Genomic DNA, 142217 nt, shown 5'->3' with positions numbered 1-142217 from the left:
TTTAAAAATTTGAACCCTGGGGCTGGGGTTGTAGCTCAGTGGTAGAGTTCTTGCCTCGAATGTGTGAGGCCCTGGGTTTGGTCCTCAGCACCACATAAAAATAAAGACATTGTGTCCATCTATAACTAAAAAATATTTTTTAAAAAAATTTTAACCCTAAAAAGAATAAGCTACAGATAATATCTGCAAAATATGAGAATTATCCAAAAATTAATTTATTAATATAATTAATCCCTTATTTAATTTTTTAAATAAATGTATCAAAAAATAACCCAAAGAAAAATGGACAAAGGACACAATCAAGTAACTGACAGGACAGAAAATAAAAAATGGCCCTAAACCCCAAAATGGTACTCACAGGTAATCACAGTGTTGGGAATTTTAAAAATAAACTTTTTTGCCCAAGAGTGGTCACAGTTAAAAAGACTGATAACATAAGCTGTCAGTGAGGTCACTCTGCTATATTAAAGGTTGATGATCTTGCATACAGAATATACACTTTGAAGGAAGTTTAGAAGTTTTTTAGTATTTAAAATATACATATCCTTCAATCCAGCAATTCCACATCTATATTCTCAGATAAAAGCCACATACACAAAACATGTAAAAGGATATTCATCAACACTGTATAATATTTAAAAAAAAAAAAAAAGGCAACAAAATTTCCATTAAAAAAAAAAGATAAGGGCTGGGGATGTGGCTCCAGCGGTAGCGCACTCGCCTGGCATGCGTGCGGCCCGGGTTCGATCCTCAGCACCACATAAAAAGATGTTGTGTCTGCCGAAAACTAAACAATAAATATTAAAATTCTCTCTCTCTCTCTCTCTCTCTCTCTCTTTAAAAAAAAAAAAAGATAAACTAGGGGTTGTGGTTGTGGCTTAGTAGTATAGCACTTGGCATAGCACACTGAGGCAATGGGTTAACACGGGGTTCCATCCCCAGCACCACATAAAAACAAATAAAATACAGAGGTATTGTGTGCATCTCTAACCAAAATAATAAATAAAAATTTTTGAAATTTTTTTTAAAAAGTGGAAATATACCCATACTATACAATGCCATATAACATTTGATGAGGGCATATGTATTGGCATAATTTTAAAAATACACATGGCAGAGCACAGAGTATAGAGAAGGATCACAAATTCGAGGCCAGGCCCTGTCTCAAAATAAAAAATGACAAGGATTGGAGATGGAGCTCAGTGGTAGAGCTCCCCTGGGTTCTCTCTCTCTCTCTCTCTCTCTCACACACACACACACACACAAAAGCCCATGTTCCTGAGACTAAAACAAAGACTGTCCATTCTGACTTCTATACTTGCTGTACCTCCATTTACAGTTCCTTCTCCCCTCTATCTTTCCTAGATAAAATGGAATAAAACTGTTTAATGGAAAAAATTGTTTAATGGGAACAGAGTTTCAGTTTTACAAGATAAAGAGTTATGAAGGGAGCTGGGGTTGTGGCTCAGCAGTGGAGCACTCACCTTGAATGTGTGAGACTCTGGGTTTGATCCTCAGTACCACATAAAAAAATAAGTGAAATAAAGGTATTGTGTCCAACTGCAACTAAGGAATAAAATAAAGAGAGTTCTGGAGATTCGTGATGGTAATGAACAACAATGTGAATGTATTTAACACTACTGAATTATAAAAATGTTTAAGATGATTCATTTTACTTTATGTGTACTTTACCACTATTAAAGAAAGAAAAAAGTTTAGAAGCTGATTCACCTTCAAAAAACAATGTGACTGGGGCTGGAGCTATAGCTCAGTGGTAGAGTGCTTGCCTAGCACATTTGAGCCCTTAGGTTCCATCCTCAGCACCACATAAGGATAAATAAATTAAAACTAAAGGTATTATAGCCATCTACAACTAAAAAAAAAAAAAAAAAAAAAAAATTGTGACTGACTTACACTCTACCTCCTCCAAGTCTTCCCGTACTAACCCTCTTTTGAACTCCTAGATCTGTACCTTCATAGTTCACATGAACATAGTCATGCACAATCTTCTAGTTGTAGTCACTGTTCATATGTCTTCTCTTCCTATTTCAGTTACAAGCCATCTTGACAGTGCTCAATAGGTGCTGTTCAGTGAATGGCCTCAGGAGTAAAAATCAAAGTACAAATGAAATGAGGAACCACAGTGACTTCACTAATGTTAAAAATATTTATTTTCCAAAAGATCACACAAAAGTTGGGGAAAAGAAGGAAAAGGGTCAACTAGTCTACATCAAAATCGGGCTGAGGAAGGACAAAGAGCTGCCTAAAGAAACTGGTAGCTAGAGCAAACTAGAGAAACCAAGGTGACCACAGGCCACCAGCCTGGGATCAGCCACATCAAAGGCACCCACTGAAGGGCCCCAGGGGCCAGAGAGCTGCTGGCCCCACTCTTTCCTCCTTTGCAGGAAGGCAGAAGCAGAAGCTCACTCTTTAGACATGTTCTTGATGGTCTTGTGCTCCTTCATGGCCTTCTCCCAATTGCTGCCATTGAATTCCTCAGTGATGACACTCCGCACGGTGCCTTCATCCAGGCAGTGTGGGGCAATTCCTAGGGGAAATGGCACTTAAAAGAGAGGTCCCAATATGCGCGAAACCAGAGACTACTGGGTTTTTTGTTGTTGTTTTTGTGTTTTTTAGTTTTCAGTGGACACAACATCTTTATTTTATTTTTATGTGGTGCTGAGGATCGAACCCAGCGCTCCGCGCATGCCAGGCAAGCACGCTACAGCTTGAGCCACATCCCCAGCCCACTACTGGATCTTAAATAAATCCCTATCTGAAGCATTCACTGTCCTACACACCATATATCTGAGTGATACCCTCCAGCTTGCAGTGTAAGTTTATAAGACTACTCTGATCACAGCTTTCTGGCTTATAGTCCTTAACAGCCAGACAGGATATCAAATTCCTTGAACCAATGATGGCCAAGACTGGACATCATTCAAAACCAAACTGAGAAAAAGAAATAGTAGAAAGGCTCAGGCTTAGTGCAGTCTCTTGACTGTCACCTGAAGAATTCTCAGGCTTTTCCTCTGATTAGCTAAATTAGCTTTCTAAGGATTATACCTCCCACCAGGCATGGTAGCACAGTCCTATAATCCCAGAGACCTGGGAGGCTAAGGCAGGAGGATTACAAATTCAAGGGCAATTTAGTAAGATCTTGTCTCAAAATTAAAAAAAAAAAAAGGCTGGGGATGTAACTCAGTGGTAGAACACCCCTGGGTTCAATCCCCAGTATCCAAAAAATAAAGCTGAAGTACCTTCCAATTTCTACAGGATTTTATACTTTTCAAAACTATCCTATTCCTGGCATTAGAGCAGATTATGCTAAGCGAAGCTAGCCAATCCTTAAAAAACAAATGCCAAATGTCTTCTTTGATATAAAGAGAGCAACTAAGAAAGAACAGGGAGGAAGAGCATGAGGAAAAGATTAACATTAAACAAAGACGAGTGGGGGGAGAGAAAGGGAGAGAGAAGGGAAAGCATATGGAAATGGTAGGAGACCCTCAATGTTACACAAAATTACATAGAAGAGGATGTGAGGGGAAAGGGGGGGGAAACAAGGGAGAGAATTGAACAACAGCAGATGAAGTAGAGAGGGATGATGGGAGGGGAGGGGAGGGGGGATAGCAGGGGAAAGGAAAGGTAGCAGAATACAACAGTCACTAATATGCCATTATGTAAAAATGTGAGTGTGTAACCAATGTGATTCTGCAATTTGTATTTGGGGTGAAAATGGGAGTTCATAACCCAATTGAGTCAAATGTATGAAAGATGATATATCATGAGCTTTGTAATGTTTTGAACAACCAATAAAAAAAAATAAAAAATAAAAAATAAACTATCCTATTCCATAGGTAGGGAGGAAGGAGTCTCACGGGAACTGCTGCAGAAACAGGGTACAAAGGTGCTAGAGTGACGTACTGCCCTTCTCCTCCTTCCACATAAGGCAGGTGACAGTTCTGGTCACAGAGGTTGTATAGGTACATCTTCAATCTCTAGTTTCTCCTCATTCTAACTGAAAATGGCATTTTTCTAAGAAACTGTCTAAGGGTTGGTTTTAACTTTGTAGCACTCTTAGAAATTTTCTCCAGACCTAAGCAGGACCCAAAAACAGCCTTGGAGATTCTCTTGATTGTTTTTTGAACACACAGGATTTTATAATCTTAATTTTTGTGCTGGGGCCTTGCACGTGCACTGCAGTACACCCCAAGCCCTCAAAAAAAATTTAAAGTGATATTAACAATGGTCCTCATTCTTGCCTCCACTCCCTGTCGTTACTGCAAGGCCTCTCCCCTGACTCCACAGACCCATCTCCCCATGGGCCCTCTCTGTACTTGTCAGTGTTGGCCCCTGAAGCACAGAGCTCTGAATCAGCAAAGAATAGAATCTTGGCTGGACTGTAACAAAGACTTTGCCATATGGGAATGAAATATTTGACCAGAACCAGTCTTAGATGCTACCATTTGCAAAGAGCTCTGCTAAAGAGCTCTGTTCTAACACCTGTGAAAGCACCTAGCCAGGTAGAAGGCACACTAAATAAGCTAGTGCCCACCTGTCCAAGCGCTTGAACCTCAAGTACCCTGGGCCTCTCGGCATCCCCAGAGTTTGCAAACCATCCCCTGTACTCACCAAAGCCGCCAGGGTTGGAGCGGGGAGTGTAGAAGCTCTGAACACCACATTTCTTGCAGAAGGTATGCTGGGCTTTGTGTGTATTGAATGTGTAAGTTGTTATGCTCTCTGCTCCCTATAACAAACAAATAGTCTTTTTATAAAAAAATTTCTTAAGTCATTTAAAAAATAAATCTTTTAAAAGGCTCAATGGGGGTAGCCTTTTTGTAGGGCTCTCAGCAGTATGAGGACAGGTCCCAACTCCCACAAAAGATTGGAAGCTTCTTCAGGAAGCTTGGGGATATGTCACTCTGGAAAGTGACAGCTCATGGCCTCTCATAGGAATAACCCAGCCTTCAGCCTTTCCTGACCCACTGTAAGACAGAATGCCTTGTAGAAGTCAGGGAGTGACAGGGAGTGAAGCCGGTTGCAGTGTCGCACGCCTGTAATCCTAGAGTTTTTTGTATGTTTGTTTGTTGTTGTACTGGGGATTGAACCCAGGGCCACTTTCCCCCACTCATACCCTAATTACTGCCCACCAGTCACAATGGCCATTGTTCAGCTCCCTAACATGCTAAGCTCAAGCCCTTGGTACAGGCTGTCCCCTTTGCCTAGAACACTTTTGCCCATGACCCTCCACTGTCTTTATCATGTGATCGAACACCTCAAAGGGACCTTTCCTAACCAAGCTAAAGTAGCCATCCATTTCTTCTATCAGATTGCTCCACTTTAACTCTTTGCAACAGCATTTTATTGATCTCCCCACCTGCAGAATGTAAACTCCAGCACAAGGGTCCTGTCTGTCATGTTAACTGGTATGTTTCAGAACAGTGCCCCATAAATATTTGATTTTGGGTGTAGGCATACCAGGGATTGAACTTGGGGCTTTCGACCACTGAGCCACATTGCAGCCCTATTGTGTATTTTATTTAGAGACAGGGTCTGAGTTGCTTAATTCCTTGCTTTTTTTCTGAGGCTGGCTTTGAACTCCTGATCCTCCTTGCTTCAGTCTTCAGAGCTGCTGGGATTACAGGTGTGCACCACTGCACCAGGCTCCTGTAAATATCTGAATAAATACATTTTGTATTTACTTTTTAAAAAAATGTTAAAAAGCAGAAAATTGATCCTCTGATGGGGTGGAACAGAAGAAGCAAATAGTGTCCTAGAGCACCAGGAAGACATGTGGTCAAGTAGATCCAAAGAAGAATCTTCCTAAACATCAATTCCCGACCAAGGAGCACAGGGCTGCCCCTGGTGGTATATTTAGAACCAGCTATAATGGATGCTTGAGGAAAAAAACTGAGGGGGGACCATAGCTGCCAGAAGGCTATAGACACACATTTGTGCTCTTCTATAGGTAAAGGAAAGATGAAGAACAAGAATGCTGCCCACCTGGAGTACCTCCCTGTCACCAGATACCCCACACAAAGAAAGGTGTCACTCAAGGGTTACAGGGCAGGCAAAGACAAGCACATAGTGATGCACACCTATAATCCTAGCCACTCAGGAGACAGGATTGCTAGAGCCCAGGAGTTTGAGGCCAGCCTGGGCAACATGGCGAGACCTATCTCAAATAAAAAGTAAAAAAAAGAAAAAAAGGAGGAAGAAGAAAAATGAATGGCCTTGCACATTTTGAATGTAATCTCACTAACCAGGACTCAAGACCATCCTTGTGAATTCAGTGACAGCCCACTCAGTGCCAAGCCCACCTGGCCAAGAACTGGGTCAGACACACAAAAAAGTCTGTACTTGCCTTGGAGACACTTGCAGTCTAGTAAAGGAGACAGTCTTACAGCAAAACTCCCAGAGACCATGATAGGAGAAGTAAGAATGGAGAATGGACTTAAAGCCCTGCCCCACCCACATTACTTAGGAAGTGGTAAAAGCCTTTTATAATTTTGGATTTTCTGACCCAGAGATTTTTTTTATTTCTAAGGAAATTGATCCCAAAGAAAAAGATTCTAAATTGTCAAATATTTATCCTCAGAGAAGTTCATTACAGTGATGTTTATAATTTGAGGAAAATAAAACAAAAACCTGAAGAAGACCTTCAAGTCCAGGGCTGCAAATACAGGAATCATGGGAGAAGTCAATTAAGAAGTGGATGACAGTGAGTGGAGACTGGGGCCTGTGGAACAGTGGAGGGTGACTTTTCACTGCGTACACACATATTTTCTTCTACCTTGCTAATTCTGTACCAAGTGCAAAAAAATTCCTCAAAATAAAAGTAATAAAATCATGGTAAGTTTTTCATTAGAAAATGACAAAAATGGTTATAGAATGAATAGTAAACTTGTGGACTGGGGTTGTAGCTCAGTGGTAAAGCACTCGCCTGGCACATGTGGGGGTTCAATCCTCAGCACCACATAAAAATAAATAAAATAAAGGTAATGTGTCCAACTACAACTAAAAAATAAATATAAAAAAAGAATGAATGGTAAAGTCATACTTTGATAAAAACATGATAATATATTTAGATGAATTTATTTGCATAGAAAATAATGCACAAGGATATGCACCAAAATATTAACTATGGTTATCTTTGATTTTAACTGATTAATTAACTTATTTCTGTAATACTGGGGTACTTACCACTGAGTTATGTCTCCAGCTTACTTTATTCATTTACTGGCTTGCATATTCTTTATAGTACTAGGGGGGAAAACCAGGGGTGCTTTAACCTAGCCCTTTTTCACTAATTTTAAGCCACAGTCTAAGTTGCCAAGGCTTCCCTAAAACTGATCCTTCTGCCTCAACCTCTAAATTCACTGAAAGGCATGCACCACTATGCCCAGCTGCTTTTTATTTTTTGAGGCAGGGTCTGGCTAAGTTGCTGAGGCTGCATCCTCTGCCTTAGCCTCCTGAGTAATAGGATTATGGGCACGTGCCACCACTCCCAACAAATTTATTTTTTTGAGTCTCTGAATTTGAAAATATTTCCACAATAAGATCAAATATGCCTTTTTAAATCAAAGGGGGCTGGGGAGATGGCACAGTGGTAGGGTGCCTGCCCAGCCCACGTGTGGCACTGGGTTTAACTGCCAGTACCATTAAAAAAAAAAAAAAAAAGGAAGGGGGCAAAAATAACATTATCTTTAAAAAGTAAACATAAAACCTGGATTAAAAGGGAAACCGAAGCCCCTGAGAAGCCCTGCTATGCTCCCTGCCCCTCCCACTCTATAGAGGGTGTGCTAGAAGTTGGAGTTCACAAATCATCACACATGGATACTGCCCTCCCTTACCCTACTCTTATTATAAAAGCACTAACCTTCAGGAGCTTGAAGCGAGAAGCTGGAACAATGAAGTGTCTATTCTGCTTCTTCTTGCAAATGCTGCAGCTACAATAAGAAAGAGTAAATTCCAGACTGTGAACAGCCATCTGCATCCTGTGTGCCCAAGAAGCCCAGCCTGATATGTTTAAAGAACCATCTGACCTCAAAGGGAATACCCCTTTCAGCATTACCCAGGAAGGAGGGAGCTGAGGCAGATGGACTGGCCACCTGGTGCCTCTGCTTTGTGTAGCAGTGGAGCCTGCCTGCCCCAAACCTAGCAGTAGAAGCCATGTCCCATTCAAAAATCCAGGACTAACAGGACACTCACCCCCTAGATCACTAGAGTGAAAGAAAACATTGGATTTTAAAAACATTTAAAAAAGCAAATTTCAGACATTGCTCTAAACTTATGCTTCAAAAACAGACATGGAAGCTTAGGTTTTGCTTTTTCCTCATCTCCATACCAGAGAGTAAATCTAGCTTCAAGTAAAACAGGTCCCCAAAAATACCAAATTGGAAATTAAATCAAAATCCCATCTTTTTAGCCCACCATATGTGTGTCTCTTTGGGAATATATGTTGTGTGTGTGTGCATGCTGGGGACAGTGAACCATGGCCTTGCAAATACTAAGCAGGCACTCCACTACTGAGCTATACCCTGAATCTTTTAAGCCACCTCTTAAAAATTCTGACTTAGTACAGGATTCTATAACGAATTATTCCTCAATGCTTCTTTCCAGATCTGGACTCTGTTAGTCCATTTGAGTAATTCCACAGTATTGATTATTCATAAACCATTTAGGTACCATTCAGAGTCAAAAAGAACAGGATACTGTTGAATAATTAGGTAATGCCAATGACTGGTCCAGAAGCCAGAGCCTGTTGTCTTGCTCTATTATAATGACAGAGAAGGTGCTAAGAAGCAGGCCCTCTACACATCCTGGTGGTACCATCTGCCTCATCCCAAGAACAGAGGTCCAGCGCATGTGGAATTTGCAGGTGTATATTCCATCTCTCCCCAACTCTTGACTCCTATAAAAGACTCTGCCCAAGGCTTTTTACACAGTGTCCAGACGGATTCATTTTCAGCTAATCACTCCCAAATCATCAACAATATCAATCTGAAGGGTGATTCTCAGCCACAAGCCCTGAGAAACCTGTTCTGTGTCACCTGGGGCTGTGCTGTGGGAAATCTGTGGCACACACAAGCTCCTGAACATTCTCTCTCTCTATCCTGCTCTCTCATACACACAAACAGGCTATTATTTTTAGCCTCTTCTCTAACATTTTTTATTATTGAAAATTTCAAGCCATACCTAAAAATAAAGAATAAAACAATGAACCTTTATGTACCCACCAGCTGACTTCAACATTACCAGCTCATGACCAATGTTATATACACAACTCCCCAAATTATTCTGAAAAAAAAAAAAAAAAAACCACTGCATTTTTACTCTTAAGTTCTTTTAAGCCAATTTAGGTAAAGAAAATACTCACTTGCAATCAAAGATATGTAAGTCTGCTGAGGCCCAAACTTCAAAACGAACTGCTCCACAGTGGCAGCCTCCTGTGTGCTTCACCAGGCCCTGGTATTCACTAAATGAAACAAAAATCAAAAGATAAAGAATTTCTGAATAGTCTGGCAGGGGCCTTATGGCATGGCTCCTGTGCACTCTCTCTTTTTGTTGTTGAAAGAAAGGCAAGATAGAACAAAAGTCTTTTCTACAGGACAAAGAAATGCATATCTGCTTTTTAAGGAGGCACAGTCAATTTTATAAAAGAATGGATTCAGTGCCTTTGTCCACAGCTCTTTGTGCTGTTTCTTAAATTTATTAAACTAAAAAAATATTTCTAGAATTCAGAAAGTAGAGGGAAAAGAAAGAAGCCTAATTTCACCACCCCAACATTTTTATTCAAATGGCTAATAAAACTTTTTATGAGTCAAAGAGAGAGCAATACACAAAACACAGCCAACATAGTTGCTGCCTTTACCAACCTTAAGCAAATCAAAACAAATTGTCCAAATAATATTTAATTATGATTGTAATCAAGATCATATAGGCTGCTTCAGAAAAGCAAGACAGGGCACCAAACTGGATCTGGTGGTTCAGAAAAGTCTTCTGGGACAATAACAAAGGCTCTTATAATTCTGCTCTCTTCTCCAGGATCTTTCATAAACATGACTTTTTATATAACTATAAACACATTACATACAATTTGATCCTTTAAAAACATAAGCTACAACTGAACATTAAGATGAATAAAATACGAAATCACTTTCCAAAAGGACTGATACTCTTATCAACAGTGAATGAGAAAATATTTCACTGAACCTTTTAAGCAATAATCACAGAAAGAGCTCACTGCAGCTTTAATTACCATTATATGATTGCAACAACAGTTTTTTCACGTTTCTTTAGAAGTTAATGTATTTCAATTTCTACTTGCATATACATAATGGTTATTGTAAAAAACCCAAACCACCATATTTGATGGCATTCAAAATGAAAAGTCTCCTGTAATCTTTACAGCAAAAGGGATCCACTATTTACTACATATTCCCTCCAACTTTTTCTACTCAATATTTTAATAAAAACCACGTTTTATACACTTTTGCACAAAATTAATGACTTAAAAATAAAGTACATGCTCATACCAATCTGATGGATGAAAAACATTTAGTCTTTTATGTCAATATTTTAATATCTTTTTCAGTTTGGTGTAGGATTAACCAAAAAAAAAAAATCTCAAATTTGAGTTTTACATTTCTAAGGCTCTTTATATCCCTATACCCACCAGTAGCAAGTGGCTCAAAAAATGTTTGATGGATAAATCTTTTTTTTAAATGTTCAATTTATATCCCCAGACGATAGATGAAAAAGTGAAGCGCACACACAAAAAATAAATAAATAAATAAATAAATAAGTAGTCTCTGCGAAGATGCACCAAAACTATGGGAATTTCTTCTGGAACAATGACATTTTCTTTTGGAATAATCCTAAAGTTGTTCCACAATTGTTAGGTTACTCAGTCTCAGTTCCCAGATTGTTCAATTCATTTTTAAAAATGGCACTGATATATATATCGTTAGGATGTTAAAAATGCCTCTAAAGCACAAGGGTTTTTACATCCCATTTGGAGAAGATGGCAATCCTTGATAGAATAATGTCTCTTTCCTACATCATGGACCACCGAGATGCTCCTTTCTCCAGCTAAAATGATGGCGGTTTTTTTCTTTCACAAGTAGAGATGGGGAAGCGGAATGGTCAGAAAGCCACCAGGGAGCCCCTTTTGTTGGAGGACACTAAGCCTCGAACCCTGCCGCCAACCTCCGGGGCCCTGCTTTGCGCGCACTTCTCTCAGGGATCAACAGTCCCCGCCCCCACCCCCTCCTCCGCAGGCCTGCTGGAACAATAACGGGAGTTCGCTCCCCAGTGGGCTCGCGAGCCGTTAACGCTTCTCTCCCTCCCTCTGCTTTTTCCCTCTTGTCCACCCTCCAAAAACACATGTGTTAATGCAAATAATAATAATAATAACAAAGGAGTTCGGGTATAAGAGAAATCGTGAGGTTTATATCCTAGTCACGGGGAAAGGTCCCTCGCACCCTTCAACACAACGTCCCGAGCACGACGCTGGTGGCCAGGAGAGACCCTTTGTATGCCAACCAAGAAAGCCAAGCGCGGGCTCTAACAAAGACCCTCTCTATCCCGGTAGGCCCTTAGAATTAGGGCCAAACCCACCGCTATACCCGGGGGTGCGTCGGCGCCGTTACGTGGCAGACGCACAGCGGAAAGGTGCCTGCAGCCCGCACGCTGGCAGGGAGGCGATCTGCGCCAGCCCGACTCTAAGCCCAGGGGCGTCAGCGTGGAGCCCACTGCCGTCCGCCCGGCCCAGCCCGCACGCACTCACTCACAAGGTGTCCAGCAGGAGTTTGGCGGCGCCCTCGAAGCTCAGCTTCTGACGTTTCTGGAACGTCTCCCAGCGCTCCCGCTGCTCGCCCAGGTCCAGCGTGGACACCGAGGACGTCGGGGTCGCGGGGGTCGGCGGAGGCGGCGGTGGCGTCGGGAGCAACGCCTGCTCAGCCGGCGGCGGCGGCGGCGGCTCCTCCGGGCCCGCCTCCTGGGCCCGCGGCAGCGAAGGCTTCGGCCGCCGCTTCGCCGACGGCTGTCTGGTGGCTGCCGGACTCCCGCTCCCGGCTTTGCTCGCGGAGCGCCGTGCCCGGCTGTTGCTGGGACCCGAGGAGGCGACCACTGGGGTCCCGGAGGCACCCGACCGCTTCTGCCCGCGCGGTTTGGTAGCCACAGCGCTCCTAGCCCGCCGCATGTCTCCCGCAGCCCAGCGCGCAGGCCTCGCAGCCCAGCGCGCCCCCGCCGCTCTGCGCGCGCCCCCGCCTCTTGCCAACCTGCAGGCCCAGGGGGCGCTGCGCCGGTCTGCCAGAGTCGGGCGGGCTGCACCTGCCTACACCCAGCCTGCCCGCTGGACGGGGCCCCCACCCACTCCGTCTGAGGGCATGCACCTGCCGGGCTGGGTCCAAAAGGTCTACCTGGACCGCGCTTCTGGCCTTTGCTCATAGACACCCAGAGCGAATTTGACTTGCGAACGCGCCCCCGCCCCTCATACCTTCCTGACCTAGGGAAGCCTGAGTCAGACCTAATTCACAGCCACAATTTATCTGGAAACCCGGGTTGACTTCATCTCCAAGTTATAGACCTACCTGGCAGTAGCCATCGTGACACTAACACAAGCCCACGTGTATGAAAGGCCTGGCATCTTCTACCTGCTGCATAAATGGCAGCTGAGGTCATAGTCCTCAAGACTTGGTCTTATCAGTCACATGAGTTTGCAATAACTTATTTCAATTGATGAAGTACAACAGTATATTAGGGATATGGATGGTCAATAGATTTTATTTTTAATTCTAAATGAATGAACCCCGCCCGCATCAATTTCCATTAGTGTGGTTTTATTAACACAGAATCAAAGTTTAAAGAGGAAAAAAATCAGAGACCCACTGATTGAAAATAGATACTCTCTAAACCTATTAGTTGCTCTATCTTATTCATATTTTCAAAGAAATAGCATTTTACTCGTTTTTCTACATTTTTATTTTCTATTTCCATTTCAACCTTATAATTTTCATTTTTGTTCATTGTTATCTTTAAAACAGCTTATTGAAGTACAAAGTCCATTTATTTTCAATCTTTGTAATAATGAAAATATGACTATAAAGTTTCCTCTGAGTATAGCTTTGTATGCCTATATAAAATATACAGTATGTTTATATACTATTTTTTTTTTGTACTGGGGTTTGAACTCAGGGGCATTCAATTACTGAGCCACATCCCCAGCCCTATTTTGTATTTTATTTAGAAACAGGGTCTCACTGACTTGCTTAATGCCTCGGTGTTGCTGAGGCTGGCTTTGAACTCAGAATCCTCCTGACATGTAATATTTGATTCATGAATATATATCAAAGTTTATTCTCCTGCTAATAGGTATTTGTGTTATTTCCAATTTGATAAAGCTGTTATTGACATCTTTGTACAAGTCTTTTGTGAATTCATTTCTTTTTGGTACAAATTTCTGGGTCATACATACAATCAATCAACAAGTACATGAAAAAATGCTCACCATCTCTAGCAGTCAGAGAAATGCAAATCAAAACCACCCTAAGATACCATCTCACTCCAGTAAGATTGGCAGCCATTATGAAGTCAAACAACAACAAGTGCTGGAGAGGATGTGGGGAAAAGGGTACTCTTGTACATTGCTGGTGGGACTGCAAATTGGTGCAGCCAATTTGGAAAGCAGTATGGAGATTTCTTGGAAAGCTGGGAATGGAACCACCATTTGACCCAGCTATTCCCCTTCTGGGTCTATTCCCTAAAGACCTAAAAAGAGCATGCTACAGGGACACTGCTACATCGATGTTCATAGCAGCACAATTCACAATAGCCAGACTATGGAACCAACCTAGATGCCCTTCAATAGACGAATGGATTAAAAAAAAAATGTGGCATTTATACACAATGGAGTATTACTCTGCATTAAAAAATGACAAAATCATAGAATTTTCAGGGAAATGGATGGCATTAGAGCAGATTATGCTAAGTGAAGCTAGCCAATCCCTAAAAAACAAATGCCAAATGTCTTCTTTGATATAAGGAGAGTAAGAACAGAGTAGGGTCGAAGAGCATGAGAAGAAGATTAACATTAAACAGGGATGAGAGGTGGAAGGGAAAGGGAGAGAGAAGGGAAATTGCATGGAAATGGAAGGAGACCCTCAAGGTTATACAAAATTTCATACAAGAGGAAGTGAGGGGAAAGGGAAAAATAATACAAGGGGGACAAATGAATGACAGTAGAGGGGGTAGAGAGAGAAGAGGGGAGGGGAGGGGAGGGGGCATAGTAGAGGATAGGAAAGGCAGCAGAATACAACAGACACTAGTATGGCAATATGTAAATCAATGGATGTGTAACTGATGTGATTCTGCAATTTGTATACGGGGTAAAAATGGGAGTTCATAACCCACTTGAATCAAAGTGTGAAATATGATACATCAAGAACTATGTAATGTTTTGAACAACCAACAATAAAAAATTTTAAAAAAACAACAAATTTCTGGGTCATAGGTTGGCAATCTGGTTTTTGTTGTGGTTTGTTTTGCAGTACTGGGGATGGAACCCAGGGTCCTCTATCACTGAGCTACATCCTCTTTTTTACTTTTATTTTCAGACACCATCTCTCTAAATTGCCCAGGCTGACCTTGAAGTTTAATCCTCCTGCCTCAGCTTCTAAGTAGCTGGGATTCCCAACCACTGTGTGTCCCACCTCATCAGTTTCTAAATTTTGCCTTTCTGGAGGGTGTGCAGTGACATCTCCTTGTAGTATGTTTTTGCACCTCTTTGTCCAGTAGTGATGTTGAGCACTCTTCTTGTGTTTAGTGGGCATTGGGATCTCTTTTGTGAGTTGCTTGTTCACAAGCACTTCTCTTAAAGCTGACATATACACTGAAAATGTATTCTCCCGATGGCAGCTTACCTTTTCACTTTCTTAATCTTTTGATGAGTGGAAATTTTGTATTTCGACATGCCTTTTTAATCACCTTCTTGAGTTTTGGGCTTGCAATAAACTTATTTCAATTGTTGATGAAGTGCAATTGAATTATTTTATGTTCCTTTGTTTGATTTTGAGTTTTTGAGATTTTTAGTGGTGGGTTTGTTTGTTTGTTTGTTTGTTACTGGGGATTGAACCCAAAGGTACTCAGCCACTGAGCCACATCCCCAGCCCTATTTTGTATTTTATTTAGAGATATGGTCTCACTGAGTTGCTTAGTGCCTTGCCATTGCTGAGGATGGCTTGAATTCCAGATCCTCCTGTCTCAGCTGGGATTACAGATATGAGCCACTGTGCCCAGCTATTTTATGGTATTTTTTTATATCATACTAAAAAAAAATCATTGCCTACCCCAAATGTCATGAAGGTTTTCTTTTGTATCTTTTCTCTCTCTCTTTTTTTTCCCTTTTCTTTTTGCATACTAGGATTTAACCCAGGAGCACTCTATCACTGACCTACATCTCTAGCCTTTTTTTTTTAACTGAAGATTAAACCCAGAGGCACTTTATGCTTTACCACCGAGCTACATCTCTAGTCTTTTTTATTTTTTTATTTTGAGACAGGATCTCACTAAGTTCACAAGTCTTCACTAAATTGCTGAGACTGGCCTTGAACTTCTGATTCTCCCGCCTCAGCCTCCCCAATCACTGGGATTACAGGTCTGTGCCACCATGCCTGGCCCTTTTTTGATTTTTTGAAACAGTTGCCCAGGCTAGCCTCAAACTTGCAATCCTACTGCCTTAGCCTACAGTCACTGGGATCACAAGTATGCACCATCACACCTGGAATTCTGTATTTTTCAGAAATTTTGTAGTTTTCTCTCATACTTAGATCTATTATGCATCTGAAATTAATTTTGACATCATTTGATGTCAGGCAGGTTCATTTTCCCCCCATATAGATATCCAGTTGCTTCATCTCTATTTATTGAAAGATCTTTCTCTTCCCCACTGAACTGCAATAGCACCTTTGTCAAATATAAAGTGATCCTAGCAAGGAACAATGGTGCACTCCAGTAGTCCCAGCTACTCTGGAGGCAAATTTGAGGCCAGCCTAGGCAATTTAGAGAGACATTGTCCCAAAGTAAATTTTTTTTAAAAGGGCTGGCAGTGAACTTAGCTCAGTGGTAGAGCACTTACTTAAAATGCACAAGGCCCTGGGTTCAATCCCCAATACTGCAAAAAAATTAATTAATTAAAAATCCAAGCATGGGTCTAAAAACAGACATGTAGGTCTATGTCTCAATTCTGTTCCACTGATTTACTTAACTATTTTTACAACAATACCACTGTTTTGACTATTTAGTTTAATCGCTTAGTTCTGAAGTCTGATGAAGTACTCCATGTTTGTTGTTCAAGATTGTCTTGGCCCAAGTTTTGTGCGTTTCCATATAAAGTTAGTTTTTGATCTCTTTAAAAAAAAAAAAAAAAAAAAAACCCTGCTAGACTGTCAACCAAACTTCTGTGAAAAACTCACTTCCCAGTCTTAACTTCCTTTAATTTTCATTCTTTCACTTCTCTCCTAAAAGTTAGACAAATTAATATTTTTCATCTTATTTTAATAACCCCTGGATTGAATCAGATTCCTTCCTAGAGTCAGACTGTTCCAGGCACATGTCTTTTTAATCACCTTCATGAGTTTTGGGTTTGCAATAACCTTATAAAATTGTTTCCTCTACCTCGACTTTGAAGCCAAATTATGGCATAATGTTCTTAAAATAAAAGCCCAATTCATGCTTTTCATTTTAAACCTGAGCTAAATCTTACATACATTTAATTATTTTTACATACATACAAACTTTTATATCTATCACCCAGATCAAGGTACAGAACATTTCCAGAATCTTAGAAGGGTCCTTTGTCCTCTCTCCTAGTCAATCCTCCCCAAGGATAACCACTACTCATATCACCATGAAATTGTTTGGAGTTGCATTGAATCTGTAGATTAACACAAGAGATTGACTTAACAGTATTGATTCTTCCAATCTATAAACACATTAAATCTCTTCATTTATGGAATCCAGCTTCATTTCTCTCAGCAATTTTGTAACACATATTTTGTTAAAATTCATGCCCAAATACTTGATATTTTGCTATTACAATCGGTGTTTTAAAATTTTCCAATTGTTTGTTACTAGTATATAGAAATCAATTATTTTACAAATTGAATTTGTGTCCATTGGCCTTGCTAAATCAAATTCACTTATTGGACCACCTAGTAAATTTGATTTCCTTTTTGATCTGAATGTTAGACTATTTCTTAATTACCAAGAAAAGTTTTTGTTGTTGTTGTTTTGTTTTGGTGGAAGGTTGGTTTTGTTTTAACAATGGGATCTTGTAAATACTGTCCAGAATGGCTGCAAACATCTGGGGTCAATGATTCTCCTGCATCCATTCCAGAGTAGCTGAGACTACAGACACATACCACTGCACCTCACTTCCAAGTAAAGTTTATTATTTTATTTTTTATGTGCTGAGGATGAAGCTCAGGGCCTTCCACATGCTAGGCAAGCACTTTCCCATGAAGCTATACACCCAACCCCAAGCAAAGTAAAAAAAAAAAAAAATTGGGAGGGGGTTGACTTCTCAATTTATTGGGTTATAGTTAAAGTTACTATATTATAAAATCATCATGAATTTATTATCTTTTCCTTTATAACCAGGCACATAACTGATTTTCATGGACAGAAAGGACATAGTAACTGAAAATTAGAAAGCTCTCTTTGTGGTAAAGCAAATTTATAAACTGTATTATTCCTCTAGGATTTGCTTCCCGCTTCCAGGGGCACTTAACCACTAAGCCACATCCCCATCCCTTCTTATTTTTTATTTTGAGACAGATTGTAAGTTGCTTAAAGCCTTGCTAAATTACTGAGGGTGGCTTTAAACTTGCAATCCTCCTGCTTCAGCCTCCCAAGCCCTGAAATTACAGGCATGTGCCACAGTGCCTGGCTTTCTTTTTGCCTAATTTGTTGAAGTCTGAAAATGAATATTTATGCCTTTGGCCATGTTTGGTACAAACATATTTGAGCCTTATGCTGTCTTTATGAATTTTGAACAACTATGAATTCAGTAAGCATGGAAAATGTATATTATTTTACATTACATATGTAAAGTCATGTCTTTTATTAAAGAGTGGAATTTTTGCACTTGTGAATGTATCTGGTCTTGATTCCAAAGTATCTGATGACAGTTCCCATTTCTGCTTTCTTTTTATTTGCACTTACCTCCACTCCTCCCTATTTTCAAAACTTTAATCCTTTCAAATGCAAATAGGTGAACTTTTAAAATTCTCCTTGAATTTTTCTTTAATAAAAATAGAACTGTGTTCTTTTGTGACTGTTATTAAACTGGAATCTTTGTGCTTTATTTTATCCATAAATTTATGTTTATATCTTGCCTTGTTGTTGAGTCTTTTTTTTATATTAATATGGAAGTTTTTCTTCATTCCCTTTTGCCCTCTTGTTGATTGGAAGTTCTATTGTCTATGATGCTGGTATTTCCCTTCCTTTCTATAGTAATTATGATGAAACCCGTATTCCTCTAGTGATATTGCAAAATTGATCAATAAATGTTTCTGAATATTTTATCTGTTTATTCCCCCCACATGCTTCCCCTAGAATAATATTTCAGAATTTGAGAGTTTTCTACTTTATTTCACCATTGGCCCCATGCCCCTCTTAGGCTACCTCATATTTAAGACTCTTTCCTGAACATTTATACTATCTCTTATCTCATTAGTATCTCAACAGTGTCATGTCACAATGTCAGTTCCAAGAGTTGCTGATGGATTTTATTATTTTGTACCCATAGCACTAAGGACTAATCCTGGTGCCCTAAATGTTTACAGAATGAATAAACTATTCATTTAGATATAATTATTACATTATTACAATATTAATTGTTCACAAGTACTGTGCTCATCATCTATACTATTTTGAGGTCATGTTTTTAATACAATTATCAATTTATTAGAGAACTTTATTTACCTCATGTAGGGTACCTCAGTGATTAATTTAAGTACTTGATGTCTATAGCTATCTTTCTTTTGCCCTAAAAGATGAATGACATTTTGTCTGGGAATAGAATTTTTGACTCCTTAGTTGCAGTTTGTCTCTTCAAGTTTAGGATACTATTGCACTATCTTCTAGTTTTCGGTGAAGCAAATGAGAATTCTAAAGTTAGTTTTATTTGCTTTCTGCTTGAAAAAAAAAATAGTCTCTTCTTCCAATGTAAAAACTTGTACATTGGGGCTGGGATTGTGGCTCAGTGGTAGAGCACTTGCTTAGCATGGGTGAGGCACTGGGTTCGATCCTCAGCACCACATAAAGATAAATAAATAAAGGTGTTGGATCCATCTACAATTAAAAAATATTTTAAAAAAACAACTTGTATATTTCTTCCTTTACCCTCGGAATCAAGAAATTTTGCTCAGATGTGTATATCTTTTCTTTAAAGAGAGAGTGTGTGTGTGTGAGAGAGAGAGAGAGAGAGAATTTTTTAATATTTATTTATTTTTTTTTTTAGTTTTCGGCGGACCCAACATCTTTGTTTGTATGTGGTGCTGAGGATAGAACCTGGGCCGCACGCATGCCAGGCAAGGGCGCTACCACTTGAGCCACATCCCCAGCTCTCAGATGAATATATCTTTTCAAAAAATAAAAAACCACTCCTATCTGAATGTTGACAAGATGAATACCTGAAAAGCTTGATATGTAAGAGGAAACAAAATATGCATTTATACATTAGAAATGAAAAAGAAATGATAATCACAGAAACAGAATGATGAAAAAGTTCTGAAAATAGATAATAGTAATGGTTGCACAACATTGTAAATGTACTTAATACCACTGAATTATACATTAAGAGTACCACCTCACTGGGCACAGTGGCTCACACCTATAATCCCAGGGCTCTGGAGGATGAGGCAGGAGGATTGCAAGTTCAAAGACAGCCTCAGCAAAAGCAAGGCGCTAAGCAACTCAGTGAGACCCTGTCTCTAAATAAAATACAAAATATGGGCTGGGGTTATGGCTCAGTGGTAGAGCACATGTGTGAAGCACTGGTTTTGATTTCAGCACCACATAAAAATAAATAAAATCAAGGTATTATGTCCATCTACAACTAAAAAAAGTAAAATAAAATACAAAATAAGGCTAGGGATGTGGTTCAGTGGTCAAGTGCCCCTGAGATCAATCCCCAGTACCCCCCCAAAAAAAGTTTATAATAGTAAATTTTATATTATGTATATTTTACAATAAAGAAATTCTTCCTGGATTTTAAAGCATAGTAAAAAAATAAAGAAAATTCCTTATAATTTACACACTGCAGATATATAACAAGGCAGCAGATTCACAATATAAGAGCCCACTCCTGAAAATCAAGAGTGGGTATTTTTGAATCTACTAAAGTCAAATTCATACAGACAAAAATTACATGATAGTTGCCAGGGGCTGAGGAAAGGGGGATGGGAAGTTAGTGTTTAATGGATACAGTCTTGTTCAAGGCCTTGGGTTTGATCCCCAGCACTGGAAACAAAACAAAATAAAATAGTAGTGGGTATAGACTTTTAGTTAGGGAAGATGAAAAAAAATTGGAGATGGATAGTTGCACAAAGATCTCAATATACTGAAAGCCACTGAAATGTACACCTAAAATGGTTAAATGGCATGGTGGTATGGTGGTGCACATCTGTAATCCCAGCTATATAATAGGTTGAGGCAGGAGTATCAAATGTTCAAGGCCAGAAACAGCAACTTAATGAGGCCCTGTCTCAAAAGAAACAACAACAACAACAAAGGTTAAAATGGTGAATTTTATCCATATTCTATCTTACCACAATTTTTAAAAAGTCTCGACTTGGGGATTAGGGATAGAGCTCAGTTGGTAGAGTGCTTGCCTCGCATGCACAAGGCCCTGGGTTCAATCCCCAGCACCAAAAAAAAAAAGTCTTGACTGGGGATGTAACTCAGTGGTAGAGCACTTGCCTAGCACATATGAGGTCCTGGGTTCAATTCCCAGTACCACACACACCTACACCCGCCTCCACACACACACATACAAGGTTATGTGAGTATTTCTGGTTCTAGCTTAGACTCCCAAAACCAACAGGATAAGGTCTCTGGTGACTCATGATATGAGAAATAAATCCATGCTATGTGCTCACAAAATGAAGGTCAAGACTACTCTAAAGGGACAAATCAAAAAGCTCTGGTAAATTTCTACAGGATTTTATAAAAAGGAAATCTGAACACAGGATAGTGTGTTCAATTTGCTTTTCTCCAAAACATTGCTCTATAAATTCCAATTTGGGGAACAGGACTGATAGAAGTATAAAATCATGCTGAGCATAGTGGCATATAACTGTAATCTCAGCTACTCAGGAGGCAGAGACAGAGGATTGCAAGTTCAAGGTCAGCCTGGAAATTCAGTGATACCTAAATTTTTATCTTATTGAATTTTATTCAGGTTTGGATATCAGGAATTGAACCCAGAGATGCTAAATCACTGAGCCACATCCTTAATCCTTTTTATTTTGAAATAAGTTCCCATTAAGTTGCTTAAGGCCTCACTAAGTTGCTGCAGCTGTCTTTGAACTTGTGATCCTCCTGCCTCAGCTTCCCAAGCTGCTGAGATTACAGATGTTCACCACCACACCTTGTGGTTCAGTGGTAGAGCACCCCTGGGTTCAATCCTCAGTACTATTAGAAAGAAAGAAAAAGAGGGCTAGGATTGTGGCTCAGTGGTAGAGCACTTGCCTAGCACATGTGAGGCACTGGGTTCGAGTCTCAGCACCACATACAAATAAATAAATAAAATTTATCAACAATGAATAAAAGTATTAAAAAAAGAAAAGAAAGAGAGGATAGATTCATAAGCAAGTAAATAACGGTACTCTTGAGGTACTGGAGAATGAGACTAATCAAATTGTTATGTGCATGTATGAATATGACATAATGAACCCTACTATTATGTATAATTATAACGCACCAATAAAAAATTAAAAAAAACCAGTAACCTTTTCAGATATAATTTGTCTGTGCTTGAGATGAGTAATGTCTGGTAACAGCTGTTTAGCTCCCCGTGGTGTGTAAAATACACAAGAGCCACAAGGCGGCAGGAAGTCCTTGCCATGCAGACAGGATAGACATAATGACAAGCAGTTAAAACAATTAAGGACCACCATTTTGCACACTCAGGCTTATGAGATACTCCAGCTACCTACCAGGGAGAAAAGAATGTGACAGAGGTTAAGATGGACTGGCCAGACTGTCCTATTTCAACCACAGTACCCAAATTTTCTCAGCTCATGTGACAGGTTTCATTTCTTTTCCTGGTATTATTTATCTCAAATTTTATATCCCTCCTATCAAACTGCCTATGGTAAACACTATTTTCTTTTTTAGTTTTCGGCAGACACAACATCTTTGTTTGTATGTGGTGCTGAGGATCGAACCCGGGCCGCACGCATGCCAGGCGAGCGCGCTACCGCTTGAGCCACATCCCCAGCCCCACTATTTTCTTTTTAAACTCTTTTTTTAATATTTATTTTATATTTATATTTATTTTTTAGGTGTAGATGGACACAACACAATGCCTTTATTTTTATGTGGTGCTGAGGATAGAACCCGGGTCTCCCCTGTGCTAGGCCACAATCCCAGCCCCCAATAAACACTATTTTCTGAGCACTTGCAGGGTCATCATTAATCTTTGTGACAATTAAAAGAATAAGTCTTTTCTGGAAAGACAACCTAGCAGACACAGGACTTGGCAAGATGATTGATGATGTTGAAGAAAAGAATGTTCAATGACATTTGTCAAAGAACAGGAAGTAAGATTTTTTTCCAGACCATCAAGATAGGTGTAGGGACCACTTGCAGTTGGGTCTTGAAGTAGGGAAAGAAATTGAGCTCAACTCTGAATATAGTATCAACATGTAGGCATTTATAGCTAAGGAGCAAGGTGGGGTAAATGAATGGAAAATTAATAAGAGAAAATATCAGGTGTTGTTGGAGTCCAGCTCCGGCAGGGGGCCTCAGGAGACAGAGGGTGAAGAGTCTCCAAAAGGTGGTGGAGAAACAACAGACACTAAAGTAAAGGTGCTGAATCCCCATCTTTACTTGTGAAGTTAATCATATATACTTTTCATTTTGGCAGGCTCACAGTATTTTGTGGTTACAAAACAAGAATCCTTATTCAAAGAAACAAAATATTACATAGCTACAATTAGATAAGAAGAATGTATCTTGGCTTATGCGTAAGCAAGCATTTTTACTTTCAGTTCTCTTATGCATATTGCTTTGAGCTGTTTCTGCTTAGTTAACTTTTAATAGTGAGAAATGTCCCAGACTATTGGCCTATACCTTGACTATTCTTTCTTGACTTATTGACTAGAACCGGTGCCGCAGTTATGGCAAGTGGTTAACTTGAAAAGAGAGGCTACTAATTTTAATCAAACAAGAGTAAGAGCATCAAACCATTGTGCACAGAAACAAGAACAAGTTGCCCAGTACCAAGCACTAATCTGTCTTCTTAATATTAATTTTTCTTCTCTAGATTTTAATTTAATTTCTCAAAAACTTCCTTGACTGTTTTTCCTACAGGGGGTTTCTCATTAAACATTAACAATTTACATTCCACAGCTGAATCATTGCATTTAGAGCAAACAGATTTATTCTTTAGAAGTAGTTGCATTAACTGGGAAAGTCATGTTTTTTCCTTCATACTTAATGGTCATATGAGAAGTCACAACTATACTTATTAACAGGAATACAAAAACAAACCAGCCCATTCCCAGAAACATACTGCACTCCTCCAGAGGATGGACGCCTTGGGCCATCTACCTCAGTAGGGCCTTGCCTTTGCCTGAGTCAGGGGAGGGGCGCAGCAAGGTGTAAGGGAGATTCTGGCTAAAAATCAGGCCAGGGTGACATCACCTGGGGATGGTAGATGAGGGATGATGGATTAGTTCAAGAATATTACATATCAAAGAAGGGATTCTAGATAAACTGACCTAGCAAGGTTCTTTTGCTAAAATTGGATTTTACAAAGAAACACACAGAGGGGAGTAGAAAAATATTCAGAACCCTAACTAATTTGATCAAAGAATCTTTGTCAATGCTTCTAAATGAATTCTTCTTCCTGCGTAGCCCTATGTGGTGGTCCCAAGTGCTTAGTATCAGGCGCTGTGCTGAGCAGCACTTTGTATGCCTTATCTACCATTCCTCACAGGGAAGGTGTTATTACTGTCCACATTTGCATGATGCAAAAACTAAATCCCTTATTTAACTCATCCTCACACAGCTAGCAAGTGGCAGTGCTCAAGGATGGGCTAGGCGGCAGGAGGCCCTTGCCATGCAGACAGGACAGACATGATGACCTTGGATACCCTAAACTTCCCACATTCCCTGGTATTGACAAAATCTTCACCCTGCCTTCCTCTTAGTCTATGCCCTCATAGCAATAAGATTTTTAAAAACTCTATCGTTACACGAACATACATAATGTATATGTAGAGTTCAAGTAATAATATTAAATGTCCAACCATGTTATAGAGTTGAGCTTTATCCACTTCCCCGATGTTCCCTGGTATCTTCTCCCTGCATCCCTGTCCCCACCAGGTAATCACCATCCTGAATACTGTGTTATCACACATATATGTATATTCAAATAATGTTATTTAGTCTTGTGGGGGTTTGTTTGGGTTTTGGTTTTTGAGACTGGGGGATTGAGTCCAAGGCCTTGAGCCTGTATGTACCACTGAGCTACGTACCAAGCCTCCAGTAGGCTTATCTATTTTTGAACAAGTTAACTAATATTGCATGTGTTCTTCTGAAACTTTTGTGCCAACTATAGGTGAGAGCCCCTGTTGGTTTGCATTCCATCCAACACTTGATATCATTAAAAAAAAATTTTTTTTTGAGACAGTGTCTCACTATGTTGCCCGTGATGGCCTCAAACACACAATCTTCCCACCTCAGCCTACTGAATATCTAGGATTATAAGCATGGGCCACTGCACTAGGCTTGTTTGAAAAAAAAAATATTTTTGGTCCACCTGGAAGTTGTGAAATGGTATCTTGTCATGGTTCCAATTTGTCTATGCCTGGTTACTAATCCAGTTGATCAACTGGTTATGTTTCTTCCATCCTATTTCTTCTTTTATGTTCATTCTATATTCTAGATCTGTTCTGTCCAATGTGGATGCCACTACTCTATGTAGCTATTTAAATTTAAATTTGATTAAAACTAAATGTGATTTTAAATTGTTTTCACTCTCACTAACCATATTTCAAGTGCTCAATAGTTTCACATGGTTCATGGCCTTTGGATGGTACAAATATAGAGCATTTCCATCATTGCAGAATGCTTTATTGTACAACCCCATTATAGGTAAAAATCCTTGTGAATAAATATGTTGCAAGTATCTTCTTCAAATTTATGGCTAGTCTTGTCCCTTCTTTTGTTGGGCATACTAATAAAGAGAAGTCCTTATTGTTAATGTGGTTGGATTTATTTGCCAAATGTTTCAACTTTGGTCATAAAGATATTTGCTTATATTTCCTCCTAAAAAGTATATGAAGCCAGGTGTGGTGCACACCTGCAATTTCACTGATTTGGGAGGCTGAGGCAGAAGGATTCCCAAATTTAAGACCAGCCTCAGCAACTCAGTGAGACCTTCAGCAACTAAGCAAGACCCTGTCTCAAAATAAAAAATAAACAGGATAGGGGATAGGGCTGGGGTTGTGGCTCAGCGGTAGAGCGCTCACCTAGCACATGCGAGGCCCTGGGTTCAATCTTCAGCACCATGCAAAAGTAAATAAATAAAAACAAAGGTGTACAAGTAAAAATAAATAAATATTTTTAAAAAAGGATAGGGGATATATCTGAGTGGCAAAATGCTCTTGGGCTTCATTCCCAATACCCCGCCACCAACACACACATACACACTCTCTCTCTCTCTCTCTCTCTCTCTCTCTCTCTATATATATATATATATATATATATATATATATATATATATATGCAGTTTTGGTAAGATGTGGTGGTATATACCTATAATCCTAGTTACTCAGGAGGCCAAGGCAGGAGGAATGCAAGTTTGAGGCCACCCTGAGCAATTTGGTAAGACCCTGTCTCAGAATAAAAATAATTTAAAAGGACTGGGATGTGGCTCCGCAGTAGAGCACCCAGTTCAATCTCCAGTACCACCAAAACAACAAACAAACAAACAAAGCATGTTAACTTCTGCCTTTCATGTTTAAGTTCTTGAGTCCACCCAAGAATTTAATTTTGAGTGTGGCATAGAGTAGTGATATATTTCATTTTTCCAACTGTGCCAGCACCAGAGTCCCTTCTTTTCCCCATTCTTAGTTTATTAGGTTTTTATACACCCATGTTCTTTCTCTGTGTTCTCTTCTGTTCCATTAATTATAAGCCAAGAGCATTGTCCTGTTATCACTTTATAATGTAAAAAAAAAAAAAATCTTGTTTACCTTGGCTTTTCAGGACTTTTGACTGTTCTTGGCCCTTTGCACATCCATATAAATTTAGATTCCTATTTCAAGTTATATATAATATCCTGTTGGAATTTTGATTGGGAATACATTAACTCTATAGATTGATCTCAAAAAGCACCTGGTATCTATGGGCTATGTATAGGGATGCAATGTTAAACAAGACAGACAAGGGGGCTTCCCATCATAATTAGAATAAAGTCCAAACTCTACTATCACCTATACACCAATCCTCACTACTCAAAACTTTCCTCCACTCCCAGTTCACCTCCCATTGTTCTCTCTTCCTCTGTGATCCAGCCACACAGTCCTCTGCCTTTCACTTAGGACTGTCAAGTACATACCTTGTGATTTTTGCTGGAATTACCTATCCCCATATTTGCATGGTTGGCTCTTACTTTAAGCAGGTCTTTGCTCAATCACCTTCTCAGAGCTATCTTACTAAAATAGCTGCAACATTATTTCATGAATTATTGCATTGTTTTTCTCCATAGCACCTATCACCACATATTACATATGTACTTGGTTTTTCCTGCCTCCCTCCTAGAGAGTCAGCTCCAGGTACCAGGAACTTTGTCTTATATACTGTTATCTCCTCATGGCCTTAACTTGTGCCTGGAAAGTAGCAGACATTTGGCAATTTTGTTGAACAAACAAAAAGAAGCTAATCCAGACAGACATCAGGAGGTTTCTGAAAAAATCTGAGTTTGTACAGGTAACAGTAGCAGCCTAAAGTCTTAAAAAATATTTGGCTAGTGCTTATCCATTATAAGCACTACTCTTCCTGATATCACAAGACAACTATTCCCAAAGTAGACAACTATTCCCAAATTAAATTTCCTTTTCAAAAGGAGAACTCGTGGGCTGAGGTTGTGGCTCAGTGATAAAGCGCTTGCCTAGCATGAGTGAGGCAGTGGGTTTGATTCTCAGCACTACATACAAATAAATAAAATAAAGGTCCATTTGACAACTAAAAAATATATTTTTTTTAAAAAAAGGAGAAATTGGGGGGCTGGGGATGTGGCTCAAGTGGTAGCGCGCTCGCCTGGCATGCGTGCGGCCCGGGTTCGATCCTCAGCACCACATACAAAGATGTTGTGTCCGCCGAGAACTAAAAAATAAATATTAAAAAAAAAAGGAGAAATTGGGGACTGGGGCTGGAGCTCAGTGGTAGAGCACTTGCCTTGCACGTGTGAGGCACTAGGTTTGATACTCAGCACCACATAAAAATAAATTAATAAACAAAGATTTTTTTTAAAAAAAGGAGAAATTGTACACTGTTTTTAGAGCTATTCCTGTATCTGCTGGTTCTCAATAGCCTTTTACTCAAAAGGCATTTTTCATAGTGGAATATTTTGGTACCCTTCAGAGCCATAACTGTTACTGTTTTTCAGTCTTCATTTGATGTTTATTAATGAACATTTGGTTTTATTTAAAAATAAAAAACAGCTGGACATGGTGGAACAGGCCTGTAATCCCAGTGATTCAGGAGGTTGAAAGAGAAGGATCACAAGTTCCAAGTCAGCCTGTACTACTTACCAAGACCCTGCCTCAAAAGCCAAAGACAAAATTAATAAAAGTGCTGTGGTTGTAGTTTAGTGATAGCATGCCACTGGGTTCAATCCCCAGCGCCACAAAAAAAAAAAAGTAAAAATAAAAAACAACAAATGCCAAAAAACACAATTTTCATTTCCTCTGGAAACCTGTACCTCCACAATTCTCCTTGGTGACTGGGGGCCTTTTTATATTGCTAGAACCTTCTCTCAGACTCCTGATGCTCCACCTTTATTAAACCACTCAATGTCCCCAAGGTTTCCAGTGGCTACTGAGGCCAGAGCCACATTTGTCTCTTTGGAGTAAGGGTCCAACCCTTTGCTCCAGAAGGGTCATGGGTCCTCCAGTGTGTGAGGGGGAACATTTGTGTACTGGAGCCTTTCTCCGGGGAGAAAGTGTTGGATGGCCCAGGATGGAGTCCATCAGGGAGCCAGCAGGTGCTGATTGAGCACCTAACTGTGATGGGCATGGTTTGGGGCAGACAGGAATGAGACAGTTTCTGAGCTCATGAGGCTTCCAACCCACAGAGGGTAAAAGAGTGAATAAACTGAATATGTCGACCTAGAAAGAAACTCCACAGATTCTCTAAAACAAATGATTTTATTTAGGAACAGCAGGGAAATGCAATCTAGGATATCCATGTTATGATGTATCATCGGCACATCTGAGGCAGCTGGAATGAAAGCAAGACTTAAAGGCAAAGTCCTCATAAGCTGATTTGTAATAAAAATCGTTACAAGGGCTTGATGCAGGAGTTATTTTAGGTTACCGGAGACAGCTATCACTAAGCAAATGTCCTTGTGCAAAGGGCTTACCAGTTCTCAGAATTTCCTGAAATAAGTCTCATTAAAGACTTATTTAAGTGGCTCAGTGGTAGAGTACTTGCCTAGCACGTAGAAGACTCAGGGTTCAATCCCCGGCCTCATTAAAAAAAAAAAAAAAGTTCCATCACACATGTATATTCATTGTACACAGAAATTTTTTATAATAAGGCCTATTGTAGGCAATTCATGTGTGAATGCTCTTCTTTCTGGCCTCTTAGCTCCATTTTTAAGGGCTGCAACTTTCCCAGATAATTTCAGTTATTGATAAGTGCTATGGTGGGTGGCTAAAGAAGGCCTCTGTATAGGGGAGCTCTGCAGTGAAACCTGGTTGATGAGAAAGAGAGAATGCAGTCCAAGCAGAAGGAATAACACGGGCCCTGAGATCAGGATGGGCTTGGTGTGTCTGGGACACAGTAGGAAGATTGTTTGGAGAATGACGGTGACTGAAGGTGTTCTGGAGGGAGTTAAAAGTTGAAAAAGATGCATGCTAGGCCTATAAGCAATGGTAAGAAATCTGGATCTTATTCTAATTATAATAGGAAAGTGATGGGTAGCAAATGGTGTGAATTGAGTTCCTGGATTCTTCAGTAACGCAAGATGCCCACTGTAGGTTGCATGGAGCTTAGTAGCTAGGAGCCCTAAATACAAAAGAGGCATGAGAAAAGGCATCTTATACATGACTAGGGAATCCAGTTATGGTGAGATGAAGCCTCTCTGTAGGTATGTAGATCACCCTTTGAACAGAGAATGTTCAAAGGGTGACCTACATAGGTATCAGTCTACATTGAAGCTGTGCCTCCAAGGGATTTGAACCTTACCTTGGCATCCTGGTGAATTCAGCTCCAGGAAAATGACCCCCATCCCTACTGCAGCTCAGCTGTAGCTGAGCATATCCTTTATGCCATTATTGTTTCTTATACACTCCTTTATTGAAGTGTTTCTCTTATGGTATTAGGATAACTTCCATGTTTTATTTTTTTTAATATTTACTTTTTAGTTGTAGATGGACACAATACATTTATTTTATTTTTTTATTTTTATGTGGTGCTGAGGATCGAACCCAGGGCCTCACATGTGCTAGGCAAGCACTCTACCGCTGAACCACAACTCCACCCCCTTTTAAATTTTTAGTTGCAAATGGACACGATACCTTTATTTTTTTGTGTGTGGTGCTGAGGATTGAACCCAGGACATTGTACATGTGAGGCAAGCACTCTACCAACTGAGCTACAGTCCCAGCTCCCCCATGTTTTTTGTTTAAATGAATGATGAGCTACATTGGAATAGGCTCCAAGGTGTATTGGTAACACAATGAATGGTTAGGTGAGATATTTACAAGGAGTTCAAAGAGGACACCTAAGGCATTTGAATTTGCTCCTGGGGAGAACTCTCTTCTGTCCCATTTTTTAAAAATACTTTTTAATTGTCAATGGACCTTTATTTTATTTATTTATATGTGGTGCTGAGGATCAAATCAAGGGCCTCACACATGCTAGGCGAGCGTTCTACCACTGAGCCACAGCCACAGCCCCCTTTTGTCCCATTTTTAACAAAAGATTTCTTTTGAAACACAGCATCAATAGTAGATTGACCATGACCCATCTACTTACCCCAACAGATTTTTACCCTTTTCCATACCATACTGAGATACTGAACAAACTGGATTGAATCCTCATAAAACAACTGGTCTATACCAAGCACTGGTCTATACCAAGGGCTGGTTTATACCAAAGGAAACAGCTGTAGTAAAATTCTTGATTCTCTCCATTAGAGGGTTATATAGGATTTCACCATTCATCATAAAGTGTTTTTTTTTAATATTTATTTTTTAGTTTTCGGTGGACACAACATCTTTATTTTATTTGTATGTGGTGCTGAGGATTGAACCCAGCGCCCCGCGCATGCCAGGCAAGCGCGCTACCGCTTGAGCCACATCCCCAGCACCAAAGTGTTCTTTATAAGAATTTACATGAGGGCTGGGATGTGGCTCAAGTGGTAGCGTGCTTGCCTAGCATGCGTGAGGCACTGGGTTAGATTCTCAGCACCACATAAAAACAAAGATATTGTATCTACCTAAATCTAAGAAATAAATATTTTTAAAAAAATGAATTTACACAAGACATTTCTCTCACAAAAAGTTCCGTTTCAAGCTGGGGATGGTGGCACATGCCTGTAATCCTAACTGCTCCAGAGGCTGAAGTGGGAGGATTATAAATTTGAGGTGGGCCTAAGCAACTCAGCAAGACCCTGTCTCAAAATAAAAAAAGGGCAGGGGATGTAGCTCAGTAGTAGGGTGCTCCTTTCAATCCCTAGTACCAATAAATAAATAAATAAAACCAAGATAAAGAAAAAGTTCCATTTCAGGGCTGGGAGCTGGGAGCATAGGTCAGCAATAGAGCTCTTGCTTAGCATGCCCAAGACCTGGGTTCAATTTCCAGTACTGCAAAAGAAAAAGTTACTTCTCTTGAGTAATCATTTTATCTGTATATTAAGGATGGTGTGATTTTTTTTTTTTTTTTTTTTTTTTGTCTATGTTGGCAAGACTGGTCTTGAACTCCCAATCCCCCTGCCTCAGCTGAGTAGACAGGACTACAAGTCACAGGCAACCACATTCAGCTTGGGATACTGATTCATGCCTAATGTTTACCTCTTTACTTTGGCTACTTGGGTAGCTTAGCACAAGATTTGTAACCTATTTTCAATAATCACAAAGAACCTCTGGAGACCATCTACTTTCTGGGTATATACTCATTCAAAGCAACATTATTCAGAAGAGCCAAAAGGAGAAAACAACCAAATATCCATCACCAGGTGGATGGACAAAGAAAATGTGGTATATACATACAATGGAAATGAGTCTTAAAAAAGAAGAAAATTCTGTCACATGCTACAACATGGATGAAACTCAATGACCTTACAGTAAATGAAAATAGTCACAAAAAGATGAAAACTATATGAGGTATCTAAAGTGGTCAAACTGGTAAACAGAAAGTAGAATGATGGTTGCCAGTGGTGGGAAGGGCTGGAAAAAGAGGAGTTGTTTACTGTATATAGTGTATGAAAAATTCTTGAGATCTGTTGTACAACAATATGTATATAGTTAACACTACCAAACTAAATCATTAAAAATGGTTGAGATGGTCAATTTTACATGGTTTTTACTCCACTTAAAAATGAAAAAAATCACCTGATGCAGTGACACCCACCTCTAATCCCAGTTACCTGGGAGGCTGAGTCAGGAGGATTTCAGGTTAGATGCTAGCCTCAACAGCTGAGACCCTGTATCAAAAAACAAACAAACTAAAAGAGCTGGGGGATGTAGCTTAGTGGTAGAGCACCCCTGTGTTCAATGCCCAGCACTACAAAAAGAAATAAATGAGTAAAAGAAAAAGAAAAAAAAATTAATTTAAAGCTTATGCAGATTTATGGTGGTATTTATTATCTCTAATTTTCATGTATGTATGTAGTCTTTCATAATAAAAAAATTTTAAAGAAACTATTTATTTTAGTTTTAGTGGGGATTAAACCCAGGGTCTCATGCATGTTAAGCAAGCCCTCTTTTACTAAGTTCCTTCACCAGCTCTGAAGAAGCTATTTTAATATAGATGGATTTATGAACACAGTAAAGAATTTCGTTGAGTTCATCTGGGCATTCAATATCAAAGTTTCAACTTGCTTATAATAAACTAGGCATAAGTCTCATAATTGATTTGGGAAAAACAGCCAAATGTGAAATACAAAGAAAATTACAAACCACAGACCAACACCTATTTTAAATATCACCTGATGATGTCAAGGAAACAACTGTGCTTTTCTAATTGAAACCACAGTTTTCTTGCAGATTTTTAGTAAGAGACATGTAGCCAAATAAAATCACTTCGAATCTCAGAATCAATTCCTCTTCAGTTTCAAGGTAAGTCTAGGCAAAAAAACATATTCTTACGGAGAATAAATGTCTTTTTGCTTTGTTTTAGTGACTTCAGGCTGTCATTATTTTTTTGCTTTTCAAGTGAATAAAAGAAAAAATTCCACTTTATTAAGCGAACATGAGCATAGTGCCAAATACTGTGTTCTGTAAAATTTGCTTACAAATTAACTTTTGCAATTTATTGCCAGAAATTATGTTATTACTAAAAGTTTTGTTTATAAACCGAAAAAAAATAATCTTATTTATTGTACCAGGATAACATATGCTTTCCTTTTAAAAACATTTGGTTGTGTTGAGGTTTCCAAATGACCTACTTTGGGAAATATTAAACCAGGAAGCAATATGAGTAAATTCTGGCAACTGCTAGAATCCCCAGTGAAGTCATGGGTCATGAGATCTGCACTCTAGCTCTATCTATTGATCAACATGCATGACTCAGGAGGAGCTGCTGGTGGGTGAAAGAAGTTCTAACTCACTGTTAGGCTAACAAAACTGAGAAATCACACTTCCTATAATAGACGTTTTGTAAATTACCTCCAGATTGTTCGAATCAACTTTCAATTTTACCTTAAACTATTTCTTACGCTCAGCAGAAAATCATTTTAACTTGAAACGATCTAGTCTTTAATTACGCGTTTATTGAGCCAGTCTTGTTGACAACTTAATGACCGGTAACCTTTTTACTAGTGAAATACACCTAATTTATATGAATATGCAAATTTCTCAATGACTTACTTTGCGTGACATTCGTGAAAAACCAGCCGTTTTATGTTTATTTACACCCCCATCCAAGACTCCACCTGAAACTGTGATCCAAACACGCCTGCCTTACTCACTTAAATGGTGTTATCTCCTTGAGGGACGTGTGGTCACGCCCAGAGGGTAGTGAACCCAGTTATCTGGTCCTAACTGGTTAAATCCTGTTTTCGCCTCTCTTGCACTATAAGCAGGGAGAAATACTACTTTCCTGTGGGTGGACTCCCCATCTCTTAAACTGGGCTTTCGGCACCCCTATCTTCTACATTTCTCCTTCTTCCTACCAGTGTAGAGAAACACTAGGGAGGAATAAGGAATTACGGGTATTGGTGCAACTAGATCCAAGCCCTGCCAGCGTGTCACCTTGAGCTCGAGCCTCTCCTTTCTCAATGGCCTCTGTAGAGAGCCCCACGCTAAAGTCTAGATTTGTAGAATTACCAGGATTAAGACAAAGCACCTAAAAGCATTCTAATTCTGAGTGTGAGGGCTGCGTCGTTAAGGAGTAGAATGAGAAATCGTGATTCACAGTCAACACCCTTGCGGAACATCGTTTTGAAGTAGGAAAGACCCCCACCATCCCACATCCACCCCCCATCCACCCCCATTTCCGGCTGGAAAAATATCCCTCTTTCGGGAAGGTGCTCCTCTAGGCGCATGGGCATTCAGTTACTTAGCAACGTCGCTCCAAACGACTACCGAAGCCCAGCAACAATAGAACCACCGCGTCCTCTACCAATCAGCGCCGGCTTCACCTCAACCGCCTCACCAATCAGCGCCAGCGCTGCAAGGAAGTTTCCAGAGCTTTCGAAGACGGTTCCTTTAACTTGGATTCATCCGCTTGGTGATTTTTTCCCACTTTTTCGTCAAGTAGGATATAGAGTACCTGGAGGAGGAGAAATATAATTTTTTAGAATCCTTTGTTTCTACTGGGAGGAATTTGAGGCTCAACTGAAAGTCTAACGCGCCGCGAGTGGTGAAGCTGAAGGAACTACTTTTCAGCGGCGCACGGAGACGGCAGCTACGTCGAAGTGATAAGTGACGCAACAGACGTTGCATAAATTTCACCTCCGCCGGAGCGGCGCATTCAGTGGCGAGTGGCTTTGTGGATTGACGGTGTGCTGCTTTACGGCTGGATCGCGGTGACTGGTGGTTGGTGGCCTCTTCGCATTCGATAACAGGTACTGGCCTGAAGAGTTTTGGACCTGGTAAGGATGAGAAAGGGAGCTTGAGTGAGGTCACGGTGGCGGTTTATAGGGCCGGTGGCACCTCGGAGGGGGTGGGGGAGGGGTCGTGACGCGGCACGGCCCTCTCCGGAAGAGAGGGGCCTCGTTTGTGGCGGGAGCGGGGGCGGCTGGCGCGCGCCGGCGAAGACTAACTGACGCTTAACCGATGGAGATTCGGTCGCATTTGCTTCAGAGGGGGGAAGGTAGAAAAAAGGTAGTCTTGGTGATTTTGGGGAACCTTTAGTTAACGAATCTCAATATGGGAAATTGTTTCCCTCTGTTTTGTGGGGGTTTGGGCCTTGGGTTTGATTGGGGTTTTTTTGTATCGCCATAGTGAGGTGCGGGGACATTAGTGGGGGGAGGGGCGCTTAACCCGGAGCTACGGGGAAGAAAAATCGGGAGTCCTAGTTTCGAAAGCGGTTAGGCTTTTCTAGCGATTTCAAATTGAAAAAGCCACTAATTGTAGCCGAATGCGGTGGCGCGCGCCTATAATCTCTGGGGCTCGGGAGGCTGAAGCAGAAGAGGTGGAAGTTTAAAGCCAGCCTCAATAAGACTTGGTCTCAAAAAGGGTTGGATGGGGCTGCCGTTCTGGCTAAGTGGTAGAGCACTTTACTAGCATCTGCGAGGCACTGGTCTGGGTTCGGGCCTCAGCACCCACCGCATAAAGCTAAAATAAAATGAAGGTATTGTGTCCTCCGCCTACAACTAAAGCACCCTTAACCACTGACTGGTTCAGTCGCCAGTACCAACAAAAACCATTGACTATAAATGGAGTTTGTATTGCGTGACTAACTGTAGGCTAGTGAAGTTGGAGGTAGGTTCGTGAGAGACGTTAACGTTTTGTGCCCGCCCCCGCCCGTTTCTGTTCCTGCCCCTGCACTGGGGAACCAACCAAGCCGTGTTAGGCAAGTGTTCTATCACATTAATGTGTTTTTAAGGCATTTTGAAAAAAAAAAAAGATTTGAAGAGTGGTTTGGGATATTAAAGTAGGAAATCGATCCTGAGATGACACCAATTGTTTCTGTTTTAAATTCTAGGTCAAAATGCAGATCTTTGTGAAGACCCTGACTGGCAAGACCATCACCCTGGAGGTGGAGCCCAGTGACACCATTGAGAATGTGAAGGCCAAGATCCAGGATAAAGAAGGCATCCCCCCTGACCAGCAGAGGCTCATCTTTGCAGGCAAGCAGCTGGAAGATGGCCGCACTCTTTCTGACTACAACATCCAGAAAGAGTCCACCCTGCACCTGGTCCTGCGCCTGAGGGGTGGTATGCAGATCTTTGTGAAGACCCTGACTGGCAAGACCATCACCCTGGAGGTGGAGCCCAGTGACACCATTGAGAATGTGAAGGCTAAGATCCAGGATAAAGAAGGCATTCCTCCTGACCAGCAGAGGCTCATCTTTGCAGGCAAGCAGCTGGAAGATGGCCGCACTCTTTCTGACTACAACATCCAGAAAGAATCTACCCTGCACCTGGTCCTGCGCCTGAGGGGTGGTATGCAGATCTTCGTGAAGACCCTGACTGGCAAGACCATCACCCTGGAGGTGGAGCCCAGTGACACCATTGAGAATGTGAAGGCCAAGATCCAGGATAAAGAAGGCATTCCCCCTGACCAGCAGAGGCTCATCTTTGCAGGCAAGCAGTTGGAAGATGGCCGTACTCTTTCTGATTACAATATCCAGAAAGAGTCCACCCTGCACCTGGTCCTTCGTCTGAGGGGTGGCTGTTAATTCTTAAGTCTGCATTCATGGTGCGCAGTTATAGTATTATGCTGCACATAGCCATTTGCCCCAGTATAAGTTTAGAAATTACCAGTTTCAGTAAAAGCTGAACCTGTCCAAAATGTTAATAAAGTTTTGTTGCATGGTAGCATATTTGGTGTTTGTTGTCTTTAAATTTTGTAGTTAATGTTGCAACTTCTTAATTAAAATGGTGTTGGGACAAGGGTTATCACTTTGAAATTGGTAATGTGGCCAAAATTGACACTTGAGTGTCAAGGGATGGGACCTTTGTCCTAAAAATTGGTGTCAAGCAAATATGTAAATAAACAATGGCTTTTTTTCACATTGAGTAGATACAAACAGCTGCCTATAGCTAAACAAACACTTAAGTAAACTTGGTTGAGGCTTTTGCTGGAGGTGAGTTTATAGTGCAATAAGGAAGTTATCAACATGGAATAAAAGTCATGGGGAATGTAGAAAGGCAGAGAAATTGGGGTGACCTTCCTGGTTTTCTCAGATTTATAGTAGGAAAATAATTCCTGGTACTAAAACTTGTCATAAGTGTACTTTTTTTTTAAAATATTTATTTTTTTAGTTTTCGGCAGACACAACATCTTTGTTTGTGGTGCTGAGGATCGAACCCGGGCTGCACGCATGCCAGGCGAGCGTGCTACCGCTTGAGCCACATCCCAGCCCCATAAGTGTACTTAAGATGTGTTTAATAGTTAACTTTTTTCTTTGTACTAGGGTTGAACCCAAGGCCATTCTACACAGCTGCATTCCAGCCCTTGTTTTGAGATGGTCTCCCCAAGATGCCCTTTCTGGCCTTAAATCTGGGCTCCTCCCTCAACTTCCTGAATAGTTAAGTTGTGCATCATAGGGCTGAGGTTGTGGCTTAGAGGTAGGGTACTTGCCTGGCATAGAGGAGTGTAGTAACATTTTAGAAATAACCAACAGGTATAATCCAAAGATAGAGACAACATCTAGAAATAAGCCTCCGTAATACGCTATGTGTACCTGAAAATTATGCATAACTTTGGAACTCTTAAACTGGTTCTGAGAATACCCTCAAAGCATAAAACATCACATTTAAAGTGCATAACTGGGTTACTTGGCAAATTAGGTACTGCAGGTAACAATTTTACTATTAGGCCAGGTTAATGCTTCAACCCTCAGAGTGGAGGTATACTCTGGCTAGGAAAACCTAGGGGGTAGTAATGGGAAAAAAATGATTTCAAACCTTTTAAAAAGCTTCCTTAAACCAGGTACTGTGGAATGTTTGCTTATAATAATGAGAAAGTAGTAGATCCAACGCTCTAGATTAACATCACAAGATAAAAGCTTTTGCCAGCTTTTAGTGAAATAAGAACACCTTGGTAGAAACTCTTCAATTCGGGCTGGGGTTGTGGCTCAGTGGTAGAAAACTTGCCTAGTATGTGTGAGGCACTGGGTTCAATTCTCAGCATCGCATATAGACAAAGGTCTGTTAATAACTCAAAAATATGTTAAAGTCTCCAATTTAAGGATATAGCTTAGTTGGTAGAGTCCTTGCCTCACTTGCACAGGGCCCTGGGTTCCATCCTCAGCGTCATCAAAATCTTCAATTTAAAAGACTGATGAGGGCTGGGGATGTGGCTCAAGCGGTAGCGTGCTCGCCTGGCATGCGTGCGGCCCGGGTTCGATCCTCAGCACCACATACAAACAAAGATGTTGTGTCCGCCGAAAACTAAAATAAATATTTAAAAAAAAAAATAAAAGACTGATGAAATTGTTTATGTAGAAATGTTGCTATGTAGAACAATGATTCATTGTGGTTCTTTGACACTATAATCCAAGTATATTCAGTTTGGCATATTCCTATTTTCCCATTATTCCTATTTTACTTTAATAAGGCATACAATCAATTGTAAACAGATACATAGAGTAAAATAGTAAAGTCATTCTTCAGTGTCCCTCCCAACTTTACTTTTCTCACATCCTCCCACATCTTTATGCCACTTGCTAAAAATTTGGTATATTTATTACTAGATAATTTTCAAAATGTTCACATGATTATGTCATATAAAAGCATACTTCTACAGTTAGGTGGTGGCACTAAACAACTCAGACCCTGTCTAAAGTACATAAAAAAAGGGCTAAGGATGTGCCCATGAGTTTAATCCCTGGTAACCCCACCCCCCAGGGTCTTGGAGACACACACATGCTACTAATACATACAGGTACCTTTTTTTAAATTTTTTTATGTAGTGTTGAGGATGGAACCCAGTGCCTCACACATGCTAGGTAAGCACTCTACTGCTGAACCACAATCCCAGCCCATGTACCTTATTTTTGAACAACAATATATTTCATTGTGTGGATATACCACATTTTACCCATTTCCTTACTGATGTATATTTACACTGTTTCTAATTGTTTGCTTTTTTTTTTTTTTTAGAGAATTTTAATATATTTTTTAAAACTTTTTTAAAGAGAGAGGAACAGAGAGAGAGAATTTTAATATTTATTTTTTAGTTTGCGGCAGACACAACATCTTTGTTTCTATGTGGTGCTGAGGATCGAACCCGGGCCGCACGCATGCCAGGCGAGCGTGCTTCCGCTTGAGCCACATCCCCAGCCGGAGAATTTTAATATTTTTTAGTTTTCGGCGGACAAAACATTTTTTTGTATGTAGTGCTGAGGATGGAACCTGGGCCACACGCATGCCAGGCGAGCGCGCTACTGCTTGATCCACATCCCCAGCCCATCTAATTGTTTACTATTAATAATGCAATAAATACCCTTGTGTCTCTTGTCACCAAAGTCCAAGTATTCAGGTAGAATTTCTACATAAAAAGTATTTAAGGGGCAGGGGTTGTATCTTAGTGGTTGAGCGCTTGCCTTGCATGTGTGAGGTACTGGGTTCGGTCCTCAGCACCACAGAAAATAAATAAAGCAAAGATATTGTGTCTATCTACAACCAAAAAAAAAAAAAAAAAAAAACAGCATGTAAATTTTTGTGATTTTTTACAAAAAGTCCTTCAAAAAGTATCAGGGGCTGGGATTGTGGTTCAGTGGTAGAGCACTTGCCTAGTATGTGTGAGGCACTGGGTTCGATCCTCAGAACTACATATAAATAAATGAATAAAATAAAGGTCCATCACATCTAAAAAAATTTTTTAAAGTATCATATACAATGTAATATTCGGATTTTCTTAATTTTTTTAGTTGTAGATGGCACAATACCTTTATTTTTTTATTTTTATGTGCTGAGGATCAAACCTAGTGCATCACATGTGTGAAGCAAGCGCTCCACCACTGAGCTACAACTCCAGCTCCAATGTTCATTTTTTTTTTTGTTTTTTTCTTTTTTCTTTTGGTACTGGGAATTGAACTCAGGGGCACTCAACCACTGAGCCACATCCCCAGCCCTATTTTGTATTTTATTTAGAGATAGGGTTTCACTTAATTGCTTGGCACCTCGCTTTTGCTGAGGCTGGCTTTGAACTTGGGATCCTCATGCCTCAGCCTCCTGAGCCCTGGGATTACAGGCGTGCGCCACCGTACCTGTCTCAATATTCAGTTTTTAAAAGGAAGGAAATCCTGACACTACAATATGGATGAATTTGGGGGTTTTAAAGCAGTTTTATCATTAAAACACAATCCCATCTTTTTACACCATTTCCCATCCACACTAGGGTATAATTTTACAGTTTGATGTTGACCAACTTCTTATCATCCTGGAATCTTGAGTGAAGGGTCTAGGCCCCAGGTCAACAGCTGGCATAAAAAGATGCCTAAAGAAAGGTGAACCTTAGTAACAATGAGTCATCCATCAGCCTTGCTCTGGAGCCTGCTGTATAGACCCAGGTGAATTAATTAATTTGAGAGGGCTAAGTGTACTCTGAGACCAGATAGCTTTTCTGGGCATTGCAAGTAGAACACAATGACCCAGCTCCTTGGATTCCTTCAACAGGTGGCCGAGGCCTCCCAAAACCCAGCCTTGAGAAAAAAGTTATGCACCCAATTGTCAGAACTGCTTTCCTTACTCTGTGAATGGAAAATACTGGCTTTTGCCTCCAGCAAGTGGCATGTTTCCAGTGTTTTGGGTGAGGAGAAAAAAGTCCTTTAAGGCTTCTCTGACAAAAACGTAACTGGCATCTTCCCACCATGAAAAGCAGCCTTGAGACAGACCCATGGCTCCCATCTCTCACTTGTGGATTAGCTAGCTGCCAGCCTCCAAACCTGTTTTTCCTTGGCTTCCTGAGAAAAGCCTTCCTGAAAGCTGTTTTTCTGAGCATCAGGCTTCAGCATAATCTCCTTTAGAAGCTGAAATGGCCTGCTCTTTTTTAAAAAAATATTTTTATTATAGATGAAACTTTATTTATGTGGTGCTGAGACTCGAACCCAGTGCCTCACACATGCTAAGCAAGCGCTCTACCACTGAGCTCCAGCCCCAGCCTGTCCTGCTCTTTTTTTTTTTTTTTTTTTTTTTGCCAACACTTTAATATAGAATTTCTGATAGTTTTTTTAGATTAATCTTCTCCCCTCTCTCCCAACTGGGCTTTTCCTGGAAGAAGATGGCAAAATTTACTGGAACAATATGGCTCCTATCCCCACACCAGCCAAGACCTTGAGAAAGGGGACAGTGCTGAGCCTCCCAAGGACATGGCCAAAGGAATTTAGGAAAATGGGGGGCCTCCAATGGAGAGAGGATGGTTAACAGGTACAGGGATGTAGCTGGGGTGGGAGGAATAACTTATTGTTCTATAACAGTAGGATAACTATGGTTGACAATAATTAATTGAATATTTCAAAAAGTAGAGAGGATTTTTTAATATTCCTGACACAAAGAAATGATAAATACCTGAGGTGGCAGTTATGCCAATTACCTTGATCTGATCATTACAGCTATACACACATGTATTAAAATGCCACACAGTATGCCATAGATATATAAATTATGCCATAGATATTATAAATTATGCCATATATATATTATATATCATAGATATATAAATTTAAAAACAGAAAAGAAAAAATAGAGACCTCCAGAGATAAGGAGGGGAATTTGAAGGGGTAAAAGCAGGTGCTTGGATTGCGGCTATGGCTCAGTGGTAGAGCACTTGCCTAGCACATATGAGGCACTGAGTTCAATCCTCAGCAACACATAAAATTAAATAAATAAAGGTATTGTATCCATCTACAACTAAAAAAATAAATAGATAAAATAAAGGCATTGCTTCCATCAATTAAAAAAAAAAAGTGGTGCTTGAAGAGTCTGGAGATGTGAGAACAGTGGCTTCTAATCCTCTTGGCCTCTGTAGGCCTCTACCACTATTGGCGGCTGTGCCTCCACTCTCAATTCTGCCAAACCACAAGACCTCAGGTTGGGGCTGCTCAAAAGCTTCCAGTAATGTGCTGATTTCCTCTAAGTGGTTGCTCTTCTGCAGGCTGACTTCATACACTTAAAATAATTTGCTTCTATTACTTGCAGCACTGTTTTCTCCACTTGTATTTCAGGTCAGGGCAGCACTGGATGGCCTCAAACTCTGTCCACTGGGCTCAAGTGAGAGGAGCTTTATACAGCTTGAGCCACATCCCCAGCCCCTAATATGGAAATTTATAATGAAAGAAGGGAAGGGGCCCACACCTAAAGACATACAACAAAAGAAGTATAACCAATGTTTGGGCTCTCTCAAGTAACATAGACAAGCCTCAAAGAGAGGCACCAGAAAAACACTTCACCCCATGAAGCAACTCCTCAAGCCCTAAACCATAGAATCCAAGGAGGAGAAGGTAGAGATGCTAACTTTCTGCAGAGCATGGTGTGGGCATACCCAGAACAGCCAGAACACCCCTTTCATTCTGGAAAGGAGGAGCCAAATCACTCTGAGTGGGAAGGAAGCTTCCTGTCATAATCGGGATCCAAAATACCCGCTGAGTAAATGATGAGTATGCTATTCTACACTTTACCTTAAAGCATGATATTTATAAAAACAAAATTGGTCTTTCTTACCCTGTGCAAAAAAAAAGTATGCAGGCTACCCAGACAAATGTGCTCCATCATGGAGTGAAGACAGACAAATAAACCGACACTTGTAATACAGCACAATAAATATAATGCTAGGTCAGGGCCACACAGGATGCTGAATTGGCAGGACTGCTGGCCTGTCCAGCAGGTAAAAATGTGAAAAAGGCTCCTGGGGTGATCAGAAGAGGTGGGCTGTTTCTAACTGAGAAGACAACAGAGAAGGATGGCCTTGGGAAAAAACCTGCTTCCACATCTGCAATGCCTCAGGTCTCTGTTCCAGGCATACCTTGAGTCGAATCAGGCTACCCAGACATCCTGTTTTTGTGACTTGTTGAGAAAAAGTAGGGACTGATTTCCCATTTCAAAAACCCCCTCTGGGGAATGGCAGCTGAAGAGTGATGTCCCCTAATGCTGCTTCTCTCTGGAGAGCAAAGTGTGAAAACTTGACTTGAGGAATTTCTTCATGGAGTGAAGTGTTTTTCTGGTGCTTCTCTTTGGGGGCTTGTCTACTCCATGTCTGAGTTCACTGGGGCCTGCCTGACAGAAGAGAATATAGCCCTCTGGGAAAAATTAATTCCCAGATCAGAATAACAAGATACTTCAAAAGCATCACCACCTTCTAAAGGAAAACTGTAAACTGTATTATCCTCAGAAAATAATTTTAAATTAGCCTAATTAACATATTAAGAAATAAAAGGAGGGCTGGGGATGTGACTCAAGTGGTAGCTCACCTAGCATGCCTGAGGCACTGGGTTCGATTCTCAGCACCATGTAAAAATAAACATAAAGATATTGTGTCCACCTAAAACTAAAAAAAAATAAATGTTAAAAAAAAAAAGAAATAAAAGGAAGTTGAAATATATCTGTACTAAAGAGTACAAATGAGGGGCTGGAGTTGTGGCTCAGTGGTAGAGGGCTTACCTAGCACATGTGAGGCACTGGGTTTGATCCTCAGCATAAAAATAAAATAAAGGGGTTGGAGTTGTGGCTCAGCGGTAGAGCACTTGCCTGGCATGTGTGATGCCCTGGGTTCCATCCTCAGTACCACATATAAATAAATAGAACAAAAGATCCATTGGCAACTAAAAGAATTTTAAAAATAAAGGTATTGTGTTCACCTACAACTAAATAATAATAATAGCAAAAAGAGAACAAATGATTGAATAAACAAACAGCAGAATGGATAAAGAATTTCCCCAAAATAAGAAAGAACAAAAGAACAGGAAATAAAAAAGAAAGGCTAAGAGCCAAGTGTGGTGGCACATGTCTATAATCATAGGGACTTAGGTGGCTGAGGCAGAAGGATTGCCTGTTGAAGGCCAAGTTGGGCAAATTTGCGAGATTCTGTATCAAAATTTAAAAACAAGGGTTGGGGTTGGAAGATGTAGCTCAGTAGTAGAGCGCCCCTGGGTTCAATCCCCAGTACTGCAAAAGGGAGGAAAATAGTTAAGAAAGACATTTATGTCGGGCACAGTGGTGCACAACAGTAATCCCAACAACTCAGGAGGCTGAGGCAGGAGAACTGCAAAAGGTCAGCCTCAGCAAATTAGCAAGGCCCTAAGCAAGTTAGTGAGAGCTTGTCTCAAAATAAAAAGGGTTGGGGATGGGGCTGGAGTTGAGGGTCAGCCATAGAGAGCTCGACTTGCACGTGTGAGACCCTGGATTCAATCCTCAGCACCACATAAAATTAAATAAGTGAAATAAAGGTATTGTGTCCAACTACAACTAAAAAATAAATATTAAAAAAAAAAGGTTGGGGATGTAACTCAGTGGAAAAGCACCTTTGGGTTCAACCCCTAGTGCTCATGCACATATACCCACACACAAAGTCATGATCACAAAACTCCAAGGGGTTCTGAACATGGCCCTACAAATTTATTCCATTTCTGTAAGAAGTGATATATTTTCTTTTTTCACCGTTCCCTCATCCCCACTTCACCCGACTCGTGATCTGATGACTTTAATCTCATTCTTCCAAACAGAGGCCATCAAGTTTCCTTACCATTGGCTTGAAAACTGCCAACATCCAGACCACCTTTCCTTCTGTTCAAGTTCTGGTACTTGGGCCATCCTTTCACCTTCTCTAGTACTTTGTGTTTTATTTTTATTTTATTTTATTTTATTTTTTTGATACTGGGGATTGAACCCAAGAGTACTCTTTGCCTACCCTGCATGAGGCTCTGGGTTCTAACCTTAGCACCCACAAAAAAAGAAAACAAAAAACCCCAGAGACCCAAAGAAAGAGGAAGTGGGGCAAAAGGAGACAATGCAGGGAAACAAACTCTGATGCATGAGTTTTCCCATTTTCTCTCTTAGCTATGTAGGCTCCAGGTGCTACTTTCAGCCCTGGGGCCTCCTACCACCAAATTTTCTCGTTAGAGTTAGGCTTTCCTACCTTTGAGGTAGGCTTCTGGGCCCCTAGGTTTCAGAAAAAAGGTCTAACACCCAAATCTAAAGCATTCTCCTTTACTTACAAGTAAAATCTAAATTTGAGTGGCACTTCTGAGGGTTCCTAGGCTCATAATTCTTACCCCTGACTCTTTAGCCAACATATTAATTCCTTAAAATATAAACCTAGTCCACCCTCCCCTTTCCAGACCTGTACTACCCTCAGGAGGTGACAATGAATGTTTCTTAAAGTCAGTGGATCTGGAAGGGAGGTCACACTGCCAGCGAAAACTGTAGCAAGAACAAGAAATATGGAACCTTGAAAGAAGCCAGGTACACAAGGTACATGCTGCATGATTCTATTCTATTCGCTTAGAAATGGCAAAGCGGCAAGAACAGAAATCAGATCAGTGGGTATCAGGGACCAGCAGTGGGGAGAGGGGGTCAAAGAGGCACCAGAGCATATTTTGGGGTGATGGAAATGCTCTATACAGTATCTTGATGATGCTGGTCATACTGTTGTATTAATTTGTTAAGATTCTTTGAAGCCTACACTTAAAATGGCTCTACACTTTAAAAACTGCCTTATAAATTACATGATTAATTTTTTTTAAATATTAAAATAGGGTATGGATCACATCATAAGAATCCTGACTTTTAAGAAAAGAGAGGAGCCGGGCTCAGTGGGGCACACCTATAATCCCAGCGGCTCAGGAGGCTGAGACAGGAGAATCTCGAGTTCAAAGCTTGCTTCAGCAAAAAGTGAGGCACTAAGCAACTCAGTGAGACCCTGTCTCTAAATAAAATACAAAATAGGTCTGGGGATGTGGCTCAGTGGTTGAGTGTTCAATTCCTGGTACCAAAAAGAAAAGAAAAAGAGAGAGAGAAGAAGGAGGGGGGGGGGGCTGGAGATGTAACAGTAGTAGATTACTTGGGTAGCATGCTCAAGGCCTTGGGTTTCAGCCCCAACACGGCAAAAATAAATAAATAAACAAATAAATAAATGAATACTCAAAATAAATAAGAGATAATAAGGTACTGGGAGAGAGTATAGCGTAGTCCATAGGTATCAGACCATCTGGGTTCAAACCCCACCACCATCACTTGAAAACAGTGCTGTCATCTAGAGCTATAGGGTTACCTTCCTCTGCTCTGAATGGAGACAACAACAGGGTTGTTGAGGGACAGATTGTTGTAATAAAGACAATGGCAGTAAGGGGCCTAGCTCACGGCTCAAGAGCTCTCCCGAGTTTGACTCAGGACCCTGCAAACCATGGGGAGATGCTACGTGGTCCTGTCGCTGGGCTGTACTCCTCTAGCTCCTTCCTGAGCCCTTGGAGGGAAGGTGCCACTGTCCTGCGGGCGACTTGGGGAGGCGGGCAGAGCAGAAGCAGCGCAGGGCTCCCTCCCCTAGGGTCTGGGATACCGCGGTGAGGAGGACCAGGGTAAGAAAGGGGCGGAGCCACGCCAGCTGGCGGGAGGAGCAAGGCGGGAGCGCTGGTAACTGTCCGCAGCAAAGGAGGGGGGTGGGGCTTCGGGACTCCAGCGCAGTGGGAGAAGGCCTGGGAGGGTGGGGCAGTTGGGGCAGCTCGGGGAAGAGGGCAGGGTGGAGTGAGAGGGAGTTCCAGGAGTGAGTGCGGGAGCACAGGGTGGGAGGGAGGTACCGGACTGGGAAGAGGGAGGGCGGAGGCGCGCGGGGGCGCCGGAGCAGCCTTATGCATCCCCAGCTTGGGCTCCAGGTCGGCTTCCATCCCTCAGCCCTGGCGTCCCCTGCAGCCCGGATCACCCTCTGCCTCCCTGCTCTGTCTGAGGCATCCTTAGCTTAAACTTGACCCCGCATGTGGCTCATCTTTCCCTTTGTCGCGGGTTCTGGCCGGCTGCGACTCTGGGGTTTCTGACCTCAGTGTGCATCTCTCTCTCTCCTCTTGCTATCACCAAGCGTTTTCTCTCTTTGTCTCAAGTCAGCCCTTCCCCCTCTGCTCTTCTCTGTTCAGTGCCCCCAGATCACAGAACATCTCCCTCTATTGGCCTTGTCACTGTTAAAAATCAGATAACCATTTCTGGGCAGGGGCTGTGGGGGACCGGAAATTCCCTAGAGAGATAAGGGGCTTGGGCCTGGGCTTCCAGATTTGGCTTGGGGCCTGGCTGGGGCTATTCTGGGGCCTGGGAGAGAAGCTGCACATCTGGGCCTGGCTCAACAGTGGCCTCTGGGACTCCCTGGGGCTGTGTGGGAAGGGCAGCCCACTCTCTGTGAGAAAAGGAATTCTCCCAGGCCCACCAGGCTTTGCCTGGCTTGTTGGACTTTTGACTATTTCTCTACGAGAGCTCCTTGCCCTCCGTGGAGGACCAGTTAAGCATTCGTAATTAAGTTAAGCATCACAACCACAATCCTCTTGTGTGCAGGCTAACCAAACTGGCTTATTTCAATTTTTCTGCTTCAGGCAATGTGCTCAGGGAGGCTCCATTTGGCCAGTAGACATGACCCCAACCTTGGCTCTAAACTAAGTTTTAGGATTCGTACACAGAGAAGCAAAGTCTGCAAGTTCAGACCCTGCCTGGCTCAGTTCTTTCACTCCTCTTTCTCAACACCCCCAGATGTCCTATCTTTCCTTCCAAGGTCAGAGCAGTTTCCATCTTCGAAACTCTGAAATCTGAAATCTTTTTAGAATTCATACAAATTCTGCACTTGCTTTAGACTCTCTTACACATTTGAGTTAAATTGCTTTTTACACTTACAAAATATGCCATGTGTTTTTGTTTTTTTGTGGCAGTGTGGTCTACTGGGGATTTAACTCAGAGGCACTCAACCACTGAGCCACATCCCCAGCCATATTTTTTATTTTATTTAGAGACAGAGTCTTACAAAGTTGCTTAGTGCCTCGCTTTTGCTGATGCTGGTTTTGAACTCGATCCTCCTGTCTCAATCTCCTGGGAGTCCGTTGAGATTGAGGCATCAAGATTGAGATTGAGGAAGTTCTGCTCCTCTGCTTGATTCACTTCCTCTTAAAAACAGGTATTCTTCCTTGTATAGTTGTCGTCGTCGTTGTTGTTTTAAGTTTTCATCTTTAATGAAATGACTTTGGAAATAACATACATTTTTATGACACCAACACTACAGTTTTTGGAGTCACAGTAAGAGTGACAGAATTACAGCCACAATTACTATGAATGACAATATTTCAAGCAGTAATTTCTGTTACTTGGCAAACAAGATCAAGAAAGTGACCATCCAACAAAAGAGACCCATAGCTTCAGACAAGGAAAATCCCCAGGAGAGCATATGAGAACACTGCTGCTTCAGTGAAGGTTTCTGGCATAACCAGAAGGCGGGCAAGGACTGTTCCAATACCAGCACCAGAAACAGCCACTCCTACTGTTGCAGCATTTTCACCAATAAATTTGGCAGTGGTATCAATGTCTCTGCTAATTGCATTGGTCTGAAACTCACTTTGGATTAGCTGTCATTCACCATTCTGGGCCCCATTAAAAACTGTAGAGCCCCCAAACCAAACCAAAAAAAACTGTAGAGCCCTCTCCAGGTTTAGCCTCTGGTCCAGATGATACTGACACAGAACTTGTTTCTGTATGCAACTCTGCATCCAGCTTGGATTAGAGCAGAGGTGCAGGTGAGCTTGGGGCAGGAGAACATTTAGACTCTTCTGGGCAGCAGGGCCAGAGGATATGGGTAACAGGTGACATGGGTTCCTCTCCCACTTCCTCTCTTTTCAGGAGGTGGTGGCAGAGGTCCAAGGAGTGGGGTGCTTTTTTTTTCCTTTTTTTAACAGAACATTAGAATCTCCAGATGTAACTCAGTGGTGAAGCACTGACTTATATGTGAGGCCCTGAGTTTGATAAAAAAAATTTAGAACATTTTCATCACCCTAAAAAAAAGCCCTATTTCCCCTTAAATTTCCTTGCTATAGTTAACCACAAATCTATTTTCTGTTTCTATAGGTTTCATACAAATGAAGTCATGCGATATGTAATCTTCTTTGACTGACTTCTTTCATTTAACCATTTAACCTAGTTTTTTTTAAAAAAAAATTTCCATGTTGTAGCATGTATTAGTACTTTGTTCCTATTTTGATTTTGTTTTTTCTTTTCTTTTTTTTCCTGGTGCTGGGGATTGAACTCAGATCCTCCTATCTCAACTTCCCAAACCCTGGGATTACATCTCCAGCCCCTTTTATTTTTTATTTGAGATAAGGGCTCACTAAATTGCCCAGGTGGTCCTTGAACTTGGGATCCTCCTGCCTCAGCCTCCAAGTGGGCCTGCATCACCACATCCAGCCTACTTTATGTTTTATAATGGAGTAATAGTCCGTTGTGTGGATATACCAAATGCTATGCATATATTCCTTAATTAGTGGACATTTGGGTTGTTTCCATTTGGTTATTGAAATAATACTGTTTTAACATTTATGTACAAGTGTTGGTGTGGACATGTGTTTTCATTTATTTTTTTCTCTCTCTCTTTTTTTTTTCCAGTAATGGAGATTAAACCTGGAGAGCTGTACCACTGAGATACATTTCCAGCCCTTTTTATTTATTTTGAGACAGGTTCTCACTAAGTTGCTGAGGCTTGCCTCAAACTTGCCATCTTCCTGCCTCAGCCTCCTGAGTCATTGGCATTATAGGCGTGTACCACTGTCTCTAGCTTCTGTTTTTTGAATACATTCTCAGGCATGGAATTGCTGTGTCAGACAGTAACTCTATGTTTAATCTTCTGGGGCACAGCCAGATTGTTTTCCAAAGTAGCCACATCATTTTACAATCCACCAGCTGTGTATGAGGATTCCAGTTTCCCCACATCTTTGCCAACATTTGTTATTACCTATTTTTTTATGTTTTAATTTTATCCATCCTAGTGAGTTTGAAGTTGAATCTCATTGTGCTTTTTTTTTTTTTTGGTGGTGGTGGTACTGGGGATTGAACCCAGGGGCACTGTACCACTGAGCCACATCCCCAAACATTTTTATTTTGATACAGGGTCTTGCTAAGTTAGCCAGTTATGGCCTCATACTTGTGAACCTTCTGCCACAACTTTAGGAGTACCTTGGATTACAGGTATAATGCTTGGCTTCATTGTGCTTTATTTTATTTATTTTTATGTGGTGCTGAGGATTGAACCCAGTTCCTCACATATGCAAGGCAAGCGCTCTGCCACTAAGCCATAACCCCAGCCCTTCATTGCACTTTTGATTTGCATTTGTCAATGGTTTTGTAATCTGAATTTGAAATCACAGTCATCTGTCCAATTTTCATTCTCACCGATATGAAGACTCTGGAGGACTTAAAAGTCTCTGCTCACTCTTCATTCCCCGACAATTGCACAGTGATGCCCTCTTCCCTGTAATTATGGCTAGTACCCTATCATTTAAGGCTTCTTGAGTACAGTTGGGCTCTGGACACTGTGTGGGTGCTGTGAATACAGCAAAAAAGCAAGATTTCAATTCTTAGATGATGGGTAAGGATGTGGTCCTAGATTCCAATCCTAACTTTCTCACCTTCCAGCCATGACCTTGTGTGAGGTACCTGACCTTGCCCATCTCCAGTTTGTCTATGAAATAAGGTTGTGCTGGATGCAGTAGCACATGTCTGGAATCCTAGCTGTTCAGAAGACTGAGGCAGGAGGATTGCAGGTTTCAGGCCACCTGAGTATTTTATTATGTTTGTTACTGGGGGTTGAACCAAGGGATGCTTTACTGCTGAGCTATACTCCTAGTCCTTTTTATTGTGATATAGAGTCTCATTAAGTTGCTTAGGACCTAAGTAAATTTCTGTGGCCAATCTCAAACTTGGGATCCTCCTGCCTCAGCCTCCTGAGTCACTGGGAATATAAGTGTGCACCACTGTGCCTGACTAGCCTGAGAAATTTAGTGAGACACTGTCTCAATGAGAAATTAAAAAGGGCTGGGGCTGGGTGTGGTGGTGCACACCTGTGATCTCACAGACTTGGGAGGCTGAGGCGGGAGGATTGCCAAGTACAAGGCCAGCTTGAGCAATTCAGTGAGATTCATTCTCAAAAAATAAAAAGGATTGGGGATGGTAAAATGCCCCCCCCTCAATCCCCAGTACCACAAAATAAAAACAATAAAATAAAATAAAGTCGTTCTTAGAGTTACTCATAAAGCTTTTAGCAGTGTCTGGCACAAATAAAAAAATAAAATAAAATAAATATTTAAAAAACAATTTGTGGGGGTTACTGGGGATTGAACTCAGGGGCACTCAACCACTGAGCCACATCCCCAGCCCCGTTTTGTATTTTATTTAGAGATAGGGTATCAAAGAAATGAATTCATGATCCTCCTGCCTCAGGCTCCCGAGCCACAGGGATTACAGGTTGTGCCTCCAGGTGGATTCTGAGCCAGTGGGATTACAGGAGTGTGCCTCCAGGTGGATTCTGAGCCAGTGGGATTACAGGTGTGTGCCTCCAGGTGGATTCTGAGCCACTGGGATTACAGGGGTATGCCTCCTGCCTCAGGCTCCCGAGCCACAGGGATTGCAGGTGTGTGCCTCCAGGTGGATTCTGAGCCAGTGGGATTACAGGTTTGTGCCTCCAGGTGGATTCTGAGCCACTGGGATTACAGGGGTATGCCTCCGGGTGGATTGCGGGTGTGCGCTCAGCGCCTTTTTAAATTATTTTTTAAAATTGTTGATGGACCTTTATGTTATTTGCTTATTTAGATGGGGTGGGAATCGAACTGAGTGCCTCACACGTACGAGGCAAGCACTCTACCCTTGCCCCTACCGTGCTCATTTGTAACGGAGTTCTTCAATCGCTGGGAGGAGAACCATATAATAGAGTGGGGGGCGGGTCTAGAGTGAAGGAGGGAGACCAGTTTGGAGGTGGCTGTAGTCTCACAGCGGAGAGAAGATAGTGATTTGAATTAGACAGAAGGACACATTTTCGAGATAAAGCCAGGGCAAAGAGTTGAGAGTGAGGGAGAGGAAAGAGTCCAAGGGCTCTTCGGATGGTGACTGTGTCCTTGAGCCCCAGAACTGAGCCCAGAGCAGAGCAGAGCAGGGCAATGAATGTGGGTCCTACATGTTGGCCTCTCTGTCTCCACCTGCTGGCTGGTGCTAAAATTGCCCTTAAGAGGGAGAAACTCAGAAACTGTAGGGTCCTAAGGCTGGAGGAAAGTCCCCAAAAGGTGAGAAAGTTTCCCTATCCTGTTGGCAGGATAAGTGAGGCCGCATTCCCGGGGACATCTATTGGGCTGGGAGTCTCCCCTCCCTGGAGCAGGTCACAGGAGCTTTCTCTCTCCTGTTGAGTCCTGATGATAACTAGGACTCAGTTATGAGCCACATGTCTGCAGGAAGGCACGTGGAGGGGGGGAAAGGGCAGAAGGTAGATGTCTGTGTAGTGGGGCAACAGTTCCTTTCTCCAGAACAGCTTCCACCAAAGGCAAGGCCCCAGCACCCAAGGGCTGCTTGGATTCTCCCCCTCACACCTGGGGCTTCAGAACTAGACAGACAGTGGTGGCGGGGGAGGGGAGGGACCGTGGGGGCGGGGCGAGTCTCCCTAGAGCAGGGTGTGGCCAGTGGTCCAGATGGTCAGTCTGTGCTGGCCAGCCGGTCCACATAGGGAAGAGTAAAATCCGCACTCCCCAGCTTGGCTAGCCGGGCGGGCTGAGGGTGACCGGAGCGCTCCAGCTGGAGCTCGGAGCTCCGACTGGGTGGGGTGGTTCCTGCTGCTCCGCCGCTGTCACCGCCAGCCGCCCCTCCCGTCTTCACTTCCTCTCGGAGCCCCCGTCGCCCCAAAGACTCGGGGATCCCAGCTGCCGCTGCCAGCCGACGCCACGCCCTGGCTTCAGCCTGCGGGGTAAGTTGGTGGGCAATTCAAGGGAGGTAGGAGGGGATCGGCCCCAAGCCTGACAATGAACCATGGAGGTGGGGAAGCCAGTCTGAAGCCAGGGTCTGTAGGGGGCTCCCTTTCCGTGGACCTCCAAACCTCTGCCTCTGCTGCCAGTGTGTATGGGGTCCCAGGAGGGTCCCACGGTAGAAAAAAAGTGAAATGGGGCTGGACAGACAGCTGTTGCAGCTTGGGCTTAGGAATAATGGGTTCTATGAGCCAGGATTTGTTTGGGGACATAAGCTCTAGGCTGCTTGGTTTGTGGCTCGAGTAAGACGCTGGTGTGGGCAGAAAGATGGAGGGTCAAACTGCAAGTGGAGGCTGCCAGACAGGCCCTGGCCTTCCCTGGCTACTCTGTGGAAAAGCCCCATTCAGGTCCTAGAAGGCACTGGGAGCCCAAAGCTGTCTGGGAGTGGGCCCAGGCCCTGCAAGCAGCAGCTCCGTCCCCTTCCCTTCTGGGCCCTCCTCTTCTGTGCTTCCTCTCGGTGGCCTCCTACCCACTTCTCTCACTGCTTGCTGTCTTCGGACCCAGCTCTGATTCTTTTCCCTTCTTTCTACTTCTGCCCACTGGGGATCAGGGGCTCCGGGACCCTAACTGGCATCCCAGTTCTCGCCATGTGATAGAGGCTGTGGTTTCAGTTTTCCTGTGAGGGTGACATGGCCGTTGTCAGCTGATCTCCCTAAGCCCAGCCCAGTTGGGAAGGCAGAAGGCGCTTATCAGCCAAGGAGGGGCTTTCTGCCCCATTCTGAAGCCCCTAGAGAGATGACATTTTCATGCCCCAGACATGAGTCAAATTGTAAACATAGATGGACCCTGAGAGAATCTGAGAACTGAAGAGGAACTTCATGGTAGACAGTGAGATGGTTTTAGACCTGGTTCTGCTAATCACTGATGGCCTTGAGAAAACCACTTCCCTCTCTGAGCCTCAGTTTCCCTGGCAGTAAATTAGGGGCTGGATGGACCGGTGGCTTTCCTCTTGGTTTCCGTAGAACTCTTCCCTTCTGTGGTGAGGAATTGGGTGTTCTGCTCCATCCCAGAAGCTTCACTTTTATCTGTAGTGAATATTGTCTGCCAGTAAGATGTTGGGTAAAAGAAAGGGTTGTGGCCTCTCAGATGTTAGGAAGTCCCAGAGGGAAGTTGGCAACAGCCATGGCTCTTTTTGTGGGACTGCATCAAAGAGGCGGCCATGTTGAGTCCCTGTTCTTCCCCTGTTCCAGCACTGGGCCATCCTTTCACGCCAGGGCTCCTCACTCCTCTTGCGCTCTTCCCTTCTCCTTTCCCACTCACTTCCCCTCCTACAGGGCTGGGATCCTGTATTGTAGATCTACAGACTTTCAACTTCTAAACCTCTTCTTCTGCAGGCTCCAACCAGACTAACCCAGAACTGGGCTTCAAGGAAGAAGGGACCCCTGACATCTCCATCTCCACAGAAGTTCCAATTGGTCTGAGCAGCCTCCTTCCTTCAGGATGACCTCGCCCTCCAGCCCTCCAGCTTTCAGGCTAGAGACATCAGATCAAAACCAAGAAGATGGTGCTGAGGTGGACAGAGGAAAGCATGGGCCTCCCCCCATGGAGTCACCATTCCAGGGCGAGGACCGGAACTTCTCCCCTCAGATAAAAGTGAACCTCAACTACCGAAAGGGACTGGGTCCTAGGTGAGGCCACAGATGCAGATGGGGCAAAGGGCCCCCCACTCAGCTTCTGCAGAGCACCCCAATTAGGCTCAGTAGCCAGCCCAGCACCAGTGCCTCTTCTGTACAGCTTAGCTCTGATGGCTGCTGGGCCCCAGAGGGGGACCTTCACTCTGTTCTCTGGGGTTTGCCATTCCCACCACCCTTCCTTCTCCTATTCACCAACCCCCCCCCTTTTTTTTTGTATCAGGGATTGAACCCAGAGGTGCTCTACCACCAAGTAGATCCCCAGCCCTTTTATTTTTATTTTTTTGTGGTGCCAGGGATTGAACACAGTGCCTTGTGCATGCAAGGCAAGCACTCTACCAACTGAGCTATATGCCCAGCCCAATTTTTTTAAATTTATTTTTTAGTTGTAGCTGGACACAGTACCTTTATTTTATTTATTTTTATGTGGTGCTGAAGATTGAACCCAGGACCTCGCATGTGCTAGGTGAGCACTCTACCACTGAGCCACAATCCCAGCCCCCCTATTTTTTGTTTTGAGACAGGGTCTGGCTAAGTTGATGAGGCTGGTCTCAAACTTGTGATCCTCCTGCCTCAGCCTCCCAAATTGCTGGGATTACAAGCATGCACCACCACACCTGGCCACCTTCCTAATTCTTGGTCTTCTGCTCTCTAAGGTTATCTTTTTCTTCATAGGGACACATTCTTCCAGCTCCAAAGTACTTAACCTAGCTATAAAACCCTCCAACCCTGTCATGGAACCTGTGGGATATATTAGGATCTCCATATATACTCCATCCAGGGACAAAGGCAAGGATATCTGCAAGTGTCCCAAGCAATTCTTGGTTTCGTCCCAAAGGATGAAACTGTCTCCAGGGGATGTGGACCTAGGGGATTGAGGATGAGGAGTTTCTGTGCTTTGATTTTCCTGTGGTCTCTCTGCTATTTAGACTGTAAGTCCAGGGGTCCTGCTTTCAGTTCTGCTAGGAGTCAAAGGAAGCTGCACCTGGCATAACCCTTAGTGTGAGTTTTACCCCATGAGGCTGGAAAATCCACATGGGCTGGGAAAGACTACTAGGGAAACCCCTTCCTCCCTCTTCATGCCTGAGGTGTGGCCATCAGCCTTGCCCTCCCAGGCTAGAGCCCCTGTGCTGTTTGTGCTGGAGGACCGTGATCCAATTCAGCACCAGCACAGGAGAGGATACCTGGGACGGTTTCATCCTTCTGGAAGTAGTATTGCTAGCCTGATAGAGATAGAATGGGCCCTGCAATGTCCTCTGGATCCTCAATTTATGCCCTCTGAGCTTCCCTACCCTGTGATGCTACTCTGGTGGCAGAAAGTGTCCAAAGGGTCACTTTTGCCAGCCAGACTGCTCACCGTACTCTCAAGCCAGCCGTGGGTGGAGTCATTATAGCCATGTTGTGGCCATGTGATCTGCTGGGGGAATGATAGACATGGGACCAGGATGAGGCAGACTGCAGCTTCCTGGTGTTGAGGAGGCAGAGGCTGGTTCTAATACCATCATGACTATAAAGCTGAAAATGTGACAGATTCCAACAATCATCTTATTCATCAGAGAATCATCAACCCTTATGTGGTTTGACTCATTCCAGGAGATGGTAAGCTGTGGCCTGAGGTTTCCCAAAGCATCAAGTAGCCCTTTGTACGTTGGTCATCACTTCATATCTCCCGATCATGGTTTCAGGCCTCAGAGGTATAAATATGGACATGGCCCCATGCCCTTTCCCCTTCTCCATCTACTAGATTCTAATGAAGTAGGAAGTTCCTTCTGGGGAAGGTAGGAGAGATTTCCCAGAAGTGTAGTTTCTCAGTAAAACTCTGGTCAGTGACTGATACTTTTGCAGGGCTGGGTCCGTGTGTTACTCTATCTCTGGGAAACCTCCTGCTAACTAAACTCTCTTTGGGGTCCAGAATCTGAAACTATTATTAGATAACCCCTGTGAGAGACTTGGCTCTGCACTCTATCACTTTGGGCAAGTTCCTTCACCTCCTTGTTTGTCTAATGGAGAAAAGAGTGATTCCTTCTAGAAACTTCCCCATTTTTCTTTCTTTTCTTTTTAACTTATAGGCCTGGAATAGGGATTAAAAATGCAGAGTACTCTAAAATCAGTCAATATGTAGTTTCTGAGAGGAAGAGGGAGCTTTTCTCCATTCCTTCTTCATTTTTATTTTGCGGTGCTGGGGATGGAATCTGGGGCCTTATGCATGCTAGGCAAGCACTCCATCACTGAACAACATCCCCAGATGTTTCTTCGTCAAGGTCACTAGTGCATGAAGCCACCATCAGTCTTTAGGTGCCTCCTGAGACCCTGTCCAGAACTGTGTAAAAGTATACAAAAAGTATACTGTATAAGTTGTGTGCACCAAAAGATTCTGTAGGATAATGACTCTGAAACATCAGTGTACCTGGCATATGATACACAGTTGATGCTGAAATTATCAGTGATGATTAGAGTCCTGGGGATGCAACAGATTAATGCCCCAACAGCAACCCCCTTCCTGAGACCCTGAGCAATTGGGGTCACCTTGGTCTGCCTTAGAAGGCAGAGGCCCTCAGAAGGGATCCCATTCAACCTGGGGTGAGCAGTTCTTACAGGACTCCCTGGGATGGGGGTATTTCTGGTGGAGGGGAAATGGACCTTCTCCAGGAAGAATCATAAACTACCTCCCCCACAGCCAGCCAGACCCAAACCGCTTTGATCGTGATCGACTCTTTAGTGTGGTCACCCGAGGTGTCCCTGAAGACCTGGCTGGGCTACAAGAGTACCTGAACCGGACCAGCAAGTACCTCACTGACTCAGAATACACAGGTAGATCCTGCCCTGTGGCAACCTTTGGGCTCTGGTGTCCTGTGGGCTGAGAGCTGGGCTGAATGAGTGGGCCTGGACCATGATCAGGATCAGAGAGGGGAGTATTCTCCACAGCTCTGCTAGAATGACTGCTGAGGGCCCTGCAAATAGAACTGACTGGAGACAGGCCCCTATACAGTCCTGGCCATACCTCCTGCCTTCACCCTACCCCACCAGGCTCCCAACCTGTCTTTGCCACTCAAGTCCATTTCAGTAGCTAAGTGGCTACTCAAAGCTCTTGCTCTCTCTCTTTTTAAAAAAGCAGCATTATTGAGATATATAATATACATATCGCATTCTTCCCCTGCTGCAGAGCATCTTTGCTCAGTGTCTGAATATCATTATTGTTTGGACTGATTAGAAAAATAACATATGTACATTCTAGAAGATTAGGACAGTAAGGAAATTTATGAAGTCAAGGGTAAAAACAGTTTGTCATTCTGGGCCCCCATTACTGGCTTGCAGCATATCTTTTCAGACTTTCTTAGAATGCCAGGTATATATTTATATAATTGGGGCATTGTCATATGTGCTAATTTGTAATGTGTTCCCTGCATACTTAATGCATCTTATATGTCTGGTAGCACTTTCCATTTCAGTACATCCCTCAGTCTGATGACTGAAGATTGAGTTTTCCATTGTGTAGATTTACCACAATTTAGTTAACTAATTAAAAAAAGTTGGGCCTGGGGATGTGGCTCAAGTGGTAGCGCGCTCACCTGGCATGCGTGTGGCCCGGGTTCGATCCTCAGCACCACATACAAACAAAGATGTTGTTGTGTCCGCCAAAAACTAAAAAATAAATATTAAAATTAAAAAATATTTTTTTAGTTGTAGATGGACACAATATCTTCGTTTTTTTTTTTTTATTTATTTTAATGTGGTGCTGAGGTTCAAAACCAGTGTCTCGCTGAGCTACAACCGCAGCCTCTTAATTCATTTCTTTTTGTTGGCTATTTAGATCATTTATAGTTTTTTTTTTTTTTTTTTTGCCTCAATTTCCAGTGTGCCAGGCCCTCTGGTGCTAAGCATTTTGTTTATATTATTCCTTTGGGTCTTTACAATAACCCCCAAATATCCCAATTTTTCAAAGAGGAAAACTGAGGTTAAGAGAGGCCAAATGACTTGCTGGAGGAGACAGAGTTATTAAGTGGAGGGGATCACCTACAAATTCTGCTCTGAATGTTCTCATGGATAGACTATGTTGCATTTGTGATGAGTTATGTCTTAGAAACTTTGTTTTCAGAAATATTTTTCATGTTTTTTTTTTAAAGAGAGAGAGAGAAAGAGAGAATTTTTAAATATTTATTTTTTAGTTTTCGGTGGATACAGCATCTTTATTTTATTTTTATGTGGTGCTTAGGATCGAACCCAGCACCCTGAGGCGAGTGTACTACCACTAGAGCCACATCCCCAGCCTTTCAGAAATTTTTGTTATACCTGTTGATTTTAATATCTGTTGCCTGGAGGGTTTTTTTTTTTTTTTGACCCAGGATTGAATCCAGGGGCGCTTAACTACTGAATCACATCCCCAGCCCTTTTTATATATATATTTTTGAGAACGTGTCTTGCTAAGTTGCTTAGGGCCTCTCCAAGTTGCTGAGGCTGGCTTTGAACTTATGATCTTCCTGCCGTAGCCTCTGGAGCTGCTGGGATTACAGGTGTATGCCACCATGCCTGGCTTGTTTGGAGTCTTAATACTCTGCTACATAACCATGCTCCCACCAGTAGTATACAGAAATAGTCTTTTTTTAGGGCTGGGACTATAGCTTAGTGGTAAAGTGCTTGCCTTGAAAGTGTGAGGCACTGGGTTCGATCCTCAGCACCACATAAAAATAAATAAAGATACTATATGTTCATCTACAACTAAATAAATATTAAGAAAAAAAGAAATAATCTTTTTTTATCCTCCCATGGGATACTTTGGAGCCTGGGCTTGCTGCACATTGGCAGGCAGCCCAGTTGCTCCTGTTCTGAGCACTGTGTGCCCCTTCCACTCCCTTTTTCCCACAGAGGGCTCCACAGGGAAGACATGTCTGATGAAGGCGGTGCTGAACCTTCAGGATGGAGTCAATGCCTGCATCCTGCCATTGCTGCAAATCGATAGAGACTCTGGCAATCCGCAGCCCCTGGTTAATGCCCAGTGCACGGATGAGTACTACCGAGGCCACAGTGCCCTGCATATTGCCATTGAGAAGAGGAGCCTGCAATGTGTGAAGCTCCTGGTGGAGAATGGGGCAGATGTGCATGCCCGTGCCTGTGGCCACTTCTTCCAGAAGAGACAGGGAACTTGCTTCTATTTTGGTGAGTGAACATTTCTTGGATACATTGAGGTATGGAGGAGGCAAGTCCTTGTTCAAGTTCACACAGTCAGTGTGTGGCAGAACTGGACTTAAATCCACATGTGCCTGACCCTGATACCCTTCTTCAAACCACTAGGCTGCCTGCAAAAGCAAGGTGTCTTAAGAAATGTTTTTTTTTTTTTTTTCCCTTAGAGAGAGAGAATTATATTTATTTTTTAGTTCTCGGCGGACACAACATCTTTGTTTGTATGTGGTGCTGAGGATCGAACCCGGGCCGCACGCATGCTAGGCGAGCGCACTACCACTTGAGCCACATCCCCAGCCCTTAAGATATGTTGTATCCTCATATGGTTGAGGAGGAGGCTCAGCATGCATCATTCCCAGGCAGGGAGGACAGGGGGATGCTAGTATTGGCCTGTGTCAAGACTTGACTGAGGAATCTGGAGATGTAGCTCCGTGGTAGAGTGCGTGCCTAGAACACAATAAGGCTGTGGGTTTGATCCCAAGCACTGCCACAAAAAAAAAAAAAAAAAATGGATTTAATCATTCTGAATTAAGGGACAATGTTCTGGGTTCTTGAAAAGAATAGTGTAAAAGGCAGGGGAGAGAGGACCTTGGTTGGGTGGCCTCTGTTTTATACCCTTATATGGTAATGAAGCCTGACCTGATTCAAGGAGGCCTGACCTTTTGTCCAAAGAGCAGGAGGAATGGAAGCTGAGAGGCCTGAGGCCCAAGCTGACCCCTTCCCCATCCACAGGTGAGCTGCCTCTATCTCTGGCTGTTTGTACTAAGCAATGGGATGTGGTGACCTATCTCCTGGAGAATCCGCACCAACGTGCTAGCCTGCAGGCCACTGACTCCTTGGGGAACACAGCCCTCCATGCCCTGGTGATGATTGCAGACAACTCTAAAGAGAACAGTGCACTGGTGATCCGCATGTATGATGATCTTCTCCAAGCAGGGGCCCGCCTCTGCCCCACTGTGCAGCTTGAAGACATTTGCAACTTGGAGGGCCTCACACCCTTGAAGTTGGCTGCCAAGGAGGGTAAAATTGAGGTAAGCTGCTGTCCCCCTCCCTGTTGTCTCTCTCTTTCTTGGAAGCAGCAGGACTCAGCCAGAAACATCTGTGGAAAGAGCCTGAGTGGTAGACCAGAGCACTGGTCGTTCCACTTTTCAATGAAGCGTTCCTATCCATAAGAAAAAATTTCAGGTGGAACCTTAGTGTTAGTTTACTGTCACTGTGACAAAGTGCCTGAGAGAATCACCTTTTAAAAGGTAGAAAGATTTATTTTGGTTCACAGTTTCAGAAGTTTCAGGCTATGGTCCCTTGGCCCTGTTACTTTAAGAAAGGCAAAACATCATGATAGAAAGCGTATGGTGGAGCAAAGCTGCTCATCTCATGGTGATCTGAGAAGCAAGGAGAGGGGAGGAACCAGGAATCCAGAATCCCTTTCAAGGGCTTACAGTAGGTTCCAAAATATCTACCACTTCCCAATAGCACCACCTGCTGGTGACAAAACCATTAACACAGGAAACATTGGGGACATTTCTTAAATGTCAAATTTATGCCAAATCAAAACAACCTTCAATGTGTGTGTTTATTTATACATTATAAGCAGACCAGTCAGTCAATAAATTGTGTTGTAAAACATAGGGGAATATTTTTAGTTGTTTGGGTTTCTTTCTTTCTTTTTCTTTTTCTGTTGAAGTATTGGGGTCTTTCAGATGCTAGGCAAGTACTCTACCACAATACCCCCAGCCCTGGGTTTCTTTTCTTTTGGGACCAGGGATTGAACCCAGGGAGAAACGGTCTTGCTAAGTTGCTCAGGGCCTCACTGAGTTGCCGAGGCTGGCTTTGAACATAAGATCCTCCTGCCTCAGCCTCCCAAGCCTCTGGGATTATAGGTGTGAGTCACTGCACCCACCTCCCAAACTCTGGGTTTCTTACTAGGAGACAGTCTTTTCATATCCTTTGCCTCTTTTGCTATTAGATTTACTATTATATTTTCTTCATATTGATTGGTAACCATTCTTTATAATGGACTTAGTACTTTGTCTATTACAGTGCTTGCAATTTTTCCTCCCATATTTTTTTTAAAAAAAATTTGTAAATGAATATCATGTCTTTATTTTATTTGCATTTTTTTAATTCATAACTGCCAAAACTTGGAAGCAACCAATGTGTCTTTCGGTAGCTGAATGAATACATGAACTGTGATATATCTTGAGAATGGATATACTCAGCACTAAAAAAATAATCCATGAAGACATGAAGAGACCTTAAATACATATTTCATATTATTTTAAAATACATGTGTATGATTCTAAATATAAATTATCCTAGAAAGGGCAAAGTTACAATGACAGTAAAAAGATCTGATTTATAGAGGCTTGGCGGGAGGAAAAAACAGGTAGAACTGAGGGATAGAGCATTAGGTTCATGAAGCAATCCATGAATTATCATGTAGAATGTTGGATACACGCCAAACCTTAGTCAGTGGCCAGTGTGATGGGGGCCATAATCCCAACTACTTGGGGGACTGAGGTAGGAGGATTGCAAATCCAAAGCTGGCTTTGGCTACCTTTTTTTTTTTAGGGGGAGGGTTACCAGGGATGCTTTAGCACTGTGCCACACCTCCAGTCTTCTTATTTTTAGACAGGGTCTTGCTAAACTATTGAGATTGACCTCAAATTTGCAATCCTCTCGACCTAGCCTCCCAAGTCTCTAGGATTACAAATGTGTATCTCCAACCCCCAACCAGCCTCAGCAATTTAGTGAGACCCTATACCAAAATAAAAAAATAAAATGGGCCGTGGATATAGATTAGTAGTAGTGTTTTCCTGGTTCAATCCCCAGTAACACACCACACACACACACACACACACACGGATCAAAATCATAAGATATTCAACAAAAAGCATGAAACCAAATATACAACTGGGGTGTAGTTCAGTGGTGGAGTGCTTGACTACACGTGTGAGGCCCTGGGTTTGATCCTCAGTGCCACATAAAGATAATAATTCATTATAATTAGAGATAATAATTCATTATAATTAGTTAATAATTAATAATAGGCCGGGCTTGGTGGCATATGCCTGTAATCCCAGTGGCTCAGGAGACAGAGGCAGGAGGATCTCAAGTTCAAAGTCAGCCCCAGCAATTTAGCAAGGTGCTAAGCAACTCATGAGGCCCTGTCTCTAAATAAAATATAAAATTAGGGCTGGGAATGTGGCTCAGTGGTTGAGCGCCCCTGAGTTCAATCCCTGGTACCCCAGCCCCCACCAAAATTAATAATATACCAATACTGACTTATCAATTAAGGGATGTACCACACTAATAGGACATGTTAATATTAAAGCCAGGTGCAATAATGCATACCTATATCTCAGCTACTTAGAGGAGGCTAAGGCAGGATTGCAAGATCAAGGGCAGTCTCAGCAATTTAGTGAGACTCTGTCTTAAAATAAAGATAAAAAGGGGCTAGTTTGCTGGTAGTAGTGGTGCATGCCTATAACTCCACGATTCAGGAGGCTGAGGCAGGAGGACTGCAAGTTCAAAGCCAGCCTCAGCAATTTAGCGAGACGAGACCCTAAGCAACTTTGGGAGAACTTGTCTCAAAATTAAAAGGGCTGGGGATGTGACTCAGTGGTTAAATCTCCAGTACCAAAAAACAAACAAACAAAAAAAAGAGGCAGGGGGTTAGGGTTATAGCCTAGTGGTAGAGTGTCCCTGGGTTCAATCTTCAGTACACACACACAAAATTAATATTAAACGCATCAACTGGAGAAGTATAAAAGAACTCTTTTGCTCAGTTTTCCCATAAACCTAGCTCTGCTTAAAAAAAAAGTATAGTAATTTGAGTCTGACACAAATGATCAGGAGACACTGAAAATGAAAGATGGTCAGGAACCAGCCCAGCAATCATCAGGCTGTGTGATGATTTACCTATGGGCTCTCCACCACTTGTCCTGGGAGAGAAGAGGAATATTTGCAAATTTATGTCCTGTTTTGTGGCCAATAGTGGGAAAACAGAAAATTTTTTTGTCTGTTTCTTCTCAATTGCCTTCAGATCAAAATAGTACTTTAACATTGCTTAAGGTGGCACCTTTTGGTCTCCTACAGTGCATGGCTTTTTCTCTCTTGTTATAATTAATCCTTTCATCATCTTTCTTATTCCTTTTTACACATTTAGGGCATAACATATTATCTTCTAGTCCCGAGGGTGGAAAAATACAGGCTGGTAACAGGAAGAGGGAAATCATCCTCTTGGGAGTGTCAGGGACCCAAGTCTGACCTGCATGGAACTGCAGGCGAATCCAGCTTGCTATTTCCTGCAGAAAGAAATTGGCCATGGACCACACACCACCTGACACCAGAGGTTTGCATCAAAAAGGCCTCCAGAGAAGTAGGGATGGGACACAAATTCACAGCCTTGCGCTGAGTGGCCTTGGCAGCCATCCTTGCCCAAGATGCCAATATGGACTCCTGAGCTGAATTTACCACTTCAACCATGTTAGTCTCTTCCTGTCTTTTAACCTTATTACGACTTTCCTGAAGCCCTGCTGTATTGGCCACTGCCTTCTGTTTCCTGGAAACTGGCTTCAATCTGGCCTCCTGAGATGTTTCAGGAATATCATATTTTTGTTCAGGGTATGCATGCTTGTGTAGCCTCAAATAAACCTCTATTTTCTGGCCATCAGTACTCAAATTAAATTGTTGGCACTAGTTTCGCAAAGTATCCTGAGAAACCTTATTAATTGGAGGCAAAATGGTCGGCAAGGGAAGGGATGGTATTTTACAAGAGGCAGAGGGTTAGGGTTATAGCCTAGTGGTTATAGCCTAGGTAGGTTTTGTTTGAGGAAGGCAGACTTCGTGTTTGATTTCTGCAGTTGAGGAAACACTTGTTTCCATTGGATATTCTTGTTCCTCTCTAACTGGGACCAGTGTTAAAATCACATTTCCTCATCAAATTTCTCCTCAACCAAGTTCTTCTCAGTGACCCTGTCATTTGAGCCTGACATTTCCAGGAACACAGGGAGAAAGCAAAGGCAGCAGGGCTCAGGACAGCTATGCTGTGTGCACCTTCTTTTATTTGCATTTAAAAAAAATATTTGGTTTTTAGTTGTAGTTGGACACAATACCTTTATTTTCTTTATTTTTATGTGGTGCTGAGGATCGAACCCAGGAGGCTCACATGTGCTAGGTGAGTGCTCTACCCACTGAGCCACTACCCCAGCCTCCATTTTTTTTTTAGAAAAATTTATGGTGTGTTTTTTGCCATCCAGAATGTAAGAGTTTTCTGTTTATAGCTGGGCATGGTGGTAGACACTTGTAGATCTGGCTACGTGGGAAGTGATGTGGGGGGATCACTTGAGCCCAGGTGTTAAAGATACTGGGCAACATAGCAAGACCCAGTTTCAAAAAATAAAACAAGGGTTGGGATGTAACTCAGTGGTAGAGTACTTTCTTAGCATGCACAGGTGCACAAGGCCTTAGGTTCAATCCGTGATACCACAAAAAAAAAAATTATGTCTGCATGTATAATTAAGATTTTTTTTTTAGTTTTACTATTGTGTTGCTTAATTCCTTCTACAAGATTTTATATATGATTATTATATCATTATATTCTGTATATAATTATATAGATTGTTATAGGGAACTGTTACGTAATTTATATATTATAAAATAATAGTTGTATATGTAAAAATTATATACAATAGCATATCCATATCTGCATTTTCTTTCAGGCTTTTGCAGTTCCATTTTTTTTAATTTTAATTTTTTATTTTTTGGTACTAGGGATTTAACTCAGGGGCAACTTACCACTAAGCTACATTCCCAGCACCTTTTTATTTATTTATTTAAAAAAATTTTTTTTAGTTGCAGGTGGACATAATATCTTTTTTTTAAAATTTTATTTATGTGGTACTGAAGATCAAACTCAGGGCCTCACACGTTAGATGAGTGCTTTACTGCTGAGCCACAGCCACAGCTCCTTCATTTTTCATTTTGAGTCTGGGTCTCACTAAGTTGCATACGGTCTTACTAAATTGCTGAGGCTGGCCTTGATTGTGATCCTTCTGTTTCAGCCTCCTAAACCACTGGCATTATAGGTGTGCACCACTGTGCCCACCTGCAGTTCCATTTTAAATGCCTAAAATTTGATTTATCTAGATTATCATTATTTTTTTTTTTTGGTAAAAGGAGTAAGCATGATCCACCTCTCCTTCCTTCCTTCCTTCCTTCCTTCCTTTCTTTCTTTCTTTTTTTTTAGCTTATTAGTATTTGAACCTTATAGTCAGAGCCCTCGAAACTTCTGGACGTGCAACCTCTGCAGTTACACAGGGCCAACACTTAGAAAGCAGGCATTTTTTAAAGGTGAAGAAAAAAATATCCTGATAAAAATAAAAGGTATGGTTGCACAGTCCTGTAATCCCAATGAATCAGGAGGCTCAAAAGTTCAAAGCCAAGCCGGTGGCAGTGGTGCATGCCTGTAATCTCAGTAGCTAAGGAGGCTGAGACAGGAGGATTGAGAGTTCAAAGCCAGTCCCAGCAATGGTGAGGCACTAAGCAACTCAGTGAGACCCTGTCTCTAAATAAAATACAAAATAGGGCTGGGGATGTGGATCAGTGGTCGAGTGGCCCTGAGTTCAATCCCCGGTACCCCCTCCCCACAACAAAAGTTCAAAGCCAGCTTCAACAATTTAGTGAGACCCTGTCTTAAAATAAAATATAAAAGAGGGTGGTTAGGGATATGGCTCAGTGATTAAGTGGTACTAAAAAAAAAAAATATAAAAAATAAACATAAATAAAAATCTTTTTTGTTTTGGTATTGGTGGTTGAACCCAGTGGTGCTCTATCTCTAGTTCTTTTTATTTTTTATTTTGAGACAGGATCTTACTAAGTCACCCAGACTGGCTTCAAACTTGGAATCCTGCTGTGCCTCAGCCTCTTGACTACCTGGGATTACTGTAAATTGAAGTTTTAATACTTTTTTCCTGCCCTCCATGTTCCCCGGAGTGCCTGCTTACTTTACAAGGCTTACTTTGTTGCCTAGAGGCGTGGCCCTCCCATCTGTACCCTCTTTCCCCCATTTCTCATTTGTGAAATCAAATTGTTTTTTCTTTTTTTCTCTTAGTACTGGGGATTGAACTCAGGGCACTCACTGAGCCACATCCCTAGTCCTATTTTGTATTTTATTTCGAGACAGGGTCTCACTGACTTGCTTAGTGCCTCGCCTTTGCTGAGGCTGGCTTTGAACTTGCGATCCTCCTGTCTCAGCCTGAGATTACAGGCATGCACCACCACATCAGGCCTCAAATTGTTTCTTAACTGTTCAGGTTCGGGACCCCTTTCTATTCTGTTGAAAGCTCTGTACTCTGACCACAGAAGTGCATACCCATGTATATGTGGACTCCATCTAAGGAGTTCGGGAAAGAGGGACAGGAGGGGGGAAGGAAGAGCCTGGCTGGCCGGCAGGCCCACATATCTGTGGAAGGGTGGGCATGAGAGCTGTCCTGTGGCTGAGCGGGCATGATGTGTGGAAGAGCTAAGACACACAAAGACCCATGTATGGAGGGCCAGGAAGGCTGGGGTAGAGAGGTAGGTGGGAAGGAGCCGTTTGGGGACTCCAGGGGGTGTGGGAGCCTGCCCTGCACCTCTGCAGATGGTGGGCATCTCTGCAGGGTGCTGGTTGTTTCCCAGCCTTGACCCAGAATCAGTACTGGGAGTGGGTCCAGCAAGCTCATGGGGCTGTCCTGCAGATTTTCAGGCACATCTTGCAACGGGAGTTCTCAGGACTGTGCCAGCCCCTTTCTCGAAAGTTCACCGAGTGGTGCTATGGGCCTGTTCGGGTGTCACTGTATGACCTGGCCTCTGTGGACAGCTGGGAGGAGAACTCAGTGCTGGAGATCATTGCCTTTCACTGCAAAAGCCCGGTGAGCCTATGGGGATATGGGGGTGCCTTTTAAAGGGCCTGGCTCAAATCAGGGTTGCCTCATGGACCACACCTGCCCCATTCTTGTGCAAGTGGGGTTATAGCTGCACACCCTGACTCTGGCCGCCAGGCCCTCACTTATTCCACACTTTAAATCCTACCCAACATAAGGATCATGCCAAGGTCCTCTAGAGGCAACTATTGAGGTCTCTCTTATTGACGAGCACTTGCTATGGAATGGAGGATCAGGAGGGCTGGGGTGGAGGCAGGTGGGGAGGGAAGATTTGGGACTCCTAGGTGGTGTGGGAACTCACCCCCACCCCCACTCCTCTCCATTTCCCTTGGCCCTTACAAGTAGCCTGACATGAAATGGGCGCTCTTGTCTATACCTGCTATCTATCCATCCCCTGTCTCTACCTAAACATGGCTCTCCCCTTCCCGCCCCAGCACCGACACCGCATGGTGGTTTTGGAGCCACTGAACAAACTGCTGCAGGCGAAATGGGATTTGCTCATCCCCCGGTTCTTTTTCAACTTCCTGAGTTACCTGATCTACATGTTGGTCTTCACTGCTGTGGCTTACCACCAGCCTGCTCTGGAGAAGGCAAGGGCAAGGAGGGAAATGTTCTGGGGGAAGCCTACTTGAAGCAACCCTGGAAGAAAATGGGCAGGGACCCCCATCCTACAAAGGATAACTCTGAGGCTTAGGTGACTTGAGGGATATACCCAAGGTCTATGGAGGCCAGCCTCTTAGTACTAACAATAATAATAGTAGTGAATACTGATCCAGTGCTCACCATATGTGCAACTGTATTCTAAGTGACTGACATGTGTTAAATAGTGAATGCTCACAACAACTCTCAGGGATGACTAATTATCATCATCCTCATTTGAGGAAAGGGAGGCACAGAGAGGTTAACTAATTTTCCCAAGTTCACCCAGACTGTAAGGGGTGGAGACAGGATTTGAAACCAGACATTCTGGTTCCAAACCCCACATTCACAACCACTATACAACGTGCCTCTCAAGTGACTGGAATCCAGGGGTGCTTGGTTGGAGCCCACGTTACCTCTCTGTAGTGGAGTCTCAGCATGGTCTGTCAGCTATTAGGGGGAGGATCCAGGTCCCAGGTCCTATCAGCGTGTGTGTGTCTTCAGCAGGCCTTCCTCCCGCTGAAGGCGACAGGTGGAAACTCTATGCTGCTGCTGGGCCACATCTTGATCCTGCTTGGGGGAATCTACCTCCTCTTGGGCCAGGTAAGGGCTTCTGCCAATCTCCTCACCCTACATCACTTCCATATCCAGTCCTATTCAGACCAGTCAGCCCTACCCCAGTTGAGGGCCACAGGTGCTGGTTTTGTCTTCTGGGGCCTTGGTACTCATCCTGCCATGCTTTTTGGGATACCTGAGGGATAGCAGATGGCTTCTCTGATTTCTTGGTAGTGAAGGCTCTGCTCCCCTGGAAATTAAACTGAAAGCCTTTGCCTCTGGGTCCCTCGGCTGGCTGGGGCATTCCTTGCTTGGGGAGCACAGAAGGCCGATGGCAGGTGGGGCTTAGCCCATCTTCTATAGGAGGACATCTTTAGTCAGAAATGCTTCAAGCTTTCAGGAGTCAGGATGAAGCCCAAGACATGGGACCTTCTCAGAGTCAGCAGGTTGCAGGCACCAAACTCAGTTTGGCTGGAGTACAGGGTGCACCCCAGGAGGCTAGGGGTGGGAGAAGGAGCTCTCCTTCGGTCCACTTGGGCTCTTCATCTAGATCCACAAGCATCAGGAGGCCTATAGAATTGTCTGGTATTTACAGGTGGCTGCTCTTATTTTTCTTCTTCTTTGTTTTTGTTTTTGGTGTTATTGGGAATTGAATCCAGGCGTGCTCTATGACTGAACCATATCCCCAGCCCCTTTCATTTTTTGAGACGGGGGTCACGCTAAGTTGCTGAGGCTGGCCTTAAACTTGTGATCCTCCTGCCTCAGCCTTTCAAGTACCTGGAATTACAAGCATGTGCCACTGTGTCCAGATAGATGTTCATTTATATATTTGGGGGGATTTAATCCAGGAGTGCTTAACCACTCAGCCACATCCATAGCCCTTTTTAATTTTATTTTGAGACAGGGTCTTGCTAAATTGCTGAGGCTGGCTTCCAATTTATGATCCTCCTGCCTCAGCCTCAAAAGTCACTGGGATTATATGTGTGTGTGTGTCACTGTGCCTGGCTATTCATATTTTTGGAGATGGGGGTCTCATTAAGTTGCCCAAGGCTGACCTTAAATTCCTGGGCTCAAACAGTGCTCCTGCCTCAGCCTCCTGAGTACCTGTAATTGCACAAAACCATGCTCAGCTAAGGCTATTCTTTTTGGTAAGAGGGTTGAAAGCTATCTCAGTTTTCAGGATTCATGAATCCCTTCCAAGTTAAAGCTGCTGCCTTCACCACTAAGGTGGGCTGGTCAGGCTCCCACAACAGCGAGCATGGCACAAATAGGGAGCTGGGATCCAGGCCCTGTGGGGCAGCCAGACTGTGTCTGTGCTTGGAGAGTAACTTTCACACCCCTCTGTCTTTTTCCATAGCTGTGGTACTTCTGGCGCCGACGTCTGTTCATCTGGATCTCCTTCGTGGACAGTTACTTTGAAATTCTCTTGTATGTGGCGTCTCCCTCTCCCCTGTTCCCCTACCTCCCCGGTCTCTGAGGTCTGGGAGAGACTGTTGTGGCAGAAGGTACCACGCTGGGCCCAGGAAGTTCCTAACATTAGCTAGACTTGGGAGTCCTGATTGCCACCCAGTTAGGGCTCCTTTGTGCTCCCCTCCTTGTAGATGATGACCGTGATTGTTACCTTTATACCCGTGGATCCCCGACTCTTTCCTTGTAGAATCTCACTTAATCCTCAAAGACACTCTAAGAGTAGGTGCCATTGTTATTATGCGCATCTTACAGGGGAAGGAACTGAAGCCCACAGAGGCTAAATAACTTGCCCAAGAGGGAGGTCAGGTCCTGTTGGGTCTGGCTGCAGATGGATGGCATCCTGTGGTGGGAGAGGCAGTAGTGGTCAGTGCTGGCCAGCGGGAGTTGGGGGAATATTGCCAGATGGTGGGAAGGTAACCCAGACCTTGTCCCCCTATAGTCTGCTCCAGGCTCTGCTCACGGTGCTGTCCCAGGTGCTGTGTTTCATGGCCATCGAGTGGTACCTGCCCCTACTTGTGTCCTCGCTGGTTCTGGGCTGGCTGAACCTGCTTTACTATACACGTGGCTTCCAGCACACAGGCATCTACAGCGTCATGATCCAGAAGGTGAGAGAAAGGTAACCCGGGGGCAGCCAGACTGGACAAAGCTGGCCATCACAGCCCAGTGGGATTCCCATTGTCCCTAGCATCCAGAAGCCTTTCTCCACAGATAACCTGGGCAGAAGAGGGCATGAATGTGTCTGCCTGTGAGTTGTTCACTCAGACACTCTTTGAATGTCACCTTAAGCAAGGGCATGCATGTTTGCACATACCTGCTCCAGTCTGCGTACATAGACATGCACACACGTATGCTTAGAGGTATTACACATGGGCATGTGTATCCTTCTTCATGAAGGAACAGAGAATATGCACATACACTCATCTGTGTTCTGTGCCCTGTGACATGAGGGCATCTGCATGTGTCTGTGTCCATCCATTTATTCCTCAAACATTTAGGGAGTGCTTGCTATAGGCCAGGCCCTGCTCTACATGTTGAGAATATTCAGGGAACAGAACAGACAAGTTGTTACTCTCCTGAAGATGACAGTCCAGTGGGGGAAATGAAAACACTAAGAAAATCACCACAACTGAGAACGCCGCCAACTGCTAGATTTTGTGAAGGAAATAAGGAGGACACTGTGACAGAATGGGGAACAGAGGTTACTTGAGAGAGTGATGGCTTCTCCCAAGAGGTGATGGTCAAGTGGAGACCTGGAAGTGTGATTCAGCCACCACCAGTGTTGAAGAGGAAGGATCCTAACAACAAAGGAAAAAGGGATGAACAAACAGAGAGTGCTTGAGACAGAGCCAGGGGGCAGGAGAGTGAGGCAGAGCAGAGAAGTTAGCAGGCAGGGAGGGGCTGGGGGCTTTGTCCAGGGGGCTTTGTTCGTGGGGAAGATTTGAAGGCTCCTAGCATGCGTGAGGCACTGGGTTCGATTCTCAGCACCACATAGAAACAAAATAAAGATATTGTGTTCACCTAAAACTAAAAAATAAATATTAAATAAATAAAAAAAATTAAACAAACAACAACAATAAAAAAAAAACTTATAAAATAGAGGGCTGTGGCTGTGGCCCAATGGCAGAGCGCTTGCCTATTAGGTGTGAGGAACTAGGTTCAGTCCTCAGCACCACATAAAAATAAATAAACAAAATAAAGGTATTGTGACAATCTACAATAAAAATACTTTAAAAACCTTATAAAGTAGACATAACATAAAGTTTACCATTTTAACTTTTTTGTGTGTGTGTGTGTGAATGGAATGTACGGCCTTGCACACACACTAGACAGGTATTCTACCATTGTGCTACATCCCTATCCCTTTTCATCTCATATTGAGATAGGGTTTCACTAAGTTGCTGAGGGTCTTACTAATTTGCTCACACTGGTCTTGAACTTGTGATCTCCTGCCTCAACCTCTCTAGTAGTGGGATTACAGGTATGCATCACCACACCTGGCTTATTTTAACCTTTTTTTTTTTTTTTTTTTTTTTGTATCAGGGATTGAATCCAGGGGCACTTAACCACTGAGTCACATCCCCAGCCCTTTTTATTTTAATTTTTATTTTGAGACAGGGTCTCACTAAATTGCTTAGGGCCTCCCTAAATTGCTGAGGTTAGCTTTGAACTTGCAATTCTCCTGCCTCAGCCTCCTGAGTCGCTGGGATTACAGGTGTAATCCACTGCATCTGGCCCATTTTAACCATTTTCTTAAAAAAAATATTTTAATTAATTTTTGGTGAAATTTTATATTTTATTTATTTATTTGTATGTGGTACTGAGGATCAAAACCAGTGCCTCACATATGCTAGGCAAGCACTCTACCACTGAGCCACAATCCCAGCCCCTCATTGTAACCATTTTAATTATTATTATTATTTTTTAGTTGTAGATGAACACAATACCTTTATTTTGTTTTCTTTTTAAATTTGATTTATTTAGTTGTAGATGGACACAATAAGCTTTATGTATTTATTTGTATGTGGTGCTGAGGATCAAATCTAGTGCCTCACACATGCGAGGCAAGCGCTTTACCACTGAGCTACAACCCCAGCCCTATTTGTTTTTACTCTTATGTGGGGATCGAACCCAATGCCTCACGCATGCTAGGCAAGCGCTCCACCACTGAGCCACAACCCTGGCCCCTCATTTTAACCATTTTTAAATGCATGGTTCTGTGGCATTCAGTACATTCCCATTGTTGGTGTAGTCATTACCACCATACATCTCTAGGACTCTCCCATCTTCCCAAACTGAAACTTGAAGCCCTTTAAGCAGTTAAGCACTAACTTCCCCATTCCCTCCTTCTCTTGGCCCTTGGCAGAGAAGCCACCCCTTTGCTTCCTATCTCTCTGAATTTACCTGCTCCAAATACTTCATGTAAGTGGAATAATTCAATTCTTTTTGGTCCATGCATACTCAGAAGTAGAATTGCTGAGTCATATGATAATTCTTTTATTTTTATCTATACTTTTAGTTGTAGATGGACACAAAGACTTTATTTTATTTATTTTTATGTGGTGCTAAAGATTGAACCCAGGGCCTCACATGTGCTAGGCAAGTGCTCTATCACTGAGCCACAACCCCAGCCTCTCATATGATAATTCTGTTTAATTTTTTGCTGCTGTAGGATTTTTGATAGGAAAATGATTTGATCTGAGGTAGATGTTTAAAAGACCCCTCTGCTCAGTGTGGCTCCTCGGGGTCTCTGTATGCACTTTTGTGTGTGTGTGTGTGTGTGTGTGTGTGTTATACAAGGGAACCATGTTTGTGGGTCTGGGATCATATGCAGTGAATGGCGCAGCCACCACTTACCTCCTGGCTTGTGTGTTCCAGGTCATCCTGAGGGACCTACTCCGTTTCCTTCTGGTCTACTTAGTCTTCCTTTTCGGCTTTGCTGTAGGTAAAGGCCCTTTCTGGTCCCCACCTCTCCCCCACCCTCCCTGTGCACATTCAGGCAGTCTCAGGCTGGTCTCAGGCTGAGGATCCCTCTCCCACCCTCCCACAGCCCTGGTGAGCCTAAGCCGAGAGGCCCGGGACTCTGGAACCCCTGCAGGAAACAATGCCACCGAGGTAGCTCAGCCTGGGACAGAGCAGGAGGATGAGGCAACACCATACAGGGGCATCATGGATGCCTCCCTGGAGCTCTTCAAGTTCACCATTGGCATGGGCGAGCTGGCTTTCCAGGAACAGCTGCGCTTCCGTGGGGTGGTCCTGCTGCTGCTGCTGGCCTACGTGCTGCTCACCTACGTCCTTCTTCTCAACATGCTCATCGCTCTCATGAGCGAGACCGTCAACAACGTTGCCACGGATAGCTGGAGCATTTGGAAGCTGCAGGTGCCACAAATGAGGCTCCCCCCAACCCCCCTTCTGAGTTCTGCGTTCTTGCTGAGGGGTGCCCAGGACCCTGCTGAGCTTGGTCCATCCCACTGGAGGCTGTCCAGGGTCCTGCACCTAACTGAGTGGGCTGAGCTCAGCAGGACCAACTTCTGAACTCCCTCATTCATTCCTTCCTTAGTAGGGTTGTTGCGAGGATAGGATAAGCTCAGAGATATAAAGTGCTCAGGACAGTGCCTAGTGGGTGATCAATGTAGTCATTATTTTCATTATTATTATCTAGTATTTATTTTCTTTTTCTCTTTTTTTGGCTCTGAGAATTGAACCCAGGAACGCTTTACCACAAACTATATCCTTGGTCTTTTTTTTTTTTTTAATCTTTTAAAAAATATCTTTGCTTTATTTATTTATTTGTTTATTTTTAATGTGGTGCTGAGGATCGAACCCAGTGCTTCATGCATGCGAGACAAGCACTCGACCACTGAGCCCCCTTTGTCTTTTTTTTTTTAGTACCAGGGATTAAAACCAGGGGTGCTTAGCCACTGAGCCACATTCTCCAGCCCTTTTTTCTTTCTTCAATTTTGAGACAGGGTCTTGCTAAGTTGCTTAGGGCCTTGCTAAGTTTCTGAGGCTGGCTTTGAACTTGCAATCCTCCTGCCTCAGCCTCTTGAGTTGCTGAGATTATAGGTGTGTGCCACCATGCCTGGCTCAGTCCTTTTTTCAGTCAAAAAAAAATTTTTTTTTTAAATATTGAGGCAGGCCTTACTTAGTTGCTAAGGGTATCATTAAGTTCCTGAGGCTGGCCTTGAACTTGTGACCCTCCTGCTTCAGCCCCAAAAGTTAGTGGGATTACAGGTGTGTGCCACCACGCCCAACATTATGTAGTCTGTCTGTCTTTCTTTTTTAAATATTTTTTTTCAGTTGTTGATGGACCTTTATTTTATTTACTTATATGTGGTGCTAAGAATCAAACCCAGTGCCTCACACTGAGTCACAACCCCAGCCCTAGCTAGTATTTCTTGACTGCCTATTATTATTAGGTAAAGTGGGCTAGGAACAGTTCTAGGTAGTACACACACAGCAAAGAATAAGACAAAGCCCTTCCCTCACAGAGCTCTCATTCTGTGCTCCTAATAGGTAAAGTGGGACCATTTGGTTTACAAATGGGGAGACTGCGATTCAGAGAGGTAATCAGGCCTTGGAGCTGGATTTGAATCCACATGCTTAGTGGGCTTTGGGTTATACTATAAATTGCTGTGGGGTATCTTCCTGGTCCCCTTGCCCTGTGTACCTTTCCCTCCAGTGTTCCAGGCTGCTCTTTCTGATGCATCCTTTATTTCTAGAAAGCCATCTCTGTCTTGGAGATGGAGAATGGCTACTGGTGGTGCAGAAGGAAGAAGCAACGGGCAGGTGTGCTACTGAAAGTTGGCACCAGGCCAGATGGCACCCCTGATGAACGCTGGTGCTTCAGGTCAGTGAAGTGGGCAGGGGAGGGTGGGGGCCTTGCTAATCCAGCAATCCTTAGGGCCCACTAGCAGTGCAGGCCAGTCTTACTCTCCTGAAAGCCAGGAGACAGCTGCCAGTAGCCAGGTCTGGTGGGAGAGGCAAGGCCCAGGAGTGCCAAGGGATTGCATCTGGGCAGGTTGGATCAGGGATGCTGGATCTCACAGTCCCCAGGTTGCCACTACCTGTGGTTCTGCCTATTTGGCCATCTACTTTTCCTAGTGTCTTAAACAGAAGGTCCTTCCCTGGCAACCCCTCACCCCAGCCAGAGTGTGCTGGGGTTACAAGCACACTAGACTTCCCCGGCTGGGCTGCTCCTCCAATTTTCTCAGCCTGATCTTGAAGATGTAATCCTTAAAATGGAGATCAAGCCCTTTCATACTCAGGGAAGGCTGGAGCATCTGGAGAGGGAACCTGGAGACAAATGCATAGCATGAGGCAGCCGTTGAATGGGGGTATAGGATGAAGGGTTTATGTCTGAGAAGCAGCCACAAAAAGGCCCCAGAATCCAGAGCACAAAGACACACCTGATCTCAATTCCTCTTTAGTTGCTCTGTGCAACCAGGCTGCTGCAAATAGCTGGAAAGAAGGGATGGATACCTGTTCCTCCACGCAGGCACCTGGCTTTGGGGACTTAGTCTAGTAGCTACAAGGGCTGTGCTCCTGGGGGGATGTGGGTGGCCCAGTGCCTTGCGGAGAAGGGTAGAGAAATCTCATTCTTCTCACTATCCCTGGGTCCATGAGAGTTTCTTCATAGTTCACCCACTTGGGGGTTCAGCCCCTCTCTGGGACAAAGCAGCCTGGACCACTGTATTCCCAGAGCTCTCTGTTGCCTGCAGGGTAGAGGAAGTGAACTGGGCTTCGTGGGAGCAGACACTATCCACAGTGCGTGAGGAACCATCAGAAGGCAATGCCCCTGGTGAGTAGATGTGGGGCTGCAGCCCCTGCCCTGGGGCATGTGCACATGTGTGCATCTTCTGGGCCACACAGCCTTGGAGGGTCTGGGTTGGGACCCCAAGGCCTCCTCCATGGCTGTTCTGCAGCTGCATCCCATGCCTGCTCCTCCCACAGGGATTGCCCCCTGAAAATGGTACGTCTCCTCCTTTCTTCTCCACTTCAACTCACCTGCTGACCTGTTTTCAGGGAGTCACCTGGGGAGCTCTTAGTGATTCCTCCAGCCCAGCCTTCTCCCTGCCTCACTCCCATTTTCTCTTCTTATTGGGGTTGTAATTTGCCCATCCAGTTGGTTATTAAGGATCTGCTCCCTGTCATGCTTGGGTACAGCCTGGGGGCCCAGCAGGGGCACAAGTTAGGAAGAGCACAGATGGCATCTCTCTGGGCTCTTGGGGCACTTTCCAGTATGGCAGGCCAGCTTTGGTGAGCTTTCCCCTACTACCTAAGCCTCCATCCCCTTTTACCCCAACCCCTTCACATCCTGGGAGAAGCCATTCCCTTTCCCTCACCTCATCTCTGGGGTCTTCGTCCTTCCTGTTGGCATAGGATGGTTCCTCTGGTTCCCACCTGGCTGACTCAACACCGAGACGGACTGTTTCCTTCCACCTCAGAGGCCTATTCTGAGGATTAACTCTCGACAGCCTGTACTTTCTTTCTGGAACTTTCAAGAGCTCTCACCTTGTCTTCTCTTAGCTCACCTTCTCTCCTTTCTCCATTTCTTTTGTGAAAAATGTTACCTGCTTGTGCCTGTGGCCCCAGACCCCTCATCCCAAACAGCTTCCCTGAGTCTCCCATGAACCTTGTAGAGAGGCTCTGCTGGTTTCCCAGCTCCTGGCCCTCACATGCCATTAGGTTTCCTTTCTACCCTCTCTTTGCACCTCCCTTCTTTTACTTCAATACTGAGACTCTGAGAGTCATCTTGGCCTTCATTTTGCCCCCAACATTCTACACCTGTCTATTCTCAATACAAACTTGACATCCTCAACAGGAATAGCCTTGGGACTGCCTTATTGGGCACACTCTCCACACCCAGGTGGGAGGCCTTGAAGGTCTCTGCCCATTCTCCCCTACATTCACCTGGAGTCCTTGATCTTTCAGGCAGCAACTCACCCCTCTGCCTCTGCCTCTCATTAACCTGCTTCTGCATGGGTGGCCCATCCTACAACCTGACATTCAGACAAGTCTTTCTGCTTCAGGTTTATTGCATGCTATTTCTACTAATGTAGACAAAACTCCCCATGGCCCATACTTCACAATACCTCCCACTGTCTGGAGGCCACACTCCTCAATATTGAGATCAAGGCCCAATCTAATCCATTCCCCACACCTCTGTCCACGTGGCAGCCACTTGGGTTGCAGCACTCCTTGTTCTCTGGTTCACTTGGACATGTCTCTATTGGAAGTGTTCATCGGCCCCTCTGGGTGTCCAAACCCATCATCATCCCAACATAATGTGTCTCCTCTCTCCTCTGAGCTCTCTAAGCTCTTAAACCATTTCTGTCCTGCTTGTTAGCATGTCTCACATGTTCTATTTTTTGAAACGTGGCCTGTGACCTCAAGGGACTTTAAGCTTCTGGGGTGGTGGTGGTCCCTGACTGGCATATGACAGGGGTTCAGGAAATGCTTATGGAAGTAAGGAGTCAGGGAGAGGGACTGTCCCTAGGGTGTGATGGGCTTTCATGAAACGCTGAGATCCCTTCCCATTCCTGGCACCTGCCTCCTGAGGATATACCCAGTGGTGAAGCCACAGTGTTCCCTATTCTGTTTTACAGGTTCCATGAAGAACCCCATTCTGGCTTCCCAGCCTGGGGAGGATCATGCCTCAGAGGAAGACCATCTTCCTCTTCAGGTGCTTCAGTCTCACTGATGGTCCATACGCAGGAGGCCAGCAGGATAGAGTGAAGAATCTTTCCAGCCACTCATGCTTGCTCTGGGGATCTTTAATTTTCTTGGCAAATATAAATATATATATATATATATTTTTCACAACCAACTCTACTGGAAACATTATTATTGAGCAACGTTGCTGGGACCTTTGGTTTAGTAATATCTGCATGTCTCTTTCTACCTCTGGGTATAGGGCTAGACTGATCCCACTTTTTCTTGGGATCAGTCTAGCCCAGAAACCCTTAGCTACTCCCTTCTGCCCTCAGTCCTGGGATTGTCCTCTTCTTTGGGGCAGGCTACTGGCTGAGGTTCTGTGCCTGCTGTCCTGGCAGCCACACACATCCCCCTTCCTCTACCAGACACCCATTAAATCCACTTCTAAGATGTCTGACAGTCTCCTTTGAGCTCTCTGGTTTAGTTCAGGCTCTGAATTACTGCTTTCTCACCCACTTGAACTTCGTGCTCAATTTCATTCCTTAGATCTTCCTAAGACCCAAGACAAACATGTCATCCCTGCACTTTGTAGGCCTGAGAGGTTCCCAGGGTGTACAGAGTGTTGTCACAGGAATCCTCAGCCTTCCACGACTTTGCCTACGCATTTCCAGACACATCTTCCCTTATATTCCTGCTGCCTGCCGGAGAATGTGGTGAAAAATCAATTTTCACCGATTTTTTCTTTTCTTTTTTTTTTTAATTTTTTATTGTGGGTTGTTCAAAACATTACAAATTTCTTGACATATCATATTCCACACTTTGATTCAAGTGGGTTATGAACTCCCACCTTCACCCCATACACAGATTGCAGATTCACATCAGTTACACATCCATTGATTTACAAATTGCCATACTAGTGTCTGTTGTGCTCCGCTGCCTTTCCCATCATCCACCCTCCCCCCTCCCCACCTCTCCCCTCCCCTCCCCTCCTCTCTCTCTACCCCCTCCTAAGACCTAAAAAGAGCATGCTACAGGGACACTGCTACATCGATGTTCATAGCAGCACAGTTCACAATAGCAAGACTGTGGAACCAACCTAGATGCCCTTCAATAGACGAATGGATAAAAAAAATGTGGCATTTATACACAATGGAGTATTACTCTGCATTAAAAAATGACAAAATCATAGAATTTACAGGGAAATGGATGGCATTAGAGCAGATTATGCTAAGTGAAGCTAGCCAATCCCTAAAAAACAAATGCCAAATGTCTTCTTTGATATAAGGAAAGTAACTAAGAACAGAGTAGGGACAAAGAACAGGAGAAGAAGATTAACATTTAACAGGGATGAGAGGTGGGAGGGAAAGGGAGAGAGAAGGGAAATTGCACGGTAATGGAAGGAGACCCTCAGGGTTATTCACCGATTTTTTCATGCTGGTTGAGGGACCTTGTGTTTGACCCCTTGACTTGGCTGTTGCTAGAAGTCTCCCTCTCTCTGCCCCTCTCCATTAAAACCCTATACTTATTTCTCAGATTAGCTCAAAAGTTGCTGTCTCATGATTGCCTCTGCAGTTCTTTCTGTTATGCTTGAATTCGGGACCCGCAAAAGACCACCAGAGACCCAAGATCGATGTAAACAGCAAAGAGGTGTTTATTGCGAGCTAGCTCGGTCCTCCGCACGCACATAGCAACTGTTGACACCAAGAGGACCCGAGCCCAGGGTTTGCTGCAGTTTTATACGTTCTTTGGGGAAGGCAGGGACCCCCACATACATCATAGCATCTCTTAGCAAATCATCACATATCGCGGGAAAATCAAATAACAACTCTAAAACATGATTAGCACATTCACTGGCGGGAACAAGTTGGGTAGGGGTGATTGGTTACTACAGAGGGGGATTTATTTGAACTGATTGGTTTAAGCCAAGAGGGGTGTTCGTGCTGAACTACATGGTTTCCCAACACCGTAAACTCCTGGGAGGGTCATCTGGCATCCCAGATATTTCCATGTCTCATGCTGATTGGTGGCTGCTAGGGGGTTGCTATGGGTCCCCACCTAGCCTGTCAGGGACACCTGGCACAGCAGATCTCTCCTGTTATTTGTAGATAAACAACTTAGCAGGGTGGGAATGTGCCTAGGAGTGCTCTGTGGGTCTTTCCAAGGACAAAAAGGTCATGTCCCTTCCTTGGATAGGCTTTGCTCTGAGGTAGAGGCTGGTTTTTCATTTCCAGTCAAAATGAATATAGTTCTCCCTTGGTATAGTTTGTGTACAAAATGGGTGTATGGGGAGTGATTTTTTTTTTTTTTTTTTTTTTAAGATCAACTCCCGGGTCTCATGCATGCTGGAGTGTTCTACTAGAGCTACATCCAGAGTCCTGGAACCAAATATTTTTTTAAATAGGGGAAAAACGAACCCATTCATACACTGAAAGTAAAGTATCCCCAGAGGGAGAGTTTTCCATTGCCAACGTGATAGGATCTGGATGAAGGAATCATGAAGGGGTGGGAAGGAAAGATCTTCATTGCAAAGGGCAGGAAGGATGGATCCAGATTCCTCTGCTTGCTCCCTAAAGGTCATCCTAAAAGAGGAGTGATGAGGGCTGTCAGTGCTTTGAGACGCTCCGTGGGTATTTTGAAATAGCTGTGGCGAAAGAACAGACCGGCCTGCTTATTAGATTGAAGAGCAGTTATTAATTCTGAACTTGCAGTATGCCCTGGCCCTGCGGTTTCAAGGGATTTTATTTCATGTGGTATTTAGAACTACACTGTGGGGCGATCGTGTCTTCATTTTCCACACGAACAATTGTGACCTCACAAGGGATGAGTAATTTGCTCAAGACCACACAGCTAAAGAGGGGCGATACCGGACTTCAGCCCCAGGAACTAGGCTCTGGAATCCGCCCTTCAACCTCCAAGCAGGCGCAGCGGCGCGTGGCGTTACCCAGAATTCTCCGCGCCGCGGAAAAGACCACTAGCTCAATGTTCCGGGGGAGTTCTGGGAGGTGTCTGTAGCGTTAAAAGGGCTGGAAGTGCGGTGAGTTTTTGCCAGATCACCCTTTCTTATGTGAGGAATGGGATATTCCGACATCTTAAGGTCCATGGACTCTCCAGGATCGGTCTTTTCACTATGGACTTTGTGAAGGTAGGATGTTTTATCGCGTACGGTTGGGTGTTGGTGGCAAGGACGAAAAGAACTGGAATCTTTTTGTTTCCGGAAGCTTGGTGAAAGGGGCTGGTGTTGTAACGGCGTTTCTCCGTGGCGCCGATGTCCACGTGGGCTTTGTGGCTGACTCTGCGTCCGGGTGTCGGGACTCACCGGACAGAATCAGGCCACCGTGGACCGAGGGTTATAGACCGCGTGTTATTTCTGCAGGGCTACCGCGGCAGGCCCCTCGGGTCCGCAGATTTAAGGACCCAGAACTCCGGCCCGCCATGAGGACTGCGCAAACATGATAAAGCTGGGTAAGTTGGGGTCAGCCTGCAGCTTGGAGTCCACCGCGTGTGGACGGATTTCAGTGGGACCGTAAGGGAGATCTGTTTGGCTGTTCTGATGATACGAATAATAGGAAGTGCCGTCAGAAGCGATAACTGACGATGTTTATGCTCGTCTGACCGCAGTCGCAGAGATGCAGTGATTTAGCTGAATATTACCGCTAGAATCTGCCCTCAATTTCTCTCCTTTCTTCCATGTGTTTCAGATGGCGGGCTTAATATAGAATATTGAAGGGAGCGGCCTGTCATAAGGTAAGCAAGCCCTGGTCTGGGAAGTGATTAATATTTGATGAAATTGTAACTCGGTTGTCTTAAGCATTCAAGTTGGCATTTTAGTTTTGTACATTTAGCATTATGGAATGTGTCATTGCATAAGGTGGAACTTCACAAGCTGGAGAGGGATGCATTAAGCTGCATCTAGGAACTTGGTTTTTTTATTTTTTAACTCGGGGATGCTTTATCATTGAGCTGTATTGTATCCCTGACCTTTTTAAATTTTGAGACTAGGTGTAAGTTGCCTAGGCTGGCCTTTGGTGTTTCTGCCTCATCCTCCAGCATAGCTGAGATTACAGGTGTGGGCCACCGGGTCCTCTCTTTTTTAATGTAGTGCTGAGGATCGGACCCAGTGCCTCACATGCTGCGAGGTGAGCGCTCTACCACTGAGCCATAACTCCAGCCCCTCCAGTGGGTTTTTAAGGCAATGTTAGTTTTGTTTTTGACAATATACAGGTCTCTGGAGCAATATTGGAGAGTAGTGAGGTGTTGACTGCTCTGATGAAACCACTAATAATAGGAAGTGCCGTCAGAAGCGATAACTGACGATAACTATTCCTGGCTGACTGCAGTCAACAAGTCTTTACCATTTATTGGTGCCCAGGATAAAGTTGGTCTGAACTGTGACAATTGCTATATTCACTCAGGGTGCATATTAGCAGAAGGAACACCAGCAGCTGAGTTTTGGAGCCTGGAACATTTGTCTTTTCGTGAGGTAAGCTTTGGCCTCTAGAGAGAGTATAGTGACCTTTATTGATGATATTCTGGAAATCCTGAGTGGCATGCATAGCCGTAGAGGGGTTCTCAGTTTACCTCTTGGTGATTTAATAATCTTGAACCAATTTACCTATCTGTTCTGAGGTATAGTTTTCCTTATTTGTCAGAAGGAACCATAATCTTAGGTATGTGAGGTTTGAAATGTGACTGAGTAGAGTTACAGCTTCCAGACAAGCTAATTAGGACTTATGTAATTCAGTAATTTTACCAAAAAAAAAAATCTCTTCTGTAAGGTCTTAAAGGGCTTTTTTTTTTTTTTTTAAATTAAGTTGCTACTCAGGCTAAAAGAAATGCCTCTCCTGCTTCTGTGGTCTTTAGGTGCTTTGCTTTATCCATTCTCAGGATTTTGGAATGGAGCCCTGAAGTGCAGGTTATAGACCTGGTGGCAGCACCTAAGCCCTGGAGGAGGTAAGCCTTGATCTACACAAAAATTACCTTATTAGTAGAATGATAAAGTGGCTAGTTGTTTTAAGTAACTTAAAAGGATATCAAATGATGAAATCACCTAAAATAGCTGGAATTACCGGCAGATTGGTAGTGGTGAACCTACGGTTTTCTGAAGATATCATTGCTCTTGTGAATGACTGCTGTTAATTGGAGTAGAAAGTAAGATTGAAATTTAGTTTCTTTGCAGGCTGTATCTCCCAGAGGATGATCAATTCCGGGGATCAGTAACTACCATTGATTTGGATTCTGAAAATCTAAACAGCTTCAACATTTGGAAACGTGGTCACCTTGTGTATCAGGCTGTTCACAAGAGATCATTCAACAGGCCCGATTGGTGTCGTTACCCCACCCAACAGGAATTTCTATACCTTTTAATCATTTTATGTGTACACATTGGTTGCCCTTATATTGGAAGGCTGAGATCTTTAAGCCAAAAATTGTTTCTCTTGAATATAATGTCTAATACCATAATAAACAATGGTCTTTGGTGATTCTTGAATATGCATATTTGAAAAACAAGTTCAATTTTACTTTTGTCAGGTATTAGCACTCATCTTGTAAACTTCTGGTCAGTCTAAGCTGTTTTCCTTTTAACAACTGTAGACTTAACAGGGAAAAATTTCCAAAAGCGTTTAAGGCATTCATACTTGATTCCAACCAATCCCTGCTGCCCATAGTCTATTTCCTTCCTGGGTATGATCTTTTCTATTTGCCAGGAGGCCAGGGGTCACTTGTAGCTAGCTAGTGCTGATCTTGTGAGGCTTTGCTTCCCTATACTTGCTTGCCTCAGTATTGTGATTGTATCTGGTCTTGAGAATTCATTTGCTCCCAGTCTCTGGGCATGGGTCTAGGGGTTACTTGGGATTAAAAGTTGAGTATGGGGGCAGTGGACCAGGTGAGTTAGGCTCTTGGTTTCCAGTTTTCTCCTTAATAACCGCCATAGGCTCACTGGTCATGGGATTTTTAGGAATGCCCTCATAAGTTAGGGGGTTGAAGCCAGAGTTTCAAGTGGTAGGCAAGTGCTCTGCTATTGAGCAAACATCCTTTGCATACAAGTTTGAGCTGTCCTCAGCCTGTGAATAACAATGCTGGCTAAGGATCAAGATTTCTGATGGGTTTTCCCATGCATGCCTGTGTGCATAGGCACTTGTCACCACAGGATGCTCTAAATATTTTAAGGTGTGGTGAGAGCTGGTTTTAGGAGCAGGTCCCTGGACCTGGAAGCTAAAATGTGGGAAGTCAGTTCCAAACCTGAGACCCAGCAAGAAGAGCACCTTCCTTAAGTCCATGCTTAGCGTAGCTAAGAACTAGGCTCCAACCTCATTAAGTTGGACTTAACATCTGGGTGGAATTTGCTTCCCCATGTAGGACAGAACTGGGATGGCAGGGGCCTGTCTGCTGTTTGGAGAAAAGCTCTTGGTAACATTGGCTCAAGCTTCATCATCTCCAAACCTATGCTTTTCCCAAATCTGAGGAAGCCAAGGACTGAGCTGTGGGGTACCTGGAGCCCCTTGAGCTAGGGGTGAGTTATTGGGAGCCAGAAGGCAGATGCTGGGATTTATAGGAGAGATGGAAAGGACCAAAGGGAAGTAGTGCACGAATCCCTCTTTCCCAGGTACTAGGGTGCTGCTGTAGCCCCAGCCTCCTGATGGGAGGAGCCCCTAACTTGCCTCAGCCATCCTGCTCTATAGACTCCCTGGTGAGGCTTATCACATGTCAAGTCTGAGTCACAGCCTCTTTGCCCTCGTGGTGGTCTTTGGCAGGTGACACAGGGCCCCCTCCAGGGTCCTCCTGGCCCAATGTCCCTTCCCGAATCTCCTCCCCACTGCCTGGCCCCTCACCCAGTTCCAGGATGGTGGGTAGGTGGCCCTGTTTGGGAGACCGCTTGCGCAGGCTGAGCAGGAAGGGCTGGGGCAAAGAGAAGATGTCCACATTGTTGCCCAGATCTATCCATGTGACATTGGGGAACTTGCTGGGGTCCTTCAGGGTGTCAGTAAGGTCACGCAGCAAAGCCCGGGTCAGCCGATTGCCATTGAGGGCTAGTGTGGTGAGGCGGGGCAGGGTGCTGAGTGCTGGCAGCAGTTGCAGGACCATGTCATCTGTGAGACCCGTGAAGCCCAGCTCCACGCTGTCTACTTGCTCCCCACAGCGCTGCAGGTAGGTGGTCACTCGTTCCAGGTCACGGGAGGTCAGTGGGATGCCAGACAGGTCCACTGTGTTGTCTGGAGGATTCCCAGCCAGGACAGCCTTGAGGCTTAAAAGGAAGGGACAGCAAGTGAAGCAGACTTCCTTGAGAGGCAGAAACAGCCACCACCATGGAGCCAGCCTCTGCTTAGCTAATTCTAGGGATCATTTTCACAAACTTGCAGATAAATTACAAACGCAGAACTAGGAGAAAACGGGGACATCCTGTGTCCTGGCACTGTTGCATATCTCTAGCAGGCTGGGTGGAGTGGTCTGAGGCTGCCATTCCTTCAGGACCACAAGGGAAAGTTCCAGGCTTCCATATGATTCGTGTTTGCATCTTAGTCGCCTTTATGTTACTTAACCTTTTAGGCCTCAGTTACTTCAAAAATGGAGCTAAGAGATAGGGTTGTTAAGTGGAATAACAAATGCAAAGCATTTAATGGTGCTTTTGTAAGGGAGTGATGGATAAATGTTTGTCATTATTGGTCACTTGGGCTGAGCTTCTTTTCTCACCACTCTTGGGTGGTAGTTGAGCTGACCCAAGAATGGCACAAAGTTTCTCTGAGGTCCCATCTTCTCCACCAGTTGGGAGATCCTCTGGCAGAGGCCTGCAGGACCGTAGGCAGAGGAAGCACAGGGGCTCCGAATCTGGTGGCAGCTGCTGCCTCCTGGAGGCTCAGTGCTCTCTATTTCCACTCCTTGTCAGCTATTGCTTTTTGCCCTCTGTTGCCCTGCTCCTTGTTCTGGAGCCAGGGCCCAGGCTGCTCAGCCTGATGAGGAGTGTGCCCACCATCCTGTTGTGGCTGGCTTCAAGGCTCAGACACAGTGGTGAAATTTCCAAGTGCCCAGGCAAGCCCTGAGTCCCAACCCTGGGAAGGAAAGGGCCGTGGAAGGGGCTCACAGCTTGCTCTGTGAGCATGTTAATACCAGCATCTCAGAGGTCACAGATTTCCTGGCAAAACCAGGTAATTTCCTATTCTTAGGGTCTCCTGGGAGATTGGTCATAGCTGGCTCATTTTGCTGCTTCTGATTAGGGGCTAGCCCAAGGAGCTTGGAGGTAAAGCCCTCAAGGCATGAGGCTTCACTGCCTGGAATAACGCCTGGCATTTGTTCATGACTTCTTTTATCAATGTTAGTAACAAAGGAGACACATCACATCAGGGAAACAAGGGTGGTGAACAGCTCTGCACTGGAGTCAAACCTGAGTTTGAATCTGGCCCTGCTAATTACCAGCTGTGAAATCCTGGCCAGTCAAATGGTAACAGTGACAAGTCCCTACCTCATTCATTCCTTTAACAGATGTTTATTAAGCTCCTATTATGTGCCAGTATTGTTCTAAGTACTGGGACCACAATGGTGAACAAGATGGGCAAGATTCCTTCCCTTCCCTCTCCATCACACATCCCACCACACATCCAGGATCCCTTTCCAGCTCCTCACAGACACCTGGAATGCCCTCCTGGCTGCTTTTCCTATCCTTAAATTCTTCTGGAACTCACTGCCTTCAGGCTGCTTTCCTGGACACCCCACTGCCCTCATCCCTTCTCCCCCTGCCCTGGAGAGTATCATAGCAGGATGGGCAGGAGCATGGCAGACTTGCTTAAGGGGACCACCACTCACCAGGCTTGTGGCTTCCTCTTCACCATCCCTCGGTGCCGCCTCCACTCAGAGTGGGGGCTGAGGTGATAGGTCAGCTGTCGGCATAGCTTCTCCATGGCACCTAGTGCGTCTCCTTCCTGCAGAGGCAACCATAGGTGTGGGACCATTAGTGTCAATGAAATGGTCAGAGGTGCACAGGCTCTCACATCCCCAGGCTTCCTGTCTTCTTGGGACAAGCACAGCACTCCGAGGCTGAGCAGGGGAATATCTGCCCTGCTGGCCCTGGATGGGTGCCCCCTGCAGGGTGCAGTGGGTATGAGTTTGTCTGCACAGTGATTTAGTTTGTGTGCACTGATGGAAAACTTCAGATTTATATTTTAAAAAATCTGGATTCCAGGCATTCTGGCAATAACTGGCTGGTGGTGAGTATCAGCTGATCCCTTTGACTGGGATTCACCACAGCCCCTGCCACTCCCCAACATCCAGGGCCACTCTGTTCTCTCGCTTGCTCAACAAATACTTATTGAGCAATTAGTAGGTGGCAGGCTCTTATTCTAGGAAGCTGGGCTGCAGCCATGAGCAAATGTCCTGGTTCTTGTATATGACACAATAAAGAGAAAAGTGAAATATTTTTATCTGTCTCTCTTAAAAGTGGGAAAATAAAAGACTGAGAGGACCAAGTCTAGCTCAGCCAAATTCTTTCATCTACATTACTTGTCTGACCCATCAACATCTGAGTTTGAGACCCTGGGCATTATGGGCTGAACTTTGTACCTCCAAAATTTCTATGTTGATATCCTAACTCCCAGTTCTGAAGAATGTGATTGTTTTTGACATAGGGCTTTTAGCAAGGTAATTAAGGTAAAATGAGGTCATGGGTGGATCTTAATATGGCTGTTGTCCTTATAAGAAGTGATTAGGGGGCTGGGATTGTGGCTCAGCGGTAGAGCGCTTGCCTAGCACAGGTAGGACCGGGGTTTGATCCTCAGCACCACATAAAAATGAAGGCATTGTGTGTGTCAATCTACACCTAAAAAATAAATATTAAAAAAAAAGAGAAGTGATTAGGGGGCTGGGATTGTGGCTCAGTGGTAGAACACTTGCCTAGCATGTGTGAAGCACTGGGTTTGATCCTCAGCATCACATAAAAATAAATAAAGGAGGCTGGGATTGTGGCTCAGCAGAGAGTGCTCGCCTAGCACAGGTGGGACCCGGGTTTGATCCTCAGCACCACATAAAAATAAAGGCATTGTGTTTGTTCTACACCTAAAAAATAAATATTTTAATAAATAAAGGTTAAAAAAAATCTCCCTCTTTAAAAAAAAAAAAAAAAAAGCAATTAGGACAACTGGGCCCAGTGACGCATGCCTGTAATCACAGCAACTTGGGAGGCTGAGGTGGGAGGATCACAAGTTTGAGGCCAGACTCAGCAACTTAGCAAGACCCTGTCTCAAAGTAAATAGGGCTTGAGGATGTAGCTCAGTGTTGGAGCACCTCTGGGTTCAATCTCCAGTACCTACCCCCCAACAAAAAAAAAGATTAAGATCAGATACAGGGGACTGTCTGCTGTATTGACTTTCCTTGGGATGGAGCTGGAGTCTCGTATAGAGAAAAGACCATGTGAGGATACAAGGAGTCCTAGGAAGAGAAGCCTCAGAAGAAAGCAATCCTGCCAATCTTATACTTTTGACCTCTAGAACAGTGAGAAAAATAAATTTCTGTTGTTTAAGCCACCAGCTGTATTTTATTTATTTTTGTTATGTCAGCTGAGCTGACTATACTGGGTTAATTGCAGCATAAAGATTCCAACTCCATCCCACATGATTCCAATCAGCAGCCCCATGTGCCAGACTTGTGCCAGGTAGAGAGGGCAGGAGTCCTGCCTGGGGGAGTGAGTGGCCAAGAATGGGCTTCTGCCAAAAGATTCAGAGAGCCAGAAAGTGCTCAGGCTCATATGGACACCATTGGGGATGTGGCAAGGTTCAATGCATTAAGGTATGGCTAGCTTTTAAATTATGATTGCCATCGTCACTTTGCTAATAGAGAGGCAGCATATTAAGTAGTTACGAATATGGACTTGGGGCTGGGCATGGTGGTATACACCTGTAATCCCAGCGGCTAGGGAGGCTGAGGCAGGAGGATCATGAGTTCAAAGCCAGCCTCAGCAACTCAGGGAGACCCTGACTCTAAATAAAATACAAAAAAGGGATGGGGATATGCAACCCTGGGTTCAATTCCTAGCACCGCCCCCCCCCCCAAAAAAAAAAGTGGATCTGAGGCCAAATTATGTGGATTTGAGTCTTGGCTTTGTTTCTTCCTGCGTGTCCAGGGGCAAATCACTGACCTCTCTGCTTCCAACACTCATCTATGAAGAGATAACAGTACTAAGCTCACAGGATTCTGGGAGAATTAAATGAGTTACTACTTGTACAGCATCTTTATGCAGTTCTGAACATAGTAAGCTCTCTAGGATTGATTGCTAAATGAATAGTCAGCCCAAGTACAGATAAAAAATATTTGAAACAAAACTTGTGTCTGTTCTGAATATGTACACACTATTCTTGTTATTACTCTGTAAACAATATAACAATTACTTACATAGTATTTACCTGGTATTAGGTATTATAAGTAATCTAGAGATGATTAAAGCATACAGGAGGCTATGTATAGGCTGCATACAAAAAAGGCCATGTAATATAAGGAACTTGAAGGTCTGTGGATTCTGGTGTCTGCAGGGGGTCCTGGATTTAATCCCCTGTGGAATCGGGGCGGGGTAGGGGGGGAATGGATATGTTGATCTGTACCAGCATGAATACACTGAACCCCTATGGGTGAAGAAGGAAGGTTACTTCTGCCCAGGCTCAGATTTGAGCTGGGCTTTAAGAGCAGACTGAGTAGTGACTTAGGGTGAAGAAAAGAAACATGAGGCATCCTTGAATGAAGAGGAAACAGATTGTGTGTGTGTGATGGGGCATGGGGGCAGGTGAGAATCTGGGGCCTGAACACTTTGGGCTATCTCTGTGGCTACGGCTTTGGTCTAGGCCTCCCTCATTCCCTCCCCTGGATTATCATGCACCAGGTATTGTGCTAGAACTTTATGGAATCCCAACCCTCTAATAGAGAATATCTGTCATTACTGTTACACAGAGGAGGAAGGGAGAAAACCGAAGTCCATGAGGCCAGGCAGGGCTAATAGAGAAACAACAGAAGAGACCAGGAATTGCAGGCCAGGGAGGGCCCAGAGTGGACGGCACTGTTTAGAGCCCACCTGTGGACTCTCGTTCTCCACAAGCCTCGCCCCTTCCCCCCATATATATTGGTACTGGTGATTGAACCCAAAGTGGATCTACCACTGAGCTACATCCCCAGCACTTTTTATTTTGAGACAGCATCTTGTCAAGTTGCCGAGTCACTGGGATCACTGCACCTGGTAGGAAGCACTGCCATGTTCTGTTGCCTCAGGCTGGCAGATAAATAAGCAGGAATTGCCTGGCACCATAGGCAGTCTCACTGACAACCCCTAAAGTTGACATCAGATTCCTAGACCCAGATTCTTTCTTAGTCTAGTCACATGGAATGGACGGGAAGACACTGAGGGGGAAGCAGGGGGAGCGCTGCTCACATGGGAAATTGAGAAGGCACAGAGAAGCAGGATAGTGTGGAGCTGTGGGCATCAGGGAGGAGGAGGATGGCCAGTCAGATGACCACGGGGGCCACTAGATCTCCAATAAGGAGGCCTTGGTCAGCACAGGCTTGGGGGTAAAACAATGGGATGTGACAAAAGAGATGGGTGGGTAGCTAGGGCACAGGGAGCTCAAACAGTTCCCCAGCCAAAGTGGAGAAGCACCGGGTCAGATGCTTTAAAACAGTGGGTGGGATCAAGTGGCCTGCCAAGCATTCCCAGGACAGAACATTGCCAGTCTCCTGAAGCAGCTGGTCCAAAGCTGAGCACTGAGCTCCTCATCTCTGGCTCCTCCTCCAACCACTTCCCAGGGTTCCAAAATTGGAGGGTGGGGTGGGGGAGCATAGACTTTCCCTCCACCCTCTAGGCCTGGGGAGCTGAGCCTTAAAGAAAGAGAACAAAGAGGTAAAAGAAGGGTGTCAATGCACCACTTATGCCACAAGGGGGTAGCTGTGTGCAGGTTGAGGCTCCGGACTGAGAGAAATTCAGGGAGCCTCAGCCTCACTGGCTAAACTGGGACAATAGATGTGGACACTGAATAGAGTGGTAGTTGAGACTAAATGTGAGCTAATGATCGCACAGAAGTGACAGTTCGCTTTTGTTCATCTGAACTAAATAGACCATAGATAACTTTTTTTTTTTTTGCGGTGTTAGGGATTTTGGGAACCCAGGACCTTTGGCATGCTAGGCAAGCACATTACCACTGAGCTACACCCTCAGCCCTATTAACATTTATCGAGCTCTTATGATACATTAGGTCTCTCCTTTGTGCGCTGCATGTATAAACTCATTTCAATCCTCTAACCAGGCTTAGAACAATCCTAACATACCTACTTTACAAATGAGGGAACTGAGGCTGTTCTGGAGCCTGGCTCATGACAATTCCTGAAGCAGGGAGAATAGAAAGGAGTAAGTCCCTGATCTTCCACTCTTTCTGCCCACCCCCCCTCCCCGATCTTACTCCAGGCAGAGAGTGGTGAAGGAGTAAGCAGAGAAACCAGTCCACAGTCTCTCTATCTGGAATGGTGTCCCGCAGAAGTGAGCAGGGTGGTCAATATGATGAATTTATGAATGAGTGAGGGAAGGACAATAATTTATGTAATACTGGGGGCCTTTACAAAGGTCCCTGAGGGAGGAAAAGTGGCAGATGGCATCACTTTCTGTCAGCTAGGAGATGGAGCAGTGTTAGGGCACTGGGATCCTCCCTGAGGGGCCTCCAGGCCTGCCTCAAGCATCTTTCCAACATGTCACTGAGAAGTTCCTTAAAGAGATCCTTCCCGACACCTCCAGACAGTTCACTGGATAGGTCTGGAGAACCTACACTGTCCTGAGACACCTTGATTGCACCATGGCCCCTTCCTTCCTTCACCTTCCTCTCTGGATAAGAGGAAGAGCTACAGAGAGTTGATCCTACAAACTGCCAATGAGCCTCCTGCATAGGTTAGGATTCTCGTATTGACCAGAAGCCACTCAGCTGGCTCAAATGTTTATTCTACAGATACACAATGTCTTGTGGATCCAAAGGCAGCTAAGCTTGATCAACTTCATAAAAACATGGTGCAGAAGTCCATTCACCTCTCCTCTTCTCAACCCTGCCGTCCTCTGTTTCTCTGCAGACTGTTCTTTCCCATGCCACTCACATGGTAGGAATATGGCTGTGTCCACACTGCTGCCCCCGGCCCCTGCCATTTACTTCTCAGGGTTCCAGTTCCCAGAGGAGTCAGGGCTGTGTCTGAGTTTCAAGTCTAGGTTCCAGGGCATATTGGTTGTGCTCTGCCAGTGCCCACTTTTGGACCAGTCATCTGGAGCTTGGCAGTGAGGTCGGGTTGCACAAAGAGCCACTGGTCTGCACTACTTGGAGAAAGAAGTTCCTAAAGGAGAGGGGCCAGCAGCCCATTGGAGGGCTGGGTGCAGGGCATGTAACATGCATAATAAACATTGCCTCTTGCCATAATTCTCTCAGGCCAGGTTAGCATGACACATGTGGCTGCTTCATATCTGGGAGGCAGCTGTCTCTTGACATTTAAAGTACACACAGCTGAGCATGGTGGCACACTCCTATAATCCCAATGACTTGAGAGGCTGAGGCAGGAGGACTGCAAGTTCGAAGACAAGTCTGGGTAACTTAGACCCCTCAAAAAAAAAAAAAAAAAAGGCTGAGAATATAGAGTGATAAAGCATTCTTGGGTTCAATCCTCAGTATTGGGGGGAAAAAATCACACATGAGTGGGCACTTCCTCCCCTTTTGTTTCCTCCTTTCTTTCCTACCTTCTTATTCCTCTATCTCCTCTTTCATTCCTCCATCTCTGAGCTGGTTGAAGAAGGCCTCTGAGAAGATGTTTGAGCTCAGTCTGAAAGCAGGAGAGGAAAGTGTAGCCAGAGGAGGCTCATGTTGTGTCCAAGGGGACAGCCACCTCCTAAGGTGGCTTCAGCAATGTACCAAGAACAGAGAGGTGGCCTGTGTGGCTTGAGCTGAGCATTCAGGGTCAAGAGTAGGAAAGATGAAACCCGAGATGGAGTTTTAATTTACTTTTTAATTTCATTTTTTTTGTGGTGCTTTTTAATTTTATTTTTATTTCTGAAGGATTTTCAGTGAGATATGGATGAGATCCAATTTACCTGTCATACCAACGAGCTCTGGCTGCTCTCCAGAGTACAGGAAGTAAGGAGGCAAAAGTGGAAGCCCAGAACCCAGTGGGAGGAGATTTCATTCTGGAGACGGGATGTGGCTGGTCAGAAAGGCAGCCACAGAGGTGGGCAAAAACGGGAAGTCAACAAGCAGCATCTGTGGCTCCTTTTCAGCATGGCTCTCAGATTACTAGAGCTGGCTTTGCCGGGACACTCAAGACAGAAGTGCCTGGGAATTTACCTCTCCTGGGAAGTCCTTCACCTGGGACAAATGAGGCAGAAGTGTGAAAGCCCAGTCTCTGCCTCAGCCTGGGACTCTGCCTGAGATTGCCTGGCTTCCCTTCTACCTTACCCGGCTTCTGCTACTGGGTGGCCATCTTAGTGGGAAGGCTGTCTTGCAGAAGCTTCCCCATGTGATCAGCCCTTTTCCTTCTTCCCATCTCATAGCTGATGGAGACCACCTCATAGCTGGCAGTTCTGACAGAGAGGCGGCCTGTGTGGCTTGAGCAGAGCACGCAGGGTCTACAACTTCTAGGCCCACAACTTGGGCTGTTAGGGGATTTTCAGATGCAAAGAACTAAGAGGAGGAAGTCCTGGTGTCAGTCCTGAGCTGCAGTGGGATTACCCCAATCACCAGCTTGGGGACCCCAGAGCCAGGACCTCTCATCCCTGTCTCATCCACAATTGGGAGAGTTCTTCAAAAGAGCCTCTCCTGCCACATGGCCTTGGGAGGGGCAGGGGACCCAGGGGCCAGGTACTGGGCCTCCAGTAGGGGCAACCGTACTCCAGCTGGCTCTGGAAATCCCAGAGACCAGCCTGCTGTTTTTCCAAGACACCAAGTGGGCAAGGACCACATCTTCTGCTGTTCCCACAACAGACCTGCAGGGCCTGAGCACACTGCCAGCACACGTAGCTGCTCACTGATCTGCTGCCACCTTGGCTCCTGGTCACCCAGGCCAGGCACACACAAGGGCCTCTCTCAAATAATCTCATTGAAGTCAGGAAACAGGCTGGTAGGAGATGATTTTGATGTCCATTTTATTTATTTTTATTGCAAATTTTAAAATTTTTTGGTACTGGGGATTGAACCCATGAGGAGCACTCTATCACTTGGCTGTACCCCTAGGCCTTTTTTTATTTTGAGTGTGGGTCTCACTAAGTTGCTCAGGGCCTTGCTAAATTGCTGAAGCTGGTCTTGAACTCTTGCTTGAACTCTTGATCCCCCTGAGCTGCTGGAATTAAAGGAGTGTGTCACCATGCCTGGCTTGGTACTCATTTTAGAGTTGAAGAAAACAAAGTTCAGGTAATCCAGTGATCTGAGAAAGATCATGCCATGTAATGGACTGAAGGTTTGCCCACCCTCTCACTCATATGTTGACACCTTATTGCCCAAGGTGATGGTATTAGGACATAAGGCTTTGGGAAGTGATTAGGTCACAAGGGTGGAGCCCTCAGATGGGACTACTGTCTTAATAACAGGAGGCCAGGGAGCTCTCTTGCCCTCATTCCACCATGTGAGGACACAAGGAGAAGGTAGCAGTCTGTGGCCAATAAGAGACTACTCACCAGATACCCTGATCTTGAACTTTCAGGCTCCAGATTGTGAAAAGTAAATTTACAAGCACTCCAACTTATGGTACTTTCTATTGCAGCCTGAACTAAGAGCACATATGTGGACCCTCCAGTGCCCACCCAGGGCTCTCTTCTCCTAGTCCTGCCTGGTCCTGTCTCATGGAGCCTTAGGGCATTTAACCACTTCCCATGTCCTGATCAGCACCAGGCAACTGAATGGGTCCAAACCCCTCCACAGCTCTCAGGTCAGATATGACCTTTTCCAAATCACTTCATTAACTGAATCTTGTTCTCCTCAATTCTCATGGGTGTAAAAATAATAGCTTATCTATATTTTTTTGAGAGCATATTGCCTGTCATTCCTCTTACCTATAAGCCAATTCAACTCCTGTTCTAGAAAATGCAGGGGTTCAGAGCCTTTAAGCTCTCTCCACAGGCCCATTTCTGATAACTTTCCTGCTTCCCAAGGATGGATCAATCTGAATGACAGGCCAGGGTGGTTCCAGACTGAGCTGGTTGGTTCCCCGTGGCCTTTGGTACCAACTGGCTCTCTCCCCCAGTCCCTGAGATTTCAGGTCCACGGATCTCATTACTGTCTTTTCTTACTGTCTCCCATTTGAGGCCAGCATTCCTGCTGTCTGCTGCCTCCCATCTTGACCCTAGCCAATATCTAGCCGTCTAGAGTCAGCCCCATAACCTAGAGAGAAGGCTTTAGACAAAGGGCTTGGTCCCAGAGGCTTCTTTTCCCCTGGGCAAAGTCCTAACTCCCTGGGTTATTATGGAATAGGCTAAAAGAGGTATAGGCTTAGGACACCATCTCCCTACTCTTATCCTAGATCCTACTCTGAGAATGGATGCTTCCCTCCATACCTCTTGCTTCTGCCCTGATTTTCTGCCCATCATGGATGAAGTACTTTTTTTCAGAAGTTGTCGGAAACTGAGGGTTGGGAGGGAAGGAACCAAAACCACATAGAAGAGCTCAGTGTGAAGCTGCCCCTGGCCCTCCCTGCCTAATCCAGGGTCCTGCTGCACAGACCAGGGTGAGCCATCATAGACCCTGGGGCTGGCAGGACCATCCACAAGAGGTTGAGTGCTATTTTTTGGGGGGTGGGGGTGGGGGTACTGGGATTGAACCCAGCGGTTCTTTATCACTGAACTACATCCCTAGTCCTTTTTATTTTTTGAGACAGGGTCTTGCTAAGCTGCTGAGGCTGGCCTTGAATTTGAGATCCTCTTTCCTCAGCTTCCCAAGTTGCTGGGATTATAGGTGTGTGCTGTGCTACCAGGCCTGGCTAAGCAGCAATTTTGAAGCCTGGAGACTGCTGGAGCTGCTTCTTGTAGCTCTCTAGGGCCAGGTAAGAAAGGGATGTTAGTGAAATGGTTGCATAACATGACACACAACCTCAGAGCGGAAGATAAATCTGGGAGTGGTGAGGACTGAGGCAAACAGGAGAACCCAAGGCAAGGCCACTGCTAGCCTTATATGGTACTTTTGTGCAAATAAGGAGAAGCCCACTTCTAGGTCTTGGACCTGTGCCCCTGACTTGTTAGAGAAAGAGGGCTGAATTTTTTTTTTTTTTTTTTTTAATTTTTTAATATTTATTTTTTCAGTTCTTGGCTGACACAACATCTTTGTTTGTATGTGGTGCTGAGGATCGAACCCGGGCCGCACGCATGCCAGGCGAGCGCGCTACCGCTTGAGCCACATCCCCAGCCCGAGGGCTGAATTTTAACTATCTCCTGCCTCCTCCATCTTGGCCACCTCTCTAGCATGTCTTTGGGCAGTGTACTGGTTCCACGTAAAAGGATGCCTGTCAGCTGTCACTCTGTAGGGATGAGGGCCTCATGATGAAGTTTCCAGTTTTTCAAGGGCAGTAGAATATAGGGCTTTTTTTGGTACTGGAGACTGAACCCAAGGGTACTCTACCATGGAGCCACATCCCCAGCCCTTTTTCATTAATTTATTTTTTTAATATTTTTTTTAATTATAGTTGGACACAATATCTTTTTTATTTATTTATTTTTATGTGGTGCTGAGGATCGAACCCAGGACCTTACACGCACTAGGTGAGCCCTCAACCGCTGAGCTACAACCCCATTCCTGCCCTTTTTTATTTTGAGACAGGCCTTGCTAAGTTACTGAGGCCGGCCTGGGACATGCGATCCTCCTGCCTCAGCCTCTGAGTTGCTGGGATTACAGGTGTGTACCACCATGCCTTTTTAAGATTTAAAAAATTGAAAAAATTGGTGATGAATTTGCCCCATAAGCCCCAAAAAACTCGTCTGTGCTGATAACGCCTATGAAGGGCCACCTTCTCAGTGCCTGCAGGAGGGGGCTCATCCTTCTTGGGCCCTACATTGCTCTGCCCAGAATGGTGCCCACTTCACACCCCAAGACCTGGCTGGCTCAGACCACGACCACCCTACCGGCTTGGGACAATGGATGTAGCGGGCGAGGCTGATGATAAGGTCATGTGTGATGGGGTCCACCAGGTTCCGGAAGCTGGCATAGCGATACAGAACATCGTCCAGTGAGGTTGACTCCATGCCCAGATCCTGAAAGAGCAGATGTCCAGAGATTAGGGGCAAATTCCCAGAGGTCAGGAGTCATCCAACTTGCCTGGCATTCCCAGGAGCAAGAGGTGCAGCTCTTGGAGGCAGCAAATCCTCCCCCAGAATCCTGGCAAGGAAGCATCTACACAGCATTCCTCAGGGGACCAGGATTAGCTCCTCCCTAATTCTTTACCTCCCAGGTGAGGAAGAGGGACCCACATCTGCAGATCCCAGTTTGTGAACCTCTCCCAAGATAGTCTCTCCAGACTGCCTCTCTGGTTTCCAGAAGGATGAAGCTAAGGGTAGCTGTCCTTAGCCCTGGTGGCTGCTTCTCCCTAAGGGCAGAGTTAGGCGGCTGCATACACAACAAACACTCCTGCCTTGTGTCAGGATGGTTTTCTGATCTTTATTCTTTTTTTTCCCCTCCCCCTGCTGCTTCTGAGGTTATTCTGACTGCTCATTCTGTAGGTGACCCAGCCTCAGTGTTCTTTGCCTTGGAGGTTTTTGAGTTGTAAGGTTCTAAGGAGAAGCTGCCAGGTACTCAGAAGAAAACCCCACCTGGGACCCCACAGAGATATTAGGTGGGGGTCTTCCTGATGAGAGAGGAGCAGGGTGGAAGTGAGCTGGGACATGGGGCAGTGGCCGAAACTACTGGAGCAGAGCTTGTCTCCTGGTCTGAGGAGGGACAAGGGCTTGGGGGTGACAAGGATCAGGACATGTTATCCCAAAAATTGGCATGGTGGCATTTGAGAAAACAGAAACAGGAACGTCTCTCTCCACCCATCCTTCTTCCCTGCAGCAGGTGAGAGAACTCTTTCACCTTCTTTTATGTCATGACTTCATTCTAGAAGGGTCCCCTCTATGGGGAGGAAAGGAATGTCTTCATTATTGAAAACAGAGATGCCAAGGAGAATCTGAATAAAGAGGCCTACTAAGACTCCCCCAAGTTTATCACCATTAGTTTATACCCTTTTGTCCTTTGGTGAGACTTCTGCACGACTATCCACAAAATTACATGGATTTGAGCCATATCTCCAAACCATCTTTGGGTCTCATGTCATATAAATCTTATATATTTGTGTGTTTCCTCTTGTGAATCTTTTTTTTGTGTGTGTGTGTGTGTGTGTGTGTGGGGGGGGTACTGGGGATTGAACTGAATTGTATCCCAGGCCCTTTTTTGTATTTTTTTCTAATAGTCTCATTAAGTTGCAGGAGTTGGTTTCAAACCTATGACCCTCCTGCCTCAGTCTCCTGAGTTGCTGGTTTTACAGGTGTATGCCACTGTGCCTGGCTGTAAATCTGTTTTTTTAATCATAGAAAATTTCAGCTGTGAATTTTAGGATGCATTCGGAAAATTTTCTGTCCTACAGGAGCACCACATACAGAGTCCCCAGCTCCAAAGACTGTACAGAGACCCTGCCAGCAAGGACCACCATGGGTGTACCTCAGAGAAGTTAGTTGTCCAGTGTGGACTGGGATCCAAAGGTCCTGTTCTGACTGCTCTGAGCTGCTTAAAATCCTAATGCCAGGAAAAGGACAGGTCTCCCAAATACATTTGAGCTTGGCTAGTGGGAGCTCAATATGAAGTTCTTTGCTTTCAAGAAGTAAAGAAACATGCTTTTTCTGCCCTAGAGTGTTGGATTAAACAATAAAAGTTGATGGGCGTTGGACAGGAAATGTGGTGGTGACCAGCTGAGTTCCAGCTGGGATTTGCCTGTCATTAGATAGAATATTCAGAACCCCTGCCCTGCATTTTTTTTTTTTTTTTTTTTGTGGTCCTGGGTACCAGGGACATTCCACCACTGAGTTTCATCCCTTACCTTATTTTATTTTGAAACAGGGTCTTACTAAGTTGCCCAGCCTGGACTTGAACTTCAGATCCTTCTACCTCAGCCTTCTGAGTCGCTGGGATTACATATTCAGAAGTTTTCTAAACATCTTCCCCATGTGATTCCTAGAAATCCCTATAAGGAAGTGGGCAGCACATCATCATTTCTGATTGACAGGTGAAGAAATGGAAGCCCAGGCAGGTTGACATCTTCATCTGTCACAATTTCAGGAATGCTGGGGTGAGTGAGTCTGGGCTTGTTCTGCAAGCCTTGCATCTGCTGTTATTCACCACTTGGAGTGAGCTGGGCAGGAGGTGCTGGATGGCAGGGATTCTGCTCAGTGGTTTGGAGGCTGATAACTCTAAGAACAAACAGCAGTCTTGCTGGGCGTGGTGGTACACACCTGTAATCCCAGTGGGAGACTGAGGCAGGAGGATAGTGAGTTCAAATCCTGCCTCAGCAACTCAGTGAGTGAGGCCCTGTCTCAAAATATTAAAAAGGGGCTGGGGATGTGGCTCAGTGGTCAAGCGCCCCTGGGTTCAATCCCTGGTACAAAATAAATAAATAAATAAATAAAATAAAATAAAGAAAAGAAAGAACAGCTTCTGCTAAATGAATCCAGAGGGGTGAAGATGCTGGCCAAATCCTATCTACAAGTGATTGGGGGCACTCTGTTCTCTACCCCTCATAATGGCCAGTTCTGGGAGCTTTGTTTTCCATCTGAGAGGCAAACTCTAATGCCCTATGCCAGGTTCTTTGACTGCTAAAATAGTTTTCTGGGGACCTAGATCTAGAGACCCAAGGTGAGGCATGGCTAAGTGGAAGGAGCTTTTGTCAAGTTCCGGAGCTAGATCCTTTGCAGAACCAAGTGTAACACTTGAGTTGACCTCTGTCCCCGGTTAATGGGGACAGTTGCCCCAGCATCACAAGTCAGTGAGAGAAACCAAACCAAGTAACATAGGTAAAGCCTCTGGTAGAGACCAGAGCCTCCCCTATCCCATTCTATTCCCCTCTGCTTCCTATTCCTGGGCCTGGGAGGTTCCTCTTCTCCCCATGCAGTAGTTCTTGACCTTTCTGGACCACAGACACATCTGAGGATGAATCAAAAGCCATGAACTTTCCAGAAAAACAAGGGAGTCAGAGCAGAAGAGGTGGGATGGGCAACATTGTGCTTGAAGTCCATGATTGCTTCAAGGTCACGAGGGTGTATCTGGGTGGTGTGGATACATCCCAAGACACACATATTACCCAGGAATATGCATAAATGTGGCCCTGTGCTGCCTGGGGCAGGAGGAGGCTGGGAATGCAGGAAGGCCTCAAGTCAAAGGGCTTGTGTTATAGGGTCTCAGAAGGCCAGTGTGGTAAAAGGGCCATGATCCAGCATCCAGCTTCCCAGGGACACCCCTGCTTACAGCTCAAGCCTCCATTCCATGAGAAAGGAATTGGGGAAGGATGGCAGAGGAACCGGGTGGAAGCAGAGGTGTGGTGGTTCCCATGGCCAGATGCTCCATGGGAAGGTCAGAGGCATGGGTTTATTTTTCTTTGAGTGTATCCTACAAGCTGGGCTGGTCCTCTGTAACTGTGGATCGTGCCAGCTGTGTGTACCCTTGATACCTAGTGGTCTCAGGCCCTAGCTGGCCTCTACCACACTACAAGTCTGTGAGCAAGAGACCTTGCTTTTGAGATCTGTTTCTGCATCTGTGAAATGAGTACGCACACCACAACCGTAATCAAACTGGATCTGATGATCTTGAGGCTGGCAGGTAGGGACTGGGGTAGAAAAGAGGGAGGCCAGAGGAATCAGCAAGACTGCAGGTTGTGGTTTTCAGCAGAACGTATTTTGGCTTCATACAAACAAATGTAGCTCTACTGCCAAAGAAAAGTTGGAAAACCCAAGACTAGGTGATTGCTTCAGGGTGATTATTTCTACTAGCCCCACATTTCCAGGACAGCTGAAGTCACCCATTCTGGAAGGACCAAGAAAATGTCACTGGCTAATCCAGTGGCTGGGCGGGTCTGAGAAGAAGCAAAGTAGCCTTCCTAGAGCCCATTCTCCCGACAGTGGCTCTCTTTCCAGTATTGCCTGGTTTCATGCAGTTGTTGCCTGATGGGGATGGTGGGAAGGAAGGATGGGCTTTGCGGGAGTAGGGTCTCCCAGGATGGCATGCTGGGAGATGGAGCCAATGCACTCCTTGTGTATTCCAGCTGGGGTGGGGCTCCCACAGGTTGCAGACAATAATAGGGAACATCAAATGGGGGTAGGGCAACAGATGCTGCACGCCTCATTGCTTTATTTCTTCATTTTGATCCTGTCTAGCTCCACAGAATGCTTGTGTTGCTTTAGGGCACTTCAGGGTCCTGAGGCTTACAGGCCACTCCAGCCTCCTGGTGTCTTCTGGTACCCCTCCCCTAAACCATTGTTTCTTACTGCCCATGGGGCTGCCCCCAGGGTGGGTATGAGGGGAAAGCAGGTAACCAGATCCTCAGGGTATCTTAGGAGCCGCAGGGGATGGGCTTCTCTGTTTTTGCCCCTAGGGTCTGCATCAATGCTGCCCCATGGGGGCCCCTTGTGCTCCCCTCCGCCTTGGCTTCTTCATATTTGAGGGAAGTGGAAGAATCAAATCCAGACATGGCCCTCATATGCCCCAGCCTTGCAGAGGTTGGTTACCCTGGCAAAGCATGAGGCATCGAAGCAAATCCCATCCGCTTCATTATGGGTCTAAATGGTACCATCTCCAGGAACTTCATACAAGAACCGTTCCTTCTCAGTAAGTTTGGGAGCTTATTATTAATCATTGGATGTCCTTGAATCACGCTGGCAAGAGGTATGCTCAGAGGGTGTGGTGGCCTGACCTTGAGTCACTAGCTGCTCCCTGACCTGCTGGACTTATTGGTCATGGATACACAAGGCATCTCGGAGGAAGAGGGGCCCTACATGATGTGAGTTTGAATAACCAGTTTTGGGAACTTGTGAAGAAGGGATGAGATGATGGTTTGGGGCCAGGGGTATAGGCTCTCAACAAGTGAGTAGGAATTAATCCGAGAGGTCAGAACAGCACTTCCCTAAGTGTGGTCTAAAGACCTCAGGAAGAGGGCCCTGCAGACCCTTTTGCAGCTCTGAAAGGACCTTTTTTTCCAACGACATAATCTGTGTGACACTAGAGTTTCTTCATACGCAGCAACCAAAACAATCTGTTGCAACAGACTGAATGTTAAGGATGGCAGGCCTGAGAAATCAACTGTCTGCAAGGAAATTGGACATTAGAGATGCCTCAGACTATGAAAAAATGCCCCTCTTCTTCCTATTACAGTACTGGGGATTGAACCCAGGGGCACTCTACTACTGAGCTGTATCCTTAGCCCTTTATATTTTAGAGGCAGGGTTTTGCTAAATTGCCCACGTTGGCCTTAAACTTGCAATCCTAACTCAGCTGACTTCATCTCTCCAGTCTCCTATTACCTCCGCTCTTTAATGAAGTGCCCCATCTAGGCATACACAGCTATGTGGTGGTGCTGGGGGGCGGGGGAGTGTCCAGCAGAGACCCAAGCCTACACATGGTTTCTGGGAGAAGGAACAACATCAACCAAGGATTGGACCCCCTGACTTTCCACTTGGTTAACAATGGAGAGCTGATACCTGAGATTGGGTAATATTAAAGCTAAGAGACTTATGGGTTCTAGAGACTGGGAAGCTCAAGATTGGGTGGCCAGTATCAAATGGTGGGAATGCATGTGAGAGTTGTGAGCTGGAGTGGGCAGAGATGAGGAGGGGACAAGGCAGCTGAGCTTTATGATAAACTGTCCTTGGGAGGACTAAGCTATTCCCAAGAGAACTTACCCTGGCTTTCAAGAAAGATATTTATCCCTCTTTAAGACCTCACCTCTCAACACTTCTACATTGATAAACTTCAACTTTTTTTTTTTTGGGGGGGGGTACCAGGAATTGAACCCAGGGGCATGTAATCACTGAGTCACATCCCTACTGAGCAACACTCCCAGCCCTCCCCTTTAATATTTTTTTTTAGTTATCAATGGACCTTTATTTTATGTATTTATAGGTGGTGCTGAGAATTGAACATAGTGCTTCACACATGCTAGGCAAGTGCTCTACCACTGAGCTACGACCCTAGCTCTTTTTATTTTTTTAATTTTGAGACAGGGTCTCACTAAGTTGCTTAGGGCCTCGCTAAATTGCTGAGTCTGGCTTTAAACTTGCAGTGCTCCTGCCTCAGCCTCCCGAGCAGCTGGAATTGCAGCAACCTGAGTTTTGGTGGGGACAAACTACATATAAACCATAGCATTGACCTAGAATCTTAGTTGAGGGTCACAGGGGAATTTAAACATTTGCCTGTGGGCCAGCTCCCTTCCTTTCTTAGTCTTTATTGGTATAGTGGGGATTTTAGATCTTGGTTAAGGTTATTAGTTTTTAAATGTGAAAATGACCCTTTCATATCTGGCATTTTGCACTCAGGTTAGCACACATATGTACACATCCCTGGCACTGAGTGTGCATGCTCAGAGTTGCTCCTTGCTCCTCAAAACCTCTCCATGGTGACATTCAGACCTCTACCTTGTACTAACTATACTGCTGAGGAACATCCATCACTGGGTACTTGCTTTCCCCCCCAGAAAGAATACACAGATGGTTTCTTTTCTGAGCTCTAGATTATGTCAAAATTTCTTCATGTTGAAATCTTGCCTGAAGACAACCTGGCTTGACAGAAATGCTCTTCAAAATGTCGTATGTTGCTGGCTGTGGTGGCATATGCCAGTGAGTCTAGAGGCTGAGTCAGAAGGATTGCAAATTCAATGCCAGCCTCAGCATCTTAACAAGACCCTCAGCAACTTATCAAGACCATGTCTCAAAATAAAAAATAAAAAGGACTGGGGACAAGTCAAGCAACCCTGGGTTCAACCCGCAGTACCAAAAAAACAAAAACAAAAACAAATGGATGCTGTATGTTACTTGGCTGCCCTCTGGTACTCAGTAATGCAGAAGGTTTTGAGGCTGTTGAATTTTTGTTTCTTGAGTTGCTTTTTCAATCCCAGGCTCCTCCTGGAAGGCTGTCTTTGCTACTAAACCCTAGCTGTTTCTTGGAAGGTTCTAGCATACTATTCCTTTTTTTGGAATGTCAGTTCAACATACAACATAGCCTATAATACAGTTGATTCTTTTTTTCCCCCCCTCTGAGGATTGAATCCAAGGGCACTCTGAGTTATATTCCCAACCATTTTTTATTTTATTTTGAAACAGGGTCTTGTTAAGTTGCCCAGGCTGGCCCTGAACTTGCAATACTCCTGACTGAGCCTCCCAAGTTGCTGGTGGTGGTGAGCACCCCCACGTCTGGATGGCAACTGACATTTTGGCAATAATATATATTTGTAGTTGAACATGAATACAATACCTTTATTTTATTTATTTATTTATGTGCCTCTCAGTTGTTGTTTAGTCCCCAGTGCTAAAAAGAAAAAGAAGGTAGCAGTATTACTCACAAGAGCCAAAAGGTTGAAGCAACCCAAGTGGCTGGGGATGGAGCTCAGTGGTACAGCATTTGCCTAGCATGTGAGGTCCTGGTTTCAATCCCCAGTATTTAAAAAAAAATTATACAACCTTAAAAAAGGAAGGAAATTCTGACATATGCTACAATGTGAATGAACCTTGAAGACCTTATGCTGAATAAAATAAGCGTCACTGAAGGACATATATTGCACGAGGTTCCTAGAGAGGTCAAACTCACAGAGACAGAATGGTGGTCACCAGGGGCTGGAGAAGGTGGAATGGGGAGTCGAAGCCTAATAGGTATTGAGTTTCATCTGCGCAAAATGCGAGTTCTAGACTGCTTGCACAATGTGAATGTACTTAATTAACACTGCTGAACTGCACACCTAAAAATGGTTAAAATAATAAATTCAATATTGTGCGTATTTTACAACTAAAAAAGAAAAGAAAAAGGGCCCAAGGTGGGTAGGCAAATACAGATACCTTCTTGAGATAGGAGGGTGCATGTGTATCTGCCTATTTTTCTTTTTTTTTCTGCTTGTTACACTTGGTTACAAACTTTTTTTCTTTTGATACTGGGGATTAGACCCAGGGGCACTTTGCCACTGAATACAATCCAGTTTTATTTTCATTTTGAGACAGGATCTAAGTTGCTTAGGGGCCTTGTCGCTTGTACCTGGCTGGTTATTAAAATTTTGGCACTGGGCTGGGGCATTTGCTCTGTGGTTGAGTGCTTCCCTAGCATGCATGATGCCCTGGGTTCCATCCCTAGCACTGCAAAACAAATTTAAAAAGATTTTTGCCACTGTATTCAGTGATGAATCTGGTTTGTTTGAATTTACCTACAGTGTTAGAGTCTTTCTAGCTATAAATGGTTTATTTAGCATGTGTGTTCAGGAGGAAAACTGTAGGCTCTCAGTATCTCTGCCTTTATTTTTTCCATATTCTTTCATTAATATGCTTTTTTCAGGAGTCTCGAGTTCACCTTCCATACCACTGAATTCACACTCCATGGCATCTTCACTACTTTCACGGCCACCAAGAAAGACTGCAAGTTGCTAGCATTTCATTTCCTTGTAATTCTATTTGCTTGTTAATCTCCCTTTTCATCTCATCCTGTGGTTTTTCTTTTCCGTCTCTGCTTGGCCTCTCTTTGTGGCCTTTTGTTCTTTTCCTACAAAGTTCATTTCTTCCACATCATGCCATAAATCAATTCCAGAGGTCAGGGTTCGGCTTCCATAGTGTTTATCCTACACCCCCATTTTTTTTTACTTCCCTTCTCCACTTGCTCAACCTTGAAGAAGGTGAGATTGAGAGAGATCCATGCTTTGTCAGTCAGTCCTTGTCCCCATGCCCGCCTCCCTGGGTAAGAGCTAAATCCAGTTCTACAGGATCTGGCTTGCTGTGGTACCCAGCCTGGGGCTGCGCCTCGGGCATTAGCTAACTGAGAAGCCAATCTTACCCCCTACCTGGACCTCCAACGAATGCAAGTGGACTCCACAGAAATCTACCACAGTGTCTCCAAGACATTTCCTATCACTGGCCAGGCAGGATGTGGGACAGGTGTGGGCAGCAGCCACACCTCTTAGATCAACTTCTCTCCCCCTCCTGCTCTCAACAAATGGACGCAGACAGAGGCTTGGGAGAGGCTGAGAGTGGGAGGGTGGGAGCAGCACTGTTCCCATTTCCAAATCATCACCTGGTGGTACAGGGCCAGCTGCCTGGCTTTCTAACTGGTGCAATCCTCAGACTGAGGGAAGCCTGGATCTTCCCTGGACTGGCTCCATCTGTCTGACAGCGAGGGAGGTTCCTCTCAGACTGTCCACCTGTCTTTGTTTTCAGTATTCTCTGAGTGTTCATCTTTTGGGGGAGGTGTCTCCTGAGGTGTGTGAGGGGAGCTCTGGGAGAAGCCACACAGAGGGTGGCCAGGCACATTCTATTTTAAACCTCAACTCCCCCCTTCCCTTTGAAACCCCAGGTTTTCATATCCATTCCCAGAAGGAAGGCCTGTGGGAAATGAGCTGGCATTTGTCTCTGTCCTCAGGGCGTGACTCCACAGTTTCTGCCGTAACACAGCCTGGGGAAAGGAGGAGGCAGTGAGCGCTGCATATTAACCAGCCAAGGTAGACGGCTTCAATATTGAGAATGTGCAAAGCCGCTTAATGAGGCTGTAATCAAACCCAGCCCACCAGAGGGAAATTCATTAGAGTCCAGAGGGCAAGCAGGAAGCAGAACTGAGCTCTCCCCCCCTCCCTCCTGGCTCTAGAAACACCAGGCTGCTGCTTCTCCTAAGGGAGGGGACAAGCCTGGGAAATACCGGGGAAGCAGCTGGGTGGCCTGAACTCCCATCTCCTTCCCTGTGACATTCTAGTTTGCCTTCCAGGGGAATCCCAGGGGAAGGAAGGGAAATGTCAGGTGCTGTTAGGGAAACGCAGCCTGAGGAAGCCACCAGGGAGAGAAGCCAGGGCATCTCAGAGTTAAAGAGGCGGTCGCAGATGAAACTTGCTTCTTCAGGAAGACAGTGGTCTCTCAGGCAGCAGGGCAGAGTCTTGAGTATCACTAGGAAGGGAGAGGATGCTGGGGCAGAGGGGGCGGGTATGAACACACTGAATGCAACAAATAGATGTGGGAATTAGGGAACTAAATGCTGGTCCCCCAAAGACAGGTCCATGCCCTCATCCCTGGAACCTGTGAAGGTGACCTTATTTGGAAAAAAAAAATGTTCTGGAGATGAGAGCATCCTTGTTTATTTAGGTGGGACCTAAATCCAATACAGGTGTCCTTGAGAGACAGGAGGCAGAGGCAGAAGTGGGATGAATGTGACCACAACCACCAGAAGCTGGAAGGGAGAAAAGATCAGAATATTCTGAAGGGGTCACAACCCTGTTGATACCCTGATTTCAGACTTCTGGCCTCCAGAATGGTGGAGAAACAAATCAGTGTTGTTCTAAGTCATCTAGTTGGGGCTAAGTTGTTACCTCAGCCCCAGAGAGCTAAGACACTGGATGGCGACCAGGGTGGGCTGTTCCCCGGGGCATACAGCAGGTAAAAGGGAGACAAGACCAGGAAAGAGGGCTGGGATCTCTCCCTCTTCCTCTGCTGCAGACCCCAGCCAAGAGACTGCGCTGCCAGAAACCCAGCTCTGGTGAGGGACAGACAGCAAAGGAGAGTATGTCAGGGACACATGCACCCACAGAAGATCCAGGGCTGGTAGAGATAGCAGGTGGATCAATGGGGACTTGCTCTTAAAGGTGATAGTGGGACCCAGCCCCCTTCCCCCTCTCTTTTTCACTTTCAGGCCCTGAGATCAACTGTTTTGCTGTGCCGTGTGCTCCCACCATGATGTACTGCCATAGGCCGAAAGCAAGGAACAGGGCTAACTGATCATGGACTGAAACTTCTAAAACTGTGAGCCAAAACAAACCTTTCTTCTTTATAAGTTGATTATCTTGAGTATTTGTTATAGCAATGAAAAGCTGGCTAACAAGATCCTGGCATCAAGAAGATGCTGTTAAACAGGCCAAAAGAGGTGGGGCCTGAGACAGGAAGAAGAGGGGAAGAATGCTGAAAGAATCAAGCAATAAATAGACTCCAATACAACCATGAAGTCCTCTGGATGTGGCGGGAGGAGGAGGAGGAGGGGTTTGATGTGGATAGGGATTGAAGATCAGAATGAGGAAACAAGTCACTGTTCCAGAAGCCCACAAGCTGAGACCACCCCTTGGAGGTGGGTACTGGGAAAACCAAGGGCTGGTTTGCTCTGGAGACTAGATTTGCTTCCTCAGTGACAGGGTGGCCTTAACCCAGAAAGGGTTGGAATTAAACAGGGAGATAATGAAGTAAATCAAGTCCAAGTAAGCTTAGGAATGTATAGGTCTTGTATTTCACACTCTGTAAAGCTCAAGAGAAGTTGGCACCTCAAGACGGGCCACCCAATTCCAATTTAAAATGAATACCTGAGAAATTGATTTTAGGCTTATGAGATTTTTGTGTGTGAGGCTGGGGATGGAACCCACGGGCTTGTGCATGCTAGGCAAGTGCTCTACCACTGAACTACACTACCAGCCTCCTAGGTTTATGATTTTAAGCCCTGAAGAATAATTTGGTCAAATTTGTAACAGTTTTGAAATATGCCAGATAACTTCCTAGTCACCATATTTATAAGCTGTACTTATTAAAATTTAACAGCTATATTGGAAACAGGGAAAGTTCTGCTTTTTTAGGATGGGTGTAACTATTTTTTTTTTTTTTTTTGGTACCAAGGATTGAACTCAGGGGCACTTAACCACTGAGCCATGTTCCCAGACCATTTTTATATTTTACTTAGAGACAGGGTCTCACTGAGTTGTCTGGGGCCTCTCAGTTGCTGAGGCTGGCTTTGAACTTGACATCCTTCTGACTCAGCCTCCTGAACCACTGGGATTACAGGCATGTGCCACTGCACCTAGCTAGGATGGGTGTTTATAAACTTATAAAGAAAACTGGATATGTGCTGGGTGTGGTAGTGCATACCTGTAATCCCAGCCACTCAGGAGGCTGAGGCAGGAGGATCACAAGTCCAAAGTCAGCCTCAGCAATTGAGTGAGGCCCTAAGCAACTTAGTGAGACCTTAAAAAGGGCTGAGGTTGTGGCTTGGTGATTAAGCGCCCCTGGGTTCAGTCCCCAGTACCCAAAACAAACAAACACACAAAAACCCCTGGATGTTAAATTTAGAAAATCATTTCAAGATCTTTCAGGTGGCTGGGGGAATCCAGGGATGCAGGAGGTTGTAGGTTCCATATCCTGCATGGCAAAAAAGAAAAAAAAGCCAGGTGCAGGGGCGCACACCTATAATCCAGTGACTCTGGGAGACTAAGACAGGAGGATCGCGAGTTCAAAGCCAGCCACAGCAACAGTGAGGTGCTTAGCAACTCAATGAGACACTGTCTCTAAATAAAATACAAAATAGGGCCGGGTGTGGCTCAGTGGCTGAGTCCCCCTGAGTTCAATCCCTGATACCCCCGAAAAAAGGACTGGGGATGTAGCTCAGGGGTAAAGTGCCCTTGGGTTCAATCCCTAGCACAGTAAGTAAACAAGTAAATAGAATCACTCCATGTTGTGTTTCTCAGAATGCATAGTTGTAAGTAGCCTTTTTGTGTGTGCGGGCACATGCACATGCTCTTGCGCAAACACATCCCCAAGAATACTAGATGAAGGTGTGCCCTGCAGAGGGCAGGAGGGCACTTCCTCCACTGGGAGTGGGACTGCTGACCTATCAGAAGAGGGAGGACTATTAAGTTAGGAGCCAAGTCTTGCTGCTTAGTGAGTGCACCACCAAAGCAAAGCAAACTGGTAAAAGTAATAAGAGAAACCACCGTACGCCCCTCTCCCTAAAGGGAGCACCCAGTGCACGGGAGTCCTGTTTGAAGGTGAGGTCTCCTCATCCTCCTCATGTCCAGGGTGAGGGTGGCCCCCCGGTCCCAGTCTTGAAGGTCCTCTCAAGGGCAGATGGCCTTAGTGCCTGCCACCCCCAGAGGACCACAGAGCCTGGTGCCCAAGGAGATGCCCATTAGAGCCCAGCTGATGCCAGCCAGATGCTGCCAGGGAGGGCTGTTCTGCAAGCCAAGAAACTGCTGATGGAGGTCAGCCACTCCCCTGGCCTGACTTGCCCAGCCTGGCTGAGGGGTGAGGGCAAGCAATGGGGTTCTCTGGTCCCCTCTCAGGGCTGCTGTCCTCCTAGGGGCAGCTCTCAACTTTCCTGTTCCTCCAAGGTCACAGGCCCTTGCAGGCTTCTGCAGCCTGCTGTCCTGGCAGAATGGTCCTCCTTGATGGTGACAAGTGCTTTTGCAGGACCTGCCCTGGCAGCGGGATGCAGTTGGCTGCGGGGCAACATCTGGCACCTCTGCTCAGTGAGGGGCGTCACAACTGTGTGTTGTTTGTGTTTTAACTTTGAAGTCTTTAGAAATGACACTCTCTGTGTGACACAGGCCTGTGGAAACAGATGCCTGGTCATTGCCAAGTGTCATTCAATTAAAATCCTGGAAACAGCAATAGCAACAACCAAATACAAAAGATGCTTTCTCCTTAGAAAAGCCTATGAGGCTGCATGGAGAATTTGGTTTACTCTTCCATGGTCACAGCTCCCCTCCACCCCAGGCAGGGCTCAGGGCTGGGTTAGTCCCTAAGTCACTGTGTGGACCTGGGCCAGTCCCTGCTCTATAATGCAGTTTCCCCACCTACAAATGAAAGGGTTGCTAAGGCTCATTTGTCCCAAGAGTGGCAGAAAGCAGAAGAGAGCAGAGCCTTGACCAATTGGTATGTAACACAAAGAATTCAACAAATAACCACTTTCTTTCTCCTGTTAGACATTTCGGCTCCTGTGTGGTTTTTTTTTTTTTTTTTTTTTGGTGCTAGGGATGGAACCTAGGGTCTCATGCATGCTAACCGTGTACTTTACCACTGAGCTACACACCCCCAGCCCTCCAGTGCCTTCGGACTCTCTGAGAGGGTGGTGGCTGTTAGCAGCATTTCCCAGACTCATTTTCCAAGCCCCTCCCTTGCTTTCCCAGAGCCTCTGGTGCTACTGGGATTCTACAGAAGGGCTGAGGCCATGTGGTCCCTGAGGTCCACAGGCTCCTACATTCCATGAATTCTCAGCACTTTGTCATGCAGCGCCCTCCTAATCTCTCTGCTTGGGAAATAATCAAATCAGTTGTTTATACCTTCTGGTGAAGACATTTAAGTCCCTTGGTCCCTCTTGGTGAATTCGGTCCAATCATATTACTAGGTGACTGGCAAAGAGGTGGAGGAATATTTTAAAGGATCCTTCTGATTCCCCAATAAGCTGCTTTCCAAGCAGGAGAGACTTCACGGTCCACTTCTCAGAATGAGAAACTGAGGTCTGGAGAGTTGACTCCCACAGAGAGGAAGTGGTAGGGATGGGAGGACCCCAGAACCTCTACAAGTTTCTAATTGCCCCTTACCTGCCAGGTACCCTTCAAAGTTAAATGTATTAGGGTTCTCCAAAGAAACAAAACCAATAAGTGTGTGTGTGTGTGAGTGTGTGAGAGAGAGAGAGAGAGAGAGAGAGAGAGAGAGAGAGAGAGAGAGAGGGAGGGAGGGAGAGAGAAGGAGAGAGAGGAAGAAAAATTGATTTATTTTAAGGAATTGGCTCACGTGGTTGTGGGGGCTGGCAAGTCTGAAATCTGCAAAAGCAGGTCTGCAGGCTGGAGTCCTAAGGAAGAGTTGACATTGCAGTCTTGCAGCTAAAGATGCGTGGAGGCAGAATTCCTTTGTCCTTGGGGGGGGCTTCTTTCTCTTAGGGTCTTCAACTAATTGGACAAGGCCCACCCATATTAAGGAAGGTAATTTGCTTTTTTAAAACTACAAGTTTATTGATTTACATTTTCTTTTTTTTTAATATTTATTTTTTTGTAGCTGTACACAATAACTTTTATTTATTTTTATGTGGTGCTGAGGATCGAACCCAGGGCCTTGCACGTGCAAGGTGAGCGTACTACCGCTGAGCCATAACCCTAGCCCCTTGATTTACATTTTCATCACATCTAAAAAATGCCTTCACAGCAACATCTAGTGTTTGACCAAAAACTGGGTACTATAGTCTGGCCAACTTTTTTTTTTTTAAATATATTTTTAGTTGTAGATGGACACAATACCTTTATTTTATTTTATTTTTTGTATGTGATGATGAGGATTGAACCCAGTGCCTTACGTGCCAGGCAAAGGCTCTACCACTGAGCCACAACCCCAGCCCCTGGCCAAGCTGACATACAAATTAATCACCACAATGAGTGAAGGGTCTTGGGTTGGGGATATTGCTCAGTTGGCAGAATGCTTGCCTTGCATGCACAAGGCCCTGGGTTCAATCCCCAGCACCACAAAAAAACCCAAACCAAGACAAAACAAAGACTTCTTTAAATCTCTAGGTCAGATTTAAGGTCAAACTCAGGCAAACCTCTAAGAATCTGGACTCTGACCTCTCACTGCCCTCCCTCTGGGCAAGCAAAGATGAGTCACACTAGATGAGGAATCCAGCCCCAATCCAGCCAGTTCCCATCTCCAGGCAGGAAGGGAGGGGGCAACCATCCTTTGAGATCTAAGGGTGAGGCCCAGCCTGTGCCCAGGGAGCTCCACAGCTTGTCAACAAGCAGCTGCCTTGTCACTCAGTGGAAGGCAGAGCTGACCTAGGGAGGGAGCCGTGGAGACACACTTTCTGAGATCTCAGGAGCAAGAGTTGGTGGAACCCTTAAGATGTTGACTGGACCCCTCAGCCAGGCAGAATCTCCCCTGCTCCTCAGATTCTGCTTCTCCTTGTAGGCGGACAGGACAGGGGCCAGGGCCTGTTAGCAGAAATCTGTGAACCATCAAGGCTGTGACGGAGGGGATGGGGTGGTGTCCCTGGGGAAAGGAGGGGAGGTCATTGAGTATGTCCAGAGCGGGGAAGAGGTGAAAGGGCCAGGGCCACAGATCCAGCAAAGTCTCAGTGGTTCCACCAGCATCCCTGGGTCCTGCCAGAGCACTCCCATGTGGAATCTTCCCCAGGAGCACAGCCCAGGTAGAACATGTCAGAAAAGCCCCGCTCCACACCTGCTCTCTACTCCCATAGGGCTGCCCTGGCTCCTCTGGGTTTCCTTTGGGTCTCTTGCCAGTTTTCTAGAATAACTTCCAAGGGCTGGGGGTGTGGCTCAGAGGTAGAGCACTTTCCCAGCATGCACACCACAAAGGAGGAAACGCCTAGAACAATTTCTATAATTCAGTTCTCTCCTTTCCAGGCTTGTCCCTGCCCTCATCCCTCCCACTGCCCTTAGACGACTCTCTTTAAGTCCTCATTCCTGAACCATCCTTTCTGAGATGTCCTATACCAAAACCATTTCTATTATTTTTACCCTGCCCAATGGGGCCAATTTTCAAGTAGCAAGCCAATTCTGGAGAGTGGGGAATTCTTGAAAGAGATTCTTTCATGTCTCCGAGTTTCCATATCCCAAACCAATTCCACCTCTGAGGTCCCAATGGTCTCCAGAGCCTGCAGTGGTCTGGAACCCCATAGGTCAGGATGCTGCCTGACACTCCAAAACTTCACAACTCCAGAAGGACATGGAAAACCCAGGTCTGTAGCTGAGAATAATGAAAGGTTCAGAAGACCTGGTTCATCCCAGGAAAAACTACACATCAACTGGAGTCAATGAGTCTGGAGAAGTGGACATCATTTACTCGGGAGTGGAGTATCCAGACCTTATTCCCTCAGAACTGTTCAAGGTGGGAATGCAACAAGTCTGGGAAGCCAGGTGGGGGTTGGATCCTGAACCCCTGGAAGCCTTGAAGAAGACCATCATGATGCTCCTGCTTATGATGTGGTGCTCCTGGGCCTGACTTTGGACCCACTTAGGTGTCCTTGATTCTGTCTGATACCCTATAGAGGGGTGGGAGTGTTGAGCTGGAACCTTCTAGAAGATGCCCAATTACTTTAGCTTTAATTCAGGAAGAGGAGGGCAAACATCAAGCTGTGAGTCATTAAGTCAAATTCTGGCTGGCATTTCACCATTCTGCTGAGAAAGAGTAAGGCTTCTGACCAGCCTCAGCTGATAAAGACTCTTGGAGTTTCTGCACACTCTCACCAAGGTTGGCCAATAGAGTTGTGCACGGAGTGCACCACACAAGGTCATCTGGATGGGGCTGTGCCCAAAGAGAGGCTTCTACTTCTTACAAACACATTGTATGGGCTAGAAGCTTCTCTATATCTCACTGAAAGACACCAAGTTGATGCAAACCTTGGGTGATCGGCATCCACTCATGAATGACCTCTGTATCTTCAGGGGTTGCCAGGAGCTGAGGAGCCAAGCTCTAATGTGGAGGCCATGAACTTATGAAATTCTGCTTCCTCCAAAGTTAGTTCATCATCTCAGCTTCCAGTGTCTCAATGTCTTACTTTAAACAACAACAACAACAACAACAACAACAAACTTTTGGGGATGGGATGTAGCTCAGTGGCAGAGTGCTTGCCCAGATATGAGAAGCTCTGGTTCCCTCCCCAGTACCAGGAAAAACAAGAAACAAAAACTGAAGAAACAAACCCCAATATCATGCTAAGCGAAGTAAAGCCAATCCCAAAAAACCGAAGGCTAAATGTTCTGATAAGTGGATGCTAATCCATAATGGGGAGGTGTGTGGGGGAATGGGAAATATGGAAGAACTTTTGACTGGGCAAAGGGGAGGGGGGGGGTCAGGGAAGATGGTGGAATGAGATGGACTTCACTACCCTAGGTAGGCCTATGTCTGCACATATGGTGCGATGCTACACTGTATACAACCAGAGAAATGAAAATGTGTCCAGCAATTGTGTACAATGAATCAAAATGCATTCTGCTGTCATATATACCTAATCAGAACTAATTAATTAATTAAAAAAAAAGACAATCCCCAAACTGTTAAAAAAAAAAAAGCATCACTTAGAAAATGTGTTCAGGGTAATGATATTCCCCACCTGCCCCTCTCCTACTGCTACCAGCTCCTGCAACAGTGAAGGATCCTCTGTGACCAGAGCCCTTCCTCCACCCTGTCCCTGAGGAGGGAACACAAGCTACTTGTCCCAACTCAAGGATGCTCAGAAAACACTGAATTACTCACTAGGACAGACTGGGACTTCCAGTACTTCTCCAGGCATCACTGGATGGCCTAATGGCTCAGGAGGCTGGGTCCTGGCCTGTACTGTGTGACTCTGTGACGGCTATGATTTCTCTGTGGGCTGTCTGCACCTCTGCTAAACATTCGGACTCTGACTTAGCAGGCCATAGGAGCTGAGGGAACCCCTTTCCCTCCCTCCATTTCCTCCAGGGAGAGTGAAGGAACAGATCCAGGCCCCTCAAACCTCTCAGGACATTCAAGTAGCCAATCAGACTGGACCCTGTACCTGGTACCAGGTGGGACTTGACCTCCATGCTCTCTCAGATATTAGTGAGCAAGTGTGAGGATGGAGCTGCCTAGTGTGCTGTGACCAGACCTATGCAGGTACTGGGCTGGCTGGATAGGTCCAGGGTGGGAACCCTGTGTGTGATGTCTAGGTGTGAAGCAGGCTCCTCTCCCTGCCCACAGCACCATGGGAGGGAATCCTGGCCCATCTTGTCCTTCCTTGTCATCTGGGGCCTGAGCCCAGAGCTCTGGGAAGCACTGACTACATGGACAGACATGAGGGCTGGGTTATAGGGTGACCACTTGCTGACTTCCTGGGCAGGAAGTGCTGGCTCTCTGAAGGTGCACAGTGTGCTTGAGGTGGGAGGGCTTCTGGGGCTCCCCTGGGGGTCCTATCCCTTGCCTGGTGCTCCTCTGTGGGAGGGGAGTGTCGCGTGAGCCTCCCTGAGCAGTCTGTAGCTGTGGTGGTGGCTCTGCAGAAACAGCAGCTGGGAGCCAGGGAAGAGTCCTTGAAGGGGCACAGCAGGGGCTCAAAGGTAGGTGGAGGTGCTTCCTGCAGGGCCCTGCTGAGATCTGGCAGAAGCCTGGGCTAAGGGTGGTGGGAAGGACCAGTGGACAGAAAGAGACAGGCCTCTGCAACTAGGGCTGCTGAGAGGGTCCTAGTAGGGCAGGTGATGCAAAGCCCCAACTGCCCAATTAGGGCAGGCTCAGCTCCTAGCAGCTCCTGGGCCTGGCACCCTGTCCACTTTTGAGCCCCCTGGAGGTGGGGTTTGCACAGCAGCCAGTGTGTGCTGTGTGCCCTGTGCCTGTGTATGCCCCTGGCTACTCTGAATCAGTGGTCTGAGTCAAGAGCTGGAATCCAACCTGTGACAGCTACCACTGAGGGGGCACTACCTGCTCCTCTGACCCCTTCTAGAAATAAGCACTTTGGCCTAGAACTGTGGGCTCTGATCCCCAGCGAAGGCAGCCATGACACAGAGCTCTCACTTGAACGTTCGACCTGGTCTCTTGGGTCTCCACCTTTCCCCCGTGAGGCAGGGGCACCATTGTTACTGTGGGACCCAGTCTTTCCCACTGGATTGCTTGCTGTGATCCCAGTTGCCTAGAACTGTACCTAGAAGTAAAGACACCTGATTGTTGAATAAATGAATTAATTCATATGATGTTTTTCGGCTCCTCAATATTTTCTTGTTTTTTTATAGTGATTGTACATTATTTTTATAACAGTAAAACCCACCACTGTTTGCACTTTAAATAATATTGTACTAACCTCATGAAACTATTCAGGAAGCAAAAAAAACATGAAAAAACACTCTATGGACCAGAAAGCCACATACACAGGGTTTCCAATGTCCACCATCCTGCCCAAGGTGCGGGGCCAACACTATGAGCTGGGGCCTCTTCCTCTACTACCTACAACTCTTTCCAGTTCTCACAGGCCCTAGTCCCCATTTTCTTGTTTGCAGGGGCTAGGAGGGGTACAAAGGGAGCCCAATCAAGCTCTGGCAGATCAACGAGACATTTTTTAAAAGTTGGCTTCTCACCCAGTTAAGGACAAGACACACAGAGTCACATAGAGAAGACACAGAAAGGGGGAGGGCTGAGGCAGAAAAATGGTTACTGAGGATAAAGCAGACTCTGGAGCTAGATATATTGTTTCAGTCTGTTTTCTGCCACTATAACAAAATGTCTGAGATAGGATATTTATAATGAATAGAAATTTACTTAGCTCACAGTTCTAGAGGCCAGGAAGTCGAAGAGCATGGTGCCAGCATCTGGTGAGGGCCCTGTGTTGCATTATAACATGGCAGAGCAAGGCAGAGCAAGTGTGTGTATGTGTGTCAGCTCAGGTTTTTCTTCTTATAAAGCCACTGGTTCCATGATAGGGCCCCATCCCGATGACCTCATTTAATCCTTATTAGTTATGAAGGCTATGCCTCCGTACATCATCAATATATGAATTTGGAGATTAGGTTCCCATTACATGGCCTTTTGCGGGATATAATCAAATCATAGCACATGGGGTTCAGGCCCAGTGAGACCACCTCTGCAGGCAAATATACTCCGGTACTCTCCACTCTCAGCTGGACTCCTCTGTCTATCCTCGTTAAGATAAAGTTAGAAACATCAAAATGCCACATCCCTTTGAGCAGCAGCTGTCGGCAGAACTCCATATGGCTGCAGCAGCCAGGAGCCTGAGCTAATAAAAGTAAAAAAACAACAACAACAAAAAAGAGCTGGGAAATGCTCCCAGAGAGCCACGTGGGCACTGCTCAGGGCCAGGGTGGGTGTGGTGGGGAGGAGAGCAGGCGCTGTAAAAAGGGGACTCCACCCCTGCTTGGCGTGCCAAGGTCTCTTCTAGTAGTGGTGAGCCCCAGATACAGCAATTGAATGCACTGTTCTAGATAACGGGGCCCATCCCCCAACCTTATTAGTTTCTCTTAGCAGAAGAGGACAAGATAGTGGAAGATCTCAGTGTTTGTGGCCCTTCCCCTTCAAGTTTGTATGTTGAAGTCCTAACCTCTCAGGTAAGGGTATTAGGAAATAGGGCCTTTGGAGGTGATGAGGTCAGGGTCTTTACAACAAGAGGCCCCAAGGAGACCTTTACTCCTTCCCATGTGAGAACACTCAAGAAGGCACCGTCTATGAAACAGAACACGGGGCCCTCACCAAATGTTAAATCTGCCAATGCCACCTTGATCTTGGACTTCCAGACTCTAGATTGTGAGAAATAAATTTTTGTTATTAATTTTTTTAAGTTTGCTGATAGACCTTTATTTTATTTATTTATATGTGGTGCTGAGAATAGAACCCAGTGCCTCACACATGCCAGGCAAGTGTGCTACTGCTGAGCCCCAGCCCCAGCCCTCAATTTCTGTTATTGATAAGCCATTCTCTGGTGTTTTGTTATAGCAGCCTGAGGAGACAAAGGTGAATGGCAAGAACATGGACAGGACGAGCCAGGGTATGGAGCATGTGTGTAAATGTGTGTGTGTGTGTTTTCTCATGTGACACCTGCAGTGATGTTCCTGGTAGGGAAAGGGAGCCACAGGGCTGTCTGAAGATCCCCATTTCAGGGAGGGGATCTCCTCCAATGTTGACTGCACAGCTTGGGCATCCTGATGGGGAAGCTGGAGAGAGACACAAGTCAGGTGGGGAAGCCTTTGGCAAGGAGCCTCTTGCCTGCAGAAGGTGGTAGGATGTAGGAGCAGTCGCTGGCACCTGAGCACGGGGAGTAGGGAGACCACTGGACCTGCAGGTGTGGGAGAGCTACCCTGGCTTGTGCTCAGGGTGGAAACACTTAAGAGGTCTGATCCAAACACAGCTGGCTCCTGAGCTGGATCTCCAGGGACAGAGGCCAGCAGAAGTGTGGCTGAGGAGACATTTAAAATCTAGTCTGTAAGGATTTCTTGAATACTGACCATGTTCCAAGTACCTGATCTATGACCTCTGCCCCAAGAAAGCAAACCTAGAAATAAAATGACACTGGAGAAGATAGGAGAGAGGCCGTGCACCACCCTGGACATCCACAGGCAGAGGCTGAAGAGAAATGACAAATCAGTTTCTGGTCCTTTCTGAGGAGGTGGTATTTCTTTCAGAAAAAAGACCTCTACCCCTGCCCCACCAGGCTCTGAAGCCAGGATAATTGGCCCAGTCACAGGCCCTGTGTTCATGCATGGTCACTACAGAGACTGCCAGGTCCCTGGCTGGTGTCCCTGGAGCCTTGGAAACCAATAAAGCAGGCCCTGACCTCAGAATCCTTCCGTATCATTATCACTGGAAATGTCTGGATTCAGCTCAGTCAGAGAGCGGTGAATTTTAAAAAGGAAGATTCCTTTGTGGAGGGAACACATATGATTCAGCACAGGAACAGATCAGGAAGGTAGAGACCGGTTCTTCTACCAGGCTCCCTTTCTCTCCTGCCACCTCAGCACAGGCCCCAGACTGCACCTGCCAGATGGAATCCTGCAGTGCCACCAAGGCCAGGCACCATGCCACTCCTCTCTCCAAGAACACCACCGCCTGGCAGGCTGCCAGGAACAACCAGGCCCCGCAGATATCACTCCCAGAAATCGAGCTACTTGGAAAGCAAACACAGAATCTCATGATAGTAACAACACCCAGGTAAATCAGCATCCAGATCCACAGCGGTAGCTAGGTCACCCAAATACCTTCTGAGGACAGACCACGATGGCAGTGGTGGGAGACGTGTGTACTCATCTTCACAGGGCACAGACTTACTAAGGAAAATCCCAAGACTGCAGGTTTTCCATATTATTCCATGGTTAATGGTGGTGGCAGGTCTACATCTTCAGGAAGCACAAGACTTATAATGGTCAGCAGGGGAAAGACTGTGTATAGATGATTAAATGACACCCAGGGTGGTAGTACCTAAACAGCGACTGGATCTCAGCGTCCGGGCTGACATGCACAAGAAGATGGCCTTGGAAAGGGAAAGTACATTTGTTGGAAATAGGAAATGCACTCTAAGGTGGAGGAAGAATAAGGGCAAGGCCAATAGTGGAGACTTCCCTGATCAGTGACTGGTGGCCTTCCAACCAACTCACCTATAGAGATTTTCTTAGCCAGGGTGTAGGAGGAAAAAGGTCACCTCTAAAGGTCATCCTGCTAATCTTTCTATCTCTAGGTAGGAGAGACCTGGAGTCACCAGAGGGCCTCCATTATTCACTCCTCTTAGGACATGCATGACACTGAAGTCCTGGGTGATTCTTTTTCGCTTGGCTGATGTGGCTCTTGCTCTCAAGCACAGAGTGAAGCCAGCTTAGCTATCTTGGACAGCAGAAAGCATCAGGAATTCCAGTCCAAACCACACTGCTGGGTGAGGCCGGGCAGGCTAACACTGGAACAGCTTTGCCCAGGAGAGGTGCGCTATATTGACAGTAAACCAACCCAATCACATTCTCTTTATGGAAAAGTAGGTGCAATGCCTTAGTTTAGTGTTACATGGCTCTACTGGGAAGCGGTATAACCTTTAAGAGGTGGGGCTTATTGGGGGCCTTCCAATCACTGGCTGCATGTCCTTAAAGGGGATAGTGCAACTGTTCTGAAGCTTTCCTGTGTCTCTTTGCTTCAGGCTGACAAGAGGTAAGCAGCTTCCTCTGCCTTATGTTCCCTGCCATGACGTTCTGCCTCATTATGGCCCAATGGCAATGGGGCCCTGCAATTATGGCCTGAAACCTCTGAAACTGTGAGACCAAGTAAACCTTCCTCCTTATAAGTTAGTGATCTCAAGATATTTTGTCACACTAACAGAAAGCTGACCAACCTAGTAGGGATCTGGTGAACATGTAGAGATGGGCAACCTGTGACAGAGGGCAACAGACCTCTTATTCTGGTGTTCCATGAAGAATTCAACAGTGGTGTTCCCAGTGTGGAATTTGGGAGATTGAAGAGAAACTGATGGGCTGATGAGATGATACCCCATCTTCCAGGAGCCTAGCTCTTCACCTTCTCTCTAAGACAGAAGGTCATTTCTTTCCCCAAAACTCCTTAGAGATGGCAAGCCTGAGACCCAGCCTTGAGAGCCATCTGGCACAGGGGAAGGCCTGTGGAGAGGGGGTATAGGGAACAGGACTGGAATGGACTTTCTCTCCAAAGTAGCTTCTTTTTGTCCCCACGAGAAATCTCCAGACCATTTCCAAACTTCTGATCCATACTAAACCTTGACCAGGTAGAGAGAATTCAGAAACTTCTCAGAAAGGAAAGGATGCCATGACCCTGTCTCTAGCCTAGCTATATCCCAAGTAGGGCAGATTCTCCTATTTCTTATTTCTTTTTTTTTTTTAAATATATGTATTTTTAGTTATTGATAGACCTTTATTTTACTTATATGTGGTGCTGAGAATCGAACCCAGTGCCTCACACATGCTAGGCAAGTGCACTACTGCGGAGCCATAGCCCCAGCCCCACTTTCCTATTTCTTACTATGGTTGCTGTGAAAACAAGCCTTATTTATTTATTGCAGTGCTGGGGATTAAAATTATGGCCTCACCCATGCTAGGCAAGTGCTCTACTACTGAGCTACATCTGCAGTCTGTTTTTAAGTTTTTAATTTAATTTAATTTTTTAAATATATTTTTAGTTGTACTTGGACACAATATCTTTATTGATTTTTATATGGTGCTGAGGACTGAACCCAGTGCCTCATATGTGTGAGACAGGCGCTCTACCACTGAGCTACAGCCCCAGCCCCCAATTTTTTTTATTTTTTGAGACAGAGTTTCACTAAGTTGCCTAGGTTAGTAGCAGATTTCTAATCTTCCTGGCTGACACTCCCAAGTAACTGGGTTTCTATGTGTGCTATTGCATCTGGCTCAGAATATGTCTTGACTGGCAGTGTCAACACAATTTCACATACTTTTTAGCATTTGATCTGATCAGTACCCCAGATCCCCTTTTTTTGGGAGACAAGAAAGCACAGAGAGGTTATCTGTGGGTCTGAGGTAACAGCAGACTAAGCCACCTAGGCTTGATCCCTGGCCCCAAGCTCTTCTCTAATTATACTACCCCTAAAGGGAAGGGGATTGCTCTCTAATTGGCATCCTGCCTGCACCCTTGAATTCTGAGAAAGGCTTCCTGATACCTTTCCAGCAAGTAGCAAGCTGGAGAGACTTCAAGCAAAGAAGCATTCTTCAAATCCTAGACATAAAAGAGGGGCATTCAGGGATGGCACCAGCAGCCACGATCCATCAGCCCATCCCCCCCCCCCACCCCGTCTGAAGCAAATCACACAACAGGGGGAACGGAGCTATCAGACTGGAGCAGTGAGTTGGAATTTAGGCTCTGTAGACCGTGATAAGGGTCTCTGGGAACCCTCTGAAATGCCTTTCAGGACTGTGTGTATGGGGGTGCATGTGTTTAGGAAGAGTATGTATAGCTTTTCTAGGGTCTTAGGAAGATCAAGGACCCAGCCAGGTGTGGTGACGCATGCATATTCTCAGCATCTTGGGAGGCTGAGGCAGGAGGATCATAAGTTCAAGACTAGCCTCAACAACTTAGTGAGGCCATGTCTCAAAGTAAAAAATAAAAAGGATTGGGGATACAGCTCAGTGATAAAGTGCCCCTGCGTCCAATCTCCAATTACTGCTCCCCTCCCCCGACCCCCCCAAAAAATAGGAAGATCAACAACTCAAAAGAGGTTGAGAACCACAGGTATTAAGGACCTGAGTCCCTTCCAACTCTGTGCATGCTCTGAACATACACACGTTTGGCCACCAAACACGTATCAAACATAGGAGAACATGTTATGCAAATGGGGTGATCATCACTGTTCTGGCTGCTGTGGCTCCCTGACCCTGTTCCTCAAGATCCCAGACAATATCCTGGAGGGACTGAGCACCCTGCACTGTGCGAACCCCATCTTTGCCTACTGTGCTAAGAACAAGTTCTCCCTGGTCTGACCCTCAAGATCCTGCGCATTTTCACTTCTCTCACTGACTGATCATCCCTTTCTGAACATCAGTACCTCCAGATTAGAGGAGGAAATTGGAAATGAAATACAATTTGAGAGAAAGAGCCACTTCAGTGTGCAGCACAAATTCAGCAGGACGTTACTCCTGTGGGTCTCAGAGCCCTAGAAAACCCCCTCTCATTTGTCATGGACATTTGGATACTGCTGGGCTCTCCTCCCACACTGCCCGGGGCCCATTTACCATTTCCTGGAGGGGTCCTGATCCCTACATTCCAGACAATGTGGGGCATCCCTCTAGACCCACAGCCCTCATCCATCAGCCAGAGGTCAAGGGAGCCCCAGAAAAGAGGGGAAGTCTGATTAACCCCTACTTTCCTCCATCAGCCCTCCTAGTCCTGCCACTGAGGGTGACAGCAGACCAGTAAGACCCATATGCAGAGGAAGTGCTCCCTGTCAAGGACCGTGGGAACACTGGGGAGCACAAATTGAGTCCAGCCTCCTCCTGTGGGCCTCCAACTAGAGCTTGAGGATGTTGGCTTCACTATGTTCTCTTAATCCCTAAGAAGGGTTTGTGGATCTCCCAAAGCACCCCTCCCACGACCAGGGAACAGCACGTGATCAGTGAAGCCTTCTTACTATCTAGTGTGCAAATGAGATATGATGGTCTGGAAAATCCATTATTCTGTTTGAAATGAAAGAGTTACCATAAAGGCCTTATGTTGATTTCCAATTCAGGAGACAAAGAGAAATAGCTGCCACCGAAGTTAAGTGGTATGGAATGTCATCTTTCTTTGATGATTCAATTTAGGGAAGGCACCTGCGGATCCAGCAGTGTCTGGGTCATCTTTCTGGATGTTGTTTGGAAAAGCAGAGGCAACGGTAGAAGCCTCATGTTTTCCCAAGTCCCCAAAACACTGCTTCCCTTTCTTTGTGCGGTGCATGCCTTGGGAACACACACTCAAGGGTAACACTTCACCAGATATAAAAATGTGTGTGTGGGGGGGGCGGGGGGTGCTACGGAACCCAGGAGAGATGTGGATCTGACTGGATCTTCCTCCCAAGAAGGCGCTCCTATAGCCTCTTTCATCAGTAATGGGAGGATCTCACAAAGGTCACCTGAGGTTCCCCCTCTCCCATATGCATCTCTACTGGGGTCAATCTAGCAGGAATACGGGGCTTGGACATGTTTATCCTGGAGGCCAGGTCAAGACAACCTGTTTGGCAATTCACAGGGCAGCTTTGCATCCTCCTGCCTCTTTCCCATGCACCAAAATCCATAGCACAAGCCACCCCTTTCCTCAAAAAGAAATGAGAAAGAAAAACAAGCCAAAGAGGTGACACCATCAAGCCCAGGGCAGCCCCCAAACAGAGGGAACTAGCCAGATCTGCAGAACTGTCCCTAACCAGTGAGACAGGACCAGGCTGAAGGCAGAGTCCAGCAGCCTCCTGAAGTTCCTGCTGGCCAGTACACCAAACCTAGCTCCTGTGTCTACAGGCTTTAGACTTTTGACAAGCGCTCATTCCTGAGGACCTATCAAAGTACGGGGAGATGAAACTCTTGAACCACAATTCAGGTAGGTAAACAACCTAGGGACCGGTGTCTTATTAGCCCTAGGGCCATGCCCTTGGACTTCTCCTCAGTAGGCAGCAGGTGAGGATCAGCAGACAATTGTGCATTCCTCGAGGACCCTTGGCAGAGGGTGATGATCAGTGGGTAGAGAGAAAGAAAAGAGCCCTGGACCAGACCAGGCACGCATCCCTGCATCCCCTCCCACTAACTATCCCTGGAGATATGCGGAGGAAATAAGCGGAAACAAATATTGGTCCAACAGGTTCACTTCAGCGGGCCTCACCCGGCCAGCTTTCCTCTACCCTACCCTGAGGCCCCAAATTCAGCTGGAGCACCGAGGCACCTGCTGCCAGGCGGGCCCCCATCCTCGCTCAAGGGGGATCCTGGGCAGTGCCCCTCGCAGCTCCGGGCGTCCCCGGGAAGGGGCGGGGCGCTCCTGGGACCGGCTCGCCCTCCGACCCCCTCCCCGCGCTCACCTGGCGCAGGTGCTGCAGCAGCGTCCCCGCCTCCTCCCGCCGTCCCTGGCGCACCATCCGCAGCAGCTCCTGGACCATGCCGACGCGCCGGTGGTAGGGGGGCAGCCCAGCGCCGCCGCGCCCCGCCTTGTCCCCGGCGCGCAGCAGCAGCGACGCCCAGAAGTCGGGCCGTTCCCGGCGGGGGCCGGGAGCCGCGCCGGGGCTGGCCCTCTCCGCCAGGCTGCCCTTGGTCTGCCGGGTGCCCATGCCGCCGCCGCCGTTAGCCGGGACTGTTCACGCTGGGCCGCGAGGCCGCGTCCCCAGCCGACTGCCCGCCCCTCGGCTGCCCCAGCGCGCCCGCCTCCCGGACTGCAACTTTGGGGGAACTGTTGCGTGCGGGCGGCGCGGGGGCGGGGGCGGGCGGCTGCCCGCGCTCCCCTCGCTCCTCCCTCCTCGCTCCCGGGCGCGCTCCCCGGGCGCTCGCCACCAGCCCGCCGGCCCCGCCCCGGCCCGGCCCGCCCCCGGCTTCCGCCCCCGCGCCCGGGCTACGCGCCGCCGCGCGCCTCCTCCCTGACTCGCTCTAGCTCCTTCCCGCCGCTGGGCTCCGAGCTCGGGGTTGCCGGGCGCCCCCTCCCTGCATTTCCCTCCCCAGCACTGCTCCCCCTGGCGGCCGCCGCACTGCGCCTCCCGGGGTCGTGGCGCTGTCGCGAAGGCGACGGCCAGGCGGCAGGGTCAGTTGCACAGGGTCTCCCACAGGTTTCCACGACCCCTGGCGAGGTTGAGGCCCGCGGGAGATAATGGGAGGAGGTTGGTACGCCAGCTAGATGGGGAAAGTTTGGAGCATGGGGGAGGGGGCTGCCTCAGCCCCAAAGTCGATTTTTCTCAAAAGTGGCTCTTGTGAACAACAGCGCCAAAATCCTCCGAAGCGCAGGTCAAAAGCCTAGCCTCCCAGGCCTTGCTCCAGACCAACTGAATGAAAATCGCTGTGGGGCTTGGAGATGGGCGTTTTTAGTTAGCATCTTGGGTGATTCTGATGTATGCTCCTTAGAGGCCTGGCCTGATTGGGGGTCGCGGGTGGTGGTGGTTGGTGTATGAACTTGGAAACTCAGTAAACGGTTGTGTGTTTGTGTGTGTGTGTGTGTGTGTGTATGTGTGCCCTTTTATGGAGAGGCTGTGTTGCTTCCATCAGACTCTCAAAGGATCTGGATTGGAAAGGTGTGAGGAATTCCCTTCTTCTCTTGTTCTTACTCTCCAGTACAACAAAGAGAGATATGCTTGCAAATAGATCCACTGCTGCCTTCTTCCCTGGCCACTTCTTCCAGACCCAACTATAAGGGACCAGGACCCTGGGAGCTGATGGTACTTGGAAAGTCAATAATGAACCTGCCACTGAGAAGGCTAAGGTACATCGGGACCTTCTCTGACAGACCACAGGCTACCCTGGCAGGCCTGGGTGGCTGCCCTGGTCTCGGCTGCAAGAGGGGTCGGCAATTGTATGACCCTTCTCTAGCCCAGACCCTTGGTGCTGCTTTAAGGTCTAAGGAGAGCTGAATTGTATGGGCAGGAGAGCTAGATCTCAAATCTAGAGAACTGAACTCCATCACTTACTAAGCCCAGAGTACCAGGCAAGTCCTTGAGTCTGCCTCAAGAATTGGGAGAGTAAAATAGGTGGATCGTTTTAAAGAAAAAAAAAATTATTCAATGATACTTTGTGAAGAGTGGTAAAGCAGACTTTATTCATGATTGTCATCAATGGAATTTTTCAATGGGAGGGAGAGATTGGGCTCAACTTGAATTCAACATGGACAAGCGGAAATTTAAAGCTAACGGAGAAGAGTGGGGGTGGGTGTTAGTGGATGAAAAATTACTAAGAGGTAAGGGGGATTCTGGCAAAATGGACCCAGCAGGATTCTTGCTGAAGATAGGCCAGGGTGGCCAGGCATCACCTGGGGGAATGGTGGGGGATGAGGAACCTGATCAGATATTGATTGTGATTTGATATGGGGGTGGGCAGGAATCAGATATGCAGAGTTCTTGGTAAACTAACTTAGCAGGGTTCTTTGCTAAAACTGAATTTTACAAAGAAGTGCATAGATGGGCCTAAGAGAAGTTTCAGGAACTTAAGTTTGGCCAAGGAAAAAATTGTGTCAATATAAAACTTCACAGAGATGTCCAGCAAATATGAGTTAATTTTCCTACTTAGTGCATCATGGTATCTTCTCATAGGAGTCTTTTCTATCCTGAGTACCTTGAGGGTGAAACCTTATATCTCCCCCAGCTGACTTCTCTTCCCTTTGGACACCCATTCCCAAAGATCTATTTTTTTCCAGTGTGTGTAGTGTTGGAGATTGAATCCAAAAGTGCTCTACCACCAAGCTATGTCCCCAACCCTTTTCATTTTTTATTTTGAAACAAGGTCTTGCTAAGATGCCCAGATTGCCCTCAAACTTGTGATCTTCCTGCCTCATCCTCCTGAGTCACTGGGATTATGTACATGTGCCACCACGCCTGGCTCCAAAGGTCCATTCTTGCTGGCAGAGCACACTCAGTCTTTCTACTAACTGGCTTTTTATAGAGTTTAGGGTAACACTTTCTAAACTTACCTGTATGCAGAACATACCTGTTGGCACCTCAAGAGAATCTAGTTTGGCTGGGCATGGTGGTGCATGCCTGTGATCCCCGCGGCTAGGGAGGCTGAGACAGGAGGATCCTGAGTTCAAAGCCAGCCTCAGCAATGGTGAGGCATTAAGCAATTCAGTGGGACTCTGTTTCTAAATAAAATACAAAATAGGGGATGTGGCTCAGTGGTCGAGTGCCCCTGAGTTCAATTTCCGGTACCAAAAAAAAAATAATCCAGTTTGGGAAATACACTCTGTGTTTTATCTTGGGCTTGCTGGACACCCAGCAAAATGGCCATTAAGGAAACCTGCTAAGTCTCTCCGTAGCGATAGGGCACCATTCACCTAAAGACAGACCATATGGGCCATACAACTTGAGTTAGCAGGTTGGCCTGCTTGAGGCTGTGTAATGCCATCTCAGTGGGGGAAGACCAGCCTTTCACCTGGAGTCTGAATGGCCTTCCTCGCCTCTCCTTCAGAATCTTGAATCCGTCCTCCTTTTCCTTGTTCTTAACTTTTTTTGGGGTTGTCGTTGTTTTCCTTTTCTGTTCTCAATATATGATCACTCAAATTACATACCTCTATTCAGGAATGGGGGTACATCTCAGTGGGAGAATGCTTGCTTTGTATATACACAGGGTTCTGGGTTTGATCCCCAACTGCAAAAACAAAAAACAAAGAGTTTCATTTGCCCTCACTTTCCTTTTCAGCCAAGATTTCTAGAAATACCTTATGTTTTTTGTTACATTTCTTTGCCTCCATTCATCTCTTCAATTTGACTTCTGGTCATACCACATCACTGAAATACTTCTTGCCAGTGACCTAGTTGCTAAATCAGTGGCCACTTTCAGTCTTCATCTTACTTAGATCTTAAGAAGCATTTGATCTTATTACCTACTCTGTTTTGATTGAAACTCTACACCCTGGGCTTGTAGGGACCTACTCTCTTCTAGGTTTCCTTCCTTCTTTATTTTTGCAGTGCTGAGGGTGGAACTCAGGGCCTAGGGCATGTGAGGCAAATGCTCTACCACTACATTCCCAGTTCAGTCTCCTTTTTAAAAAAGTATTTATTTTTTTAGTTTTAGGTGGACACAGTATCTTTATTTTACATGTATGTGGTGCTGAGGATTGAACCCAGTGCCTCATGCATGCTCAGTGAGCGCTCTAGCACTGAGCTACAACCTCAGCCCTCAGTCTCCTTTTTGAGTTCCTCTGGAGCTCCTTTTCTTACCCTTGACCTTTATTTGTTGGTGCCACATAGAGTGCTGCCTCAGACCTCTTTCTTGGCAATGTTATTTATTTACTTATTTGTGCTCTGGATTGAACCCAGGGGCGCTTTACCACTGAGCTACATTCCCAGCCCTTTTAATTTTTTTTTCATTTTGAGACAGTGTCTCATTAAGTTGCATAGGGCCTTGCTAAGCCGCTGAGGCTGGCCTCTGACTTGTGATCCTTCTGCCTCAGCCTCCTGAGTCACTGGGATTATAGACTTGCACCACTAAACCTGGCTCTAGGCAATGTCATTTGTACTTATGGTTTTATCTGCCATGCACACACTGAAGACTTCAAGTCTCTCAGCTTATAAAGTAATAAATTAACCTGTCATTGATATACAATTTTTGGCAGAAGACACAAGACAGCAGGGCCAGACAGAGATCTAGAACTTTATTGCTCAGGGCCCAGCAAGTAGCATGAGCATCAGCATATTTGTATCAGTTCCTCTTGCCTCCAGGATCCTCAGGGGCAAAATAATGAGCCCAGACGGATGCTCCACATGATGCTGGTTTATGTTATAGCTGAGAAACACTGAGCTGGGGGATCTACTGCTTATTGCGGAAGCAGTAAGCATGTCTACTCTTTGTCACCTTTAAGGAAACTCATCCTTCAAGGTTGCTTGCTACAAAAATAACCCTGAAAAGTGGTTCAGGTAAAAAGAAGTCAGGGTCTTATATTCTTGGCTCACACAGCAAGATGGTGAGTGCCAGGGACCCATAGAAGATTGTATCTTCCAACAGTGGGCACTTCGCACTCAACAAATGAGCGCATTCTCTTTTGGGTCTCCTTCCTAACCTACTTTTGCCTGTCTCTGCTGCCTGATAGGAACAGCAGGCCAGGCCGGGCACCGTGGTGCATGCCTGTAATCCCAGCAGCTCGGGAAGCTGAGGCAGGAGGATTTTGAATTCAAAGCCAGCCTCAGCAATGGCAAGACACAAAGCAATTTAGTGAGACCCTGTCTCTAAATAAAATACAATATAGGGTTGGGAATGTGGCTCAGTGGTTGAGTGCCCCCGAATTCAATCCCTGGTACCCCCTCCCCTCTAAAAAAGGAATAGCAAGCCAGAAGCCCCAGAGAAATTGTGTGCTGTTTCAGGACTTATACCTGGTTAGTGATGCCAAGGATGGTAGTACTTATTTGCTGTGCATTCCTGTGTGCTTGGTGGTGGGCTGTGTCATTTTAATATGTTCTTTCATTCTTTCAACAACTATAAGTTAGGCTTTGCAATTGTCCTGATTTCCAAGGTAAGGAAATTGATTCTAAGGTTGATGACTTGCCCAAGGTCACACAAATAGTAAAGGGCAGAGTTGGGATTCATACTTCCGTCTGTCAGACTTGAAAGCTTGTATTGTTAAGTACTACTTTATTACCATCAGTCTGGCTTTTAAAATATATCCCCATCCTATAGCCATGGCCTTGGTTGAAGATCTGTCATTTTTCATCCCAGCCTTCTTTCTAACTTGTCTTTCCACCTCCAGTCTCACTCCCCTGAGGCATCTTCCACATAGCTGTTGGAGTGGTTGTTCAAAACTGGAAAATCTCTTTCTCTTTTTGTATTAGTCAGCTTCATGATACTATCACAAACATCTGAGATAATCAACTTATGAGGAGAAAAGGTTTATAGTTTTACAGATTTTAGTCCATGATCAGGCAGACTCATTGCTTTTAGGCCTTCGGTAGGGTGCTGGGTGGCAATGGTGGGGGAGCACATGGTGGATGAAAACTGCTTTCCTTATGTTCAGAAAGTTAAAAAGAAAGAGGAAGGGGCCAGACTTCCACAGTTTCCTCAAGGGCACATCCCCAGTGATCTAAAGACCTCCCATTAGGCCCCACCTCTTAAAGCCTTCATCACCTCCCAGTAGCACCAGGCTGGGGACCAAGCCTTTACCACAGATCTTTGGGGGACACTTGAGATCCAAATTATACTAGTGCACATGCTCGCTCTCGCTCTCTCTCTCTCTCTCTCTCTCTCCTTCAGTGATTTCTATCATTTTCACTCCAAACTACTAAACATGGCAGTGATGTCCCTCAGGTGCAACTATGTCCTTATATCCTTCACTTAAGTCATCATCTGTATGTATCTGTCATTCTCCCAAGATACCATACTTTGTGCCTTTGCACATATTGCATTATCTTCCTGGGATGTCCTTTATTTCCTTAATGGATACCTGGACATCCCTTATGATTTAGTTAGGTGCCATTTCCCTCAGGAAAGCTTCCACAAATGCCTCCAATGTCCTCTTCTACGTGACTATAGTGCCTTGTGACTGTGATGGCCTGTCTGGTACTGTGCTTCTACTATTTGCACATGCTGTTCTTTGCCGAGACCATCCTTCTTCATCTCCTCACTGGTTAGTCCCTCCTTGTGTTTTAGACTAAATTCAGTGTCATCTCCTCAGGGTGGCTTCTAGGATTCCCTTGCTTCCCATAGGAGTTTTCCATCTCCTATGCTCTCCAACTCTCATTGCTTATACCAGGTTCTGCATAATGCCTGTAGGGGCAGGCTGTCATTGGTGGATGGCATTGTCCATCAGTATCTACATAGCACAGTGCCTGGCACATTGGAGGAGCTCAATAAGAGCTTGTTGCATGGGAAAAACTCCATGACCACTTCCACTGTTGGCTTCATGCTGGGAATTCAGTATAGAGCAGACCCTCAATAAAACAACCAAATGATCCAGAGCACTGAAATACCATTGGATTTGCTGACGTGGAAGCTACTGGTGATTTGCAGGAAATCAGTTTGCAGGGAAGGAACAAAAGGAAGAAGATAAAAAAGCTGAGAAAGTGGGGCTGGGGATGTGGCTCAAGTGGTAGCGCGCTTGCCTGGCATGCGTGCGGCTGGGGTTTGACCCTCAGCACCACATACAAACAAAGATGTTGTGTCCGCGGATAACTAAAAAATAAATTAAAAAAAAAAAAAAAGAAAGCTGAGAAAGTGTAGAAGGCCACTGATTGTTTTCAAAATAGACATAATTTTATTAAGAGGGAATCATGGAATTTATCCTCTTTTTCTTTCTTTCTTCTTTTTTTTTTTTGGTCTGTCTTTTGATTTTCTCTTTTGTTTTGTTTTTGGGATTTATCTTCTCAATCATTCTTTCCCCCCTGCTCCCCTTTTGTACTAGGGAGATGTTTAACCACTGAGCCACATCCCAGCATCTCACCCTTATTTACATATTTTGTTTAAAAACAATAGTCTTGCTCAGTTGCTTAGGGCCTCACAAATTTGCTGATTCTGGCTTTGAACTTGTGATCCTGCTGCCTCAACCCCCCAAGCTTCTGGGATTAAAGGTAAGCATCGTCATGCCCGGGTCAATCATTCTCTTTTAATAGTAATTTTGTATCATGGAAACATTGGACTTTTCTCACCATCAAACCTGCATGTAAGGAATTCTTGTCATGACTTTTCTTGGAACATTCACTGTAATTTCTGCTTATAATGTAAGAGTTTGAAGTATAAAATGTTTAATGATACTTAAAGAGTACTCAAATTATTTAAATAAAAATATTAAATATATGTATAAAATGTGGATCAAATAAAACTATTTCTATTTAATATGTCAAGCTTTTATTGCTGCTATAAGTTTTACATTTGTAATATCAAATTCTTTTCTTAATAATCTTACAAAAGATGTTAGGATATTCCTTTTTATACAGAAGAGGCTGAAGTTTAGGAAAAATAAAGAATTTGACCAATACTTCCTTGGTAGTAATCAGAGAGCTAGAATTCAAAATCACGTCTGTACTATGTTACATAATATAGATGCTCTATATATATTAAATTTTTTGTTTGAGAATGCTGTCATATAATTGCTGTTTGTTTTTGAATTCCAGGGAGGGAATTAGGAAGGAAGCACAGGAGTGATAGGCCAGGCTGATGACCTGATGCAGGTGGCAGAGAGATGACTGGGGCAGCTCGAGAGATGAGCCCCAGATAAGCCTCAGATAGACTCTGATACCGATTCAGAAAAGGAGGAAGTGAGATGCCCATTAAGTGTGCAGATGGAAGAGAAATTGGAGGAATCCTTGCCTCATGGTATTATTATTTTCAGTGATTCAGAAAGCTACCTGCCATAATGTCAGGGGGAGAAGGCAGGGCACGTGGGAAGAGGTGGCAATGGATCCACAGGGAGGGACTGAGGGGTGGAGCTGTTTGATAGCCAGAGGATAGGCCTGCAGGGTGGGCAGTGTCAAATTCTTGTCAGGAGACAGGTACTCTGAGTGGTATCCTGTGGCCATGAGTTTTGCTACAGCACACCAGGCAGCTCAAGAATAAGAGCCACTGCTGGGACTGTGGCTCAGAGTAGAACGCTCACCTAGCATTCGTGAGGCACTGGGTTCGATCCTCAGCACCACATAAAAAAAATAAAATAAAGCTAATTGTGTCCACCTATAACTAAAAAAAAAAATTAAAAATAAGAGCCAATGAGTGAGGGATTAGATTGATCCCCTGCTAAAATTTCTTAATGCATTCGTGTCAGAGGGGTAGGGCCAGATAGGTGACAACAGGTCATGGAAATGATGACCTGGGGGAATATTGTCTAGGAAGAAGGTAAAGCTAGGAAGGTCCAGGGATGCGATAAGATGGACTTGAACTAGCGATTCTCCAGCTTGATGATATATTGGAATCCCCTGGAGTTTCGTAGGTCAGGGGCATCTGCATTGCTAAGCAGTTTCCAGGCATGCTGAAGCTACCTGTCAGGGAAGGTCAAGGGTCATACTTTGAGCAAGAAGAGCTGGGGTATGAGGAGAAAGCCAGTGAGAACTTTTCTCTCCTGCTGTGTCATTATGATTTTGAAGGGGACAGACCATTTCTGGACTCAGAGGAATATAGTGTGTCACTGAAAGTACTGACCCTGATGGGACATTGAAAATAGTCTCCTCACCCCCACGCACTCATATGCAGCAGAGGGCTCCCTGTCTCTTAGATGACAAAGAGTCTCTGCTTGACCAAAACTTAGTCAGGTTCCTCCTCTCATAGGCCCATCTGCGTATTTTCTTGTAAAATCCAGTTTTAGCAAAGAATTCTGCTAAGTCAGTTTAGCAAGGAACTTCCTGTCCCCATCCTCAATATCTATCAGATACCTCAATATCTGATTAGGTTCCTCCTCCTCCACCATCCCCAGGTAATGTCTGGTCACCCTGGCCTGTCTGCAGCAAGAATCCCTCTTACCCTTGATGTTTCCTCTGAGTCATTTTCCATCCACTGACCTCTATCTACCCTGCTTCTAGGCTATAAATTCCCATATGCTCCTGCTATAATTCAGAGTTGATCGCAATATCTCTCTCTCACTGCAAGACCCTGCTGCAGTGGCCCCTATATATCTGTGGCAATGGTTTTAAATAAAGTCTTTCTTATGGTGTTTTAACCACTATCATTGAACAATTTTTTCTTTGGCAAGTTCATTTTCTCCTCAAAGGGAGATCTGCCACTTGTCTAGGTTGCTCCAGCTAGCTCACTTTTCTCTTTATCAGCTCTTCTGACACTTGGTACCTTTTTTCAGTGACCAGGTAAAATATTTCAGGGTTCCTAAACAATGACATATGCCAGGGACAAATGTAAACCCCTATGTTAGTCTGAAAATTGGACAGTACGAGTAAACCACTTGTGTGACATCACAAATGTCTGGTTTAGCTCTTCATCTGGAACCTGGAAGACTGAGGATACCTCCTTAGGCCTTTACCAGAAAGCATATTGTCAGATGCTCAGAGATGCTGATGAGAGAAATGGTGTCTGAGGGAGAGAAGGCCAGTGGAGGGCAGGAGAGCTGACATTCAGGTTCCAGGTATCCATGAAGTCTGAGCTGTCTCCTGGCAAACAGAGCACCCAAAGGACACCTCTCTGGATCTATCCACTTAGTGCCATTGAGAGGACACCTCTCTGGATCTATCCAGTTAGTGCCATTGAGAACTGTTGACATGCTTTTCTTTTTTCTTCTCTAGTTATTTCTTCATTGCTATATGCATGGCTTGCTTTAATTTAGTCATTTAGTTTATTATGTAATAGCTGACCATAAACTCACTGCCCCAAACAAAACAAGCCAAGTCTGTGATGCTATAGTTTGGATCTGAATGTCCTCCAAAGACTCATGTTTTTAAGGCTTTGTCCTCCATCCATGGTGCTATTGGGATGTGGCAGAACCTTTAGGAGGTGGAGCTTAGTGGAAAGAAGGAAGATCATTGAGGGTTTGACCTCGAGGGGGATTGTGTGAATCCAGCTCCTTTGTATCATTCACTTCCCAGCTGCCATGAAGTCAGCAGCTTCCTTGCTTCTACCATGATGTGCTGCCTCACTTCAGACTCCAAAGCAACAGGAACATCCAACCATGTACTGAAATCTCCCAAACCATGAGCCAGAAAAAAACTTTCCTTTTTATAAGTTGATTATAATAACAGAAAGCTGGTTAACATACCTGACAAGAGCTGACAAGGAACCAAAACATTCCCTTCCTTTCTATGGCCCTCCCTCCCAATTCTTGAGTAAATTGCACCCTGAATCTGGAGTTTGTCATTCCTAGCTTCTCTCTTTATACTATTTAAACATGCCCTTTTTATTATGGACCATCTCACATGCGTGTGTGCACACACATGCACAGGTAGAGAGATTAGCTGATGAACCCATGTGATCCTATTAGGGTCTAGATTTTAATTTTTCAATCTTGCTTTATCCCACCCTCAATGGCTTTCCTCTGCTTCTACATCCTTTAGGCAGTTATATTACATTTGTACATGTTCCTAAAGGATATCTATTTTTACTTTTGGTTGTTTTATAAAAAACTGTATAAAAATATAGCTTGCTGTATGAATTTTTTGTGGAGCAATGTTTTCCACTTAATATTGTACTGGTAAGAACCATCCTTATTGCTGCATGTCACCATAGTTCATTCACTTTAACTGTGTATAATGGTCTTTTGTATGTCTGTGTCTTGGCTTATTTTTCCATTCTCCCACCAATGGCCATTTAATTTGTTTGTAGTTTTGCTATTATAAAGAGTTCTACTATGAATATTTTTATACATTCTTATTGTACATGGAATAGCCCTATGAGTGAAATTATTTAACTTTAGAATTAATGCTGGATTGTTTTCTAATGTGGCTACACCATATTACATCCCCTCACTCCCAGCATCGTATGAGAGATCCCTCTCCATCTAATCCCCTTCTCCCTTCCAGTATTGTTATTGATAGGTTTATTATTTTTTCTCAATTACTTGGCCAATTAAAATGGAATCTTACTTGGGTCTTATTTTGCATTGCCTCGATAACTGGTGTCTTAGTCAGTTTGGGCTGCAATAACAAGATACCATTGACTGGTATTCACTTACTTGGGACCCTTCAACCCTTCCTTCCTGTTTATCCCTTGTGGAATGGGAATGTCTATCCTATGACTTCCCTTCTGTTGTATTTGTGAGCACATAGCTTGTCTGGTTTCAGAAGTTCACAGCTGGAGAGGACTTTGTCATTAGGATGAATCATACATCAAGTCTCACCCATAAATCTGATTTATGATATGTAAATTAAACTTTGAGCTTTAGAACTAATAGTAGGATGAATTAAGACTTTTGGTGCTATTGGGATAGAAAAAATGTATTTCATATGTGTTAAGAACATGAATTTTGGGGTTGTGGTTGTGGTTCAGTGATAGAGCACTTGCCTAGCATGTATGAGGCACTGGGTTGGATCCTTAGCACCACATTAAAAAATAAATAAATAAAATAAAGATATTGTGTTCATCTACAACTAAAAATTAAACAAAAAGAAAGAACATGAATTTTGGGGAGCTGGAGTATAATGATTATACCTCAATATTTATATATTAAAACCTTAATCCCCAGTGTGGGAAATTGGAGATGGGGCCTTTGAAAAGGTGTAGATGAGGTCTTGAGGTTGGGTCTTTCATAATACAAGACCCTGTGGAGACCTTATAAGGAGATCAAGGGAACTTATTGCCACACCCATACCTCACCAAGGGAAGGCCATGTGAGTATATAACAAGAAAGTAACCAACTATAAGTCTTCACCAGAACTCAACCTAGCATTCTCTAACTTTCAGCCTCTAGAAATATGACAAATTTCTGTTGTTTGAACCTCCCACCCTTTTATGTTTGTTATGGTAGCCCAAGCTAAGATAACTGATGGTATTTGTTATCTCTTCATCTGTTTACTGACTCATTTATTTCCTTTTTTTCTGTTAAATATATGTTCATATTTTTAGTCTATTTTTATTTTTTTTTCAAATTTTTCTTTTTTAGTTATAGATGGATACAATATCTTTATTTATTTTTATGTGGTGCTGAGGATTGAACCTAGTGCCTCATGTGTGCAAGGTGTGCACTCTACCACTGAGCCACAATTCCAACCCCTTTAGTCTATTTTTCTATTGGGTTTTTTTGTATTAGTTTCTTATTGCTGAGGTGATAAATTACCACAAACATGTGTACTTTAAAACAACTCAAATTTACTCAAAATAGCCAAGGGGTACAAGCAACCCAAGTGTCCGCTGGCAGACGAATGAATACCCAAAATGTGGTGCATCCATACAAGATGTGCTTTTTTCAGTCTAATAAGGGAGGAGATCCCTCCCTCCCTTCCTTTTTGTGGTACTGGGGATTGAACCCAAGGGTGCTCTACCACTGAACTATATCCCCAGTCATTTTTTTTTTTTTTTAATTTTGAGACAGGGTCTCACTACATTTCTCAGGTTGACCTTCAACTTATGATCCTCCTGCCTCAGCCTCCTAAGTTGCAGGGATTACAGGCATGCACCACCATGCCTAGTAAAGGAAGGAGATTCTGACACATGCTACAACATGAGTAAACCCTGAGAACACTATACTGAGTGAAATAAACCACTCACAAAAGGACAAATGTTATTTCACTTGTGTGAGATACCTGAAACAGTCAAATTCGAAGTGAAAGAAAGTAAAATGGTGATTGCCAGTGGCTGGGGTAAGAGGGGGAATGGGAAATTATTGGTTAATGGGTATAAAGTATTGTTTTTGCAAGATGAAGAGTTCTGGAGATGAATGGTGCTGGTGGTTGTTGTACAACATATGAATGTACTTCATGCCGTATAACTGAATACTTAAAAATAATTGTGCTAGTAAATTTTATGTTATGTTGTGTTTTACCAAAATTTAAAAAAAGGAATAGCATGTGGTAGCATCTGCATGTACAGTAAGATTATTGTTAATTTTTTTTCACTAAGCTTTTATTGAATGAACATTCTCCATTTCCTGTGTCAGGCATCGAGGCTCCCCAAAAGAGTAAGATACATGAACTGTCCTCAGAGCTTAGGTCTGGGAAGGGCTCTAAGCAATCTGTGCAAGAAAGTACTATGAAGTGTTTAGAGTGATAAAGGCCTATCCATGACATGAGAGAAGTGGCCAATTTTTCCTGGGTGGCCACGGTGAAAGACAGGAATACTTCTGGAAAGTGTAATGTGTGATCTGATCTTGAAAACTGAAAATGTTGTCACTAAGCTTTGCTGGTTGAGGAGGGAGAAATTTGAGCAATGGCTGATTCCCTACACTAGCTGGTGCATTCCTGAATCTGTATTTGGTTCTTCATGGTTCAAAGCAAAGTGGGAATGGGGAGGGTACAGGTGTGGAGGGGCAGACCAGGGAGCTAGACCAGCAGCAGACAGGTTAGAGGGCAAAGGTGAGACTTCAGAAGCTTCTGGGCCTGGCAAAGTGTCTGGACATTCCCTATAGGCAATGGGAAGATACTGAGAGTTTCCAAGCAAGAGGAGACAGGATTACTTTGAGGTTAGAATACTTATTCTGTCATTTTGTGAACAGAAACTAGCAGTAATACCCTGAACTTTTGCAAGTGACAAAGAGAAAATGTGAGCATGTTATTTCATTACATTTCATATCTAGTTGCCAGAAGATTCTGACCATTTCTCTTGTTATCCAGAGCAGTAGTTCTTAGTTAGGGGTGATTTTGTGCCCAAGGAACATTTCCCAATGTTTGGAGACATTTTTGATTGTCATTCCTGGGCCAGGGGGGATACTGCTGGCATCAGCAGTAGAAGCCAGGGATGTGGCTAAACATCCTATAACACACAGGACAACCTCCTCTCCCTCCATCAAGAATTTGCCAATAGAGTCAAGGTTAAGACACCTTGACATATAGCTGGCTTTAAGCACCTGAGTGCCTGTCATTTGGTTCTCTCAGAAGGTCGACCTTTTCTAAAATGCTTTTTTCACTTTACAGTGATGGGAGGTATAGCAAAGTGTGAGACCAGTCTACATCCTGGCCTCCTTTGCAGTGTGAGCATGTGACTATTTCTCACCAGTGGAACATGACCTTCAGTGATGTGTGCTGCAGTTGGTGGAGGCTTCTAAGAATTCTGTTTCCCCTTCTGCTGTCAAGATGTAGATGATAACTAGGCTGTAAGGCAGAACCACAATTGGAGCTGGGATCCCTGAATCACCATACAGGAGAAGGTTGATCAAAAGCATACTTTGATCAAAAGCACATGCTATAGTCTGTTATGTGAGATAGTAACTTCTGTTTTGTTTGAACCAAAACACATCTTTAGGTCTATTTATCACAGTAGCTTAGCTAATCCTAGTAAATAAACAGCCAATACCCTTAAGCCTGTTTTGACACTTAGGAGCCGTAGAAAACAAAGAGGGCTCTGGATGAGAAAAACATGGCAGCAGTCTTTGTGTTGGGGGTAGGGCAGTTCATGTCCAAGCTTGCTATTGAGGGGATTTTGTTATAAGGACACCAGTCATATTGGAATCAGATCCCACTCTAATGACCTAATTTTAACATAATTGCTTCTTTAAAGAATCTATCTCAAAGGGCGGGGTCAGGTGGCACACGCCTGTAATCCCAGTGGCTCAGGAGGCTAAGGGAGGTAGATCGCAAGTTCATAGCCAGTCTCAGCAAAAACGAGAAGCTAAGCAACTCAGTAAGATCCTGTCTCTAAATAAAAATACAAAAATAGGGCTGGGGGTGTGCCTCAGTGGTTGAGTGCCCCTAAATTCAATCCCCAGTACCCCCCCCCCCAAAATCTATCTCAAAATATAATTATATTGTGAGGTCCTAAGGGACTGTAATGTTTGACTTTTGGAGGACTGCAATTCAGCTCATAATACTCCTCTCTCTGACGCAAAAAACATATGTCATTCTCACATACAAAATATATTAACCCCATTCCAACAGCCCCAAATGTCTTAACTCTTTCCAGCATCAACTCTATACCCCAAATCTCATCTAAATCAAGTATTGGGTTGGGCTCCATGTAAGGTTCTTCCAGAGGCAAAATTTAAGTTGTGAATCTGTGAAACCAGACAAGTTTTATGCTACCAAAATACAACAGTGGGACAAACATAGGAGAGACAATCATTCTCTTTCCCAAAGAGAGAAAATGGAAAGGAGAAGGGGACCAAATGTTAGGACACCTCAACTTAAGAATATTTTTGGAAATAGAGAACATTTTATAAGTTTCAAAGAATATTCTGATTATTTTTGTAGTACTTATCACTAACTCCTATTGCTTTTCAGGTTGGCTTTTTGTTTTGCTTTTCATGAAAGAATACAGATATCAATTGGAAAAAAAAAGTATTTGGGGGTTAAAACAACCTGTAACAGCCTCCCTCTAGCGAACCTGAAAAGTGCCACTCACCACTAAATATCTAATTATTGAGGTGTCTGTTGGAACCCTCTTTGACCTTTATGCCTCACTGTACTCCTGGTATCTGCCTCTATCATAGCTCCTATTACACATCATTTCATCTGTTTGATTACATGACTATCTTCCCTGCCAGACTATACCTCTTATGACACAAGCTGTATATTTTCAGTATAAAATAGTCTCTCCTTATCCATGAGGAATACATTTAAGACTCCCAGTTTGAAAATGCAGATAGCACTGAGCCCTCCTGATACTGTGTGTTTTTCAGTCTGATAAACCAGACAGCTACCACGTAGTTAACTGGTATTAATTTATACTGTGAAGATACTCAGGACTAAGGGATGATTTACATCATGCCAGTGCAAGAAAGACTTCATCATGCTACTCAGAACAGTTTACAATTTAAAACTTACAAATTGTTTATTTCTGGAATTTTCCATTTAATATTTTTGGACTGCAGATAGCTGAAAATGCAGAAAGTGAAACCACTGATAATGGGGGGACTATTGTGTGTTCTACTAGTGACTTTTTTTTTTTTTTGGTACTGGGGATTGAACTCAGGGGCACTCGACCACTGAGCCACCTCCCCAGCCCTGTTTTGTATTTTATTTAGAGACAGGGTCTTACTGAGTTGCTTTTGTTGAGGCTGGCTTTGAACTTGCAATCTTCCTGCCTCAGCCTCCTGAGCCGCTGGGATTACAGGCGTGTGCCACCATGCCTGGCTCCATAATGACTTTTATTCACACCTAATCACCATGAAAAGGAGGCTCTGTTGCTTCATACACTGCTGTATCCTCAGAGCCCAACACAATGCATGGTATGTAAAGCAGATATTCCATAAATATTTATTGAATCTATGAATTAGTACAAATGAACATATATACACCAAGTGTTTATCATACACACATATTATAGATTCTGAGTTTCTAGGAGTCTATAAAAAATTAATAAGAGTTTTTTTCAAAGTGAGTCCAAGAGGACATCAATATTTCTTCTTCCCTCAAGGGCGATACCAGCTGAGCAACTATCAGATGCCTTTGGGTCTCCCAGATGACTCACAGGAGAACTTTCTTTGGGAGGAGTGGGAGGAAATGATGGTTGACAAAAATAACTACAGGCACTTGAAGCTGCAACAAGCCTCTGTCAGAGGGGGAACAACAGGGGTGAGTGTGAAGGTTTCTCCCAAGCAGGATGACATAGCTATCCATCCTTCCAGCCCTGTGGTTTTCAAATGCTTACACATTCAGAGAGTTAGACAGACTTGGGGTAAATGAAATAAATAGCTGTCACTCCTAAGCAGTCAGTTGCTAGTGTTAATTCTTATAAACTGTGAAGGAAACAAACACATGGGAGAGGGTGCTTACTAAACACCATTAAAGTGGTAATTTTTATATTTGTCTTTTTTGCTCTTTAT

General features: G+C 44.7%; 5 protein-coding genes, 1 long non-coding RNA gene, 3 other non-coding genes and 2 pseudogenes across 18 annotated transcripts in view; 7 read left to right on the top strand and 4 right to left on the bottom strand.

Annotated features, from left to right (window-relative positions):
* Cenpv (centromere protein V) overlaps positions 1-12261 on the bottom strand; it is a 24154-nt gene extending 11893 nt beyond the window's left edge. The window contains exons 1-5 of one of the 2 annotated variants that reach the window (XM_046422081.1): positions 11796-12254; positions 9380-9478; positions 7880-7949; positions 4633-4747; positions 2154-2548 (exon numbers count right to left, since the gene is read on the bottom strand). In XM_046422081.1, coding sequence (XP_046278037.1) covers positions 2424-2548; positions 4633-4747; positions 7880-7949; positions 9380-9478; positions 11796-12205 — 819 coding nt within the window. In that variant the 5' untranslated portion in view covers positions 12206-12254 and the 3' untranslated portion in view covers positions 2154-2423. Of the gene's footprint in view, positions 1-2153; positions 2549-4632; positions 4748-7879; positions 7950-9379; positions 9479-11795 lie in introns of those variants that run through there. The other variant, XM_058572011.1, reaches the window with a different exon arrangement.
* The window catches only part of Pigl (phosphatidylinositol glycan anchor biosynthesis class L), a 116487-nt gene extending 101742 nt beyond the window's left edge, over positions 1-14745 (top strand). For 3 of the 5 annotated variants that reach the window (XM_046422086.2, XM_046422083.2, XM_046422082.2), the window contains one exon: positions 1-1666. This exon is cut by the window's left edge. Coding sequence is in view for 2 of the 5 variants with exons in the window: in XM_058572012.1 (XP_058427995.1) it covers positions 14619-14633 (15 nt within the window). In the remaining 3 variants the exon portion in view is untranslated. Of the gene's footprint in view, positions 1667-5968; positions 8944-14618 lie in introns of those variants that run through there. The other 2 variants (XM_058572012.1, XM_046422085.2) reach the window with 2 other exon arrangements.
* Positions 14746-34597: 19852 nt separating this feature from the next.
* On the top strand, positions 34598-36670 carry Ubb (ubiquitin B). Of its 2 annotated transcripts, none has more exons than XM_046422053.2 (2): positions 34598-34753; positions 35836-36670. In XM_046422053.2, the coding sequence occupies exon 2, from the start codon at positions 35842-35844 to the stop codon at positions 36529-36531; it is 690 nt and encodes a 229-aa protein (XP_046278009.1). In that variant the 5' UTR covers positions 34598-34753; positions 35836-35841; the 3' UTR covers positions 36532-36670. The 2 variants fall into 2 exon arrangements, with proteins under 2 accessions (XP_046278009.1, XP_046278008.1); XM_046422052.2 differs by having other exon boundaries at positions 34626-34780.
* An 11449-nt stretch (positions 36671-48119) lies between these two features.
* On the bottom strand, positions 48120-48572 carry LOC124077631 (ATP synthase F(0) complex subunit C3, mitochondrial-like; annotated as a pseudogene).
* A 3901-nt stretch (positions 48573-52473) lies between these two features.
* Trpv2 (transient receptor potential cation channel subfamily V member 2) lies at positions 52474-78812 on the top strand. Of its 4 annotated transcripts, none has more exons than XM_046422089.2 (15): positions 52474-52748; positions 54141-54434; positions 57115-57248; positions 59301-59591; positions 60348-60646; positions 67355-67528; positions 67975-68130; positions 68687-68782; positions 70092-70162; positions 70644-70809; positions 73580-73646; positions 73752-74080; positions 75424-75551; positions 76423-76502; positions 78310-78812. In XM_046422089.2, the coding sequence occupies exons 2-15, from the start codon at positions 54247-54249 to the stop codon at positions 78402-78404; spliced, it is 2274 nt and encodes a 757-aa protein (XP_046278045.1). In that variant the 5' UTR covers positions 52474-52748; positions 54141-54246; the 3' UTR covers positions 78405-78812. The 4 variants fall into 4 exon arrangements, with proteins under 4 accessions (XP_046278045.1, XP_046278044.1, XP_058427989.1 ...); XM_046422088.2 differs by having other exon boundaries at positions 68684-68782; XM_058572006.1 differs by lacking the exon at positions 78310-78812 and adding an exon at positions 75218-75267 and having other exon boundaries at positions 68684-68782; positions 76423-76504.
* LOC124077611 (developmental pluripotency-associated protein 2-like) lies at positions 63662-64612 on the bottom strand (annotated as a pseudogene).
* Positions 78813-81477: 2665 nt separating the features above from the next.
* Positions 81478-83838, top strand: LOC124077627 (uncharacterized). Its single transcript, XR_006846689.2, has 5 exons — positions 81478-81820; positions 82057-82102; positions 82771-82838; positions 83219-83308; positions 83535-83838. It is a non-coding gene; the product is annotated as an uncharacterized LOC124077627 (long non-coding RNA).
* LOC124077634 (small nucleolar RNA SNORD49) lies at positions 81902-81972 on the top strand. The gene has a single exon (XR_006846694.1). It is a non-coding gene; the product is annotated as a small nucleolar RNA SNORD49 (small nucleolar RNA).
* Positions 82618-82691, top strand: LOC124077633 (small nucleolar RNA SNORD49). The gene has a single exon (XR_006846693.1). It is a non-coding gene; the product is annotated as a small nucleolar RNA SNORD49 (small nucleolar RNA).
* Lrrc75a (leucine rich repeat containing 75A) lies at positions 82857-125710 on the bottom strand. Its single transcript, XM_046422091.2, has 4 exons — positions 125281-125710; positions 97443-97571; positions 87155-87270; positions 82857-85601 (listed from the first exon to the last, which is right to left on the bottom strand). Exons 1-4 carry the CDS (start codon positions 125524-125526, stop codon positions 85064-85066), a joined length of 1029 nt encoding a protein of 342 aa, XP_046278047.1. The 5' UTR covers positions 125527-125710; the 3' UTR covers positions 82857-85063.
* LOC124077636 (small nucleolar RNA SNORD65) lies at positions 83391-83462 on the top strand. The gene has a single exon (XR_006846695.1). It is a non-coding gene; the product is annotated as a small nucleolar RNA SNORD65 (small nucleolar RNA).
* Positions 125711-142217: the final 16507 nt, after the last annotated feature.

This window comes from Marmota monax, unplaced genomic scaffold (genome assembly GCF_021218885.2).
Source record: "Marmota monax isolate L192 unplaced genomic scaffold, Marmota_monax_Labrador192_F-V1.1 WCK01_AAM20220418_F8-fsc00311, whole genome shotgun sequence".
Lineage (NCBI taxonomy): Eukaryota > Metazoa > Chordata > Mammalia > Rodentia > Sciuridae > Marmota > Marmota monax.
Note: the sequence above shows the minus strand (reverse complement) of the source record. Positions and strands in the feature narration are given on the sequence as shown.

Excerpts from the sequence above, each read along its gene's own strand:
- Ubb (XM_046422053.2), top strand. The coding sequence starts at position 35,842 with ATGCAGATCTTTGTGAAGACCCTGACTGGCAAGACCATCACCCTGGAG.
- Trpv2 (XM_046422088.2), top strand. The coding sequence starts at position 54,247 with ATGACCTCGCCCTCCAGCCCTCCAGCTTTCAGGCTAGAGACATCAGAT. Across the intron at positions 68,131-68,683 it reads ACCAGCCTGCTCTGGAGAAG|CAGGCCTTCCTCCCGCTGAA; the intron begins GCAAGGGCAAGG and ends GTGTGTCTTCAG. Across the intron at positions 73,647-73,751 it reads CCTTTTCGGCTTTGCTGTAG|CCCTGGTGAGCCTAAGCCGA; the intron begins GTAAAGGCCCTT and ends ACCCTCCCACAG.
- Lrrc75a (XM_046422091.2), bottom strand. The coding sequence starts at position 125,526 with ATGGGCACCCGGCAGACCAAGGGCAGCCTGGCGGAGAGGGCCAGCCCC. Across the intron at positions 97,572-125,280 it reads TGCTGCAGCACCTGCGCCAG|GATCTGGGCATGGAGTCAAC; the intron begins GTGAGCGCGGGG and ends CTGCTCTTTCAG. Across the intron at positions 87,271-97,442 it reads ACATCCATTGTCCCAAGCCG|GAAGGAGACGCACTAGGTGC; the intron begins GTAGGGTGGTCG and ends TTGCCTCTGCAG.